At 37.0% G+C, this 115,720-nt stretch overlaps 11 protein-coding genes, 1 long non-coding RNA gene and 1 pseudogene across 22 annotated transcripts; 5 read left to right on the forward strand and 8 right to left on the reverse strand.

The window, feature by feature from the left end:
- The first annotated feature begins 2,151 nt into the window (after nt 1–2,151).
- Nucleotides 2,152–16,075, forward strand: LOC132113708 (uncharacterized). Of its 2 annotated transcripts, none has more exons than XR_009425199.1 (4): nt 2,152–3,027; nt 8,647–8,677; nt 10,289–10,431; nt 15,718–16,075. It is a non-coding gene; the product is annotated as an uncharacterized LOC132113708 (long non-coding RNA). The 2 variants fall into 2 exon arrangements; XR_009425198.1 differs by lacking the exon at nt 15,718–16,075 and adding an exon at nt 12,101–12,953 and having other exon boundaries at nt 10,289–11,600.
- Nucleotides 16,076–17,466: 1,391 nt separating this feature from the next.
- LOC132113709 (casein kinase I) lies at nt 17,467–37,711 on the reverse strand. 4 transcript variants are annotated; one of them, XM_059521638.1, is made up of 11 exons: nt 37,038–37,710; nt 36,699–36,805; nt 32,883–33,009; nt 32,698–32,796; nt 30,399–30,482; nt 26,324–26,463; nt 24,921–24,999; nt 23,035–23,109; nt 22,444–22,550; nt 22,087–22,235; nt 17,467–19,392 (listed from the first exon to the last, which is right to left on the reverse strand). In XM_059521638.1, exons 1-11 carry the CDS (start codon nt 37,158–37,160, stop codon nt 19,385–19,387), a joined length of 1,098 nt encoding a protein of 365 aa, XP_059377621.1. In that variant the 5' UTR covers nt 37,161–37,710; the 3' UTR covers nt 17,467–19,384. The 4 variants fall into 4 exon arrangements, with proteins under 4 accessions (XP_059377621.1, XP_059377624.1, XP_059377625.1 ...); XM_059521641.1 differs by having other exon boundaries at nt 22,123–22,235; nt 37,038–37,709; XM_059521642.1 differs by lacking the exon at nt 30,399–30,482 and having other exon boundaries at nt 37,038–37,702.
- A 1,443-nt stretch (nt 37,712–39,154) lies between these two features.
- LOC132113711 (serine protease inhibitor Kazal-type 1-like) lies at nt 39,155–41,051 on the forward strand. Its single transcript, XM_059521644.1, has 4 exons — nt 39,155–39,284; nt 39,889–39,911; nt 40,421–40,524; nt 40,756–41,051. The coding sequence occupies exons 1-4, from the start codon at nt 39,236–39,238 to the stop codon at nt 40,808–40,810; spliced, it is 231 nt and encodes a 76-aa protein (XP_059377627.1). The 5' UTR covers nt 39,155–39,235; the 3' UTR covers nt 40,811–41,051.
- Nucleotides 41,052–41,597: 546 nt separating this feature from the next.
- Nucleotides 41,598–44,786, reverse strand: LOC132113710 (nucleotide exchange factor SIL1-like). The gene is made up of 9 exons (XM_059521643.1): nt 44,403–44,786; nt 44,192–44,324; nt 43,995–44,103; nt 43,802–43,907; nt 43,527–43,715; nt 43,308–43,429; nt 42,860–42,956; nt 42,576–42,740; nt 41,598–42,026 (listed from the first exon to the last, which is right to left on the reverse strand). Exons 1-9 carry the CDS (start codon nt 44,499–44,501, stop codon nt 41,658–41,660), a joined length of 1,389 nt encoding a protein of 462 aa, XP_059377626.1. The 5' UTR covers nt 44,502–44,786; the 3' UTR covers nt 41,598–41,657.
- A 495-nt stretch (nt 44,787–45,281) lies between these two features.
- Nucleotides 45,282–54,712, reverse strand: LOC132114126 (protein Spindly-like; annotated as a pseudogene).
- An 824-nt stretch (nt 54,713–55,536) lies between these two features.
- Nucleotides 55,537–57,975, forward strand: LOC132113712 (heterogeneous nuclear ribonucleoprotein A0-like). Of its 2 annotated transcripts, XM_059521646.1 has the most exons (3): nt 55,537–56,630; nt 57,429–57,502; nt 57,787–57,975. In XM_059521646.1, the coding sequence occupies exon 1, from the start codon at nt 55,588–55,590 to the stop codon at nt 56,494–56,496; it is 909 nt and encodes a 302-aa protein (XP_059377629.1). In that variant the 5' UTR covers nt 55,537–55,587; the 3' UTR covers nt 56,497–56,630; nt 57,429–57,502; nt 57,787–57,975. The 2 variants fall into 2 exon arrangements, with proteins under 2 accessions (XP_059377629.1, XP_059377628.1); XM_059521645.1 differs by lacking the exon at nt 57,429–57,502.
- A 1,984-nt stretch (nt 57,976–59,959) lies between these two features.
- Nucleotides 59,960–61,354, forward strand: LOC132113713 (heterogeneous nuclear ribonucleoprotein A0-like). Its single transcript, XM_059521647.1, has one exon. The coding sequence runs from the start codon at nt 60,014–60,016 to the stop codon at nt 60,893–60,895; it is 882 nt and encodes a 293-aa protein (XP_059377630.1). The 5' UTR covers nt 59,960–60,013; the 3' UTR covers nt 60,896–61,354.
- Nucleotides 61,355–62,419: 1,065 nt separating this feature from the next.
- LOC132113714 (glutathione reductase-like) lies at nt 62,420–71,026 on the reverse strand. 3 transcript variants are annotated; one of them, XM_059521651.1, is made up of 14 exons: nt 70,849–71,026; nt 70,322–70,467; nt 70,067–70,093; nt 69,861–69,949; nt 68,104–68,173; nt 67,553–67,700; nt 67,310–67,364; nt 67,126–67,225; nt 66,949–67,035; nt 66,633–66,800; nt 64,912–65,023; nt 64,396–64,527; nt 63,173–63,306; nt 62,420–63,039 (listed from the first exon to the last, which is right to left on the reverse strand). In XM_059521651.1, the coding sequence occupies exons 4-14, from the start codon at nt 69,944–69,946 to the stop codon at nt 62,890–62,892; spliced, it is 1,242 nt and encodes a 413-aa protein (XP_059377634.1). In that variant the 5' UTR covers nt 69,947–69,949; nt 70,067–70,093; nt 70,322–70,467; nt 70,849–71,026; the 3' UTR covers nt 62,420–62,889. The 3 variants fall into 3 exon arrangements, with proteins under 3 accessions (XP_059377634.1, XP_059377633.1, XP_059377632.1); XM_059521650.1 differs by having other exon boundaries at nt 70,314–70,467; XM_059521649.1 differs by lacking the exon at nt 70,849–71,026 and having other exon boundaries at nt 70,314–70,568.
- Nucleotides 71,027–78,119: 7,093 nt separating this feature from the next.
- Nucleotides 78,120–79,583, reverse strand: LOC132113718 (cytochrome b-c1 complex subunit 8-like). Of its 3 annotated transcripts, none has more exons than XM_059521654.1 (3): nt 79,449–79,583; nt 78,436–78,607; nt 78,120–78,332 (listed from the first exon to the last, which is right to left on the reverse strand). In XM_059521654.1, exons 2-3 carry the CDS (start codon nt 78,587–78,589, stop codon nt 78,238–78,240), a joined length of 249 nt encoding a protein of 82 aa, XP_059377637.1. In that variant the 5' UTR covers nt 78,590–78,607; nt 79,449–79,583; the 3' UTR covers nt 78,120–78,237. The 3 variants fall into 3 exon arrangements, with proteins under 3 accessions (XP_059377637.1, XP_059377638.1, XP_059377639.1); XM_059521655.1 differs by having other exon boundaries at nt 79,445–79,574; XM_059521656.1 differs by having other exon boundaries at nt 79,395–79,461.
- On the forward strand, nt 79,540–83,051 carry LOC132113717 (mitochondrial import inner membrane translocase subunit Tim8 A-like). The gene is made up of 2 exons (XM_059521653.1): nt 79,540–79,769; nt 82,442–83,051. The coding sequence occupies exons 1-2, from the start codon at nt 79,659–79,661 to the stop codon at nt 82,598–82,600; spliced, it is 270 nt and encodes an 89-aa protein (XP_059377636.1). The 5' UTR covers nt 79,540–79,658; the 3' UTR covers nt 82,601–83,051.
- Nucleotides 83,052–83,320: 269 nt separating this feature from the next.
- Nucleotides 83,321–86,407, reverse strand: LOC132113715 (magnesium transporter NIPA2-like). The gene is made up of 6 exons (XM_059521652.1): nt 86,282–86,407; nt 85,602–85,737; nt 85,351–85,407; nt 85,069–85,159; nt 84,475–84,635; nt 83,321–84,383 (listed from the first exon to the last, which is right to left on the reverse strand). The coding sequence occupies exons 1-6, from the start codon at nt 86,381–86,383 to the stop codon at nt 83,731–83,733; spliced, it is 1,200 nt and encodes a 399-aa protein (XP_059377635.1). The 5' UTR covers nt 86,384–86,407; the 3' UTR covers nt 83,321–83,730.
- A 640-nt stretch (nt 86,408–87,047) lies between these two features.
- On the reverse strand, nt 87,048–98,413 carry LOC132113719 (tyrosine-protein kinase BTK-like). 2 transcript variants are annotated; one of them, XM_059521659.1, is made up of 19 exons: nt 97,780–98,314; nt 95,952–97,738; nt 94,874–95,036; nt 92,789–92,893; nt 91,872–91,953; nt 91,557–91,685; nt 90,718–90,782; nt 90,432–90,622; nt 90,117–90,179; nt 89,947–90,001; nt 89,584–89,666; nt 89,207–89,334; nt 89,045–89,119; nt 88,628–88,799; nt 88,242–88,458; nt 88,083–88,147; nt 87,876–87,994; nt 87,634–87,791; nt 87,048–87,517 (listed from the first exon to the last, which is right to left on the reverse strand). In XM_059521659.1, the coding sequence occupies exons 3-19, from the start codon at nt 95,012–95,014 to the stop codon at nt 87,449–87,451; spliced, it is 1,917 nt and encodes a 638-aa protein (XP_059377642.1). In that variant the 5' UTR covers nt 95,015–95,036; nt 95,952–97,738; nt 97,780–98,314; the 3' UTR covers nt 87,048–87,448. The 2 variants fall into 2 exon arrangements, with proteins under 2 accessions (XP_059377642.1, XP_059377641.1); XM_059521658.1 differs by lacking the exons at nt 95,952–97,738; nt 97,780–98,314 and adding an exon at nt 98,336–98,413.
- Nucleotides 98,414–100,706: 2,293 nt separating this feature from the next.
- On the reverse strand, nt 100,707–105,015 carry LOC132113720 (alpha-galactosidase A-like). Its single transcript, XM_059521660.1, has 7 exons — nt 104,760–105,015; nt 103,845–104,019; nt 102,861–103,038; nt 102,675–102,766; nt 101,962–102,123; nt 101,643–101,840; nt 100,707–101,548 (listed from the first exon to the last, which is right to left on the reverse strand). Exons 1-7 carry the CDS (start codon nt 104,918–104,920, stop codon nt 101,261–101,263), a joined length of 1,254 nt encoding a protein of 417 aa, XP_059377643.1. The 5' UTR covers nt 104,921–105,015; the 3' UTR covers nt 100,707–101,260.
- Between the last annotated feature and the right edge of the window lie 10,705 nt (nt 105,016–115,720).

A 115,720-nucleotide genomic window follows, 5' to 3' on the forward strand; every position in this document is an offset into this window, starting at 1 on the left:
CTAGACCTAAACACATTGTTCTGTTCTTTGGTGTTTGGGGTTAAAGTCTGTGGTGGAAAACAGCTTCAAAACAGAAACTTTTCTCAAAATTTCTTTTCACATATATACACAATGAATATATATATATATGGAGTTAAAATTCTGCATTTAGTTGCAAAAAGATAAAGCACTATAAAAAATAAGCTGTATTTAATTATAATTTTTTCTTAACACACAGCCTTTTTAAATGTATTTATTTAATTTTTATTCAGTCTTCATTGTTTTATGTTTTTCTAAAAAAAAAAAAAAAAATTCAGACAACCAGGTTTGATATAAAATGTTCTTTTGTATTTATTGACATAAAAATAGGTATTGCAAAGTAATTGCTACCAAAAAAAAACAACAGTATGTTTTCAACATACATTATTTTTCAATAAAAAAACGACTGCTTCTGCAGTACTTTGTTTTGTTTTTTCAGCTATATACATCATCATTTTGACTCCGTAAAGAGAATAAATCCCACACATGCATCCAGTGCTATTATTCAAATATCATAAAATAAATAAATCTAGCAAAGACGGAAAATACACTGCTACACTCCTCTTGTATGACGCTCTTTATTTGGAGGAAAAGAACTCATAAGCCAGGCCGTTAACGCTCAGTGCTGCCAAGCCACGAGGCACAGGTTGGCTGCTGTTTTTAAAAGCCCTCATTTCTCCAGATGTAAACAGAGAATCTTCCCCAAACATTGCCTTTTTAAGACTTCTCTGTGAGAGCTAGGGGGCGACGTCTTCTGCCACTCGCTGAAGCTAATGAAGGACTCACCGAACAATGGCTCACACTGACACCATGTTGTCATGCAGTCCCCCCACCTCCTGTCTAAATTTAGTCTTTCCAGAGCATGGGTCTGGAGGAGACAGTCCCTCTAAACATTAGTCATTTGCAGCCTCCATTGTGGACGAGGGTGAAAAGGGGCTCGAACCCTGATGGACATTTCACAGACAGACCTCACCACCCCCTCCCTCTCTCTTTAGCCATATCCAATCTGCCTCTTTGACCTCTTTGACCTCCTTGACTCGATGTGTCCAAGAGGAAAATTCATCTGGCGGCGAGCACGGCCCAAGGTCAAGTCTTTGTCTTGCTTTCCTTTAGAATCGCTCTTATCTCTCCTCTCAGCAGATGTCTCGGTCCATGGACGCCGAGATGCAGTGTGAACGAATGTCTGGTTTGTGAAGGTCTGCTGCTTATATGTACATTTTTACAATTAGAAAGGCGTCAGCATATGTAAGACAACACTGAGTATTACATTACAATTAAATAAATACAAAAACACATTTAAAGTATATCAGATCTGGCCATCTGAAAACCTCCACAGAAAAACTAATAGATTAATCATTAACACACACAGATTCCAGTTTATCCTTGTGGGTGTGTGATTTCGTTAGTAAACGGTTTGTGTTGTCATTGGTCAGTGTTATGATGATCTCCAGAGCCATATTATATTATTAGATAACAGTTTTCCCTAGGCCTGTTACACACAGAGTCCAACATCCTGAAGTTGACCATTTCACTGCCATTAATCTTTGCTTCACGAAAGCAAAAACATACAGCAGCTTCATCTAAATATTTTTTTGTTGTATAGATGAGCCCGGGATAAGGGTTCTGTCTGTCTTAGTAGGTTTTGAGTCAAAAGTCTAAATATGTGTTGCTCTAGCAGTGGTTTTGTATGTTGGTTTTAAACTTTCTAAACTAGGATATTTAGGGAAAAAAATATATACATGAATTCTGTCCTCCAGACTAAAATGACAATACCAAATAATTTTTCAGTTATGAACTTGTATAGTTACAAATCCTTGATTTTGCAGTGATGTCATAGAAGAACCTTTCAGTGAACAGTTCCAAAAAAGACCCATTCTTTACTTATTGTGAAGAACATTTTGATATAAAGAATCAGAATATAAAGTATGGATGAAAAGGTGCCATGGATGTTAAAAGGTTATTGATGGAACCATTGATGCCTGTAAAGAAACTTTATTTTGTATTTGATAAACAAGTGAAAATAATTAAACTGACACTGGTGTATTACATGTCCTGCTATTGGGGAATGAAAAGTTAAATGAACTGAAAAAAAAAAATCTTTTTTGTTTTTCTTGAAGTGTTTTGAGTGTTTTTAGTACACTGTGATATAATGTTTCAATTTTGGCTTGATATTTAGATTTTTCAAAATTTATTGTGACGTTTTATCTGGTTACAGATCGAACAGCCACCAACACAGAACGTCTTTGTGTGGAGACCCAGTTTTTGAGGCCAGCTGTGATTCTCCCTCTTTAAGGAAAGTAAACAAACATCTTTCTTACTTTCTTTTTTTTCTTTTTTTTCTGTGACTTGTATGTGATTCCCAGCATTCTGTAAGCAAATACTTTCCCACTTGGGGAAGCGCAGTGCTTTTGAGAGGAAGGTTTTATCTTAAATAACTGTGTCTGTGCAGAGCCCGTGTGTTCCCAGGCAGGAATGGCAAGGAGCCGTCTGATGTTAATGGTTTCCACATGGACTCTCAGAGAGGCCGGCCAAGACTCCAGCACGGGCAGAAATCTCCAAATTTAGAAGAAATATGAAAATTGTCAAAGTGCCTTCCTTAGGCTGAGACGACGGGCCCGGCCCCCTAGCCTGAGCCCTCCCTCGCCATTTCTTCTCATCCTCACACACCGCGGGTCACAGCTCGGGGTCATGGGGGCTGTTACACCAGCCAATCAGGGAGCTCGGGAGGTTTTCCCTGACGTGCCGCTCTGATAGTAAGCCTGCCCCTTGCTTCATATAAGATAAAAGAAAAGTCTTTGCTCCCCAAGCCGACCATGCTTCAAAAAGGAGCCTCGCACCGGGAACCCCCTTCAGACGGTGGAGCGCACGGCATCCATGGGAACAAAGCGGGGACCCCCTCTCTGCATCTCTACCCATCCCGACTGACACCAAACACCCAGCACACTCCCACCCAACCAAATTGGCCAGGACCCATGTGAACGATACTTCTTCTTCAAGACACAGACTGCGGTAAGTCTATCTCAACTTATCCTAAACATCCGACTCAGTTTGTGAAGTGAAATATACCTTGCACAGCAAATTAATTTGTTGGTTGGTCATTGCTCATGTTGCTCATGAGATACTGAAAGATACAGTGCGAGGCTTTGACAGCAGGGTGACACTGAGATGATCCAGCTGGCTAAAAACACTCTGCTGATACAGTGAGCGCTTCCCCTTCAGGTATTGAGAGGAATAGGGTGCCAGGGAACAATAATCAAATGTGGCTTTCCTGTAGGAGTGTACTTGTGAATCTAAGCTCAATCAAAGTCCTCTGATTAAGACAGGGTGGAATTACTCACGAAAACCCAGTTTTATGCTTTCAAACAGTATTGATGAATTGCAGATGACTTGCATTGTGTGCTGCAGGTTGAGGGTATGCAAGGGAGTGTAACAGGAGAGTTCACCTGGGGATAGTGGGGAGAAATGTGAAATGACCTCACAGAGCACAGTCTCCAAAGCTTCATTGGGGAATGTGATCCGGCTGCTGATTAACTGGCCTTTGAACTTGACTTTGAACTTGAATTGTGTGAAATCAGATGATAAATTGATATAATCCAAAAACTCAAGTCAGTTTTGCTACATTTCATGTGCATTATTTGGCAAATATTGTATATGTTTAAAAAAAAAAATAATCTACTGCTTTCTGAAGGCAATGTCTCACTAAGTTCTTAGACTTCACCAAATGTCCACCATGTGCAGTGTTTCCTGTCGATAAGCACATTATGAAGTTTACCAAATTTTCTCAGAATCAGAGTCTAATGAAATTTTTAGAGCAAGACCTCCATCCCCAACACTCTATCCACCATTCCTCCGGTCCTTTGTTTCTGGAAAGACCCTGTTGCAGATATCAGATGCGGTGGGGGGAGGAGGGGATGGCAAGCAGATGTGGCCAGCTGTTAGTAGGCTCAGGTCAGCGTTTAACTTTCCTAGTCCAGGGATGTCACTCCAGTGACCTACTGAAACACACTTTGTATCTTTCACACACACACACACACACACATACATTCCAACACACTCGAGTTGAATCTTAGCATGCCCATATAAAGTAAAAAACATGTCAATCTACCACAATCTACCACGAACACATCGCAGAAGTACTAAAAGTTTGTTCCAATAACTTAAAAAGAACAGTTATGGCCCATCTTGGTATAACTTTAAGACTTTTTGATGACAGACTCTGAGAAAACTCAATATGGCTGCATTTAACAAACACTTGATTTTTCTATAATGTTTACAATTGCTGTGTGATTTCAAACCAGTAACTCTATTATCCGTCCAGACAACCCATTAGACCAAAAATGTGTCTGTGTGTGATGTTTCATGTTGCCAAAGCTGAAACAAAATATGCAATACAATACAGTATATGTAATCATATATAATACTTATTAAAATCTTAAAATTAATGAAACATATTTTACAAATGATTGCATATATATAATTAGAACATTTATTAAATTTTTTCTGTAAAACACATTAAGTAAACACACACACTCTCTCCATAATGTATTATTTGTACAAAATACATAATATTAATAATAAATCAATAAAACAATATTATATATAATACACATATAACTATTTATTGTAGCCCAAAATTGGAAAAACAATTCCTCATTAGCTATGAAACACTTCCTTTGTATTCACATTTGTTCACCTTATTGTTGCCCGTGCTGCCCATTATCCTGTAACTCTCAAAGTCTTATAGTCCAAAATATCATTACAATTCAGGATGGATGAACATATGTGTGTTGATGGACAGATGGACAGATTAGATAGAGGGATTGAGGGCCTTACTGAGCTGGGAGGAAAAGGAAGTGCATTATTTATTTTCTGAAGAGTCAAAAGTCTGGCAGCAACCAGAGCAGGGTGCGTTCACATGACCCTGTGGTGGCCTTGGTGATTTGGCCTGTCCCTCGCATCACTTGCTCCCCTCCACAAGACCCTGGGGACCCTAGTTCCCAGGGTCACTTTCACATGAACAGTGGGAAAAGGGAAAGAAGGGGGGTTAGGTGCTCACCAGGGACTACCCAAAGCCCATGTCCAACCTCTCATAAGGGTCCACACAGCCTCAGGCCCCCTAAAAACACACAATGAACCCCACGGTTAAGCTCTGAGGTGCTGATAGAGAGCGCTGTCCTGTCTGTCTGGGAGTGTTTTTCCACATATACACAACTCCACATTCCAATTACTTGTGTTTAAGGAATGCTTTAAGGGGTTGTCAGTTCCTTTTTGGGCCATAAAGCACTCCTGCTGGGCCTTTGGCTTGTAAAAGGGGATGTTGGTTTTTATGATGTTTAGATGTACCTGAGAAATGTTAATGATCTCATATCTCTTGTCAAATGCAAATGTTTTCCCTTTCTTTTAACCTTGTCAAATGAATATTTCACATTTGTGGACGAAAGACGTGGCATATGAGAATAACATATCTTAGCAGAGAAAGTTTGTAGGTGAAGGAATCAGGCATAACACTGACCCAAGAAGTAACATGCTTGTTCGTCACAAACACAAAACAATGCAAAAATCGGCTTCTCTTGCTTTCTTCTTTTTGCCAGACTAAGTGCTACATACTGTACACTACATACAGTAGCTAACATAATTTTTCAGAACTGAGTTTGAGAAATATGGTCTTGATATTCATGATATTTTGCATTTGATAAAATAATAATAATAATAATAATAAAAACCTGCAAACCTGTGACAGTAAAACTTAGTTAACTGTAAATTATTTTATCTAATATGAAAGAAATTACTGGACATCTATATAAAAGTCACTTTATTATTTACAGTAAAAACAAATGTCCCTACATGACACATCACATTGAATTTTAATCAAATACTTATGTTTCTCCTTATTTATTTGATCAGTTATGTATATTAGGTTTTTTGTTACATTTTCTGCTATATTGTTCAAATTTGTTACATTTATTTTATTTTATTTTATTTTGTGAGCTATTCTTCAAGTGGTGAAATAGTCTCCAAATTAATAATTATGGTGATTATCAAATGTTGTCTCCATATTTTTTACAGTACATTTCTGGGAACAGCTGCACATTTTTTTACCCTTTTTTACAGTGTACATGAAATATATATACATACATACATACATATATGAATGTTTGCATTTGTAGTTCATGTAGAAGCCTGATCCTTAGAAGGGAGATTAGCTTCAAGAGCTAGACAGAGCAGAGAGAGGTAACAGGCGGGGTGCCCTCCCTCCCCTCCTTCACGTTTCCTGTCGTGATGATTTAAGGAGATGGGGAGAAATGAGAGGGAACCTTAAAAGGCAATGTTTAGGCATGCTCACTCTCTCCATTATCAAGCTGGAGTCTGAGTCTGTGTAAACACAGCATCTGCCTCATCTGTAGAGGTGAGCACTTTGGCACTAGTCTGGCCTGCCACTGTAATAACTCTCTCTTTCACTCTTTTACCGTATCCCTCCTTCTCTCTCTCCTGATCACATACACACGTTTCCACAGATCACATGCCATTTCCATCAGCCCCATGATTCACTCTGCTCTCACTGCATGGTTTCACTGTTGTAGTATCTCAAGTGTGCTACATATAGTATACCTTTGAATTTGATGTATTTAGTCATATTAATTTTTTTTAATTTATGCATATTTAATATAAAAACAATTGTTTTATCTATATTTATTTTATATTCATTTTTATTTATTTAAAATACTTCAGTAGCTGCAAAGCCATTCTATCTTTCATCTTTTGCCAGATTAAATGCCACCAGATGATTAATATTTTTTCTTAGAAAAAGTTTTGAGAAACTTTTTTTTTTTTTGAGAAAAAAAAAAACTATGGGGCTAATGGCTGGTTATTTGATTAACTGTCAATTATCATATACTGTTAAAGAGAGAGAGAGAGAAAGATTTTTTCCCCGTTTCATGTTTAATCAGAGCAGGTTTTAAAGGTTCAGAAATTAACTGAAACCTAAAAGTAAAATATTTTAGTTACTTTCGGAGTCATGCAAAAAAAAAAATAATAATTTTATCTTATTGTGTTCCTGTGGCTCAGTGGTAGAACATTGTGTCAACAACACAGAAGGTTGTGGGTTCAATTCCCAGGGAACACACATACTGGTATATATATATATACATAATTTTTTTTTTTACAAGTATATTAGCTTGTATTTTTATTTCAGTTACCAAAAATATATTCAGCTAACTAAAATGATATTAAAGATGTGTACTATTTAAAGTGAACTAGTCTTGCCACGTTCCCCTTTTTTATGGAATGGTTTGTTTTTTAAAAGATTGCAAAAAAAAAAAAAAACATCTGGCATGCTGCGAAGTGTGTAAAGCTGGTAACACTTAGGCAATCTTCAGATCAGGACTGTAAACTTCTTCCTAAATGGCCAGGCTTTGTGTGTTTATCAGTGTTCATAGAACCTGAAGGCTATCTGGTGTGAGTGGAGATGTGAGGTTCACCTCAGCATACAGCCAAACCCCCCACAACTGCCTCATATAACACAGCATGCCACGAAATCTGCGACATTCTTTGCATGTCATATTTGAAATAACAGTTAACATACTTTGGGGGATTTTAAGAAAGTATCTTTACAAAAAAAATGAGGACATGTGGTACATGGGATAACTATTGATTCACATATCCAGTCTATTCCCATAGTAAGACAAATTTAACTCTTGGCTCCCAAGCAGGACAGAGCCTGAGAACTAGGATTTAACCAACAGGATGTGATGTTTATTATTGCGGTTAATTTAATAGGCAGTAGTTTAGTATGAGTTTCTCCATAAGCATAGAGCCTGGGAGGATGTGTCTGTTGAGTTTTCCTCACATGGAATATTATCTAGCATATCCGGCTCCATAATATCTCACAGAAAGGATATTCACAACTGTCACATACGAGACCCAAGGCCTCGGCTACATATACTCATGCAGATTTCCCTCAAAGTCATGATTGCCACTTAGTTTTCTGGCTTGTTCTACACCTTTGGCTCCCTTTTGCCTTTTACGTCAGCCTCCCACTGACTGTGACTAGAAAAGGGAATGTATGCAGGCAGTGCGGCAGAGAGCGACGGGGGGAGAGGAGGGCACACAGAGCGGTGACAAACTATCTGCTTCCACAATCACTGGCCGTAAGAGGCTGAAAGAGTGAATGTTTATCGAAAGCGCAGCTACATTTTCCATTATCCCAAAATAAAATCCCTTCAGAATTCCTTATATGGGCTGCGGGAGATTCCAAAAGGGGGAAACGAGACAACCTAAAGCTCTCACTTGTTGGAAAAGACTCAGAAAAAGACTTAGGAATTTTCCCCATTTTTTTTGGAAAAGACTTTCTGCTTTGATACTCCACAAATTCAATTAAGCGGGATTTGTTGGCATTCTTAGCCTCCTTATCAAAGCCGCCTGAGGTATTCTGAAACCCTAGGATAATTGTTGATGAAGTCTTTTCACACAAAGTCAAACGAGAAATGTGTAGAAAATCTGAGACATTTTATCTCTTGGCTGAGCTATCCCATAGCATTGTTGCACATGACACTGGGATGTTAGAATTAGCAATCTGACATTATGCTGGAATTGCTGTTTATGAGATCCCATCTTTATTTCTCATTACAGAGTCTGCAGGGGGAAACACAACATGCTGCAGGTGAGAACATATTACCTTCCATACCCGTGAGATTTTATCTGTTACTTTCTATCTGCCAATTGTGCTTTTATAGCTCATAATCTGACTTGTGAATACATCTCACAGGTGTGACTTCATATCTCACAACGTAACTATTTCTTATTTTCTTAAACTTCCCCTCACAATTAACATGTACTCTCAAATGGAAACAAGCTTCTATATAATCTACTGTACTTAAAAGAAAGACTGAGTGGAAGTTTTTCCTTTGTTGAACTCAGAAATAGGTCGCCGTGCTTCATTTCAGTCTATAAACAGCAACAAAGTGGAGCCAGACGTTCTTGTCAACCGAGCCCTTGAGTGCTTTTCCAAAGGATTGTACTGTAAACTGTGAACAGTACCTCGTGGATAAGCTGCATATCTGTCTGTTAATGCTTGCTGCCCTCAACTCTCTCCATAAACCACAGCACTGCTGGAAAAGCCATTAGAGTTGTGTCAAACAGAGTGAATGATCCTGCATAATCACACCCGCTTCCTGGATGGAGAAGTGAAACGATCCACAAAATATATAGAAAGAGCGCAAAGAGTTGCCTGTCTGTGAGAATGAGCTCAGCTCTGGGTGCCATAGAGTAGCATTTTGTGGTTTCCACACACCACAGCGTCAGACGGCAGCACATTAAGAGAGCTCACAGCACTGAAGCGATGACTTTCTGCTGTGCAGATGCCAGTGTGGTTTTATCAGATGATTGGGAAGGGTCCAGACTCTTTTTAACATATTCAAACCATGTCATCTGAAACTTTGAGAAGATAAAACACACACTGGGCTGGATTCTGACAGGTTTATGAACCTTTTCAGACATCCTGCTACTTGAAGTATGTGCAAATCAGCCTGTTTAACCACCTCTATTCAGTTGGGATTTTATATGATGATGAAGGACGTCCCCTTGAACCCTGCGGACCGGTCTGATTGAGACAGAGGAAGTGGTTGTGTATAAAGGGGTGTGGCCTTGCATTCTGCGGTACACTGTCTGGAGTGACTCAGGGGCACTATGGGAGACGGCTGCATTGATGTTGCCTTTGAACTTGAGTACAGATGTCCACTGCAGGAATAAACATCCTGTTCTGTAACCACCGATCTAGCAGAGCTAGTCTGTGCTGTATACCGCTGGGGGCAGAAAAGAGCTGGAAGTCGGAGCAAGTGTGCAGTTGTTTATTCAGTGGATTGGAGTCCCGCAGCTCCAAGGTTTTTCTTGGGTGCCGGCCACTTTCAGAGGCAAGAGCTCATGCTAAATATCCCGCTGTCAGGCTGGCAAGCTTATTTGTGTCTCAATCACTACATAAAGGCTTCCCGTTATCCTGGCTGGCATTTCAAAGCATAATGAATGGATTAAGACTAGAATAGAAGTGTGAGAGAACTAGAAAGGAAAAGCTGAGAGGTTTGTAGGGAGATCTGGGCATGTAGGTCAAAGCCATCGCCTGTACACCCACAACACGTCCCCATCTCAAACATCCCATCAACTTGGGCCTAACAAATCCATCCATCATATGAATTCCATCAATCTAAAAAGGGATAAAATACTAAATAAATACCATCTATGTGTAACTGAATATTCATCTTTTGCCCCTGATCTTTAGGTTTAATAGCTGCAGGTCAGACAGGCTGGCTGGGTGACAAACTGAAGAATTCATTCAAACCTCCGGTTCTTTTTATGGGACTGAGTCACTTCCAATGTAATCAACAGGACGTAGGAGGTCACAGTCCATGTTGATCAAAGATGGTAAGATGGAACACAAAAGGTGTCATGCATGATTCATCCCAGCTACAGTCCTCAGGCCCAAGGTGCAGTGCTGCATCTCTGGTCAACTGGGAGTCTGAGATGAAGCACTGTAGCTCGGGAGGAAGGGCACTGCCTGCTAATAGACTGAACAAGATACCTTGTTTTTAACATTACAAATTTGAGATTTCTATTTCATAAAATGCTCATTTATAATTAGTAGTAGATTAAGCATTATTGTTTAGCATTAGCATTATTTGGTAGACCAGGTGTTGGTAATTCTAGGATTAAATGGACTTCTACTGTTGCCACTCTTCCATCACAATGAATTCCATCATTTCCCCATTCCCGGGGTCCAGTTTTCCCAGGAATCCCTTGGGCAATCATAAGGGGGATTCCTGGAAATACTGTTCTTGGGGGTGGGGCTGGACAACTGAATTTTTCAAATTATATTTTAGCTGTTTATATTATCATCTATTACTATGATCAGTGGTTATACTCCATTTTAACATGTATTGCCATATACACTACCATTTAAAAGTTTTTTATCATTTTTTATGCTCTCCAATGCTACATTTATTGAATTAAAAATACAGTTAAAACAGTAATTTTGTAAAATATTATTACAATTTAAAATAACAGTTTTCTTTTCTAATATATTATTGTGATGGTAAAGCTGCAATTTCAGCAGCCATTACTAAAAGTCTTCAGTGTCACATGATCCTTCGTTCTTTTTAAAAATCATTCTAATATGCTGTTTTGGTGCTGCAGAGACACTTCTTATTATCAGTGCTGAAAACAGCTGTGCCGCTTAATATTTTTGTGAAATTGGTGATAGATTTTTTTTCAGGATCTTTGATTGATAAAAAAGTTCAAAAGAACAGCATTCACTTGAAACGGAAATCTTTTGTCACATTATAAATCTCCTTACTGTCGATCTTTTGATCAATTTAATGTGTATTTGCTGAATAAGAGAAAATATTTCTGCCCCTAACTTTGAATACTTATATTGCAAGTATGAGTTATATTTTACTTTACAGATTTAAATACAAATATTTTAAAGTGATCATTTAGAAATAATAAATACATGAACCTCCACAATGTTTCAATAAAAATCTTGTTTATCATCTAAAACTGTTGTTATTGTTTATTCATCTAAAACTGTTGTTATTGTTTATTCATCTAAAAGTGATGTTCTGAGGATAGATAGATAGATAGATAGATAGATAGATAGATAGATAGATAGATAGATAGATAGATAGATAGATAGATAGATAGATAGATACCCGTATTTTTCGGACTATAAGTCGCACCTGAGTATAAGTCGCTTCAGTCCAAAAATACGTCATGATGAGGAAATAAACATATATAAGTCGCACTGGACTATAAGTCGCATTCATTTAGCACCAAGAACCAAGAGAAAACATTACCGTCTACAGCCGCGAGAGGGCGCTCTATGTCTTCAGTGTAGACTACAGGAGCACTGAGCAGCATCTCTGACAACATAGAGCGCCCTCTCGCGGCTGTAGACGGTAATGTTTTCTCTTGATTAATTTCTCTCAGTTCGTGTCAATTTAATTTTGATAAATAAGTCGCACCTGACTATAAGTCACAGGACCAGCCAAACCATGAAAAAAAGTGTGACTTATAGTCCGGAAAATAAGGTAGATAGGTGTGTGTGTGTGTGTGTGTATACTTTTTTTATTTTTATCATATGATATGAAAAAAGCAGAGCCACCTATTAGTGAAAATGTACAGAACATCAAACACTGTCCACTGGGGGGCGCCGTTTACATTGTAAGGCGGTTCAAAAGGAAACAACTGCCCACACGTGGTGGCTCAGATTACAGGAATTTTACAGAAATCTGACTGGAGCAATTTACATTTATCACGTCAGACCTGCATTAGGAGAATATATGATAAACCTCCATCTGAGTGCATGTAAATGTTAACCAGAAGAACAGATAATCATCTGCAGAGAGAGCATTCATCAAGTAATACATTTTTGATATTGTTTTATTATACTGCTATACTGTACTCAGATTTGAGCGAGCGCCTGTATACACATGCTCCAGCACAAATGTGCAGTGAGTCATTCAGGATTAAGTAGGCGGTGGATGCTCATACATTTACGTGAGATTTCTTTAAGTGTTCACCCATGCTGTCACTGAAATGTGTGACAGTGTGTGGGAGAAAAAGATCCACGCATTTGGACAAAGATCGAATGCAATTATATACTTTTTTTAAGTAATAGTAAACAAGAAACAGTAAAGCGATTGTCATTTAAAACAACTCCCTCGTATGGGTCCTATGAAGGTATCCTGAAAGACATTAGTTGCATTAATGTTGATATGGTTTGCTTACATGCGAGGAGGGGGAAGGGAAAGGCACGAGGATCAGTGCTGAGCTGGACTGTGTCGTGTTCAGCCCAACAGCTGCCTGGTGGAATCCAGCCCTGTTGACTCTGAGCCTCTGAATCCACATTGACGGAGACGATGATACGAAGACAGCTGTGTGGGCTTCAGACAATAAGACTGTAAATAAGTGACAGCCTTTAACCATGTAGTTTTAAGGCTGAATCAAACTTTTCTGCATGTGTCTACGTCTGCATTATTTTGGGTTGCAGCACACATGTATAAACCATAGCTACATAATCAGAAACAACAATAGATAGGACAGAAGTAAAAAAAAAAAAAAAAAAAAAAACTAAGGAGACAAAAGAAATATGAATAATGATTTTCTTCTTCTTCTTATATGCCTTTATGTTGTTTCCTTTTGGCCCAATATAGTGAACTGGCTGGGTATATTTGCTATTAATATAATAACTGAATACAATTATTTGGAGCAGTGTGTAAGTATTGTTTGCTATATATATATATATATATTAGCTGTGTTAAGGAACTTAGGAATAAAAAAAATAACTATAATATAGTTTATATCTGTTATTGTTATTTGTGGTTGGGAATGTAATATGTTTATTGTATACAGTAAAAATGTCCTGTAAACATGCTGCTAAGGTCTTCTGTTTGTGGATTGCAGTTTAGCAATAAAAGTCTGAGTCATGATTCTTTGCTCAAACAACCTGAAAATTCCAGAAGGCTAGTACACGTGACTAGAGAGCATTAGAGGAATAATTAAAAAATCCTGTTCCATAAATGATCATTGTGATCAGCATCAAGTATAGATCAGCGAATCTAAATTTAGCTGAGTGTAGCAACATGTTTAGACATGATTTAGATGGAATGGCTCAATTTAATCAAACATCTAATCGGGTTATGGACAGATTTTGAAGGTGGAGTTTCATTACTTTCATGTGACCTGTTGTTGTATAAAACACACTGTCATGTGATTAAATAAGATTTATGGCTGTAAATGCTATTACAAACTCTGACCTACAGTATGGTAATACAAATCTCTCTGTTCTGGCTCAGACTCGCACATATGACGCAGAGGAAGAGATCAGGGTGGAGAGACTTGTATGCCTGTCAATGTTGTGGAAATGTGACACACACACACACACACACATTAACTGATTCATGTGATCATGGCACACCGGGCATGCCAAGGTGTGTTCTTCCTGTTCCCTCCATTTTTTCTCATTCAAATGCTAACGTTCCCAAGGCCAAATGTCTTTCACCATCTGTTTAAACAAGACCACACACTGCCACTCCATTTGACGTGAGAATTCCCATGATTTGCCACAATGTCTGCCATGCGCTGGGTAGCAGTATTGAGTGTTCTGTGTGTATTTCTAGTGACACATAACAAAAAAAAAATTCTGTTAAGTTAAGAGGCAACCAATTCCCCAGCAAATATATATATATATATATATATATATATATATATATATATATATATATATACATACATATTCTATTTTTTTTTCCAAACAATATATTTTGGTTGTGTGATGGCCAGTTTACATAATGCCTTTGCATCAGTCTTTCTTCTTAATTTGAACAACTGAACATTCTAGGAACATTAAAAAAAGATCGAGTTTCCATAACGTTATTAGAATGTTACTTTAAGGTTAGCATAATGTTCCAGCGACAGTCTTTTAACTTTTCAACACCCTAGGAACATTAAGAAAATTCCAGTTTCCATTATATGAAGTCAATGTTATTTATAGGCTAGTATGCTCATAAGCGTTCTTTTAATTGAATTTTCTATCAATGTAACATTCTAGGAACGTTGATCTGTAACATTCCAAAAAAGTAAAAGTCCCAGGAAGCCATACTGAGAGAATGACCTCATCTCTAATACATGAACGAAAACTGGAAAAAAAAAAATTCAACACGTCACTCAATCAAAAGACATTTGTCTTTTGAGTGCTCTAAAAGCTGTGATGTTTAACTGGTTCACCATGAACCATTTTAGTTACCCGTTCACACCAAGAGTGATAACTATAAAGATAACTAAAGCCTAAATATAACGATATTAACATCTACACCAGCGAACAATATCTTCTGTAAACGCAAGCTCCTCTGTTGTTTTAAATTCTCGTGCTCATAGCAGGATGGATTCCGATTGGCTGTCAATGTTCTGATCTTGATTCCAATCTTAAGTGATTCCAACGACATCATTTCTCTGTGCCTTTATTTGTTATAGTTGTGGTGTGGACTCTGCTATTATTGAATAGATTTTTAGAACTATATCTTCATCGTTATTTTTATTTGTACTTTGTGTGAACGGTGCTTGACACTCACACTAGTCCCTGCGGATATTCTGGAATTTAAATAGTATGTCATTAAGAAAATTACACGGATTAACCACACAGACAGGAAAAGTGAACCAAAAAAAAAAAAAAACTCGACAGTCTGGTCCTTTATTAGGGTCAATTAAACAAGCCTAGGCTAGGGACTATCATGGGCCTTTCGTTTTATGTATGATGAGTGGCTAATCCTTTAGCATGAATTATTCACACTCACTCACTCATTCAGCATTGTCTTCTGATGGAGTCTATGCATTTGAAAGACAGTAACATTAAGCTTGTTAAGTGTGCATTGCGAAATGTCAGTTTCAGATAGGGAGTGTCAGAAATGTGTGAGACTGTGAATGACAGTGCCGTGTCTGTCTGAACGTGTCAAGGCGCCTACATTTCATTACAGTTTCACTAGACACATTAATTAAACATTTTGACACCCTGTTCTTTATTTCATTATAAAGATGACCATTTTGACCACTTTCTTCCTTTTTTGTGTGAATTAACTAAATAACTGTATACCCTAAAGTGAAATAATGGTATTACAATGTTTGCTCTAATATTCTGAATTCTCCCTTTTGCCACAGCTCGAGTCTTTCCAGTAATTACATGTATTGTGAGCACAGGGGGTACCTGCAACACAATCCCCTCAGTCGGTTGGCTCTGTGTTACAACACATTGATATTATTTCAGATGGATTGGCTTTCATTTACCCCTCGTAGTAAGCATACAATTACTGAACCCAGACCACCAGCTGACGCTCAATCAACAGGATGAAATATGATCTTTTCCTGAAGATGTCTTGTGTGTCACAAAGGCTCATCGAAACCGGTGCAGTTTCTCATTAATGCCACAAGGGGGCCACAAGGTTGACTAGGGAGGAACTATGTGTCACCTCGTTGCCTGAGGCGTTTACGGGAAAAGCATAGGGCTATATATATATATATATATATGTATGTATAACATAACTGTTATGCATTATTGTGTCTCTCATGTAAATATTAACAATGTGAAGTTTACGGTAATTGAAGACAAATCAACAAAAATCCAGAATAAACAAAAATTAATCTTGTATTGATTTAATGTGTGTCGTTCTCGGTCACTAAAAAGCAGGAGTGTTTATTTTAAGGGTGTGTTCTCACTGATCAACAGGGTGCAGATGCCCTACAGGAGCCGTGTGTCATGCTGTATATGGACTGACCACTCCCAGCTCATCCAGTAGTTCTCAAGAGAGATTAATCTGATGTTTGGATGAGATTGAGTCTGACGTAAATTCACCTCATGAGACGCAGACATTTTCAAATCTTCAGACGGTTACCTATACATTAAGACATATAATTTTATGACTTTTATCTGAAAAAGTTTGAATGAGGTGATGTAGGAAAAATTTAGTAGTTACCCTAAACACAGAATATAAATTATTCTATATATCACCGGAGAAATGCCATCAGATAAACGACTCGATTTTTCTCATACGAAAAATAAGTAATGTTAAAAAAAATTCTGTAACACATATTCAGTGCAATAAAATTGCCTAATTCAATTAATAATTTTCGTGTACATTTTATATATTGTTTTAAATTCATAAAAACCTGTATTTAATACAGTTTGCCCCACCCCAAATGTACATTTTCTGAAAGATTTTTTTTAGGTACATTCAGTGCTTTTAAAACGTTGATTTCATGATGCGTTCACTGTGGGATATTGACTAACATTAGGAGAGCATAGATTACATCAGTACGGCCTGCGGTCACGTGACGCTTGACTCGTGCTGTGTCAGGACTCCACCTCCATAAAGGGAAGAGAGGCCTTCAGTGGGCAACAAGTCATTCATACTTTATGAACGAAGGCCGTCTTTGAATTAAGGCTATACAAATAGTTTAAATTAGGTATTAAGAATTTGTAAATTCGTACACGATCATATAAGGCAGTTAGGTTTAAACTTTGGGTTTAGACCTAAAAGGACTTTGACTAACACGTACTGGTAATTGTGTTGAACAGGTTTGTTCTATGGGCCTTCCTACTCCCTCCCCGTGAGGCAGCAGCTGTTTTGTGCACGTGTTGATCTGAACTCCATTCCCTGCCCCCCTTTCCACTCATGTTCATTTCCCTCAAGTGTCCCATTTGAGTCTTTGTAAGACCTATTCTCAGCACATTTTAAACCACTTTGTCATTTAATTCAATAAGCAAAATAAAAATATAATTAAAACTCTTTATAATTCGTAATACATGAAAGGACTAATAACCCAGTGCTGAATATTTCAAAAGCATGTGTTTGAGGAAACCGAAGCAGCCATTTCTATGGTTTGTCAAAAAGAACAATCAATTTCCACACCTGCCATTTGAAGCCATTTTAATATTTACAGATATAAACCCTGGAAACTTAAAACACCACAAGCACCTAGAACTACCCACCAGCCCGCACAAGAACTGCTTTCCTGGATGACAGCAATATCTTGAGATCATTTCCATAAAGATGTCCCTTTAAACACTTGAGACAAAAACATTCAAAGCGTTACATTTTTATGAAAACCAATAATCTTGCCTTCTCATTTTTAAAGCATTTCTTTAGATTTTTCAGTTTCAAAAACAAAAGTTTGATGCCTGGCCTGTTGTACTTCAACAATAAATGTGCAGACGAGACAGATACTTGAACAAATGGAAAGGGAGGGGGGAAATCTTATCAGTAATCCAAGTTGTTTGCATTCTTGTAAAATTACAGAGACTGGGACGGCATTTCTGAGAAGACATTTTTAATTTATTCTGACATGCTAAAAGGGAATAAATTACACTTTTATAGAATGTCCAGCTGTAAAGTACTTAAAGCCGGTTCTGAGGGACAGTTTGGAGGCAAGGAAAACAACAAAAAGAAAAAGAAAGCCAAGTTACCGGTGTGCATTTGTCCTGGCTAAAGGCAGAGGAAAACAAGGAAAATCAGATTTCTCTTGCCTCACAAGACCCAAAACTATGTAGAAAAGAAACCCTCCAACATTTTCTTTCCAATAAAAAAAAGAAAAGAAAATGAGCAAAAAGACCGCTACCAAACAGCAGCGAAAAATTGTTGCAGAGAGAAAGTCCCAGAGATATTTTACACAAGGATCTGCTTCACCACAGGAAGCAGCGCGCAAAAAAAAAAAACACTTTCCCCAAACCGATTGATTCAATAAAGGGAAAGACTATAAAAATGAAAAAAAAGATATATACGCATTAAAAAAATGGTAATGAGAATGGTGGAGTGAGCACATTTTTCTCTCAAAAACAGAACATTAAGCCTATCATAGCAATTAATCGTACAAATGGTTACTTGCTCAATCAACATGAACATTTTTCCAAGAGAAAAAAACCCAGATCAGATGCATACAATTTTCATCTAAGCAATTAACATACAGGTTTAGTTCAGAGTTATGCCTAATTTGTAATGAATATGCTTCTGTGGAGTTTCTTTATTTTTTAGACTTCAGAATACCAAGTACAATATAGTTAATGCAGCGTACTAAAGAGAAACCTAGTAGTCACTAGAATGTTTTTGTTTTTTTTAATCTTCACATTAGAAGCTCTCTAGCACATTCCAGCAGGCAGAATCGTAATTACCTTTTTAGAAAAGAAAAACAAAGCCCAATGTTTGCCTTTTTAATTATTTGGATACATTTGAAACAAAACAAAAAACATTTAATCTCAGTTGCTTCATTTTGCATGAGGAAAGGAAAAAACAAAATATTGAAGGACAAAAATCTGTCTCGGATGTCTCCATTCTGACAGAAGAGTGTCTGGGTTCGTGCCACGCTTGGTGATGAGAGGACGATGAGAAGGGAAAGGGGAACCAAAACTGCTCTGAAGGGCAACCGAGAATTCATGAAGGACCCCAAACAGCTTTCCTGAAGGAGAAACTCTGGAAAATATTGGCATGTGCGCAATTATATCCCCATTTTCTACGGTTTTCCATTTCAAAGGAGGAGGGGCGAAAAGTCTTTAGGGACAGGACAACAGAAAAGGCTACAGCTTCCAACTCCAAACCATGCCTGCTCTCTGTGTGGATATAGTATATACATACCAATATATAGATATATGCAGAGCATCTTATCTATATATACCAATTACATATATAGTATATGGAACAAAAGTTCTTTAACAGGAAAAAGGTTGCCCACAGTGCCTGGCAGGTTCTGGTGAATTTGATCCTAGATGCCGGGGTGTGATTGGAAGGCAAATCCTGCTACGACCACTCTGCTCTGCTTCAATACATTGTCTTAATGCTTAGAAACCTGCAAGACAGAGAGACAGATAGATAGAGAGAAGAGGGTTAAGAGTTAGTGACACAGCTGAATGGGGTTGAGCTACTGTAATCAATGCGGCCAACCCCGTCAAAGCATTATTCAGTCCTGGAAGAGAGAAAGTGCAAAGTCATCAAGTCCCTCCCTGCGGTAAAGTCGAGACTTGCTGCAGAGAATCTCAGAAAAACATTCATGTCATCAAACTCATGGGGGCAGAGGGATAAACTCTTCATTACAACAGTCCAGGCTTACCATTTAGCTCATGACTGCATAAGCGCTGAACGGGTTTACGTGGCAGCTAAGACTTGCCATAACCATAACTGATGAATGTACTCATTCACTTCTATAGCTGAATGACACCCTAACCAAGTCAACTGTTGCGTTAACAACCCCACGGTTAAATAAACCAAGGTCAGAGCAAAGCAGCTGTCCTTTGACAAGAAGCCTTCATGTCAAACTAAATGTAAAGAACAAATAAAAGCATGACACTTAAACTGTTTTAAGGCTGATAGTGTCATTAACTATTTAAAGGAATAGCTCATCCAAAAATTCAATTAATATGCTTTCAAACCTCTGACCAGTTTTGAAGAATATTGGGAAACAACATTGGAAGCCAGTTAAATTTATTATTATTATCTTATAATATACATATAGAAAGTACTAAGTAGATAAATAGATATTTTAAGAAATATATCGGTGAAAAAGGAGATCACCGATCTCACAGGAGTCATCTCTTATAGCTCTCACAGTACTTGGATGACAGACATCAATCGGTCTAATCAGCGCTGCTTCAAGCCGAGCACATCTAAGAAGTCTTCAGAGGAAGCATCAAGGCAGCACGTTACAGTGTTGCCAAGTCCGCAGTTTGAGGAACCCCTCCATAAAACATGTATTTCGCCCCCTGGAATACTGGTGGACCCCCCTCGAAACGCGATTGGGCTAGTTTTGAGTAGCAATTGGGTGGGTTTTGTTTTGAAAACCTGGCAACCCAAGCACGGAAATGTTTGAAACCAACAATCCCAAGCAAATAAAGTTCTTTTAAGCTCAAACACTCCTGAGCGTCACCGCTTAAATTCTTGGCTGTGGCTATTCAGTCCAAGGATTCTTAAAGGGATAGTACTGTATTTCTGAGCCTGTAAGATACGTAAATCTTTGAACGGATGGAGTTCTCGAAATCCAAATGATACAATCATATCTGGTGCATCCTGGCTTTTGAAGGGGGGTGGGGTGCAATCAAAATAAAACAGTGTGCTCAAAGGATTAGGCCAATACCACCTCATCAGCAAATGCTATTCCTAGTCCAGCCACTTTTAACATCAGTTGTTCTCTGCCTTAATTCAGGATAAACCTTGAGTGTAAAACAGCCTTCCTGCTTTTCACAAAGCATTTGTGAACAAAGAACACGACTTGAACTATGGGATTTAAAAAAAGAAAAAAAAAAGACTCTACAAGCCATGTCTAACAGAGAGGAAACAGATCACAAAGCTCAGCTGGGAAAAGCTGCCTGTGTGGGTTGACGGCACAGTCCCTATATTAAACCCACTGTCCTCTGTGGCCATTTAGGCCTAAAGGGAGAGAGAAAAAAATAAATCCTGTTCAGTTGATTAAATAGACGTTTACAGCATGACACTGCTTTAAATATCACAACTGTCAGAAATTTCAGGACTACTGTAAGCGCCAAAGGCAACTACTAGCTAGAATGATATAGATGTTTAAAGCCACTGAGATGTATACCATTAATAATAAGAAACAAACAAAAAATGCTGTAGTCCAACTTTAACTGGGCACTGAAGCAAACGGCAGTGGAAGATTTACAGCAGCTTTTCCACTTAACTGTGCCCTTCCAAGTGTCAAGACTGCACTGCATTAGATGCACAACAGATTTAGACTACATTAAAGCCTACACCATCTGACCAGGACTACTTATCGTTAATGTAGTGCAAAACAGACCCGATATGTTCGTTAAAATCAAATTTTAAATCGCCAACAGTCCTGCCTCCAGAAACATAATATGCAGGATAAAAAAAAAAATAAAAAAAAACCTCTACTCCAAGTCCATATACCTAGAATGGGCTATGCCTTTTGCTGGAAAGCAGATCCACAACTAGAATCACAAAAAAAAACATCACTGTTGAGTCAATGAACATAGAACAATATTACAGATCCCTCAACACCAAACACATAGAAAAGTACAGTAAGAGTCGATGAAGAGATGTGGAAATGGCATGATCTTGGTTAGTCTTTTGTTAGAAATCACTCCCACGTAAACATGTTTGTACTGAAGAGACCATTATAATCAAGACTAACAAGTGTTAGATCCAGGAACAATGATTGGGAGAAAACTGTCAAACAGAGCATCCCATTTAGAAAGGGGTTAATTTAAGGGATGGGTATCTGACATTCACAGAAATGATTATGAAGCCATCCCTTCGTCCCAGAGAAGAATAGACATCTTTTGGTAAAGTTAGTAGTCAAATTTCCCAAGGACGTCTTTGCTTTTGCAAGACATACCAATTGAATTTTATTTTATTTTTTTGGGGTGCATCCTTGAACTAACACCGTTTCTTTGCATTTCATGAATGTTTTTGCGAGCAAATATTCCAAATCCACTATTGTTTTTACAAATGTAAGCAATTGGTGTCTCTGTTTTGCACTGAAAACGTCGCTTGGCTGTTTGCTACTAACCTTTCATGTTACTCTTGGGTTTGTCAGTTTGCTTGCCTGTGGGGGTTTGTGCCGGTTGCCCCTGTCCCCCTGAGGAGGCCGCTTGCTGTGCTGCTTTCTGCTTCAGCATGGTCCAGTCAAATGTGTAGTCATACTGGTGGTTCAGAGTCCTGCAAGTGATCAAGTGAGAGTGAGTATACCCATACAAATCAAATTAATTTATATATCACAAGTAATGAAATAAACAAGGTGTTCACAACTGGCAAGATATGCCTTTTTTCCCCTCAGCCTCTACTAGTAAAACAAGTTGTGACTAGGGTGTGCCTTTCGATTCTGGGCCAGTTGGGAGTGTTGAGGTAACAAGAAACTGTCAGGCACCTGAAAAGAATGCGGAAAAGCTGACGCAGATACATGTAGTCAGGTGCCTCTTCAAAACGCAACCCACGGCAGTAGTTCAGGTACATGGCAAACTCTGCTGGGAAACCCTGGAGAAAGAGACAAACGCATGTAACGAAAGAACCAAATTACCAAGCTCCATAAATATGTCAACCTGACCAATTTTTTTTTTATATATATCATATAATGAATAGCTGGCACTGAGGAAAAAGGCTGTCTGAAATTTCAGTCTAGTAGGCTAGAAGCCTGGTGGATGATATACATATGATAAGAGTTTATTATAAGCAACTAGATGTTTGTACATAGTTTGTAGGCTGACATACAAAATATAAACCTCTATAATCCTTAGCCACTTGGATAATTTTGTGTGTCTGTGTTTAAGCATCATATTGATACCAAGTTTGTCTTTTTAGCAGCACTGAATGCCCTGGAGATAACTAATTTGAATACTCATGGAGCCTAAGAATTGTACCATCACAACCTTTAAACTGAGCAGAGGTTTAGTAGCATGTATACGATGTATGAATGCAGACTTTTGAAAAGCCTTGCTGTGACGTGTAGAATTTAACATACCTTACACAACACCTCGACAGGGGTTGACATCTTTTTCTCACTAATCTTCTCATACTTCTGTTTCTTTGTGGCAGCCTGTGGGCAAAAATGAAAAAGTTACACACTATGATCTGGTACTGGTTGTCCATCAGTGTGCAATCTCACAGTGCTAGCGGCCATAAATAACCCAGCTGAAAGAAGATTTAAAGCACTTTTTTTAGGCACCACCTGTTATCCTGTTTTATACTGCCTACAGGGCTCCAGACAAAAATCAATTAAGAAGGAGCCACAGGCTCCTATAAAAAACTAAATTAGACGGCAAATGATTTTTCCTAAGTACCACAGAATAAATGTGTTTATCCATTTAATTTTATTATTCAGTCAAAATGTCATGTGTTTATATCTCATCTTTTTTCATGTTAATTAGCATTTTAATCCATCTTGTAGATGGTCCTGAGAAACTATGGTTCACTTAAAGTGGAAACTAAATGTCTTTTCTAACTTCAGAACAATATACAGTCAAAAATAATTGTTTATTACAAAGAATCTGTACCAATATCACGGGACATAATTATGTCAGCATCACTTAGTCATTAAGTATAGTTTGGGCTCCTCCTCAATGCATCCTATAAATATTGTCACATGTCTTGCACACATCCAGTCTGTTTATCTTCATTAATAACAGGCATTTATATAGGTGGTGTTGAATCTTATCTTTAGCTCCTTGTATTCTTTCTTTATATTTTGGCAAAAGTTTTTTTTTTTTGTGTGTGTGTCTAGCTGACTAAAGAGCTTATGGACACCGTTAAATGTATTGTCACATGGCATTGTTTCCAAGCTTTACTAGTTTTCCAGAGCTTGAAACACTGAATGAGTGATTACATGAGATATTTCAGTAAGTTGTACTGTAGGCATCTTATAATATGCCTTTTGTTGTCCTTTCATGTTTATTTCGTACTATAGTAGTAAACAAAGATATGATGGGTTCACGTGCTGCTTGAACTGAGGCGCTAAAGCGATCGCTCATGCCAAATGAAAGAGCACCAAAACTGAATTTGGCAGAATTTAAAAGCTGATACTTCGCCTATTAAAAGGTAAGAAAGTGTATTATGATTATTGGATGGCAAGTGCGCTACAAATAATATGAAGTTCACGCATTAACAGAACACAGCATATAGACTAAAGATCTTGATAAGAAGCCATATCAGTATGGATTATAAACGAGAATTGTTAACGATATTGCTAACGTCCACACAGCTGACAGATTTACCTGTTGTAGTTTGTTCAAGTTGTACATGAAATAGACACTGCTTTTCTGCGCTTTTACTTCACATGTCGCAGTCATTTTCGATCTCTCTCACAACTGGAGCTTTAGCAGGTGTGCTGGTGTTCGGCAGAGATGAGGACTGTTTTTCCACTAAAACTTTGATGCGCATCGTCTCAGTTTATTACGTCAACATAACAAATGATGTGATCGCAAAACAATCAAGAAAAAAGGCATTACATGCAAATTTTTAAATCATTACATGTAAATTTGTAGTTGCTGGCAAAAATATCACTCGCAAATTAATATTTTCGATCGCAAATTTTAGGCACAGTCTGGAGCCCTGCTGCCAAGCTCTTTTGGGTTCAAGGTTTTTCCCTCCACAGTTATAAAAAGTTTGGTAATATTCAGTGACGTTAAGGAGTATTCTCCTGCTTTAATTATATAAAGGAGCATTTCTAAATACAATATAACCTACATTCAAACCACACAAAGTTGAAGTTACTGGCATGCTTTAAAAAAAATCTATATATCAATGTCTCAAGAACAAGTATGTTCAACAAACCTGCCTCAGACATGCAGTGCGATCCCATCTAAAACCCAGCTATTATAAATAAACACCTGCATTATCTGTACTGCTTACCTTCAGTCCCTGCCATGGCAGACTGGTTCTGTTGAAGTACATCAGCACATATCCTAGCGACTCCATGTCATCTCGGCGACTGTTAAGATGAAATAAAATGATTAAGAATCAACACAGAAGGCTTTTAAAAGTTTGAGGGCAACTTGTAAACCTTTAAAACGCAAAAGTAGTGCATAGAAAATGAGCAGGGTTGGTTAAGTAAACAATTCCTAAATTTACTCACTGACCACTGACATGCCACTCCTTTGTAAAGGGCAAGCAAGCACAGCCCATCAATCACTTAATATTGCTGCTTGTTATTCCAAAAGACTTCAGAGAGCTAAGGGGTCAGTAAAATTTTTCTTTTATTTTCTTTAAGAAATTAAAACTTGCAAGTGTGCATTAAAATTAAGTGAAAATAAATTTTACAAAAAAATTCCACTAATTTCAACAGCAAAAATGGTGTTCTTTTGAACACTAATTAATTATTGTTCTGTGCGAACAGAACTTTACATTTTAACCAAAATAGCAGTTTCAATGCTTTGTTTATACCTGTAATCTCTGTATGTCAGTACTGCCATCTTAAAAATAGGTGTGTGAATCTTCACTGGTTTCACGATTCAATTACGATATTACTATGATATATCATTAACTCAATATCACACTGGGACACATTTCTCAGTTTTCAATATAATTGCACATGGCTACACTTTCATTTTATAATGAAATTGAATTAGTGCAAACTTTATTATATCAGCAGACTACTTTTTATTAACTATACTTATCTATTTCAAATAAGCGTTCCAAATGTTTACAGACAATAGTCTAGTTATGGGGTTTTCTTTTTTCCTCAGCATTATTGGTGACCTCTAAGACAGCGGCAGCTTTAACAGTCTGCATTTACATTAATGCACAAATCCATTTCAATATCAGATGTTCTGTCCTGCTCTGAAAACATAACTGGCTGTATTTACATAATTTTAATGTAAAAGTATTTGGAGATGCAAGTGCATTTAACCGCAGCTGTGACTGAGCTTCAGGACAACAAACAGTGCACGTGAAAGTCTGTCAGTGTGCGGGTTTCATGCATCTGATAGTACTGCATTCCAAATGGCATAAATTAATGCATATCTAGAGACTGGAAGCACACACTGTCAAGCAAATGTGCACGTCTAACAATACCAATTCTACGCAATGAAGCCCACCTCTCTACCATGCACACATGCCATTTGCGAAAAACAAAACAAAAAAAACAGCTTCAAATCAATTCTAACTTGAAGAAAGAATTGCGATGTAAAGGAGAACCGATTTTTTTCCTCCCACCTCTATTACAAATACTGCAAATAGAATAATTTGTCTGTAATTTGTAACATGGATTTGAGCACAATGGGCAAATTTTGACCAAGTAGAGCAGGAGTGCTCACCTCTGCTCGATACCCAAGTGTGCGTTGATGCTGGCATAGCGAGCTGTGCCCGTGAGATTTTTGTCTTCTCTGTAGGGTATGTGCTGTCGTGTCCTGTTGTCTCTGTATTTCTTGGCCAGACCAAAGTCGATGAGGAACAACTATACAAATAAATTGAAAAGAGAAGCATAAACAGACATTTAAATTTTAGAACGGACTTTAAGAATCACACACACACACACACACACACACACACTTGAGTCCACAAATTCATTTTTCATTTTCTTCCAACTTCCTCTTGTGAGTTGTCTGACCCATTACCTGGACCTAAGAACAAAAACTATACATCCAGTGGCTGTAATCAATGAAGCGATGGGGTCAGAGTCTACAACGCAAATGAAGCTTACTGGGAAAGGAAACACCATATATATATATTCAAACAGAGATGTAAGAGTCAGCTTTAAGAGCCCGCCACTGACTGAAATATCATTCTCATTAGTAGAACGCCACTCAGAACCTGTTTCCCACACACACACCTACAGGACTCAGCCCAGCGAAAGTGCGTCACCCAACCAGTTTTTCACGGAGGCAGCAGCCATATTGTAAAGTATCCACTCAGCCGTGCCACTGTTTTCTTGGCTCAACCAGGGATTTGAAACATATTTCCTCTTGTCAAGACAATTAGTTACGTCAACCATGCAATTCCACTTCCATTAGAGGTCAAATGAGGAGAAAATACTACAACCAAATCTTACTAGAAATTTACAAACATTTTATGATTTACCTCTTTCTCAATCATTTTAATGTGTAAAAACAAAACCCTGAAAAATGATACACTGCGGCTAAGACACCTTAAAGTGCTCCTTCTAGCACTGGAAAACAGCTGAGACAAATGTATCAAGAACCCACAATCTGAGGTGTCTTAAAATGATGAAGAGTAAGCGTTCAATAAGTGGCTTTCTGGCCAAACTGATTTAAACATTTTCAACTTATGTAAGAGCCCTTTCTCCTCTGAAATAGCCGGAGGTACAAGTACTTGGCCACCACTTTAAAAACCCACAGAAACATTTAATATTTTGCCATTTTAACTTCCTGTCAGTGCTCTGAAGATGACTACAAATAGCCGTTTAAAAAAAGGTGTTTAAAAGATCAACCCGGTCAATACCAAGCCACAATTTCCATGTTGTGCAATTAGTTGCAGGCTAGCAACAATCTGCCAACAAGTTCCAACGTTAGGTGGCTGGTTCGGGAAAACAAGCCTTGGTGATACAAAGTGGTGCTGACAACCTGAAAGATGTGTGCTGCAACAAGAACAAGCACCCAATACAGTGTAACTAGGCCTGTACAGAAATCTCTTAAGCCACGTTTCCACCGCAGGAACTTTACAGAGGAACTAGGGACTTCGGGCTGGTACTTGGTGTGTTTCCACCACAGGAGCCAGGAATTAAATAAAGTTCCGGGTAAAAAAAAAAAACGCCCCTCAGAAAGTCCCTGCTGGCGAAGTAGTACTTTTTCAAAGTTCCGGAACTTTCGTGGGTGGGACTTAGGTGCCAAACATGATGATTGCGGGTAAATCTAACAGGTAATCTTTGGTTTCTATTCACTTTATCTATATGTTAAAATGAAAATAAAGAGGCAATTTATACATTTTGTTTCATTTGTAATGGCTGTATATATACACATTTCCCTGAACTAAGTACATCTCTGCAGCGATTATGTTTAAATTAAAACTAAAGGTGGCAGCGGTTTTTGATATCCGTTTTCATTTTATTGTAAATATACAGAGAGGAAAATTGCAGTAGTCAAGGAGGCGGGCTGACTGATGTCATCAAGTACGCTGTTGTTTGCAGAATTACCGGATTTGCGTCATCGCGGACATCACACTCCTGAGTTGAATGCGCAAAGTCTGAACTACCGAGAATGCAAGTCTAAAACGTGCGTACTTTGTATTGTGAAATGCGCGCAGACCTACTTCACCAGAATATCTGCCTAATCTTCCCGGTACTTTAGACCGTGGTGGAAACGCAGAAAGCAACAGGTCTGGGGGGAAAATAGTTCCTGGGGGAAAAAAGTTCCTGGTACAATTGTTCTGGGTAATTCCGGTGGAAATGTGGCATTAAATCTGGATTAGAAGTTAAAAGGGTCATATGATGCAATTTCGAGTTTTCCTTTTTCTTTTGAGTGTTACAACCTGTTAGGGCATAGATAAGATCCATAAAGTTGCAAAGACTAAAGTCTCAAACCCAAAGAGATATTCTTTATAAAAGTTAAAACTCATCCATGGCCTGCTAAAACGCCTCATTTAAACACACCCCCATGGGAAGATTTGCATAACATTGCCCAAATGTTCACGCAAAGAAAGGAACTTTGCAACTTTGATTCTTCCTGCAGTATTGTTGCTGCCGCCTTCATGTCGTGAAGATGCCGTTTCGTTGTGAAAGCGAAGCTACTTTGTTTGGCCTTCCAAAAGAGGACGCAACTAGAAATCAGCAGTTAAATTGTATTTAGAACACTGTTCTATAACAGTACAACCCAAATATTAATGTGCGTGTACAACGCATTTAACGGAGGACTGTTTCTTGAACCTACCACGCTGGCTGTTTTGACTCACAACCTGTAAATATTGCACCGATATGAAAATTTTGGCTGATACCGATAATTCTTTAAATATGATAACCAATATATTGGCAGATAATTCTAAATCCACATTTTTACATCATTTTTGAGAGCCTGATTACCAAAAAAGACTCACCATTAAAAAAAAATTAAACACTTCAACATAAATCAAACAAAGCAGCCTTACAAATAAATGAAATAATGCTTAATGGAAACAAGCTACTGGAGAACATTACTTGTGTAAAAAAAAAAAAAAGGCGATAAGACGATGGAGTGTGTAGAAAGAGGACATTCATGTAATCATTTTTTTTTTCTTCAAAATATTCACAAACATGCTCACTGTATTATGAACGATATTCCGATTCTAAAATATAAGTAAATCTATTTGGTAGTTTTAACACTTATATCAACCGTGTTAGTTGATCTATACAGGCTGATGGCTGCCGCCATGTTAGTTCACGCTAAATAGTAGCTATTCTAGTATTTGGTACCTGGGCAAATTACAAATGGAAGTGATCATCCTTATCCCCTTGGAGTGGGGACTTCGGAGTGAGCAGGGCATGTGCGTGCCATTAGTTAGTCGTTAGGAATGCACCTGGCAAAAAGGAGCGACACATTTCCTCATCTTCAACTGGGATGTTCAAGTGACAAAAGCAATATACATTTTATATTTTAAAAAGTTTTATTTATTTATTTATTTATTTATTTATATATATATATATATATATATATATATATATATATATATATATATATATATATATATATATATATATATATATATATATATATATATATATATATTAGTTTTTATATAGGATTTTTTTTTACTTTTTAAAATATAAAATGTTTATTTGCAACAGTTATGCTAACAACAATAAAATAAAAAAAACATGACAGTAAAACAGCGACATCTGCTGAAGGACACATGGTGCGCTGTCACAAGAACATGCCAGCTGAAGATAATGAGGAAATTATGTCGCTCCTTTTGCCAAGTGCATTCCTAACGACTACCTGATGGCACGCACGTGCCCTACTCACTCCAAGGGGATAGGGATGATCACATCCCACGCTGTATTGTTGATATCTCTCCTCAATTGAAACACAGATTGATCAATTACATGAGGCATGAGATTTTCAGTCATGTTTATTCATGTTAAATCTAGTAGTACAGAGGAAGGAATGATCACGTTCCACTCTGCACAAATCTGTGGGGCGCCACAGCTCAGACACGGGAACTGGAGCTGATCGCGGCAGCCATTTTTTTTTTACACAAAATAATGTTCTTTTAAGCAACGTCATATGACCCCTTTAAATCTCTAGTTTAGCATGTGTGTCTGGTTTAATGCCAACAAACGCTAATGGTTATTGTTGAAAATCAAAATTAAAACGAAAAAAAAAATTCCAAAAGGCAAAAAATAAAATCATCAAATCAAAAGAACTTTGGGGCGATTATTAGGAGGTGGTTGTGGTTTCAGACCTGGTTTAATCCTGAGAAAGATGGGTCCTGAGAAGAACTAACAGCCAAGCTTCTTTTCCTCTTCCCCACTGGAGATTCTAAACACTGAACAGACAATAGAGGGTGCAGTGCATCAAACAGTATTGCTGACAACCACACACGGCCAGCGCAGACAGGCAACACCAAGGCTCAGAAAAAGAACGAGAGGAGCAGAGGGAGGGAAGAGAAAGCCTAAGGCAACCCTTCATCCACCAGCAAGCGTCCTAGCTCAAACTCAGAGGAGGCTCTGCTAATGGCAGACATCTTCCCATAAGCCCAGGATCAGATACTAGCCGATAGCTGTTGTTTTTTCAAACCATATAATGCAGGGCCCACTTGCCTCATCTGTTCTCGAGCCATAGAGGCAAACTGTACATGGCACCTCTGGCCGCCCAACCCAGTGATCTTCCTCTCATCTGTACTAATTGTTCCCAAGCCTGATTCTCTTTTTTGACTTTGCCAAGACTTTATCCATAAACATTCAGCTGCATTTAACACTAGCTGTGCCATACAGCATTTAAAAGCTAAGCCCACCTTAGCATGAGGTGAACTAGACTAATGGCACAACTAGGGTTAATTAAGGGCAAACTCTAAAGGTCATTCATTACAATGGGCACTCATTTTAAAAATTAGCCATGAGAAGCTTTGAGAACAAATGCAACCAACCAAAACTGAGCCCCACCCCTTTAAAAGCCCTGTGAAGGATAAATATTGCATTTTGTCTTTGACAGATCACTGGACCACCTACAGTAAGGAAGAGGCTAGAATACTTTGGCATGTAGAGAGGCCAAATCAGGTAGGGATGAAGCTCTGAAGAACAAAACAAAAAAGCATGCAGTTCAGAAGGTGCATGACTTAACCTGCATGTTATTGCAAAAGCAGATTTAGTTTAGTTACAAAAGACAAGATGGGACATCTTCGGTGGAAGTGACATTGGAAACTTAAATATAGCAGCCCAGGGTAAAGCAACAAAACAAGCTATTAGTTAACAATGGTGCCAAGCTGAGTACGGTTATCCAGTGACAGAAGAGTGGGGGATTGTGCAAGAAGAATGTCAGACTTGAAGTACGCTGCAAAAAAAAGGAATATCTGGGCCTGAACTTTAAATTAATCTAAGAAAATAATACTACAAGAAGCATTAACAATGGTTTCTCAAATTTCCATTTTTAGACAGACTCATGTGGAACTGATGTCACCTGTTGCCCTCCACCATTCATGGTAAAGACATCCACATTCTTTATTTTTTGTCAAAGTTAAGATTGTTAATCTTGAAAAATGTTTTACTGGGGGCAGGATTAAGAGTGGTAATGATCATATAAGAGATGTAAGCAGAGAGCAGTAAATAATGCGAGAGAATAGGCCTTTTAATTACTCACTGAAAGAGAATAGGTTTGCAATGCAATAGATAAATCAGATCATCTCGTCGGCTGAGTTCACTGCACTTCTTTACTACGATTTTTTTCCAGGGTGGATGTTGATAGCTACACATCCAAAAGCAGAGCGTGTGCATCCATAGTTTTAGTGAAAAAGGTGACAATTTCATGTGTTTGTATAAAAATAAAAGCTTGAGGCTGGCATTCACACAGACACACAATAATAAACATTTATTCCAAACAGCACTGCCAAAAATGGTAATACAGGCTTCACTGAAGTACCAAAAAGTACCAGAATTTGTAGTGGAAACTGATCTGAACTGTCCGACGACCATCAGAGCTTGCACTTGTAGGTCATTGTTTTATTAAATTTGCCAAATGTTGCCTGTCTGCAAGGGCTCAAAATTACGAGTTATCTGAAACAAAATACAAATCAGGCAACTTCTGTACATTTGAATAGAGAGAAATAAGGGTGCAAAGCACTTCAATGGCTCTTAGGCGAAGGGATAAATAAAATAAATACACTCAACCACAAGTCACATATCATGCACAAGTTCCATTTTAGTAATGAAAGAAATACAATCCATGTCCACAGCCCAACCGTCAAGTGATTCTCAAACCATTGAGAAGTTAAGCTGTAAACACTGTCTAAGGACTCAATGCAGTTTTAATTATCTGCTCCTATGATTTCCCACCAAACATTCTTTGTAGAACCCAACCATCCCGAATCAGCAGAGCAACATCAAACAGAACTATCACAGGCTCTCAAGCAAGTGTTTGTCCATGAGAAAGTCTCAATGTAACAGAAAACTTTCGGATCTGCAGTCTTATTCGCAGACAATCCTCCTTGTCACTTTTAAAATCTTTAAATTGACTCTCACATAAATAGGGAAATTGTGAAAGTTTACCTTATTACAGTGACGGCCAATACCCATTAAAAAGTTGTCTGGCTTGATATCTCTGTGGATGAAATTTTTTGTGTGCACATACTCGATTCTGCTGATCATCTGTAAAAGTAAAACAACCAGGTTAAGATGGTGCCACAGCACCATTCAATGTCTGCTATTAAAAGCCTGAGTTAACCCTTCATTACCTGATCTGCAAGCATTAGGACAGTTTTCATTGTGAATCTGCGGGAACAGAAGTTAAAGAGATCCTCCAGACTTGGCCCCAGCAGGTCCATCACTAGGACATTATAGTCCTTTTCTTGGCCATACCACCTAAAAAAAAAAAAAACAGTATCACATATCGATGAAAATCAACAGATGACAAGAAGACTGCATGACAATTATTACAAAAGCATGAAAATGAAAGTTATGCCTTTCAAAAAACAGATCCTTTAGATCAGTTCAGTTATTCACAATACTGCTCAAGTGTACTAGATGAGATTTAGCACAAGCAAATAACAATTAAATTAAAAACAGAGGTCGACCAATACCAATAGCGCTCAACCTTGACAGCAGTCCTACTAATGCAGCATCTTGTCGTGATATGAAAACATACATTATGATATACTGTATACACACTATTCTGTTGTCGAGGTTTCAAATCCGCATCTGAAACATCCTGCTCCCTGGTTCTGTGCAGCTCGCAGCGTTACATGTAAAAACAAGCAGCATTTGGCGACAGTGATTCTGCCTCTAGAGGCTGCTCTCAGACCGTATAATGACAGCAGAAGCTTCGGCGGCTCAAGCACCGGACACAACCCAGAAAAAATAATGACTTTCCGGACGATTAATCAGCTAAATTTATCAATCGGTCAACGTCTAATTAAAGCACCATTAAAAATTAAGAGAGCTGACTAAGTTATATTGAGCCAATAAAGCATGAATCTTATCAGTTAAGGAAGTGTTGGAGCTACATGGCACACCCCATGGACAATGGCATCCAATATATCCTGGTTAGTGACATGACTGCATGTAGAGTCTGCAGTAACAACTATAACATGTTCTTTTTTTGCCCCTTCAGGCTATTGAGGCAGTGCTAAATTGTTAATGGTATTCAAAAAAATTAACTAGGTGGCTCTTACAAATACTTCAACTTTGACAACAAGGACTCAGATACACAACTTAGCAGGTGGAGGTTCAAAAGAGTTGGTTTTAGAATGAGCACCATGCTACAGCAGTCGCCAACCTACCATCATGCTGGAGAGTCTCCTAAACAAAGAGCTATTGAGAACACAAGGTGCAGCAGTACAGTAGTGTTTGTTCGGTCATCTGTGCCAGCAAACCAACATCTACAATTTCACAATGACAATAGAAAACGTACTTTGAAGCACAGACTGGCTCCTAATCTTTGTGATGGTTATATCACAGAAGCAATGACATCCATGCTAACTGCCGATATAAAAACTGTGAAAGCTGTTTTGGTCTTGGGCTGCAGGGTGGTATGAACGGTGATCTCTTGCATATGGAAACTACAAGCCTGTCTGTGGGACACTCATCCTCTTTTCAAAGAAAAACTAAGGTGAACGCTGAACAGTTTGCCTGAACATTTTAAGCTTAATAAACTGCCTTGTATTTAACCACATAGAGGAAGGCCTATTGGTGTAAATGTATATATATTTAGAGGGAGTAGATATTTTCCTGTGATTGAGCTTACATAAAAGACTTTGAAGAACCCACAAAGCTCTTTTCTTTGATTAGCAAAGGCAGGGAGTGGTTTTTGGGGAGAGAGGGGAGGGGATCTTGTATGGCAGGTTTTCCAAGATCTGGTAAACCAGCCACTGAAACCAGTACTTTTATGCATATTTTCTACAGGAAACTTCAATTGATTCATTAAACCAGTTCAAGCCAAAGTGGCACAGAAAAAAAAAAGATCTATCCATCTCTCTCTCTCTCTCTATATATATATATATATATATATATATATATATATATATATATATATATATTATAATAATATATATATATATATATATATATATATTATAATATATATCTATATATCTATATCTATATATCTATATCTATATCTATATATATATATATAAACACTTTTTCCTGCGTTCAATCCACATATCTTAGAAGGAGTAGATTTAATCTAGAAGGGAGTATAATATGGTATACTTTTTAGTTATAACTAATGGCTGCACCTGGACTTGTCCTTAAAGTGTTTGGTAAATCCATCCGTCCATGACAGGGGTTACCCAACTCTTAACCGCAGAGGGTTAAATACCTAGCTAAGGTCTAACGATTCAGACTTCTGATCAGCCAAGCTGCTGTCAGCATGAGATGCCATAGAAATACACTCCCAAGTGCTATCTGTAATAGCAGTTCATTGATGGCAGAGGCAGGGCATTCACATGTAAACAAATTACCTTCTGACAGCTGGATTAGTTTACTAAATGATATATTACGATCTACAATGAAATTAGAAACTAATGCGCAACAAAATCATGGTTGATGAAGCACTTATTTTGCCTTTAGGTAAAGAAGCAGTTAAGAGCAAATGATTTGGTTGGAAATGTTGCAAGAAATGAGGTGCAGTTACATTTACCGCTGTCCGGTGATATTTCACAGACAAATTCAAGTAATTTCAAAAGAAATACAAGCGATCAGGAATCTCACACGAGGACGAAACATTTCCCTGCTCAGGTTGGTCATGGGACTCATTATTGTGAAATAAATATGTAATACATATTAATAGAAACAAACTTTAATAGAAGTATTCACTAAATCAAAATAGTGTTATTGATCATGTTATTTGTCACATTTAGTAGCCAGACCCTTTTAAGCCAGCAAGTAATGTAATGCTTTTCCACCGTATGCAACCACATGTATATTTGGCCTGTGGGAAACATTATACTTGTCATATAATGTAAAAAGAAAAAAAAATGCATAATTGCCACAGCAATACAGGTTGAGCCGATATGTGAGGTTCATAAGAGTTAAAAAAAAAACTGAAAGCAGATAAAGACATCTGTCAGGTCTTTCAGCTAATTAAAAATGAACTTATCTGACATTGCTTTTGGTTTCAATTCTACAGTTTAGAACTGCAATGAAAATAACATGTGAAAGTTCAGGGTTGGTAGCCTCTTTACAGCAAACTATCATGAAACGTTTATCTAAATAATATCCCATAAAAAGAGGGTTAAAAATGGTTGTTACATACTGCACACTATCAATAGCATTTAATTATATTTAATACATGCACACACAAACACACAACACTACACGAGGAAATAGCAAAGATAAACATACACACCAATACTGTAACACGTAGAGCACTTCTGCAGAATGTAAATAACGTCATAAGTTTTGCATTCAATGAGAACATGTAAAACATACGTGACAAACTCTACCTTTTCCGTTTCAAACGAGGACAGGGACTACGTTTGATTCAAATGTGCATCTAGAAACGGCTATTGGAAGCTACCGTATCAATGGTTAACTCGTTTATAGTTATGTACTATAAAAACGACTCTTTGATTTGACATTTTTCTTTGAAAAAGATTTTTTGACAATAATAACAGCCCTCGAATGGCTCAGTCACCTTGAGACGAGAGCAGCAGCCCCGCTAACGTTAGGCCCTGAAACTTGTTTTCCCTCATCCGCCATTTTCTGATCGAGAGGAGGACATGTTGAACAAACACAACAAAAGAGCAGCGGCCATTTCCCACTCGTTCCTTCCTGAGTAATGTTACTCAGCAGCGCAGAAACACACACTTCGTGATAAAATCTCATTCATTACACTCTTATACCGCATAAGAGAGATCGCGTAACGTTTTTAAAGACATTTATAAACGCCGATCTTTCAGTCGACTCATAGAAAAGCTAACGCTAATTAACGGGCTAGTTAGCCTGTCGACACGAGTGTAAAACTATATATATACCAGATCATACTAGCCCTGTTACCCCCAAATCAAATTCCATTATAATGTCACTTATAATCAGACGTCTGTACTCACCTTATGTGTGGGATTCCGACTCCTCCCTGGAGAATTTTATACAACTTGCTTTCATACAGAAGTTGAGGATGTCTGGCTTTCTGTGATTCCAATTTCACAGCTACCTCCTGAAATATAAAAAAATAAGATCATTACTTATCTGCTACATATAGATGGTTTCCAAAGCACTGGATGTTGGTTTAATATGTGATGGTACACTATCCTTTATAACTTGATATGGGAAAACTATTCAAATCTGCAATAACATCGTTGATGTATGAGCTGGACAGATGTATAAAGCCCTCAATCTTCTTATCCCAGTTATTCAGCACATTCATTAAACACCCATTTCATCTTTACCTCTCCATTTGTGATGTTGATTGCCAAATAAATGTCACCAAAGGATCCAGATCCGATTTTCCGAACGAGCTTGTATTTCCCACCGACTATGAACTCGGCTTTAGAGCCACTGCTGCTGGCCATGTCCTAAAATACGAGAAGTACTCTGAAACTGTGTGAACGGGTGAGGTTTTCAGGCTGCCCTTTCTCTTCTTCAGTCCAACAGAAACAATGCTAGCTAGCCTAAAATCGGGTTATCCTCACTAGCGGTGTCCTTAACAACTCACAACGACGAAATTGAGGTGATAACGGACACTGGTTTCAATCATAGATTAGCAGTCTCGACATTTAAGGTAAAAAAAAAAAACAAGACTATTTCCCCTGAGGTTGTGGCTGTTTTTTTCTCTCTTCAGCAATTCCCCAAATAGCTGACTAGCAGCTTAGCCCGACAGGACACGGAGGAGTCGGTGCCCTCGACGCTCTCTTCGCTTTGAGAGGCGACTTTTCTTCTTAAAAACGCGCTTCCCAGCTTATTCGAACGTTCATCAAGGCAACCGGCGTTTTAACGTTGAAGAAATTGCGTGAGTCGCTGCTTTCTTTTCAAAGCGCAACCCACTCAATTCGCCATCTTGTCCGTCTCGAGATGAACAGATTCTGCTGATCTGAAGAGAGGAGCGAGACCGCGCTAAAGCGCGCCGCCGGGGGCAGGGGAGGGGTTCACGCGTGATGTCAGTGGGGATGCGGGAACGCGCGACGAGAAACGCGAGGGTGCGCAGGGGAATTTGAGGATGTTTATTGTGAAGTCAGTGTCCTAGTTATGTTATTTTAACTCAAAGTTTAATTTTTATACTCAAGGGCTATGACACAGAAATTATTGAAACTGTAATCTGCGTACCACATTTATTAGGTATTTTCTCACAGCATTTCCTTTATATTTGTATCGCTCCACAGACTTGATATGTTCTCGCGATGATTGTGCACGGTAACGCGCGTCGGGGACCTGAGCTCCATGGTTCACTGATGCCACCTAGTGAGACATAAAAGTTCAGCAGAAAAGTAAATTTAATCATCATGTGCTCCCCAGGATGATGTATTTCTTCCAGAACACACACTATTTTAAAACAGAATTACATTTTATCTGTATGGAACAAAATATTGCATTAAAATAATAATGGTTACTAGATTTACCGCCTTAAAATTCTGCCATGTCTTCAAAAGAAAGACAACATCAGGGTGAGTAAATGATTTTGGAGGAACTATCCCTTTAAATGTTTCTCTCATTCAATATATTGCACGCGTCCCTCTTAATTATAGTTTTAGTTCCTTTTGACTACTCATCAAAATTATTCGCTAATCTCTTGATGGAATGTTTAGTGACAAGATGAACAACATAAGATTTAATGATCATGACTTCCTATAAAAACAACAAAAACATCCCAAACTGATAGGAGGCCATCAATATATGGAGGGATTAATTAATATATGGAGGGATTAATCAATAAAGCAGTGTTTTTCAAAGTGGTCCTGCCAGCACCCCCTAGCACTGCACAGTTTCTGTGTCTCCCAGTTTCTATCACATTAGTAGAGACTGCAAACCTGAAATGGATGTGTTGTATATAGGGAGACATACAAAATGTGAGGTGTTAGGGGTGCTTGCAGGACTGGTTTAACCACTAAAAATAAAGCAAATTAGCAATGATCACTGCTTTTATACAGTCTATAAGCCCAACAAGGCATTTACTGACTAAAAACAATCACAGGTAATGAGACATCATTTTCTGCAACAAACATTTTGCATTTAATAAAGACCTGTTAAAATGAGACCTTTACTTAGGCCTCTGATGATCCAGGTGTGCTCCTCTTATGGACAAGAGGTACTTTATGCTTTATGCAACAGCTTTCTATTGCTATTTCCGTTTAATAAAAAGCCAGTATAAATAGTAAGAAACAGAAGCAGTTTCTTTTTGAGTCACTTTATTGACAAAGTCATCTCTAATCTAAAAACCACAAAATAATGACCTTAGTCCCAACTGCCCTTAGTCATTGTTTGTGGACCACTGCATGAATGTCATCAGTCAGGTACTTTCTGGGTAGGCAAAAACAATGAGAGGGAGGGAGGAGTGTTGGTTGATTTCAAAAGCTATATAACTATAGATCCCTGGATACAAAGATACACCTGCTGAGTTTCCCCACTCTCAGCTTACACAACGACTGTGACCATGAAGCTGGCTATTCTGATCTGCGTTTCTGTTCTCATTTACCTCTCTGGTAAGTATCAAAATGGGCATTTTATGGTACATAAATATAATGAAATGTGAATATTGTGTAATAATAATCTTAATAAAAACCAAATACAGATAGACACTAGTCAGACTACTATTGTTGATTAAAATACAGTACATCATGTGACACTGATGTGTCATAATAAACATGTTTGAGATACACAATGTTTGTTTAACATATGGATGTTTGCTTTCCGGAAAGTTCATGCAATAAGGTTTTTCTTTAGAGATATTATTCACTAACCCAGACAGACCCATTTTGTGATACATGTTGTAGAGATCAGTGATAAATTACATTTGACACTGATGAGAACTGAGATACTGTTAATCCATGCAAATACACTGAAGAACATAAAAGGATGTTGAAATTACTTAAATGTGAATTTTTTCATTTTTTTCTAAAGATCATAAAAAAAGGAAAACAAGAGAAGCGTAAATGCGTAAAGGATATACAATAGGTTGAAAAGAAAGTACAAAACTTGCTTAACCAGGTTTTTTTTTAAAGACTTGTCTGGAATTTTAGCAGGCAACATTAGCGCCTTTCTTGCTTTATTTTTTCAAATATAATTGTTTCAATACTGTTTCCACAGTGGCAGAGGCACAACAGAGTGAGGTAAGTTAAAGGAAAATTTTTTTATATTTTAAAGTTACCAGATTGCAGTAACTATTTAAAATTTTGTATGTCTTTGAAAGTCTCTTATGCTTACCAAGGTTGCATTTATTTGATCAAAAATACAGTAAAAACATTAATATTACCATTACTCCAGTATTCAGTGTAAGACGATCAGTCAGAAATAATTCTAATATGCTGATTTTGTGCTCAAGAAATGTTTATTATTTCTATTAGTGTTAAAACAGTCATGCTGTGTAATATTTTTGTGGAAACCTTAATACAATGTTTTCAAGATTCTTTAATGAATATATATATAATTTATTTGAAATATAACTGTTTTACTGTCACTTTTGATCAATTTAAAATGTCCTTGCTTAAAATCATTAATATCTTTAAAAATAAATCTTAGTCACCCCAAACCTTTGAACAGTAGTTTATAATAAAGTAAAATGGTGGTAAAGTGTCATTATATATTTGGTTTGATTTTGGGAATCTCTCTGACATAATAGGACAACAATGTTCCTGATTTTGGATGTACTCGTGAGTACAATCCAGTGTGTGGAGATGATGGTGTCACATACTCCAATGAGTGCATGCTACAGTGGGAGAACAAGTACGTGAACTGAACATTTGTGCTATGTAAATTCAACATTTTGAGAAGGTCTGGGGCAACAGATGTGAGAAATCTCAGGCTAAGCCCAGATGTCAGCTTTGAATCAATAACAAACCTCCCAAGGTTTAGTAAACAGCCCAGTTTTCATTATGAGGACAAATGATCTATTACAAAAAAGCACAAGACATAGTAAACATTCATGCCTCTTTTTAACACGTCTTCTCTGTTTAGGATTCGTGGCAAGAATGTCAGCCTGAAGCACGTAGGAAAGTGTGAGACGTCCTGAACTCACTGCTGTTACATCTATAGTATCCACAATGGCTTTCCATATAGATACTACAGCACCAACCAGCGTGATTTCCTATCATACATTAATCAGTATAATATGAAGACATAATGCTATTGGAACCTTATCAGACATTGCTTTGTCAACATGTAATCACATGCAAGTGAAGCATTTAAGAGCTCTATTTTATTAATAAATGAATAAAAAAAGAATTTCAAATAAACCACATTCAAAATCTAAATGTTCTTTCTTCTTTATGCTACATAAATATGATGGCTCTGTCCTGAAAAGGACAACAGCAGAATTTTGTAGCACGTGAGCATACTTTTCCTGAAACTTAAGAAACCTAAAGATACTTAAAATATTTTATTATGTGGGTGAATGCGTCATTTTATTTTTTTGCTTGCATCATTAAAAAATCCATTAAAAATGCAATTTATACATACACAGACTTGCACATATATTTTCTATGAAGTACCAGTTTTTGTTTTCTGAAATGAAATTAATTTGGACATTTTTCACAGACATAAAGTAAATATTGGGATGATACAACTGTCGTTATACTATAATAAAACCTGATAAATATGAAATAAAAAAAGAGAACACTTCTAAAGAAAACTTTCTAACAATACAGCTGTAAAATTCTGATATTAATTTGGATTTAATGTTCCTGATTCAATTTTAAAATTATAGACATCTATAGCTTGGCTTCTTAATTGTTAATAGCAGGATGAAGAAACTAAATTGCATGCCACATTCTTAATGGAGCAACCAGACAAATCAATCATTCAGAACTCAATTATTTTATTAGTTCATTGTGTTCCAAAAAAGCAGCAACGGTTCCAATTTATACCCGTTGCATTTTTATCACCATCGAGTCCACAAGTGCCAGGATCTCCCCAAAGTAACCGTCCTGTTCCCCTATGTCCTGCTCTGTGAGCACCAGTTCTTGGTACTGTTTTTGCAATTCACTAAGAGAGCCTGTCAATGCGGGATTCTGTTTATATTGAGTCTGACATTGGGCCATCATGGCAAGCAGCGTGCGCAGAGCCTTCTCTCTGCAGTCATGCTCAGGTGATGCTAAAAGCTCAGGCACCAGGCTGCACCACCCCTGCTCCACCAACACGGGCAGCAGGGAGACTTCAGCATACTGCCGCATACGTTCCTGGTGAGAGGAATCTGAAGTAAGGTCCATTCCCACCTGTGATATCAACTCCTACAACACAGAGTACAAGTGAATTTTAACGAGTTATTTACATATGGTATGAATTGTGAAATTAAAAATGGACTTACATTTCAAACATGTTTTACCTTTTAAAAGTTTGGGGTTGGTAATATTTGTTAATGTTTCTTTTCTCGTATGCTTACTAAGGCTGCATTTGTGTGATCAAAAATACTGTTAAATATCACAATAATTAAAAATTACTGTTACATAAAATTACTGTTTTCTGTCTTAATATAGAATTTCTTTATTGATGACAAAGCTGAATTTTCAGCAGCCATTACTCCAGTCTTCAGTATAACGCGATTCTTCAGAAATCATTCTCATAAGCTGATTTGGTGCTCGAGAAACATTTCTTCTTATTATTGCCAATGTTCAAAGTTCAAAATCTTTTGTAACATTATAAATGTCTTTACTATCACTCTTGATCACTTTTATGCATCATTGCTTCTTTTAAAAACACACACACAAAAAAAAATCCTACTGACTACAAACTTTTGAATGGTAGTGTAGCGAAGTATAAATTTGTAAACTAATATTAACCTTTTCAATGATCATATCATAGAGAACTGTGATGATTCTCACACGCAGGGATTCTACCCCTGGTGTTTGAAACAGTTCGCTAAGCACCTGCACACCACCAAGCTTCAAAAAGTGACTTTGTGCAAATGGGAAGTGACGCAGCAATGAGGCCACAGCAAATAACACCTGTAATAAATCAGAATGTCATAGTTAATGATGCATTCATCTACATTAATATATGATAACGGCAATTTAATTTACTATACATTACCAGCATAATGCCCATTGTTTCTGGTCGGTCATACCTTTTTCTTTACCACTGTTGGTCGCGGAGTTGCAAGCAATGTCAACAGTTTCTGTAACGCGCCACCTTCTATTGCCTCAACTTGCACTGATGGATTACTAGAAAAATGTAGATGACAATGGATTGCGTCAATGTAAAGGTGCATTCACATTTCGCTAAATTTCACAGGCAAAAAAGTCCTTTGACTTGTACTTAATAGCATACAATGTATGAAGCACAGCTCATACAGAAGTCACTTTCAAACTTTTCAGCTTTCTGTTGGTCAACAAAATCTACTTGCCCAGCTTGAATCTGCTGCTAAATCTGTGTGGGGAAAATCCAACCTGATCGCAGGGATTTCTAATGAAATCACTGTATTTTGCCCACAAAAATTCACTGAACATCAGTAAATGTGACCACACTTTAAATCAAGTGTAAGTAGCAGTTTTGATGAAGAAAATACCACTTACCTTGAAACAGCAGATCCAAGAACAAACGCTGCACTCATCTGGAGATGAATGTCTGTACTGTTTAAAGCATGTATAACCAGTTGCATTCCTCCCATGGACACCAAATTCTGGCCATTATCTACCTATCAGAAAAAAATTAAATAAAATGAGATTCAGTGACTTTGACATGCAGTGAAACGTATAAGACATTATGCTTCATAATCATAGCTGAGGCTTGACCTGATGCACAAGGTACTCCAATTCAAGAAGAGCAGTGACTTTTTCCTCAGTTGTGCTGTTAGTATTATTAAATTGGTTTAAAAGCCTTCTCATAACTTGGACATCGGTCTCCATAAGCATGTCGAGTGCCTCCATGTCTTTTTTCAATTCTTCGATGGGGCGAAATTGGGCCCTCACTGCATCTTTGTCCTAAAATCATACATCTTGATTAAAAAAAATAATAACAACAATAATAAATGGGGAAAATAGTTAGATATAAACTGAAATAAACATACTTGTTTTGTGTCCACAGGATCATCCATTCCTTCTTTAAACTTTTTCAAAGCCTCTTTCAACTCCTCAGCTGTAAATGAGGGGTTGTGTGTGTTTATCATCCCTTGCCTGCTCCACAGAGGGAAAAATTAAGCATAACTAGCTATATGATGCATGCATTTATTTTAGGATACTACATTCTCCTAATCAATATACCTATTTCCATCTCTCCAGTATTTGAGACCTTCCGCCTCTCCCATCTTAACCTCTCTTTGGCCAGTCTGAAGATTCAATCTGACATGAGAGCCGGCTGGAATTGCTTGACCTAAATTGACAGATAAACAAGGAATTGATCTGTTAATCATCTATTCATGCAAGGACACTTATGTCAGTCAGCATGGGAATAAACACACCTGGTTTGAAAGTTTGCCACTTGTCTGTAGGTCTAAACACCTCCAGATCTTCAGAATCCTCATCCTCTAACAGTGTCTCTTCACCCTTGCTGTGATCATCAGAGCCCTCTTTGATAGATAGGGCTGTTGGTGACTGCGTAGCCAAATATAATAGTTATTAAAGTATTACAATAAAATAAATACTAAGATGCACGGCAGCAGCAGATCTCACCTTGACATTGTGTGCACATATGAGATGAAGACCGACAAGCCAGAGGGCGATTGACAGTCCAAGTCGCCACTTCTTTTGTATAATATGTATGGGCATCATCTTGGATTTAGAAATCACAATATGCGCGCAGATAAATTATGAAAAACAATATGAAAAACAATCACACGTCATGCAGCCGAAACTAAAATCCATTCCCAAACTTTTACGATACACGGTTGTTAAATTAACTCATCATGGACTAGCCCGTTTACTTGTTATTTAAGTTGTTTACATGCCGAGTTTAACGACTGCACTATACGAAAAGAAACAACTAGAAACCAGCACGTGCATTTCCGCGGTCCATCTGGACGGAATACGTGAACCAATCAGACAAATGCAAGTGTATGTTTTCGGAATACGTCATTCTTTATGGTCGCGGTGATTGGCTAAAGGAAGACGTACCTTTTCATAACGCAATCAAAGGCAAATTAAGCCTACCCCTTTTTTAAACAGAAATAAAACGTAATTTAAATATTTTTATTTTACGTTTTTAAAATAGGACAGCTATAAATGTAAGTTAAACTTCTTGTTAATTATGTATATGTGGATTACACAAACAACAATAAAAATACTTTTTTTCTGTTCATAGACAAATTAAGAAAAAATAAATCAACAATAAGAAAATCATACACAATATATTAATGGTTATATAAACTAACCATTTTGCACAAATGGCTTATGTACTATAAATCAATCAGTCTCTCACAGTGAAGGACAAAAACTGAAGACTATAGCAATCTGGTTCTTTTTGTTTGTTTGTAGACCACTATAAAACATAGAATAGGCAGCGGTTAATGAATTACGTATCAGGCTGCATTAATTTACTTTTTTTTTTATTCAAACAGTCGAAAATAATTAATTATATTACAGACGTTATGAATACATGTATAAAGTTAAACTGTTTTACAAACCAGGTGCATAGACAGGACAAGCCACAAATCAAACAATGATGTAAATTATACACCAGTAAAATTCATACACAATATCTTTTTTTCCAAATATGACAAATATTGATAAAGGACTCACATTTTACAATAGCCAAACTACTGTTGAGCACACTCGTTCGCCATAGTTTTTTCTAAGTTAACATGAGTAGGTTGTTGGTACTTTTTCCTCTTCCTTTCAGTTCTCCAGTTCTCCTCCTCGTCAATGCTTTGATGATTTTGATCCTCATTCTTGCTATTGGAGTCACTTACAGGAGACCTACAGGCAAATTATTCAGTTTGTGGTGGATCAAAATACAGAACTTAAGTGCTAAAATGTAAATGTCATAAACAACATTTAGTTAATTTTAACTACCATTATTGCTACTGTCACAGGAGTGTTTCTTTAAAAAGTAACATTTTAATTATTGCAAGTTAATGTAACTAAATACAAAAAAAGTAAATTTATGCATTCAGCAGACGCTTTTATCCAAAGCGACTTACAGTGCATTCAGGCTATCAATTTTTACCTATCATGTGTTCCCGGGGAATCGAACCCCCAACCTTGCGCTTGTAACTAACATTACTACTGCCACATGGATTGATTCTTTAAAAATTAACATTTTAATGTCACTGTCAAAAAGGTCTGACAGTTGAAGTGCAATAGGTTAACTACTATGTATTTATATTACTTAAATATCAGGCTACATTTCACAATGAATTAACGGTCCTTAAACAGTTCTTAAAGTGTAGTCAATGAACCAATATCTCATGGGATTAAATTGTCTTCGGGCTACAGGGTTCCTGAGAGGCAACGGTAGAGAGGGAAGTGACGGTCGAGGAGTGAATGTCCTCATAAAACCCAGGAAAGGAAGATGACAAAGACTGTAAAGTTGACACAGCGCAGCAGAAAGGAGCAGGGCTTGCATGCAGAGGTTGGCACTGACCTGGGCACATCAGGAATGCATACTGGGGGATCCTCAGAGATTCGGACAGACTTGTTTTCACGGGACATGACGGGGTTGAGTTCTGTGGGTTGTGCAGACTGCAGGGGGATCACAACCAGCTTATCAATGGGATGACTAAGGGCAAGTCCTTGCTTGGCTCAGTGTCCATGGTTGCAGTTTTCTCTTTGCTAGGTGCTGATTTTTCCTCTGGAACAGCTACGGGAAACTTCTCCCGGCGGCGTTTCTGTACTTGTGCTTTGTTCACCTCTGAATACATAACAAAGTATATTTATTACTAGTACATAATAACAGCGCAAAGATGAATTACAGCAGGTATCCAATAGAGTGCAATAGTACCTGCCCACATTTTCAGTGGCCTTGGTTCCAAAGTATTTTTCCCATATTTTTAAAAAGTACATACACGAAGTACAAATATTTGTATTTTTCCCATGCAAAGTTTTAAAGAGTTATAGGACACAAACCTGCTAACCATATTAGCTGAGATAATCACATTACAACCTTTGATTTGAAGCGAAAAAAATTATAGAAAATTACAGACAAAAGAACAAGACAGTGTAATTAACATTTTAATGAGGAATAAAAGTGTGTGTGTGTGTGTATATATATATATATATATATATATATATAGTTTTGACAGCACAGGCTGACTGACTACCACTTTTGCAATATTTCATTGAAATGAGTGCTACTAGTTTTATTTTATTAATTTGCTTGTCGTGATTGTAAATTGGTGGAGAGTTCTTTGCAGAATCATACCAATGATTAACATCCTAATAGATCACAGAAAGTCAGTCTTAGATTTAAATGGTTATTGTTAAAAATCAATTTTCCTCTGGAGAAAATGAAAGGGATTTTTTCTTCCGGAACTGACTGTTGCACGCTACACAATAAACAGGTTTATGTAGAAAACTAAGGTTCAGAGATGGAGGAAAAAAAATACCATTAGGTGTATATTTCATCTTTAGTTCTTCAAGCTTGACTTGTAGCCTCATATTGTCATATTGTGTCTTTGTTTTAGTGCTTGTTCTGTGCCATAAAGTTTCCTCTCCATCTCCAAAACTCTCTGACTTTCAGAGAGAGCCTTCATTCTTGCCATGGACAACTCATCCTTCAGTTTCTCTGCATCTTTCCTATATACATATGTCATGATTATTTAAAAAATTTCTGAAGCAACACCAGTACAAATAACTGATGAGAGTATACTTACTTTGAATTTGAAAGTTGTATTTTTAATAGGTCTGTGTAATAAGTCTCATCCATAACCTCGACTTCTTTAAAGGGGGCAGGTGGATGCTGGTCTTTTACAGTCAACTTTACTTTTAGTTGGTGACGTCACATTAGCATTAGTTACTAGTATTAATTTCTCAAACTGTAAAATGTTTCATTTCTGTGATATGCTAAGCTCACCTTCGCTTTCTCCAGCTCTCTTACTTTCATCATCAAGCTTTCTATCTCCTTGTTTTTGTCAGATAGCATGAATTGCAGTCGCTCAAGCTGTGCTGGGTCAGCCCTGTTGCCCTGGAGCTGCATAAGGGTTGCTATCTGCATCTAAAACAGCACACACAAGGAAAACGATAATGTGGAAAAAAAAAAAAATTAAATTATAAAAATATTTCTCACAAACCACTATTTACCTTCATGCTGTGCATATGTTGCTTGGTGAGAGCATGCTGCTTTTGTAGAGACTCATGCTGTCGTTTCATGCTTTTCAGCCGCCGCTCCATCTCTGCTCTCTTGTCCTCTACCTGTAAAAATCCAAATATTTTGTGTCATGGCACAAAAACAATTTAAGGGTAACCTCTCAAAACATTTAGTAAATACAGTTTTATTATGAAGCACTACCGTGGAAATATTTGAGTAGCTTTCCAATATTAAAAAAAGTTTATAGTTATTAAAAAAAAAGGTATTGCATTGGTATTATAAAATGTTATTCAGTTGCTCTTGAAATAAAGCTTTAGTTACAATGAAAACTCTTGGCAGACATAAATAGCCAAGTAGTAGAAATAACGCTTAATGCTGTACCTCAGAAAATAAAGAATTGCCTTTGCTGTTTGGATCTTGTGCCTGCTGCAACACCTGTTCCAGCTGGATTTGAAGGTCTTGGTTGGCTTCACGAGCTTTCTACATACAGTAGAATAAGAAATGTTACAGGTGATGACGTCACGAAAATCTCACTTCCAGGTTTTAAGTGCTATAATAAGGTCCCCGGTGCATCTACCAACCAATGAAATGTGAAAAAGCTTAACCCAGTAACTTTGTTTTGGTAAGCCTTTTTCTGCAAGCGTCTGAAAAAATGAGCACGTCTGATTTCGCTCTCCTAGTGACGTGGCAAAGCGATCTCATAATAATATTACCGCCACTTAATCTGTAAGTTTGCACCCACGGAGGAGGAGGAGACAAGAGAGCAGAGGATTCATTGATTTATTTACTGTATATTGCTGCCTGCCACAAAGATCTAATATAAACATAGGATTTCTTTCCCAGCTGTTTACCTTCACTGACATAACCGACTGTTTTTGTAACTCGTGTGTAAATGAGAACTTAGTTTAGCACTCACATGCTTGTGATGAATTGCATCGATTACAAAATTACAAAAACACACCAATTCACTACAGGAGGCCTTTGTTCACCCCCTGGAGCCGTGTGAGATACTTTTTATTTGACTTCTTTTGGACTGATTAACTGCAACACCCGCTGAGTGGCATTAAACAGCTTGAAAGATCAAAGACAATTTTTTATATAACTCTGCCTGGATTCGTCTGAAAGAAGAAAGTCATATACACCTAGGATGACTTAAGGGTGAGTAATTTATGGCCTAATTTTCATTTTTGAAACAAAATTGAAGGTTGTGATGACGATTTGTTTCCTTACCATAATGTATTCTCATCAAAATTCTTTATTTTCAAATGAGTGTTGAATGTAAACTCCCATTAGGAATTTAACCATTTAAAGCGAATTTATCTGAGAATATTCTTAAATAAGGAAATCTATTCGTGATTGGTCCATGTGTATTTCGTCATCCAAAATCTAATTTGTGGCACAGCGAAGTGTTGTGAATCAGCTCTAAGACTGACAGTTAAGATTTTGTCCAACACTTCGCTTAAATTACGACTGAGAAGCTTGATAACTAACTTTTAAGAGCAGCTTTGAGCCAATAATTTTTTTTACACTTAATTCGATTCTTAGCTAGTCTCAGCCTCAGACTTCACGCCCACAGATCCTTGGCTGAACGTCTTATGCATATTGCTCGCAAATAGGGATGGGACGGTATGAAAATTTAATATCACGATTATAGTGACTAAAATTATCACGATTATCAATATTATCACGGTTTTGTTGAAACGAGATGAAAGTGTTCAAAAATAGTTGATGCTCACACTGAAAACATTTCAGCAAGTTTTATATTTAATAATCAACAAAAAAACTAATAAAACAAGCAACTCTATGCACTTAATTTAAAGAAAGATTAAATTCTGTGGCATTTCCTTCCTTACAATGAAAAGTGTAGAAGCATAGAAAAGTCACTGACTTTCGCCATTCCTTCTCGAAAAAAAACAAAAAAAACAAAAAAAACAAAAAAAAACATTGTGCGCTGCGCTTGCGTCAGACTGTTGCTGGCTGGACATGATTTAATAGTGAGTTATTAAAACAGCGATAATCAAACACGGTTTTAATGATAATTCATTTTTAAACGATATTACTAACCTTCAGCACATTTTATCACGGTTATCAATAAAACCGGTTATCGTCCCATCCCTACTCGCAAAAGTGGAAATACTTCAGATGTTTTGAAGTCGTCATCGAATTGGTTGAATTATACAGGACTTGCGTGAGAAGCGTGTCGCGTTCTTTAACGTTCCGCCTAGAAACAAAGATACCGTGACATCAAACCCCCTCACAAAATAAGAAAGCCGCCGTGTTTACAACTGTGACGACGAGCGCTTATCAGGGTCAACTAAACACTGGATTCTCAAAAGTAAGTGAAATATTTAAATTCACTGCACACCATCTTTAAAATACATCCAAGAGTTTTACACACCGGTCTGTTATTGTGACAACATTTTCACGCCCCGAAACGTGACGCTGAAAAGAAACAAACTGTGATTGATTGTTTAACATGTCCATCAAATGCCATACATTCCAGACCTTCAGCCGTCAGTCTGAAGCTCTGGCTATGCAAGGCTAATTCTTAACAGCGATCATGAGAGTGATTCTCAGATGCTTGACAAATACGTGCCCAGAATGCCATGTGTTTCTACTTATCACTGCAAGACATATTTTTCAATATACAATACCATTCAAAAAATGTTTAGGAAAATTAATAATTGTATTCTGCACAAATGCATTAAATTGACCAAAATGTATCTAAAAATTGTTACAAAAAAATAAATAATTTTATATATATAGGCGTGTCCACACTTTTGGTCTGTACTGTATAGACCAAACAGTACAGACCAAAAGTTTGAACATACCTCATTCAAAGAGTTTTCTTTATTTTCATGACTATGAAAATTGTAGATTCACACTGAAGGCATCAAAACTATGAATTAACACATGTGGAATTATGTATGGAATTATATACGTAACAAAAAAGTGTGAAACAACTGAAAATATGTCATATTCTAGGTTCTTCAAAGTAGCCACCTTTTGCTTTGATTACTGCTTTGCACACTCTTGGCATTCTCTTGATGAGCTTTAAGAGGTAGTCACCTGAAATGGTCTTCCAACAGTCTTGAAGGAGTTCTCAGAGAGATGCTTAGCACTTGTTGGTCCTTTTGTCTTCTGTCTGTGGTCCAGCTCACCCCTAAACCAGCTCGATTGGGTTCAGGTCCGGTGACTGTGGAGGCCAAGTCATCTGGCGCAGCACCCCATCATTCTCCTTCTTGGTCAAATAGCCCTTGATGCCTTCAGTGTGACTCTACAATTTTCATAGTCATGAAAATAAAGAAAACTCTTTGAATGAGAAGGTGTGTCCAAACTTTTGGTCTGTACTGTATATATATATATATATATATATATATATATATATATATATATATATATATATATATATATATATATATATACATATATATATTATTATTATTATTATTATTATTATTATATTTTTTCTTTTTTTCCTATTTATTTAAGACGCCTGAAAAAAAGTGGTTATCACAAGAATACCAAGACAACTGTTTTCAACTGTGATAATATAAAAACGAAAAACGTTTCATGTTTCACATAAGAATATAAAAATGATTTCTGAAGGAACATGTGACACTGAAGACTGAAATAATAGCAGCTGAAAACTTTGCTGTCACAGAAATAAAATACATGTTAAAATATATTAAAATACAAAACAGTTCTTTCCGTTGTTACAATATTACAATATTACAAATTTACTGTATTTTTTTATCAAATTAATGTAGCCTTGGTGAGCATAAGCGACTTTTGTTTAAAATATCTTACAGACCCCAAACTTTTGAGAGGTAGTGTAAATACATGTTTCATAAACATGTTTACTTAAAAATGCTTATAGACATGCCTCCAAAGCATTGTAGCAGGACACTGCCTCTCTCTCTCTCTCTTCCTTCTCCTCCGTGAGTGTCTCTAGTTGTCTCTGGAGGGTGGTGTTGGCCAAATGTAGTTGCTCTTCTTTGTATCGTGCCTCCTGAAGCTCCTGCTCCAAAGTCGCCTGCAAGACAAGGTCACTCTTCAGCACCAAGGGCACACTGACAGCGCTGGGCGATAAAATGTTATCATATTCAGTCACAATAAAATTTTCAATAACAATGACAAGCTCTAGAGATTTTTACTCAACATGGATTAACTGATGCGAAGAGTCAATTCACAAGCTTTTCACAATTTAATTTGAGAAAAATATTAATAATGACAATATTTTTAAATAATATTATACAACCAAGGTCATTTTTTTAAATTAAATTTAAAGTTATTCATTCAATTACTTTTGTAAACATAAAAATAAATATTTTATTGTAAATTGTTTATTACATTTTAAAAGATTGATTAAACTGTTAAAGATGCATTAATTCATAATTAAACAATTTTTTGAAGATACATTTTGTATTGAAAAAATAGAATGGAAAACAAAATTTAGATGAAAATAAAAAAATTGTCATGGGGCCCTAAAATAAAGGAAGCTATGTGGAGTTCAATTGTGGATAAAATATCATAGCAATAGCATTTCCTTCCCCCTTTCCCCGTTAATGGTAAATCAATTTTGTGATAAATATTGGTATGATTGTGAACATATTTTTGGCTATATTGCCCAGCCCTTCGCACTGACATTCATTATTTCTTTGAAACCACTTTCTTCCATTAAAAATAAAAACTGGAAAGTACTCTACCATTGCTGATTCCATATCCATCTTCTGCATTTGCAGCTCAAGGATCTCGGAGGACATTGTTTCATGTGCACGTTCTGTAAGGACACGAAGTTCTTCAGTTCTGAAAAAAAAAGTTGATTTTTCATCACCATTGATTTTTCATCACCATTACTCCATCAGAAATCATTCAAATATGCTAATTTACTATCAATGCTTAAAATAGTTGTGCTGCTTAATATTCTTTGGAACCTGTGACATTTTTCAGGATTATCTGATAAATAAAGATAAAAAGACCAGTGTTTATTAAAAAAAAAAAAAAAAAAAAAAAAAAAAAAACTCTTTCTAACAAGATTAGTCTTTATTATCACTTTTTTTTAAATCAATTTAACAAATCCCTATATGCTTTTCTTTTTAACTTTTTATTCATCAAAGAACCTTGAAAAAAGTATCACAGGCTCAAAAATAAAATAATAATAATAAAATAATAATCATATGACACTGAAGACTTGAGGGATGGCTGATGAAATTTCAGCATTGTCATCACAGGAATAAATTACATTACAATATAAATTACATTATATTAAAATAGAAGACCATTATTTGAAATTGCCATAATAATTCACAAGATAACTGTATTTTTTTTCTGTATTTCTGATCAAAATAAATAGTCATGAAGAGAAGATGAGTTTAAAAACAAAACAAAAAAAAAAACATTACAAATCTTACTATCCCAAACTTTTGAGCAGCAGTGCGTGTGTGTATATATACAATTTATTTGTTTAAATAAAATAGCCCCAGTCCAGCCCTATCTGTCAACATTCACTTTCATTGCGTCTTAGTTAGTCCAAAGAGTAGCACTGATTCTCCTTTAGTTTTTTATTGAAGAAAGTCATAACTTACAGGTCTGGAATAACATGAGTGTGAGTAAAATATGATAGAATCTAATGTTTTGGTCAATAATAGCGTTAAACACATTAGTTGAGCTAACTGTGCAAACTTCGATCAAAAACATCGCGTGGCATTGGTAATAATAAGCATGTTTTCTTAATGGCATGTCTAAATGACAGCTACTCAACAAAATACATGTCTAAATGTGCTTCCAAATGCTTTCTTGTTCGGGAACTCTCAAACGACTAGTTTGAATTCTGCAGCAGTCGTCAATCACGTATCGCGAGAAAACACGAGGCTTCCAATCATTCAAAACACCCCGCTCTCTGGTGCCACCCTGTGCTCGTACTGGTTATAACCAAACACTATAAAATATAAAAAGGAGACTTCGTTATAACTAAACGCATTGATTTAGATCACAAAGGGTAAAAAAATCTAACTTTATTTATCAACACGAATTTTCGTTGGATTAAATGTTGCATTATATTAAATACATATATTTTGAATGACACTGTAATAAACAATGGTTATGAAACAGCATTAGGGAATGACATATTTAGAATTTCATCAACGATAGAACATTGAGAGAAATAAGAAGAAGATTGTTTTAAACTTCAGAAAGTATGATGGTTGAAGGAGTTACACATCAATCAACATTCAAGGGGATGGGGATGGGGAGGTTGTCAACAGCTCCGAATTTATTGGCTTTCAGTTTGCACTGAAAATGGCCCTGTGTAAATTAACATCCCTCTTGGGCAACCTGATCACAAACACTTAGCAGATTTGTAAAATATTAAATAGGTGTAAACAAAACCCATGAGTCACATCCTCATACTTCTTATGTCATTTGGATATGGGCATAAGTATTTTCTACCTTGGTGTCCTTACAGACAATTAACCTAGTCATATTGCATATACAAAGTCTTTAGGTCAATTAAAAATATGCAAGTTATAACAGCTTGAAACTTCATCCCACACTTAGACGATGGTTGTGTTTTGCATATTAAAAGGTGAGAACACTCTCATACAAAGAAATATTCTCCACCCATCAGTATTAAGACATAACCAAATATCTGTAAACTGTTGTCTACAGACACTTCATCTGTTATGCAGATCTCGACTATCAGTTCCTTTTGCTCATGCTGAGTGGTAAGGTCAGGCATCTGTCCCCTCAAAGAAACTCAAAGAAAATTCTGTTTTATTTTGCAAGCAAGTTTTGCAATCTGTTTTCACATTGACTGGAATATTTTTTTTATGTGTTTGTGTGCATTTAGGCCTGTAGCCTACATGAAAAATATAAATAGTGACAAGAAATAAATTCAGATTTGGTTTGTTTAACTATTTTATGTTACTACTATAATCAATAAAACATAATTTTCTTAGACAAAAGAAAAGTTGCCTTCACTGACTACTATATATTTAAATGACATCTAGTCAGTGCTAGAAATCAACCAGGTCTGTTGGGGCAAAATGTAAATAAGAGTTAGACAAATGCTCCAGGAAATGTCAAATGTAAATTCATAGTAAATCTCTGTCACAATTTTTTGATGCATCCAAACCTTTAGTGCCAGATATCTGTATTTGTTTTCTCAGAGGTCAGTGTTGTTGAATGTGGCATTTTCTAAACATGGGGCCCTTCAAAAAATCATTTGGCTTTTACAAATGTCTGTGGTTAGCATTATGTGAAGAGACTATAACACATGGTCAAAATAATTTTACATAGCTACTGCATACTAAAAGCTGTATGTTTTATAGAAGACTTAGACAAATATAAATATTTTAAAAGTTTATTTTAAAATAATTTTAATCTTAAACATTTAATTTTACAGGTTTTTAAGGATTTTAAAGAAGAAAATCTAAAATTCAATGATATATGTGATACGTATGAATTTTTGACACACAAAGTCCCAAGAGCCCGCCTTTTTTTCCATCGATGGGGCGTGTCTTACTGCAGTAGAGATCATTGCGTCATGACGACAGTCGTTTTAAAAAAAGGCCTTTTCTCAACAGTTGAGTCTTTACGGCGGTCCAGCACGATATGTCAGGAATGGAGCAGCTTTGCAAACTTTTCGTTGGCGGCCTGAACGTCCAAACAACTAACGATGGCCTCCGTGCTCATTTTGAACAATACGGGTCACTGACGGACTGCGTGGTTGTCCAAAACGATCAACTTCAGCGGTCTCGTTGTTTCGGCTTCGTAACCTACTCCTCCGCAGAAGAGGCTGATGCAGCAATGGCCGCCAGGCCACATGTGGTAGACGGTAAAACCGTAGAGCTGAAGAGAGCCGTGGCTCGGGAAGACGCCGGGAAGCCCGAAGCTCTCGCCAAAGTCAAGAAGATATTCGTGGGGGGGCTAAAAGAAGACATCGAGGAGCAAACCCTCACCGATTATTTCTCTCAGTTCGGTATGATCGAGAAATCCGAGGTTATCACAGACAAAGACACCGGCAAGAAGCGTGGCTTCGGATTCGTCCACTTCGAAGATAACGACTCGGCCGACAAAGCCGTCGTGCTCAAGTTTCACATGATCAACGGACACAAAGTGGAGGTGAAGAAAGCACTCACGAAACAAGAGATCCAGGCCGCCGGTGGAGCTCGGGGCGGCAGGGGGAGAGGAGGAGGAAGAGGTATGGGGCGGAATCAAAATGGCTTCGGTGGCGGGAGAGGAGGCTACGGGGGTGGCTATGGCGGAGGCTACGGCGGCAGTGATGGAGGCTACGGCGGTGGCGGCTATGGAAGCGGAGGCTATGGTGGAGGATACGGGGGCGGATATGGAGGAGGCTACGGCGGTGGTAACGGTTACAGTGACTTTGGCAGCGGATACGGCCAGCAGTCCTCCGGCTACGGGCCCATGAAGAGTGGAAACACGTACGCCGGCAGAAGCGGAGCCCCTTACTCCCGTGGCGGCGGTGCTGGTTACGGCAGGGGTGGCTACGGAGGCTACTAAACCGGGTTGGGAAAGACTCGGACAGCTGTACCCCTAGATTCTCTCTCGGTTTCCACGTTGGGCTCATTCACCCGGCCATGCAAGAGATGACGGACACTGTGAATGCATACCTTAAAGACCTCAATTCTTCACAGGTAGGAAGAAGATCTCTTCCCAGAAACCTGACCTGCTCGACCAGCTTTAGTTTTAGGACGTGTTCTGTTATATAAATATATTAGATATCACTTTATTTTACACGTTTTAGTTCATGCAGCAAAGTTGGCCCTGGTTGTTTTCGTTTTTTTTTTAGATGCTAATTTTCGTAACCTATTTGTTTTAAAATTCAGTTTTGTTCAACAATGGCGATTTGTTGTCAACATGCATTCTCAGTAGACCTGTTTTCTATATAAACTGTTGCCTAGCATTGTCATGGGGGATTGACGCATGCAGTTCTGAGTTTGTGTTCGTCTGTATAAACCCCAGCACGAGTTTTTCAAAACTACTTTATCATGATGGGATGGATAAGCCTACGTCATTTCTTTTTTGTAAACCAACCCAGCCCACTCATCGAGTTCAATTCAACGCTGTATGAGCATCATTTACTTCCAACATTCTCTTTTGTATTGTATATTATGTCTTCAGATCAATCCAGTATTGTTTAACATTGATATGCAATTGTATGTTACTTTTTAAATAAAAGTTTCACAGCTTAATTATCCTTTCAGACGGCGTTTTGGCTGATAGACATTAACTACGTGGTTTCCATTACATCTGAGATAATAATAAAAGCCTTATACATGTAGTTGCATTATTACTTAACTATTCCCCACATTCAGTGGTATATAAGCATATCTATATAGTGTTTATGGTTTATTTACTCTTGATTCCCACATATAGGTGTTCTTTCAGTTATTCCAGTACTTCAAAATAGCTGTAGCAGTTTGTTTGTACAGGGAACCTGTTCAGTACCTGGGTTCGATTGTGATAGGACTGAAATATCTCATTAGGATATCATCCTGCGATCTAGGTATGTAATCAACCTGTCTTCACTACGTGTTGGTCAAGTATTGCAATTTTGCATAAATAGATTATATTTATTCCTTAAGTTGTCTTTTAAGTGGTCTTAATCCATAAGTCAAGAGGACTTTACATACTGGTGCGATTTGAAATTAGGTTTGTAACACCGCGGCTAATTAGGACCTTGTCTTGATTTGCCATTAAAGTAATTTTTATTTCTTCCTTTTTTTTTCCTTTTTTTTCTTCTTTTTTTTGTTGCATGACTTAACTGTTCTTTTCTTCCTTTGTCCCCAGGTGACCTTGGATGCTGGATTCTGCCCACATCAACTGTGGCCATGGAGTTTGGTTCACCACGATCTACAGAGTAGTTATGATTAATAATGAAGGATTGGTGAAATGGTCATGACATGGGATTTTTAATGTCTTTTTTGGTGTTTTATAAGCCTATGTGTACTTTTTAATAAAAATGTAGTTTAAATTACACTGTGTGTGTGTGTGTGCGCGCGCATGCATGTGGAAGAAAAAAAAAGGGAAAGTTGTGACATTTTCCAAGTATGGTAGCCCATAGTCTATACAATCTGGAGCTAAAAGCTATATATATATATATATATCTCACTTTTTTTTCCTGTATTTGCACATTTGTTATGAAGCAATAAGGCAAGTAATTAACTGTTTTGAAAAGGTTCCTGATTGTCAAAATTCACAAGTGTAATTTACAAGCAATAGCATTACCAATCATGTGGTATCTTATGTCCGATCTCTTCCATTTATGTATACCATATATGATTAAGATTGGATAGTAGTTTTAACTAATTTGAGACGGTCTAATATACTGTATATTCTGTATGTGATTATTTTACCACTCTTGCCAAGGAGAAAGTCATTTTTAGTGCACAAATCATTCAAGTGTTTTTTATTCCAGAGTTTTGAAACTTTATGGTATTTTAGTACACGTGAAATCAAAATTGACTATTTATTTTGTTAGTGCACATTGCTATTTTCGTGGTGAGAAAATGTGTAATGCCATGGTTTAACCACTAGATGCATATGGCCGTTTAATAAATATAGCCTACATATGTTTAGCTCTTCTCTAGTTGCTGTGTTTTACAGGCCATAATAGCTTATTTTATTTTTTGCAGTATATTTTAAGACATTATCAAACGCTTAATTTTTATAGGTTTTGCTTTTTTATGTTGAATTTAAAAAAGATTACTTGCATCCCATTATTATTTTACATATTTTTATTTTACATTTATTTAAGAAGTCAATATTAGTGAGTGTTAAAAAAGGCCAGCAAATACAGAATTTAACCCAATTAAAAATTAAAGTCTGCGTGAACCGGAAGTTGCTGCAGACTTTATTTCAGTGTAGTGACATATTTCCAACTTAAACTGAATATTGAATAGAGGGCATGGATTTATTTTTGCGCTCCTCCCTTCTGTCTCTTACTCATAGCAACATAATGATTGAAGGGGTGTTTTTAAGGATAGCCTGCCTAAGCCGTCAAACTGACGTCATCAGAGAAGGAATGCCATTCCAGAGCGGAAGCGAATGTTCAGATTTTGATTATAAAGATTAACCAAAACATTTTTTTAGCAGATTAATTTGCACGGATGAACTGTTCACATCAAGACTTGCAATGTACGCTGGCAAAGTCAATAAAGTCAATTTTGATTTCATGCGGACTTTAAAATAAGTTTTTTATTTTTACTAAAAAGAACAAGGCAACCAACTTCAGAGAAACTCTTGTATTCGTTTAATGGGAAGCCTTCACTGAAACTCATTCAACTTCCTACAGGGAGAGAAAGATTGCAGAAAGGCTAAAAACATAAAAATACTGACAACTAGCATCTGGTTATGATAGCTATTAAGGTGTTTCTCATGTTATCTAAACTGCAACTAAAGCATAACTGCCTATTATTTAAAACCTAAAAAGCGCTATTCTTTTTCTATTCTATCCCTATCTTCTTATTTATTATATTATTTAAAAGCCCTTGCTATCTGTACTGCGTTTAAGCTAACCGAGACTTGTTATAGCACTTGTATATCATTGCTCTCCTGTTTTTGATTGCTTCCATTGTCCTCATTTGTAAGTCGCTTTGGATAGAAGCGTCTGCTAAATGGTTAAATGTAAACATTAACTATAAATGATATGTATTATAATATAAAATTATTTTATATAATATAACTACTGGCCAGAATTTCTAGAGGTAAACTAATGCGTTAAATTGCTATAACTGCTGTAATTTCCTTAACTTTTTTTCAAGTGTGCTTAAGAAATGAATGGCTGCTATGTTTCCGCATTCCTCAGTCCCTATGGAAGTGTAGCAACCTTTTTGTACAGTCTATGGTCGCAACTGTTTCTTAACGGCTCTGAGTTTGATTTAAGTGCTTTACTTTGCAGCCAATCAGAGTTCACTACGTATGTGTTGACGCACACAAAAGGAACCGCCCCCGCGTTTCAAACAGATTGAGTTCTTCCTTCCGTTGCATGTGATCTCAGTACGTCCATTTTAAGAAAATGACGAACCAGCTTTGTAAACTGTTTGTTGGAGGCCTTAACGTCCAAACGACCGACGAAGGCTTGCGGGCACATTTTGAACAGTATGGACAGCTGACCGACTGCGTCGTGGTGATGAACCAACCACTCCAGCGCTCCCGGTGTTTCGGCTTTGTTACGTACTCGAGCGTCGAGGAAGCGGATGCCGCCATGGCTGCTAGGCCTCATGTCGTAGACGGCAACAACGTGGATCTGAAGCGAGCGGTGGCACGGGAAGACGCAGGAAAACCAGAGGCACTAGCCAAGGTCAAGAAAATATTTGTTGGGGGACTGAGAGACGACATTGAGGACGAACACCTCCAAGAATATTTCTCCCAGTTCGGTACGCTCGAGAAGGCTCAGGTCATCACCGACAAAGACACCGGGAAAAAGCGAGGTTTCGGTTTCGTTTATTTTGAAGATAACGATTCCGCCGATAAAGCCGTCGTGATGAAGTTCCACGTGATCAGCGGACACAAAGTGGAGGTAAAGAAGGCGCTCACAAAGCAAGAGATGCAAGGTGCCGGCGGTCGCGGCGGCAGAGGAGGCCGAGGAATGGGCCGGGGAAGCGGCTACGGCGGCGGAAGAGGAGGAGGTTACTATGGTGACTACGGCTATCAGAACGGCGCATACGGTAATGATGCCAATTACGAAAACCAAAGTAGCTACGGAGGAGGCTATAGTGACCAGATGAGCGGTGGCTACGGCAACGGGAATGGCTACAGTGATTTCGGCGATGGTTATGGACAGCAGCCCTCAGGTTATGGTGCTGTGAAAGCCGCCTATTCCAGCAGGAGCAGTGGGCCCTACCCACGCGGTGGTGGTGGTGGCGGCTTTGGAAGAGGTGGCTATGGTGGATATTAGAAGCACTAATGTGACTCTTTAAGCTGTGCGTCAACTTTTTTTTTTATTTTATATTCTTTCGCAAACTATTTGGACACTGGACTTTCAAAACGAAATGTTTGGTATTGGGTTTAAATGAGTTGTTCTGTGCCATCACCTGTACCAGGCAGACATGCATCGCATTGTTTTCCTTTGTTTAGGTTGAAGTGGTCATGTTTACGCAAGTCAAGCCTGGTAAAACATCATGTAGGCTTGTTTGATTTTGTTCTAGGTTTATTGCCTGGCAATTGTTTGAGATGATACTCAGGGGTAAAGAAATTTAAGCAGCTCATTGTTTCACTTCATGTTTTTAAAATGTAACTTAGTTTTTGTTTTATTGGTATTCCACTGTACCTATTGTAAAACTGTTTTTAAGTATTTAATTTTGACCCAGCAGTGGCCATTCAAGCCTTTTAACCATTAAAAGAGATCTTTCATAAACTAATTTTGTCTGGTCCTTTTTGTTTCCAATTCTTGATGTTAATCATTTCAGATGTGTCTTCTTGAGGTTTTGAGCCGTTTTATAGCTCTTGGGCAAACAGGTGTGGGTTGTGTGTGTTTTTTTTTTTTTTTTTTTTTTTTATAAATCTGTAATGTGTGGGGGAAAACTTAATCGACATGCCTTTTTTTTCTGTCATAAACCTTGATTTTACTCCGAATTAACCAAATTAGTTTATTAGAACAGTGGGTCCCCAGTACCATGACTAAATGACACTGCATTAAAAATTTGCAGTTATGGCTGTTGTCTTTGCTGCCAGTAGAATAAAACCTTTTTAAATTCTGTATTTGAAAAGTTAAAGCTGAATTCTTTCAAAAGATTTTTTTTTTTTATTTGCAGCCATGTTGAGTATGAGACCTCTTTCAAAAGTCTTGCCAATCCTAGACTTTTGGTAGTGTAGACTGCACACAATTAGGTAGGTTAACATATGAGCTTTTCAGTGTGTTATGTTGGCTATGTGAATGAGAACTTTTTCAAATGAAATGAAAAACAATTCTCAAAATGGTCACCATTTTCTCCTAATGCCTTGTAGAATACCAATTGATTTAATACAGCATTTGTATCGCATCTCATAAAAAGATGGTATTTCGAAACCAAGTTTAGCTGACAGCCAAACATTGATATTAATCCTCAATCTCATTTTATGAAACCCCTATAGCTGAAGATGCAGATTAAAAGTGATTTTGAAATTCCTTGATAATTTGAGTGAAACTATGTAAAATAATAGCAGTTTAGTAAATGTTAAGCAGGAAAATATTTGCAAACACTAGAGTTTTGTAATCCGTGTCAAATGCTCCATATCTTTGCAAATTAATGAATCTAAAGAGATGCTTTAACTTCACTTTAGCCTATTCACTAGCCTATTTTAAATGCAACTCATTTTAAGCCTTTGAAGAATTGACAAATGATGTCAATATAAGTTTTTATGAAAAGAGACAAGTTTATTAAAAGAATATTGATGTCTGTACAGAAATTAAGAAAAGATCAACCACACAAAGACAAATGTATTTTTATAAATGTAGACATGGTCTATGCGCAAGTGCTGACCTGTGCATATCCACAATTTTATTTTACATACATTTTGTAAGCACTATTGAAAGCAACTCTGAATCCAACTTTCCAAAAATGTAAAGGTAAAGCAACAGTGTTTGACTATAAACATTTTTCATTTTACTTTTGGCTATCATAAATCTTTTTAAAAGTTTTTATCTGACCCTGTTCCAATCAAATAATACCCGGGAAAAATTGCAGCGGTGGGGTACAACAATACAATGTACGAGAGATAAACGGCCTAATTAACGGTTGTAATGTGTCGTTCCTTATCACTGGCAATAATACATGAACCCAGAGATATAACAAACCAAATATATACTTCTTGTCATCACAAAATATTAATGTTGGGAGAATAGTCAAATAAATTTTGTTTTGTTTAGATTAGATTGGAACGAAGCTGTCATGTTGGGATATGAACACCTGATTAGCGCAGTGTTACTAGCTCCTCTGCGGATGTCGGGTGGATGGCAATGGTTCTGTCAAAGTCTTCTTTAGTAGCTCCCATGTTCACGGCCACAGCAAAACCCTGAAGCATCTCATCACAGCCAAAACCCTGCATATGGAGACCAACCACCTAAAAAGAAAAGTGACTTATTGAAAATGACTTAAATGTAACATGGGAGGAGTTAAATAAAATAAAATATGACTCCAGATACTTCTTGACATTTTATGCTAATTTATGATCGATGGACTGATTAGGACCTCACCTTCTCATTTTTGCCAGCACAAACCAACTTCATGATGCACTGACTCTTTCGAGTGGTGATGGCATAATACATGGGGGTGAAAGAAGTGGTATAAACCTTCACATTGTCCTTTCCCCAGGTCTTGATTGCTTCATCTGCAAAACATGACATTTTTTAATATATATTTTGTAAGGGTAGCTCAAACTATTTGTTAAGTTGTCAGTCATTCTGTTTACTGAACATACTTTAGGACATGTTCCATACAGTCTTGGGGCCAAATTTACTAAAGATAAGCAGATAAGTGTCCACAATCCCATAAAAGCGCTGCCTGGAGTCTAAAGTTTTGACGTTGATAGAATGACACTTCACAAATTAAAGAATACAGATACAGCCGGATCAATTCCATAATAAACAGTGCAATCTCTATGTAATCTACTTACAAAACAGGTTCACAATGGGTTAAAATGGCTTTTTTAGGTGTTAAATACAGTCATGGCACAAACATAACTAAACTGACCACTGCAAACCTTACTCAATCACCATGATTTATTTAAATACTCTCCTCCCATAAATTCTGCATCTGAAAGGGAAACACCTCCAAAAGCATATGCAATAATCAGCATATGCAGAAATACTTAGTTCCACACTTTTTCATCTCTAATGCTTTGTCAGCATGTCTAAAGTAAATCCTGACAGTAGTTTTTTAAAAGCCAAACAAAGGTTTGTAAATCTGGCCCTTATTACTCTTACATAAGAACTTTTACTGAATTATTATTTTATCATCAAAATGGTATCTAGGATATTTTAATCTACAATGTTTTTGTCTGCAACTCCATGTGCTAATACATATATTATATGGCAAATAAAGTAAATATGGGGAAGAGTGTGAGAGAGCTAGATAGACAGACAGATAGATGTGGACCCCGTTGTAGCCAATTTTCTGTACGGAGAAAACATATCTGAAAACGGTAAATGTAAATTAGAAATTTTTCCTTGATAACTGAAATAAGCGTTTATGTTAAAGCTGAAAAAAAAATCAATATAGAAAGTAAAAAACAATATCAGATGGATATAGAAAAAAATAATAAAACTAACAAAAAACAAAAGTACAATCAAAATGGCAATCAAACTAAAAGATTAATACATAATATGAAGGTATATAAATTATACTAAAATAATAATGCTACACATGGAGTCTGATCTTTAAGATATTGTAAGGAAGCATAATTCATACATTAGCTCACCTTCAGTTAGTCCCACTGTGCCAATAGGTGGGTGGCTGAACACAACAGTAGGGATATTATTATAATCGATTTTGGAGTCTGCTTTGCCCTCAAACAGCCGGTGAGCAAGCTTTCTGCCAGCAGCAATAGCAACTATCCATACAAACAAAAACAGGAAACAACAACAGCTTATCAGAAAAAACTGAAAAAACAAAACAGAATATACATTCACATTAAACGGATGATAAAACTATTATGTAATTAAAAAAGTGTGACAAATGGTAAGCATGTCCAATTTACACTGACCAGTTGATGTCGCTAGATTGCATTGCACAACGCATCATGATCTTTTAAGTTTAATTAATTGTTTTAACACCAAATCTCTTACTAAATGTGTGCTTATTGGATATTATGCCAAAACGGAGTACAGTGTGTAAAAATGAGCTGTTTTATTTGATGTATTAAAACAAAACACCCAGAAGATTTTAATGCATGTAAGAGCAAATTCTCCGTAAGGATGTGATCTTGAAGTCATACCAGGTGTAAGAAGAGCTCTCCCACAAACATCCCCAACTGCATAGACACCTGCACGAGTGGTGTTCTGGAACTCATCCACCACGATATGTCCCCTTTCATCAAGCTTCACACCCTGGATAACAATACATCCAACTGTTATTCTTATTTTATCACCAACTGATACACTGTGAACAGAACACATGCATTAGTATCTGTGTAGCTTCTGCAGTTTAAAACAATATTCTGTTTTCAGTTGAACTTTATCAACAGCATCTGTGGCATGTTTCCATGATCCCTCAGTTTGTAAAAGGCAAAAATGGTGTGTACACAATGTCATAATGCATTCCAGAGGGTTTTAAAAGCAGAAATGCACAGCTTTTAAGTTTTTTTTAAAGCATACTTAAATTTTTCTGTGCAAAAGGGGTAAAAAGTTGTCTAAATCTCCCTACCGTTCTAGGCACATAAACATCTAGTTATGCTTGAGCAACAAATATTCAGATGTGTGCAGCACATTTTATGGAGGATTGTTTTCTGATCCTGGGAGAGAAGACTACAATGCCGGCTGTTCTGACTCAGTCTGTATGTACGGTTACATATTTAAAGGATTTGCCACTGATGATTCAAACTCCAGTTTTGAAGAGGCGGTTCTCAATTCCAGTCCACACGGCCCCCTGCTATGCACATTTTTTATGTTTCTCGTATGCTTTGGACGTTTGTTCTATTCAAACGTAAGTGCCCTGCAAAGTGGACATCAAAGGATATTCCGCCATGATTCCAGTTTGAAGCAAACGTATATGTTCCATTCAAAGTGCATTGAAGTGTGTGAGATGGGAATTTTCAATTGTATTTATTTACAGAGGTATATGATGGGACACCGTGTGTGAAGACGTTGCACAGCGCAAATCTGTGAATGAATGTTCCAAACTGAGATAATGTTAAACTTCAACAGATTTCCCAGGGAGTAGAGAGCAATGAACACTGTGTAAGGACCATGTCAATGGGAACACAGTTCATGCACGGAGCTCACTTCTAACGAGCTGATTATCTGAATTGCATGTATTAAAAAAGAGAGACATGCAAAATAGGGGGTGCGAGGACTAAAATTGAGAACCGCTTGTGAAGAGTAGAGCTTGTTGCTTGTCGTTTCTCCGATCACAAATGCAGAAATGGTTTTATGTTTATACGGTGCGATGCAATGCAACGCAACGCGTGAAAACACAGTATAAATCATTATAATCCATAATTATGTCCCCACTGGATGTCTCTTTTTTTAATGGGTTTTATTGTATTTGTCTTGTAGTGCCGGTGTTATGACCAGGACACGCATCACAGTATGGTGAGGGGCGTAACATTTCCATCACATGCTTGAGGCAATCGACAATTACAAAGCACTGGATAGCTGGCCAATTAGAGCACACCTCGCTTTTCAGACCGATGAGCTTTGTAAAAAACTGCGAATTTCAGAAAGGCAGGGCAAAGTGGACAAACAATAATGTACAGAATTTGGAAAATGTTATTTTTTACCTTAAAACACAGAAACACATTTCAATACACAAAATAAAGTTATTTTTTGAAACATCATATGACCCCTTTTAATTCATAATCCTGTAATATTCCTTAAAGCTTCTTATGTTTATTATTATTATTTTTTTTTTTACTAACAATATTTTACCAATCATACTACTAATGCTGATATTAATCATAAAAATAATAATATTAATCAAATTGAAATTCATTTTTACTATTGAACGGAGATTGAGGCCAGCGGTGTTGGGTTCCCTGCCAATAGCCCAGAGCAGACAGTCCACTTCAAGGATGGTGTCGCACTTCTCCTGTGCATCTTTGTCATCAGGATCTTTTGTCACCAGCTTAACAGAAAGGCCTTTATCAGTCTTCTGCACTGACTTAACCTGTAAAAACAGAATATTTGGATATGCTTATAAAAGATACATTTCGGGGTGTGTGTAACTAAAACTGTGCCAAACAAACTGATACATCACACTGGAAAAGTAAGCCAGCTACGTAATACCTTACTTAATATTACTCGCTACTAGTTACCTGACTATTTTTCCGTAAGTCAATACCATGATTTTGCAATTCTTTGGTGCAATTTGAGCTTATCAAGGCATCAAAGTTTCTCAGTACCTTGAAAAGAAAGAACACAGACATTGCTTACTTTACTGGGATATATATGACAGTGGCATATAGCCAGGTGACAATAAACAGGGTTCTTACCCCTCCTTGTCGTATGATGATGGACGTTTTGGACCCAAGAGTGGAAAGGATACCAGCCATTTCCACAGCAATATATCCTGCCCCAACTATGACACTACGTCTAGATGGATACAGTGGTCGGTTATTCTAGGATAAGCTAAGAAAACACAATAATATAAGTAGAAATCAGCAATGAATCACTTACTTAGGGCAAGACTCAAGTTCAAAGAATCCATCACTGGTAATGCCTAAACTGGCTCCTGCAATAACATTGAAATTACAAAATGTTTTAAGCAGATGCTGTCAAAGAAGTGATGAAAAAAAGTACAAAAATCACATTAATGCAAGTGCACATGATAAGGGTGCACTGAGAAGTAAAGCAGAATGAGGTAAAAAAAAAAACAAAAAAAAAAACAATTGTTGTTGTAATGAACAAACATAAGATCACCTGGAACATCATCCTCACTGACAGTGGATGGGTGGCCGCCAGTGGCAATTAAGATATGAGGAGCTGTGAATTTCTTTCCATTAACTTCAACAGTAGGTTCAGGATCATCTGTGAACCTTGCATATCCATGAATGGACTCAATTTTGCCCTGTGTAGAGCCACAAACAACTTCTCAGTCATCACATCAATACCATTTCTCAGGGTTTAAAGGTCCTATTATGCATTTTCATTATGCTATTTAATTGTTCCCTCGAGGTCCACTGAGTATAGTCAGTTAGCAAGATGCTTTTGGCGCTAATTTCTCCACACTGCCTCTGACAATTAAATATGACGTTTTTTTTTTTTTTGTCTTCATGCTTTTAAAATTTCTATGTAAAGCTTTCATAGTAAAATGAAGAACTGGTACTATAAAGATCAAGAAAATTTAATTCTTCTCAAAGTGACCCCTTAAAAAATTTTGATATTAAATTTTGGTATAAAATATTTTTTTACAAATTACTTCTCACTTCATATTTAATTTGCTGATTTAAAACTAACTTATTGCAACCTACCTTGTCAAGGTTGTTCCGGTAAATCTGATTCAGGCGACTAACGTAAGCATCCCTTTTGCGTTTAATGAGTCTGAAAATACACATACCCAAAGAGTGACCTCTGTTAATTTGAATTTAGCTTTATCATATCACTGAAATCCTGGTAGCTGAACTCTCTACAACATAACACAGCTCTAGTCAAGCAAACTATTCCACCTCATGACTTTGTGCCTGACAAAGCTTAAAGCAGTACTGATATTATATGCCAAAAAAGGGAAGAAAAACTAATTCTGAAAGCTGTAATGAATCAGAGCCTGGGGGAACATGACTATCCTCAACTGTCACAAGGGTTAAAAAGTCCTTTCTGTGAAAATAATTACCACATCTCCTTACAGAAACAAACTCTATGGCAAGCTGTTATTACATGTATCCCTGTATCTTTACTGATGTTACTATTACTCACTTTTAATTACTATAAACTAACTACTAGTAGAAAAATGACTGGTACTTCTTTTTAATTACCATTAATCACTGGTAGAATTTCTAGTAGAATAGGTACTTGAAATATGTAACATAGTATAGGTAATAAAAATACATGCTAGTTAGAAGTGAAAAGTTGATATGTGACCTGCAAATTCCAATAGAATTCAACAGCAAATTTTGTTCCAGTTGTAATGGAATACTTACTGGTATGTTATGACAGGATTTGAAATTAAAACCAGCTAACCAAAAAATGTGGGTGAAAATCAACCGTGACAGGTAACACATATCAATTCACTAGCCAATTAGGCAGGTTATGATTCTTAAATTATGTCCTCCAACAAAAGCAAAAACAAAGCGTAAAGAAGGTTGCACACTGGACGAGAATTGCTACGTAAAATTTTGAATACTTTGTTTTCAATGTGTATCTGTAGTAGGGCAGGCACGAATACCATTTGTTGAGTTTCGAAGCTTCGGTAGTAATCAGCTTCGGAGGGAGTGGCAGGACATATTCTTCTCTCTAATAAAGTCATAAAGACTTCATGCATGGCCGATGTGTTGCTGCGGACCCAAGGGAGTGAAGTGTCGCATCTTGATGCAATATAGACATGCGACACGTTCAGATTTAATCACCTTTTAATAAACTACAGAACAGCATGATCCAGAAGCGGCGTGCCTCACGCGATCAGGGCTTATATGCTCTGAGAACGGACACTGATTGGTTCATGAATTGGCAGCCAGTCCGCTAATCTTCAATGTGTTTATAACTAAACTATTACCATTTTGACGTGAACTAAATTTGGAAATAAATAATAAAATAATGAATGTAGAATTGTATTTTTTTCCCATTTTGTTTAGATTTTGTGGTATTCACAAACAATGATTGTTTTAACATGGAAAAACATTCAATGATTTAGAATCAGATTTAATAATAAATAATAACTGAAGTTATAAATGGCTGCTAACTTAAAAATTGAGCAGTCAAATTGGCTTGGTTATATGAAAAGAACTAGTTACTATCAGAATCAAGAATATTATCTAATGAACCAACATCTGCAATAGCAGAGATATATACTAGTCACTATTAAATTATAGTAGTTATACTAACAAATATACTAGTAATAAAAAATAAAAAAGATACTAAATAAATGCTATCAGTGCTATTTTTATTTATTAATTTGTTTATTTTTTAGAATACTTAATGTTGCAATGGCTTGCCATAATCCTACACACTCAACATTATACACAAAACCAAACAACTCAGAAGAAAACCCCCAAGAAAGTGTGATCTTACTTACTGCCAGTTGAAATGTGCTTTTGCTCCCTCAAATCCATAATCTTCTTGATCGTGGAGATACTCTGCATGGGTGGATGTGTTCCACATAACCTGGAAGCATGCAAAATGCAAAACTTTATGAGCATTTATGACAACACAACTCACATTATGCACATAACCAATTTAGTGTATGTGTGTGTGTGGGGGGGGGGGGGGGTGGTGAATTACCTTTTTAGGAACACAACCAACATTCACCTGCAGCAGAAGAGAAGTTGTTTAACACACCAAGTCAATAATATCACCAGACAAAAATGCACAGGTGCTGGTCTTGCATTAAACACAACACTTGTCAAAGCACCTCTGTTCATGTGACTAATTCAGCGGCCAATTACTTTATATAACTCGTCTAAAGAACACAATCTACATGGCTCTAAGGGGAATGTGGGTTTGCAGAAGCAGGATGATCTTTACTCACGCAGGTACCTCCGAGTTTGTGACTTTCGATCACGGCTGCAGTGGCACCGAGTTCAGCCGCCCTCCGCGCGCCGGCCAGCCCCCCGGATCCTCCGCCAATCACCAGAAAATCAAAGCGCGTTACGGATTCAGATGCCATGCTGCGACCGAAGAGTCTACGAGAAGATGACAGCGAACGTACAAGAATAAGAAAAGACGCTCTCAGTCGAGCCAGCGGGTTTAATATTTCCATAAGCCAACACCCCGTCCGACGCACTAGTTGAACTAATGGGAGGGACGTGAAAGCTTGTGCTTAGTCATTGTGAATTCACACAATAGTATGTAAATCCCAGAAGCAAGTTTGGACAATAGTCATCAGTTACCGATATTAATGTCCTTCGCTATCAATCCCATCCCTAAACATCCCAGGTGCTGACCTTACTTTGAACTCACTTTGCGCCTAACCATGTTTAAACAGACAACAGTCTGCTTTATTTGGTAATGGGAAATATTTCGCAAAAAGACATGACAGTTCAATTCACCAAACACAAACTTACCGATGAAGTGCAGCCGTTACATATATACCTGTAGAGGAAATCCTTGTGCAGTACATTGTAAACATTACATATAGCAAATGAAGTGTGGCTACTTGGAGGTGCTGAGTTATAAAATCGTTAGGCGTATCTCCTGCATCTTCGTATTCATACGGTGGTGTTCATAACGGATTGTGTCGGTGTAAACCATAGACTGTATAAAAACAGGTGTAAACCATAGACAGTAAAAGAAATGGACACAGCGACCCCATTGGAACTCAATTGAGACAAGTGAAGCCCATTTTTCAAGTACTTCCGTTTCTGACGCGCAGACTCAAACTAAGCTTGATGACGTCAGCAACCTGTCTGACAGATGTAAATCTTCTAGTAGCTGTGCGTGCAAACTGCCATCGTTAATCTTGCAGAGACGGCGAGCTTGAGCGGGGAGTTCTTTGGCGTGAGTGAGCAGGACTACGTATTCTGATTAATTATTTTGTATAGTTTTTTAAAATGCCAGTACGCCATATTAAGTTAATGCATACTATTAAGAAGTTATGTAAAATTATGTTCAAGAACTGATATGAATTCATACCCAATAGTTATTTAACCTGCCCAGGGATCGAATATTTTAAATATAATTGAATTTTTGATGCACATGATGTTGTATAACGTTAATGGGCGCCGAATATAACCACAAAATGGCGTTAACTGTTATCTACACATCTACATCGCAAGAGAAATGGACGAATCAGTCATATAAAAAAGTTATTCAGTAAATCGCTTGGACAAAAGCGTCTGCTTTGGCCTGTTAAATACAACCCGAATTCCGGAAAAGTTGGGACGTTTTTTAAATTTTAATAAAATGAAAACTAAAAGACTTTCAAATCACATGAGCCAATATTTTATTCACAATAGAACATAGATAACATAGCAAATGTTTAAACTGAGAAAGTTTACAATTTTATGGACAAAATGAGCTCATTTCAATTTTGATTTCTGCTACAGGTCTCAAAATAGTTGGGACGGGGCATGTTTACCATGGTGTAGCATCTCCTTTTCTTTTCAAAACAGTTTGAAGACGTCTGGGCATTGAGGCTATGAGTTGCTGGAGTTTTGCTGTTGGAATTTGGTCCCATTCTTGCCTTATATAGATTTCCAGCTGCTGAAGAGTTCGTGGTCATCTTTGACGTATTTTTCGTTTAATGATGCGCCAAATGTTCTTTATAGGTGAAAGATCTGGACTGCAGGCAGGCCAGGTTAGCACCCGGACTCTTCTACGACGAAGCCATGCTGTTGTTATAGCTGCAGTATGTGGTTTTGCATTGTCCTGCTAAAATAAACAAGGCCTTCCCTGAAATAGACGTTGTTTGGAGGGAAGCATATGTTGCTCTAAAACCTTTATATACCTTTCAGCATTCACAGAGCCTTCCAAAACATGCAAGCTGCCCATACCGTATGCACTTATGCACCCCCATACCATCAGAGATGATGGCTTTTGAACTGAATGCTGATAACATGCTGGAAGGTCTCCCTCCTCTTTAGCCCGGAGGACACGGCGTCCGTGATTTCCAACAAGAATGTCAAATTTGGACTCGTCTGACCATAAAACACTATTCCACTTTGAAATAGTCCATTTTAAATGAGCCTTGGCCCACAGGACACGACGGCGCTTCTGGACCATGTTCACATATGGCTTCCTTTTTGCATGATAGAGTTTTAGTTGGCATCTGCTGATGGCACGGCGGATTGTGTTTACCGACAGTGGTTTCTGAAAGTATTCCTGGGCCCATTTAGTAATGTCATTGACACAATCATGCCGATGAGTGATGCAGTGTCGTCTGAGAGCCCGAAGACCACGGGCATCCAATAAAGGTCTCCGGCCTTGTCCCTTACGCACAGAGATTTCTCCAGTTTCTCTGAATCTTTTGATGATGTTATGCACTGTAGATGATGAGATTTGCAAAGCCTTTGCAATTTGACGTTGAGGAACATTGTTTTTAAAGTTTTCCACAATTTTTTTACGCAGTCTTTCACAGATTGGAGAGCCTCTGCCTATCTTTACTTCTGAGAGACTCTGCTTCTCTAAGACAAAGCTTTTATAGCTATTCATGTTACAGACCTGATATCAATTAACTTAATTAATCACTAGATGTTCACCCAGCTGAATCTTTTCAAAACTGCTTGCTTTCTTAGCCATTTGTTGCCCCCGTGCCAACTTTTTTGAGACCTGTTGCAGGCATTAAATTTTAAATGAGCTAATTAAGTGGATAAAAGTGTAAAATTTCTCAGTTTAAACATTTGCTACGTTATCTATGTTCTATTGTGAATAAAATATTGGCTCATGTGATTTGAAATTCCTTTAGTTTTCATTTTATTAAAATTTAAAAAACGTCCCAACTTTTCCGGAATTCGGGTTGTAAGATATAGATAATAAATGGACAATAACAAATGTCACCAATAACATCAATAACTAAAACCATGGGTAACTACGCTACCAACAAAGGTAAGCCATATTAATATAGTATCATTTAGAATATATACAGTCGTGGCCAAAAGTTTTGAGAATTACATAAATATTGGAAATTGGAAAAGTGAGAATGTTGACGAGTGAGAATGTTGACGAGCACAAGGCTGGAGATCATTATGTCAGGCTGATTGGGTTAGAATGGCAGACTTGACATGTTAAAAGGAGGGTGATGCTTGAAATCATTGTTCTTCCATTGTTAACCATGGTGACCTGCAAAGAAACGCGTGCAGCCATCATTGCGTTGCATAAAACTGGCTTCACAGGCAAGGATATTGTGGCTACTAAGATTGCACCTAAATCAACAATTTATAGGATCATCAAGAACTTCAAGGAAAGAGGTTCAATTCTTGTAAAGAAGGCTTCAGGGCGTCCAAGAAAGTCCAGCAAGTGCCAGGATCGTCTCCTAAAGAGGATTCAGCTGCGGGATCGGAGTGCCACCAGTGCAGAGCTTGCTCAGGAATGGCAGCAGGCAGGTGTGAGCGCATCTGCACGCACAGTGAGGACAAGACTTCTGGAAGATGGCCTGGTGTCAAGAAGGGCAGCAAAGAAGCCACTTCTCTCCAAAAAAAACATCAGGGACAGATTGATCTTCTGCAGAAAGTATAGTGAATGGACTGCTGAGGACTGGGGCAAAGTCATATTCTCCGATGAAGCCCCTTTCCTATTGTTTGGGCCATCTGGAAAAAGGCTTGTCCGGAGAAGAAAAGGTGAACGCTACCATCAGTCCTGTGTCATGCCAACAGTAAAGCATCCTGACACCATTCATGTGTGGGGTTGCTTCTCATCCAAGGGAGTGGGCTCACTCACAATTCTGCCCAAAAACACAGCCATGAATAAAGAATGGTACCAAAACACCCTCCAACAGCAACTTCTTACAACAATCCAACAACAGTTTGGTGAAGAACAATGCATTTTCCAGAGCGATGGAGCACCGTGCCATAAGGCAAAAGTGATAACTAAGTGGCTCGGGGACCAGAATGTTGAAATTTTGGGTCCATGGCCTGGAAACTCTCCAGATCTTAATCCCATTGAGAACTTGTGGTCAATCCTCAAGAGGTGGGTGGACAAACAAAAACCCACTAATTCTGACAAACTCCAAGAAGTGATTATGAAAGAATGGGTTGCTATCAGTCAGGATTTGGCCCAGAAGTTGATTGAGAGCATGCCCAGTCGAATTGCAGAGGTCCTGAAAAAGAAGGGCCAACACTGCAAATACTGACTCTTTGCATAAATGTCATGTAATTGTCGATAAAAGCCTTTGAAACGTATGAAGTGCTTGTAATTATATTTCAGTACATCACAGAAACAACTGAAACAAAGATCTAAAAGCAGTTTAGCAGCAAACTTTTAAAAAACTAATATTTATGTAATTCTCAAAACTTTTGGCCACGACTGTACAATCATCCAAAATTATTAAAAGTGATTCAGATAGCACATGTACACATACATGCATAAACGCACACATTAAAAAAAATGTTTGTTTCCTTCTATCTACATCAAACCGAATAGTAACCCATCCAAAACAGACATATAATCCCAGGAACCATACTGTCAGTATAAAATATCCCCTCGAGTCATTTTCGTATCGATTCAATATAGGCTGTTCATTTATAGTCTCTTAAAATTGCTTATTGTTCTACATGATTTCATCTCTTCACGTAAAACAAATATTTGCCCATAGGCTAATATTCAAATAATTGTGAGCTAGATGTTAAATCATGCAGTTTTGGCTAATAAATCATGGTCAAAAACACTTGAACAAAAAACTTTTTTCTTTATTTCACGTTATGTAGGCTATGACATTTTGTAGATGGCTTCCGACCAGGATGAAAGGGATCACATTCATCTTCAAGCGTAGATCTGTAAATAAATAAAGGAACGTTAACCACGATTGAGATTTTTCTTACACTGCCTGTATAATTTCCTGATAATTTCTCCATTCCCCGTCAATATACCGGCCGTTACCCATACTTCATTATTTAATGAAGTAGATAAATTATTAAAGTTCGTGGATAAAAGCTACTTCATACGTATTCACTTGCCACATACCGAATTATTTCAATTCCCCAAAAACGTCGTTGAAATATTTTGTCCCGTTGCTTTTATGGACTCTATATCTATGGGCTTCTGTCTTGATGTCTCCCCGATTGCCTGCGAGCTTCTCCTCCTGTCTGTACGGTAATTTCTCTACTATGCGACAGAGAGTAGATTATGCTTATGATGCAATCGTTAGCCTATTTTTACAAAAATTGTTTCTACGGGGCCATAATGTAACATAGAAGGGAATGGAGCCCTTTATACATTGTCGTGTATGTTTAGAAATAAGTAATGGACAAATGGAGTCTTTAAACGCCTCAGATGTAAAGTTATTCGCTGTCAAAGTGACGCCAAAATGAATGGGAGTCAATGGGATGCTAACGCAAGTGAAGTTCTGCTACAAGATGGCGGCACGCGGCCGACTTCAACTTCCGGTCGACTTCCTTCCCGCCTATATATACAACCCAATTCCGGAAAAGTTGGGACGTTTTTTAAATTTTAATAAAATGAAAACTAAAGGAATTTCAAATCACATGAGCCAATATTTTATTCACAATAGAACATAGATAACGTAGCAAATGTTTAAACTGAGACATTTTACACGTTTATCCACTTAATTAGCTCATTTAAAATTTAATGCCTGCTACAGGTCTCAAAAAAGTTGGCACGGGGGCAACAAATGGTTAAAAAAGCAAGCAGTTTTGAAAAGATTCAGCTGGGAGAACATCTAGTGATTAATTAAGTTAATTGATATCAGGTCTGTAACATGATTAGCTATAAAAGCTTTGTCTTAGAGAAGCAGAGTCTCTCAGAAGTAAAGATGGGCAGAGGCTCTCCAATCTGTGAAAGACTGCGTAAAAAAATTGTGGAAAACTTTAAAAACAATGTTCCTCAACGTCAAATTGCAAAGGCTTTGCAAATCTCATCATCTACAGTGCATAACATCATCAAAAGATTCAGAGAAACTGGAGAAATCTCTGTGCGTAAGAGACAAGGCCGGAGACCTTTATTGGATGCCCGTGGTCTTCAGGCTCTCAGACGACACTGCATCACTCATCGGCATGATTGTGTCAATGACATTACTAAATGGGCCCAGGAATACTTTCAGAAAACACTGTCGGTAAACACAATCCGCCGTGCCATCAGCAGATGCCAACTAAAGCTCTATCATGCAAAAAGGAAGCCATATGTGAACATGGTCCAGAAGCGCCGTCGTGTCCTGTGGGCCAAGGCTCATTTAAAATGGACTATTTCAAAGTGGAATAGTGTTTTATGGTCAGACGAGTCCAAATTTGACATTCTTGTTGGAAATCACGGACGCCGTGTCCTCCGGGCTAAAGAGGAGGGAGACATTCCAGCATGTTATCAGCGTTCAGTTCAAAAGCCAGCATCTCTGATGGTATGGGGGTGCATAAGTGCATACGGTATGGGCAGCTTGCATGTTTTGGAAGGCTCTGTGAATGCTGAAAGGTATATAAAGGTTTTAGAGCAACATATGCTTCTCTCCAAACAACGTCTATTTCAGGGAAGGCCTTGTTTATTTCAGCAGGACAATGCAAAACCACATACTGCAGCTATAACAACAGCATGGCTTCGTCGTAGAAGAGTGTGGGTGCTAACATTTGAGAACATTTGGCGCATCATTAAACGAAAAATACGTCAAAGATGACCACGAACTCTTCAGCAGCTGGAAATCTATATAAGGCAAGAATGGGACCAAATTCCAACAGCAAAACTCCAGCAACTCATAGCCTCAATGCCCAGACGTCTTCAAACTGTTTTGAAAAGAAAAGGAGATGCTACACCATGGTAAACCTGCCCCGTCCCAACTATTTTGAGACCTGTAGCAGAAATCAAAATAGAAATGAGCTCATTTTTGCATAAAATTGTAAACTTTCTCAGTTTAAACATTTGCTATGTTATCTATGTTCTATTGTGAATAAAATATTGGCTCATGTGATTTGAAAGTCTTTTAGTTTTCATTTTATTAAAATTTAAAAAACGTCCCAACTTTTCCGGAATTCGGGTTTTTTTTGAGCAGCAAACCAGCATATTAGAATGACTTGTGGAGGATCACGTGACACTGAAGACACTAATCACTGCTGAAAATCAGCTTAAATTATATTTCACAATATTACTATTGTTACTTTTACTTTCATAAAACAAATGCAGTATTGCCGAGTATAAGACTTCTTTCAGAAATGTAAAAAATCCAACTGACCATAAAAATTTGAACAGTCGTGTGTACTGTTTACTCTTTTAATGCGCACATATCCAGAAAAACATAACCATGTATTTGAATGCATGTATTTACAGTTTGTGGTTTCTTATGCCAATAATGAGAATGTTTAAACTTTATAAAAACCTTTACAAGAAGACATCTGATGAATGAAAGAGAGTAAAGGAGGGAGGGAGAGCTTTCTGTACTGGCACTGATCATTCACATTGAAAAAGGTCTTGAACACCCAATTTGTTAAACGTGAGAAGTCTTTACATGGCAGACAGCAGTCTTGCTCATAGTAGTGTTTAGCTATATTTCATTATCATGTATAAAAACTCATCAGTTCACCAAAACAAAAACAAAAAAACTGAAAAATAAATCTCTATAGTACACAAAACTTGCCTTTACAATTACCATGGTATCCACTAGTAGAAGCAAAACAAGAAGCCAGAAGACACTTGTATTTCTAATATTTATGATGACCGCTACAAATGAGAGAATAAATCTGAGTGATGTGTCATATTAAGGTACTTTATTAAACTGAATCGAAGTGGCAACAAGTCAGAATTTTTTTTTTTTATACATAAATATTATCTGTTGTTACACAAGGATCTTCAGCTGAGTGATTTCACTGGTCATTCTCATAGTCTGCAAGATTCTTTCTTTTGCTCTGTTCATGAACACGATTGCCCCATGTGTAGGTCAGGTACATCAGAACCATGGCTGTAAATAGAGATACAGGTTTGTAGAAAAGTTTAGTCATACACAATATCTGCTTTCATAATTCATAGCTAGAATATATATATTTCAGACAGAGATGACTTACGTGGTGCAACCTTGAATACAGATGTTGTGAATCGTCTCCACACATTTGGGATTCCCTTAGAAAAGTAGTTTGGGAAAGCCCTCTGCTCAAAGGGAGAAATACTGTAGGTGATCACATGCCTTATCTTGGCCAAATCTCCGAAGTGACGACCCATTGTGCCAAGAAAGCTGACCTGAAAGAAATTTTATTCAAGTTTCACTTTAGTAATGTTTAAAATAAAACATTAGACAACAGTAACATTTCACTGTCAGTAACTCAATAAATGTAAAGAAAGTCTATATTTGAACATTAAAACAGCTGTATATGTTTTTAAAAAAGTACAATAATAAAATAAATTGTTTATTGTTATTTTAAATTAAAACATTTAACAATATTACTGGTTTTACTATATTTTGGATTAAATTATAAAATATATTACATTAACATTTTATAGCAATACACAGACATACAAAGTATAATATCATGAAAATGAACAAAATATTATATTTAATACTTTCAAAATATAAGTAAATTAATTATAGTTTATTTACACCCAAAGTTTATTTTTTTCCTCTACAATATTGATCCAAAAACAGTATAAAGTATCTATTGTAATAATTAATATGGTTGATTCTTTGTTGGATTCATTCAATAATTGAATTAGTTAATTTAAATAAATGAATTGCAACAACATGTAGCTGCTGTACATGAACAAATCCTGGCTTATGGTTATACTATAACAGTGTAAAATATCAAAAGTTACATAGAAACGTCCATTCAATTCACTAAGTGGGAACAGTATTAATAAAGCAGAACAGATAAATTCAGTTTTATTTTTCACGTCCCGTGGCTAGGCTAGCAGCTCTCTGTAAGACCTTGCTTGACATTGATCTCTTTCGCACTGTTTCTGTTTACACATACATTTATACTGCACAAACATACATGCAATGGCTAAATTAAGATAACGTCACCATTTTGACCTCAACAAAGATAAAATACAAGACAAAGAACGAAAAGATTTTCAGCTCACCAACCTCACTGCTCTTTTAACACCCTTGTAGCGCTGAGGATTCTAACAACTTCCGGGTGCAACCTGATGTCACATCCGTTTCCTCTTGGAGTCACGCTTTCTCATTGGCGCGCCGCTGTACTGTTTCCTGGATATCGAGACACGTGAAGGTCAGCATAGCTCCAGAAAAGCGTATATACAATAGTCAAATATCACCATTCAGTGATTCTCCTTAATGGATAATCAAGGAGTCGCGGCAGACCCTCAGCTGCAGCAGTTTATCGCGGTCGAGTCTCAAAAGCAGAGGTTTCAGCAGCTTGTTCATCAGATGACAGAAGTGTGCTGGGTGAGTATATATATATGTGTGTGTGTGTGTGTGTGTGTGTGTGTGTGTGTGTGTGTGTGTGTGTGTGTGTGTGTATGTATGTATGTATGTATGTATGTATATATATGTGTGTATGTGTGTGTGTGTGTGTGTGTGTATATGTATGTTTGTGTGTGTGTGTATATATATATATATATATATATATATATATATATATATATATGTGTGTGTGTGTGTGTGTGTGTGTGTGTGTGTGTGTGTATATATATGTATATATATATTAGAGCCCGACCGATATGGATTTTTGGGGGCCGATGCCGATATTAACTCGAAAAGAGCCGATTTATAAGCCGATATTTTGATTTTAAAAATAATCTGGATATTAGACCCATTTCCTATAAACTGCACTTACACAACATTCAATAGCAAAATATCTGCCTGTTCTATGTATGTGGGCTGTATAAACCATTTTCCAGAATGGATTATGTTAAAAAAAAAAAGCCTTAGATTACAGTCTCAATGACTAAACAATTGCACATCAAAAGTATATATTTTTTAATGATCAAAAAACAGTCTGGTTTTAAACATTTAACACTTTTACTTTCTTCCAGTTGAAGCTGGTTTTAACAGTCTGTGTGTGTACTGTAAATAAATTATAATACTAAAGTTAAAGTATTTGCAGAAGTAGTCCCACACTTTGCTGCTACAGCATTCACCTTTTTCAGCCATCTGTAGGCAGAAAGAGAGACGGAGAAAGAATAAGCATGTGTATTAATAATATCACCAAGTATCATTACTCATGTCATCATTAGAATTATAATAATAATAAACGGATCTCCAACATAGGCAAAAATGAGAAATATATATATATTTTTTATTTGTCAAGCAATAGGTATTACCTACTTATATTTAACAATATTATTTCAACATTTTCCTGTTATGTCTGTAAAGCTGCTTTGAAACAATATGTAAAAAAAAAAAAAAGCGCTAGTTCAGCTCACATTTATTTACATGTCCCCTCTGGTTTAATCATTTCTGACGCACCTACTGTAGTTACTGTAACTACACTATATTTGCTCTCACAGAACATCGTCTTGCCTACTATTACCGGAAGATTACGGAATCAATTCGAAGTTGAATGGTTAACGTTAGTGTCATGAACACACCGCTGTAAATTTTGAGAAGAACCACCTTCAAACAAGTTAATAGCAAGCATTTAAGGGGCCTGCTAAAAAGGAAGCTATTAGCGTTAGAGTAACATAACCAGCCTGAATTCACCAAATTGTTCTCTGGACCTGAGGGTAGCCTCTTCTTCCTTGCTTCTCTCTTAATTCTCATCAGCAGGACTAGCGCTATCGCTCGCTTCTTACAACGGGACCGATAAATGTTTGCTGCTGACCGAAAGGTGGAACAACAGACTATGAAAGAGCTCCCGCTAAATGTTTTTAAAACCCTGCCTATGCCATAGCCCAGCGCAAATCGCGTTGTATCTGAAGGGCAACGCTGAACCCAGCGGCAAGCGCCGTGCATACCGCATCCTGTGTGAAAGGCCCAATTACGCGGTCATTATGTGGAAACACACCGCAATAGAATAAGAATAAGTTAAATGCTAACGTTATAGTTTGACCTCCTATTAACGTTCGCGCTCTTCCACTGATAAACATGGTATTAGCTTTGTGGCTAATCTAATATAGCAATGCATTAGCGGCTGTAAGTGATGTTACAGAATATTTAGAAGTGATAATGATAGGACCGTTAGCTAGAACTACCACACAGTTTTTATATACAGGGTATGAACTAAATCTACAATCATTTCACATGACGAACGACAGACTCACCGTCAAAACAGTTGATCGCTTTCTTCTGTAGTGGACTTCTGGCGCTGTTGTTAACTCTGGAGCTGCAGAGCTCCCTCTGGTGGGCACACTATGCAACACTCATAACATGAGTGAAGCATGAGACTCTGTTTCTCATGTTTCATCGGCCGTTATAAATGCCGATTTAAATGCAATTAGCTTATATCGGCCGATAATATCGGCCGGCCGATATATCGGTTTGGGCTCTAATATATATATATATGTGTGTGTGTGTGTGTGTGTATATGTGTGTATATATATTTTTGAAATAGTTATTTATCATGGTCACTCACACAAACACACACAAAAAACCTTTGTCTGGGGTTGGTAAGATGCACAGCTGACCAAGTCCGAATTTATTTGATCAAAAATGTATTTGTAAAAAAAAAAAAAATTCTGCGATGGCAAAGTAAAATTTTCAACAGCCATTACTCCTGTCTTCAGTGTCACATGATCCTTCTGATAATCTTTCTAATATGCTGACTTGATGCTCAATAAACATTTCTTAATACTTTCAGTGTTGGAAAAAAAAACAGATGTGCTGCTTAATATTTTTTATGGAAACTGAATTTATTAAGATTCTTGGATAAATATAATAAGAACAGGAATTACTTACATTAGCTGAATAATAATATATATATATATATATGTGTGTGTGTGTATAATGTATATGTATGTGTCATAGGATTTAACTTTGTAATAATTGGTATGAGATTGTATCCAGTTGCGTACCTCAGTCCAATCCAAAATGGATGAACCAGGTTACATGCCAGATTACAATGCATCAAGGTCATCAGTTGTGGGTTTCTTTGGAGCTCAAAGTGTTTATCTTTGCAGGAGAAGTGCATGGATAAGCCTGGCCCGAAGCTTGACTCCAGGACAGAGGTGTGTTTTGTAAACTGTGTGGAACGATTCATCGATACAAGTCAATTCATCCTCAACAGACTAGAGCAAACTCAGAGTAGAGGAACCTTCTCTGAGACCATGACAGACTAGTAGAACCACAAGACCGCATCATTCAACCACTTACTGAGGCTTTGGCATGCCAACTTGAGAACTGTGAGGCAACAGATATCAACAGGATTCAGTTAATCTCTCAAAGATAAAGTGCCTCATTTTGCTTTTTTTATTATTGTAATGGCCATATATTCAAAATCAAAAGGATGCATGTTCCAGTCCAATTGCAAGCCCTGTTTACCGTCACCGCCGATATTGACATTTCCCAGTGCTAAACTTTGGTATGAATTCAAGAAAACATCATGGAACATAATGTGAAAGGTCCCTTTGTACAGATCTGATCTGGAATTGAGGAGGCGGCTCTGCTTTCACTTTCTCTTCAACCTACAGAGCAAGTCAGCACTGCATTGTTTTACTTGGAAATCTTCAAGATCTGTGGCTTATTCAGTGTGTGTTGAAATGTGGACTTGAAATAAAATGATCAAATACCTCCTGCAGTTCAATCATACGATATGGAAATTATCATAGGAGAAAGCGGAGTTAAAGTTAGATAACACTCAAGCTCCTTAAATACTAATGAAAGCTCTTTAGTGTGCTATTTATAAAAATTACCAGGCACTTCAGATATATATATATATATATATGCACCACCTCAGAGGTTTAGCTGTTGCTTAAGAAAAGATAAAGAAAGAAAATCACTTTGATCAAAACTTTTAAGTTGTAGAGTATAAGTAGTCAAGCAAAGTGTATTTGAAAAAACTGCTTTTATTGAACAGATGAAGCTTTAAATATTAACTTAATACATTTAAGGTGCTTCATATGAATGTAATCCTATGTATATTCTAAACAAGGCTGGTTTGGTCATAGAATAAATAATGAAACATTTATTAAGATGATGTAAAGTAGGTTTTTAAACCGTATGCTGCTACTTCAAGGTTTTTTGTATTTATAAGAAGTGAATGGGCACAGCATTATTAGTTTGAAAATATCACCAGTATAAAACTAACAGATGGAAAAATAGAAATAGATATAACACCGATACCTTCTATACTAAAAAAAAAAGCAAGTTCAAGTACTGTCACAGTATTGTTTTGCAAAGTGTGCATGTACAGTAGCAAATAGTAAAGCTGTATTACCCACAAGCATTATGTGTTTTTACTGATATTATGCTAGGTATTAAATGTGCCATTGCTCCTTTTGTCTGAACTCTCAGAAAAAAAGCTCTTTGCATTTCTTTCTTTAGTCAGTTTGCTCTCATCCATAGTAGTTCTCCCATTGGTTGGCAAAGCAATATATGGTTGGTTCCATGTTCTTTCTTGAGGTCCATGGTGCAGATATAAAGGTAGAGAGTCCAAGCTAAAGTTGATGTCCTTGAACCCATGAAGAAGAAAAATGCCAATGATGATGGTAAGAAAGCCACTAACAGTCCCAGCAGCCCCATCAGCCGACATTTGAAGCCACTCTTTAAACAAGATGGCTGAACAAGCCATGACGGATGTGGTGAAGAAGACATAATAAATAGGTGTAACTAAAGAAGTGTTGAAGATGTCAAGGGCCTTATTAAGGTAGCTTATCTGGATACTGATGCAGATCACAAGGCATATGAGAAGGGCCCAGAACAGCGGTTCTTTCAGGACAGCCGTTCCAGCAAACAGCTCTTTGATCCCAATGCCGAGGCCTTTCACACAGGACACAGACAACGAACCAATCACAGAGCAGATGAGGATGTACACTAGCACATTCTTCTGACCATAGCGAGGGGCGACAAAGAAGATCAGGGCCAGGCTGCTGACAACAATGCAGACAGCAAAAGCGATGAATCCTGTGATACATGCAAAAGAGACAACTCTAATGAAAAACAGCACAGAACTCTCAGAATGCCTACTGTGTTTGTAAGAAAGACGGAAGAATACCTGGATCTTTGAGTTTCTCTGCCATTGCAGTCAAAGAAGCAACCTCTTCCTCTTGCGGAGCGTGGAGAACCATAACTGTGGAACCAAAGATGCACAGCAAACAGCCAATTTTCCCATGGATATTCAGCCGCTCACTCAGGAAGTATGATGAAAGCACAGCACTAACGACAAAAAATAAGGTTGTATATCCAGTCAGGTTTTATACAAAAAATGTAATCTTCCTGTACAACCCTAAACATTTAAAGGTTTTTTTTTTTTTTTGAAAGACATGTACACTTATTTATCAAGGATTTATTTATATGATCAAAAGTGATGGTAAAGACATTTATAATGTTACTAAATATTTCTATTTTAAATCCAGAAAATCTATTTCAAATCCTGACATTTTCCAATATTTATAATAATATGAAATATGAAAGAATAAGCAACATTGAGACTGGCATAACGGCTGCTGAAAATTTAGCTTTTCCATCACATTTAAAAATATATTAATATAGAAAACAGTTGTTTTGAATTGTAATATTATTTCACAGTTTTACTGTATTTTTGATCAAATAAGAGACCCCAAATGTTGTACACTGTGGCGAAATTTACCTGACCAAAACGCTCAGTGCTCCCAGAGGTGTTACTAATGTGGCAGGAGCAAATGCATATGCTGCGAAATTTGCTATCTCACCTATTCCCACTGAAAAATAAAATACATGACAAAGACAAAAGATTGTGCATATTATTGACATATTCAGTTGTGAATGGCAATATGTTATTACTAAGATCTATTAATCATCATACACATCTGATTACTATCAGTATTCTGGATATGCCTTATAATTCAGTGCCACTAATTGCAAATAAATATATAAAATGATAATGTCATACTTGATATAAGCCCTGCCCACCACAACCATTCTTTCAGGTATGCATATCCACCTTGACCTGAATAATAAATAGAAATGACCTGATTAGACTGCACAAGAAAAAAAGTCACAATGTCAAAGGCATATATATATATATATATATATATATATATATATTTTTTTTTTTTTTTTTTTTTAAATCAATGCAATTCAAATACTGCCTATTAAAGTATTGTGCAATGGTAGGTTACTCTGCAAATTTTACTGACCCACCTGCTCTAGTAGAGCCCTTTTTGGACAGTCGTAAGAGGCCTTTCTTTTTCAGTATGAAACTGCCACCGATGAAGATTGTCGAGCTTACAGCAAGTGCCAAACCAATGTAGAAGTTAGAGCGATTTGGAGCATCCATCTGAATAAAGTTGTCCATTAGACACTAAAGTTACAGAAGTGGTTATGTCTAAAAATCTAGTGAGCTGCCTACCTAGACGGCATTTTTGGGCATCATAAGCGCAGCTGAGTAAGCTTACAATGCCCCAATATGATATCTATGTAGACAGCACAATCTGATTTAAAGCAGCCACAGAATAGAAAAGGAAACGATTCAGATCAAGTGATTCACGCCTGCTTTTCACATCGCCAGTTCTTCAAAACAATATTTTACTGTAGACCATTTGTCTATCTACGCTACGCATTTATTACGACAGGAAATACAGAATCATAGCATTTTCAAAAAGGGAAAGCAAAAAAAAAAATTTTTTTTTTCTAGAACGACTTACATAGATTTTGATTGGCTCTCTTAAGCTTTCATGTATTTTACGCTAGCAAGTAGTGATGTTTCATGTTTCGGCACTTATTTACTTTAACATTTAAGACTACATTAGCAATATACATTATATTATATACATCATATACATTGAACACTAACAATATAAATAATTGTTAAACTGACTTACCTTGCATTCATATCGTCCTTCGGTGGCGTTTAGTCTCGCGTAAATAAACTTCCTGGTGACTGTACCGCGGGTTGCCAGATGCTCTTGAATAACTTCAAACATTGTCAGTCCCCTGTCTGTCTGGACATTTTGGGGATTAAACTTTTGTTTATATGGTGCCCTTCTTAAACAGATGCTACTTTATAGGTTTTTGTACATGATAGCTTAAATGGAATTTGGTGGAACTGTGTAAAATTTCAGGTATATAAACATCAATTGTCTCATTTGAACAAAATCTGCAGTTTGTAATTTAACCAACAACAGTTATGTAATAATATAAATGTTGTAACGTGGAAATATGTGTTGAGATTAGTTTGGACCAGGCTAGGAGACCAGATGAGACTATTTTAGACTTTATTTAAAGTAGAGAACTTTGAATCAAAATAATGCTGGTTAATCAAACAAGTGTTTACTGACATCAATGTTGACAAATGCATGTCATTTTAAAGTAGTATTAAAAGAGAGTGACAAAAAGCAGTGGAGCCAGAGGGATATTGGAAACTGCTCTCATTTTATTAAAAACACAGCTAGATTAAAAAGTGTAGTATTTAATTAAATAGCCATCAAATTTAAACCACAGAAGAGAAGGTGAAAAAAAAAATATATATATATATATTTACACATCAAGACTGGAAGATTTCTTCTAGATACTACTTTGTTTTACCAATGTTTACATATATATATATATATATATATATATATATATATATATACACTCAATAAAAAACAATACCCAGTCATTATTTATATGTACATGTTAATTACAGTCATCCATTTTTATTTGTATTTTTGTTGCTGCTGGTTATTATGAATAATTTTAATAATATTAAAGAGCAGCTATTTAGATATGAAATTTAGGAATTTCATAATATTTCAAAGGTTTAAGGAAAATGTAAGTAGAGACATGAGACATGTTACATGAGAAATCACATTCCAATCTCCTTTTTTTTTCTTGTAACATTTTAAACTCATACTAATATATTTTATTGGGTTCCTTAGATGAAAGAAAGTAAGGAGGTCCTTCAAGACTGATAATGATAATGATTCTTGCTATTCCATACACAAGACTATTGCATCTGATGGGCTGTGTCCTTAATGTCCTTAAAGGATGCACAGTAGTTGTGTCTATTACATATTGAAAAGCAAGTCCTTGATGGTCATGACAAGATCAATGAATGTGGGCCGCTCCTCTGGTCTCTACAACAAAAAACAAAGAGAGAGAGAGAGAGAGAGAGTAGGCAAACTCTTTAATTATTTGACTTTTGTCATGTTTACACTGACAAAATGTTTCAACATAGTATAAAGCTGTGTACCTCGTGCCAACAGATGTTCATAATGGAATAAACTTTCTCATTGGCCAGTTGTGGGCGGTAAAGCCGATGACCTGCAGTAATTTTCTCTACTATCTCTGTGTTGTTCCACCGATCGTATGGCATTCTGCCCAAAGTGTATACCTCCCACATCAAAACACCTGTCAGACAAACAATATAAGAGGAAATGAAACCATGATTTTAACAGAAGGTAAAGTTCTGCTGGAAATGCAATGGTGACGCACCAAATGCCCAGATATCTGACTTGCTGCTGAACTTGCAGAAAAGGAGGACTTCAGGAGGTGACCAGCGCACTGGAAACTTTGAACCTACGGAGCTGGTGTATTCATCATCCAGAACATACCTGTAAGAACAGCAGTCATTTTTATATAGTATGTCAGTGTATAGTAGTAAGTTGTTTAAACACTGTTCTGGGCCATGCATAAAATTACCTGGACAAACCAAAATCAGTCACTTTAATGGTTCCATTTGAGTCTACTAAACAATTCCTGGCAGCCTATTAGCAAAAAATAAAAATAAATTAAAATGACACATTTTACTGGTAAAATATCTCTTCCAGTTGGCAAGGAAGATTTTTGTGTCACACAAACCAGGTCCCTGTGGATGTACTGATTGGCCTCCAAGTAGGCCATGCCCTCGCTGACATCTTTACACATCTCAAGGAGCAGAATACTCGATGGGTGCTGCAGAACATCCCGTAAGTAATTCAGCAGACATCCATTGGCGAGATATTCTGTGACTATGTAGATGGGCCTTTGTTTTGTGCAGACGCCATAGAGCTGCACCAGGTTTCCGTGACACAGTTTCCTAGTGTTGTACAGCAGAAAATAATAAATTTGTGGAAACGATGGCTCAATTTTTCAGGATTATTTGATGAATAGAAAGTTCAAAAGATCAGCATTTATGTGAACACTTCCTGATTTTTTTTTTTTTTAACTGACACTTTTTTTTTTTTTCAACAATAGTGTATACTTACATCATGACCTTGGCCTCTTCAATGAAGTCATCTTCTGACATTGAGCCCTCTTTAACCATTTTGATGGCCACGTCATGACGGCCTTGCCATTTACCATATTTTACCACTCCAAACTGACCATTACCAAGCTCTCTGATAAATGTAAGCTGACGAGGATCTATCTCCCAACTTCCTGTAATGAAAAGTAGGAGACGAGGGCAATTTTACCACACACTTTTAATCAAACCCATTTAGAGGGAACTGCCAGAAGCATACAGGCAAATATTTACATTTACATTTTTACATATGTGCATTTGGCAGATGCATTTTTCACAAAACAACTTACACTGCATTCAAGCTATGCGTTTTATCAGTTAATGCATTCCCTGGGTATCGAACCCATGATCATGACCAAACCCATGACAAATATAAACTCACCATAACCCAGACCAGCCGTGCAGGGAGCATTCCGAGCCCGATCTGACACAATGTATTTTAGTCTGCTCACCAGACCTGAAACATATTTGATTTAATGAAATACTTTTACACCCATCCTTTGACATTGTGTATTCACATGCAAGTGGTTAAGGTGAGATTTACCTGCTGCATTATGCTGGTGGTAATTAATAAGTTCTGGGATACTGCTGAAGTTGTGCTTCTCCGCTAAATAGAACTGGCCGTCTGCGGTGACGCATATGTTGTAGTGTCTGCAGCTGCCAGCAGTCTCCCTGGAGAGAGACAAGAAATTAAGTTCTCACAATAACTTAGGTTTCAAGTGATATCTTCAATTGGTCTCACAAAAAACTTGAGAGATGAACAACACAGTCCCGTGACAATTTACACAGTGGGAAACCTGACCTGATAGGACTTATTCTAGTTTTGCATAGAGATTTACATCTCTCTTCCGTAGGGTCAGTTTTCCATTTTCATTTTGATAAGTTAACTGTGAAACAAATGTATAGCTTGATCAGACTCACCCACCAGCCTTGGTGAACACAGAGACAGTGTATTTTCCAGTGAATCTGCCAGAGTCTCTCACCAAAAAACCACCATCTTTATTCTATTGTATATTAAACAGATATATAGAGTTAATTCAGTTCGGAAGTGTCAAAAATCATTTCAGTGTAAAAAATAGAATTCAACTTACTATATATATACATACATATATATATATATATATATATATATATATATATATACACACACACACACACACAAAGAAACATAGATGCTTTTTTATAATCAAGTGATTATAATCAAAGTGTTATATACAGAATTGTTTTATTTATTTGTTTTGTGGATAAATTACGTTGGGATTACCACCATGGCTCTATACTTACTTCTGTTCTGAGCAAATTCTCTGCCTGGCTGCGGTTTATGTTCTTACAGTACCAACTACAAGATAGAAAAACTCTTAAAATGTGGTTGAACTGTTTCTAAGGTTTAAAAGTGTTCACCTTCTCAAACTAGCATAGACAGTAGTTGTCCATATTCTTGAATGAATACTTACTCATATTTCTCCAATCCATTTAAGGCCTGAGCAATGTAGTTACTTGGGATGTATCCTTCATTTCTGTAAACAGTATAGGATATCAGTAATGCTTTTCATATCTGAAAGAACACAGCCCTGATTGCACAGCGTGTTCCACCTGACTACCTTTCGCCCACAGCCTCTAAAAGTTTCCCCAGATATGCAAATAATTTAACAAGAGTCTTTGTATTTATCAAATAATTTCTCCACTAGCACATTTAGACTATCTTAATGTCTACAATATATAGATCAAGTATTACTAATCATATGCTTAATCATTTTGCAATCTCCTACCCGTATTTATCTCTAGCTTTAAACCAATTGGGATCGCTGATTTCTAAGAGTGTGTATTCCTCATCCTTTCTCAGCTCCAAGTCTTGGGGAGTCATTGGTGCATACTCATATTCAGCTACAACAGTCATGCCCACACTGAAGTCCGGTGTAAGCATGGGAGGCTGGGGGGGCAGAGGCCTGGGCAGCTTTTCCTAAAGCAGGAGATTAACATAGATCAGTTTGACAGAGTAAATCGGATGGTATGTGATGCATATATTGTCAGTGATTGGATAGATTGGTAACTGACCTCCTCGGGTGTTGGTGGGAGAGGCTTCCTGGAATCACGATACTTCGACCCCCTTTTGAAAAACCCTTTGAAGAAGGGTAAGAGACATGTATTGAAGAAATGCAAATGCTGTTTAAGTAGCATTAACTCTCAAATACTGCGCCATACTTAAGTGTTGAAACGATGAATTAATGGTACCTTTGTTGAATAGCTATGGAAATTGTAATGAATCGTGCCATTAACGATACTTTTTGCACTTTTAGAGAATATATATTTGAAAGAAAGACAATTCCATTGCAAAATGATGATGATAATAAATACACCTAAGATAATTTAAATGGTGTGTTTAAAAAACACACACAAAACATACAGGTTTGGAGGGTGAGTAAATCGAGACTACCCCTTTAACTATAGATTAAACAACAAAAATAAACCACAAAAATGTAGTAACATACTTTTACATAATACAACTCACAAAACACAGTAAAGTGCATTGTCAAAAAAGAACCGATTCATCTAAGTCATTCGTCCAGGAATCAAACTATGCAGATTGCAGTTAAAAGAACAGACTCAAACGCGTCATTTCAGCTCACCAGACTCATCCATTCAGAAGTTAGTCCGAATTCATTATATGTTTTTGATTCACTAAGAATAATTAGCTTGCAAGAGTCATTTATTGGGAATCGGAATGGACTGGTCACGCTGAGAAGTTTTTCTTTGTAGCTATATTCAGTAGTGTGTTTCATCAAACATATATTGGAGGTAACGATGTGAGAGAACGTACGACATTTCAGAAAACTCAAATAATGAGAACGGAAATGAAAGGAACCAAATTTATTTTCACACTTAATATAACAGACCTCCATTTTTGGTCTCCAGCACCCTGCAGCCCATTGCCTGCTTCATCTCCTGCTGGCAACACTTCCATATGCCATCCTCCCAGAAGCACGGGTGATACTTCTGCATAAGGTCCTTGTTGGATTGCACCACTTAAAGACAGGTACATTGGAAGTCATTTACATTGAATCAACACTGTGTTTTGCATAGGACTTGTATGGTGTGTTATGGGAAGCATTTATACTTGTCTTCTTATCTTTCCTATAATGTTAGCCCACATAAAGTTGGCTTGTTAATTTGAATGGAATTTGTGATAATGACTTAAAACACATACTGACCATTTTTTAACTCGTTTAACCATTGCTTGCGAATTTGATCCGACTTAGCAAATACATAAAGAGGACCTTCATCATAGATTATCTGTGAGAGGGAAGAAAAATACATCACAATACAATGCTATATATGACTTTGGCCTATAGATGGATCAACTTTTGCATTTCAAAGTAATCTACTATTGCCAAATGTTTCCTCTTTCTTTTGAAGTTTCATTTATTGGACAGTTTACAGTTTCTTTTTAGTGCTATTTTTGAAAGTTGCGAAGTTTGTACATATTTTCATTGCAAGTAATGTTATGTAAAGATATATAAATACGTATAGCTCACAAGTTAAAAGTGTTAATTGTTTGAGAAACTGAAAACCACAAATTTTTACTGTTTGATGTATTCATTTGCTGGCACCCTTTTTTTTTTGACAGTTGTCTTAGGATGGAAAACTCAATGTAAAAAACAATATACGTTGCTTTTATCTGTCTGACAGTTTTACAGTGCCAGCACCTGTTTGTTAACATTTTTGTAAGTTTTGTTGTTCCTTTGATTTTAGACTTTGAAGAGGAAAGGTTTCACTTCTGCTTCATTACTCTCAGCCTCTTTTCATGGTTGAAAGCCTGAGCAGTTTCTTCTTGCACTCTATCAGCCCAATCAGACATATTTCTACTAGCCTAAGTGATCTTGTTAGCCTATACTTACTAGTCAGCTAATGTTGAAACTTAGATACAGAGACTTCACTTCAGCTCAACTTGAAAACTAAGATATGATGATGTACTGTACAATATATTAATGAGAGAAGTGGAAGTAACATGATTACTGTAAATACTGTACACCAACAATGCATAATAAATTGTTTAGAAATTTTCAAAAAGATCAAAGTTGAGTTCCCATTGAAGTTGGTGGAGAAGGATGATTTTGCTGAGACCCACCTGAAATGGATAAAGTCGGTCAGGAGGTGCGCTGTCTTCTGGTAAAACAATCTCCACACATTTGATCTTTTCAGTGTCCACATAACCTTTCAGGCCTTTCCTCTTCTAAACAGTCAGTAGGAGGATTATGTTATTAAAAGATCAAAATCACAAAACATTGGAAAAAATGGTTATGTATTGGAAATAACTTGTTATAGTTGTTTATATATATTAAAGGGTTAGTTCACCCAAAAATCTAAATTATGTAATTAATAACTCACCCTGATGTCGTTCCAAACCCGTGAGACCTCCGTTTATCTCGGAACACAGTTTAAGATATTTTAGAAGAAAAACATCATCAAAGTAGTCCATGTGACATCAGAGGGTCAGTTAGAATTTTTTGAAGCATCGAAAATACATTTTGGTCCAAAAATAGCAAAAACTACGACTTTATTCAGCATTGTCTTCTCTTCCGGGTCTGTTGTGAGATTTAAAACAAAGCAGTTTGTGATATCCGGTTCACGAACGAATCATTCGATGTAACCGGATCTTCTTGAACCAGTTCACCAAATCAAACTGAATCGTTCAAAACGGTTTGCGTATCGAATAAGCATTAATCCACAAATGAATTAAGCTGTTAACTTTTTTAATGTGGCTGACACTCCCTCCGAGTTAAAATTAACCAATATCCCAGAGTAATTAATGTACTCAAACAGTACACTGACTGAACTGCTGTGAAGAGAGAACTGAAGATGAACACCGAGCAGAGCCAGATAACGAACAAAAGAATGACTCATTCTCAAGTCAAGAACCGTTTCTGTCAGATGTGTCCGATTCGAGAACCGAGGAGCTGATGATACTGAGCATGTGTGATTCAGCGTGAAGCAGACTGACACACAGAGCGTCTGAACCGAACTGAACTGATCCTTTTGATGATTGATTCTGAATCGATTCTGTGAGCCCAGGTAAACCGAAGGCTTGAATCAAGGGCAATCATCGCAAATGACGTCATTACGTCAAGCGCAAAAGAACCGGAGAACCATTTTCTTCAACCGGTTTATTGAATCGAACTGTCAGAAAGAACTTCTGGTGATCCGAAAACCGATGCAACTGGTTCGTTCACGAGTCAATGTTTTGTTTGTTATCTGGCTCGGCTCGGTGTTCATCTTCAGTTCTCTCTTCACAGCAGTTCAGTCAGTGTACTGTTTGAGTACATCAATTACTCTGGGATATTGGTTTATTCTGACTCAGAGGGAGTGTCAGCCACATTAAAAAAGTTAACAGCTTAAGTAGTTTGTGGATTAATGCTTATTGGAGACACGAACCATTTTTAAATGATTCAGTTCGATTTGGTGAACTGGTTCAAGAAGATCCGGTTACATCGAATGATTCGTTCGCGAACCGGATATCACTAAATGGCATGTGTTTTGAAATCTCACAACAGACACGGAAGAGAAGACAATGCTGAATAAAGTCGTAGTTTTGCTATTTTTGGACCAAAATGTATTTTCGATGCTTCAAAAAATTCTAACTGACCCTCTGATGTCACATGGACTACTTTGATGATGTTTTTCTTACCTTTCTGGACATGGACAGTAGACCATACACACAGTTTCAATGGAGGGACTTAGAGCTCTCTGACTAAATCTACAATATCTTAAACTGTGTTCCGAAGATGAACGGAGGTCTTACGGGTTTCGAATGACATGAGGGTGAGTTATTAATGACATAATTTTGATTATTGGGTGAACTAACCCTTTAAAGTAACGATGTAACACAGAGCAACAGAACTTGTCTTTGTATTGTGATGTACATTTGTGTCAAGTGGATTATCAGAGAAAAAAAAAGTAGGATGGGGACTTTATTCTATCCATCAAGTTTTGACTGGACAGATGCAGATCTAAATGAGAGCTTGCAGTCGATTGTATGAAATGGGCAGGGTTTACGTAGACAAAATGTTTGGAGAAGTTAGAAACACATGCATGGACAAATTATTCACTTTAAGTTAAATAAAATGCATTTAGAAAATAGGGTGAATTTCTGACTTTAATTAATGCCTGTTATTTTCCCAACATCTACTGTTAAGCTAAGAAAATTCATACATACCCCTTTTTCAGCATCATAGTCGTAGTAGGATATCTTGTCCTGCGTGAGTACAAACAGCCTTTCTTTGAAGTTTAAAGGTGAGGTCTTCTTTTTCTGCTGGGACCGTTTTACAAAAATCTCCTCCAGAATGCTGTCTGGCATGTTCTTTTATATCTGAGGTGTACTAGAAGACAACCTTACATGTTAAACATGTTACATGTTTGATTTTGTTAGTTAACTTTCAGTGACGGGTTCGGGATTGAACTCTATATTGATCTTGTGGAATATGGGATTCCTCTTTATGTTTAAAAAGAAAGCTGAATGGAAATGATTTTTATATCCCCTGTAGTAAAACCAACTTCTATATCGAAATGTTAGTATCTAATGGTAGGGTGTTATGCTACATCCAGTTTTCCAACAGGTCTGATCTGGTCTAATGCTGAATATGGATCCATGCAGCTTTGCCTGATTAGGAATGGTTTGCATGAGTCCTGCTGTCAGTGTCAATGACATCCTTTGTTGCCAATGTTTCCTCCTGTAGATCATCAGTTTCCTTTGAACACTTCTTCCTGCTCTTGTCTATGATGTGAACCCACAACCTCACTCATCCTTTCTCTGCATATTAGCATCTCCCCATGTATCTTCACTATTTACATACCGAAACTGAATGTTCAAATCTTTCTCCCGAAAAGGCCTTAAAGGCCAAGAGGTCTTACGAACAATATCTTATTCAATAATGATACTGTAGGTTGAAATATATATGTAAACAATATTAAAAAAAAGAAAATAAAATGTGGCCAAACATCACAAGGGCCCCACTGAATCCAGATAATTTATGAGAAAGAATGTGTTGAAGGGAAAAAAAACATTTGTTAATCATTTAATGACCTTGTCAATGAATACAGCTTTTAGGTTTGTCTCTACAATACAAACCTAATGTAACTTCACACATTTACATGAATCAGTAAAGATTAGCTTACTAGGTTCCCTGGTTTTTGCTCAATATCTTCTTAATATACAAATACCTTTCTTGTATTCTGATTAAAATGTAAATATTAAAATACACGTTTTACTCCAGAGAATCATTTGCTTAAGTTACCTGTATCTCAGTGTCCTTTAAAACAACATCTTAGTTAGTTCTGTTCCGCTTTACTTTCAGTGCCTCCGCAATAAGCTTCTCTCACATAGTCGTTAAATGCTGAGTCGTCTGTGTTCTGTGGTAGAGAAACTGAACTGCCTATTTTAAACACCATGCAAGCATTTCCTGGTTTCTTCTTCTGCTACCAATGCCACTTCTGACACCTTTAATAGCTTGTCACTAAAAGTTCAACATGAAAACTGTGACAAGTATTAACATTATCGGCACATTATGTTGCGACTGTCACTGCCGTTTTAAACGTACTTTTAAACACCAGGATGATAATGGTGTGGCTTTGGTATATCAGGAATTTTTTAGCAGCCTTGTTTACAATGAAAGCTCGACAGCTTATTCAAAGGGTAATGACTTATAAGACTTGACACAGGGAAGTTGCATCAATGTTGCACTGTGATACAAAGGAAGGGGAAACACAGTTCGTATCGGCATCAGTAAGCAGTACGAGTCAGATAATTACTGTTAAGGTTGTCTCTGTTTCACATCAGGGTTTCTTTCCAGGCAGATGTTGCACAAATGTAACAATTTGTTGATATCAAATACTACCATAATGAAGACCATAACTTCCTATGATACTTAGTGGCAGGGCAGGTAGGTCTAAACCTTAGGCTAAATAGTAAAACGTTGTAGTTGTTTATGACATATAATGTGTGTGTGTGACTGTTTTAAGCATGAAATAACTCATGCACACCCATTAATATACTCCCTGTGGTTAACAGATTATATAGTTGCTTATATATTTGACTATTTGTGTTCATTGAAAGTAATGTTGAGCAACAGGAACCTTCTAAAGTGTCCTGTGTCTTTGTAAGGTTCCTGGATGATAAGTATGTGAGTATCACTTATGTTTGGTGGTAGTGAACTCGGCAAAAGTTAGTCTGCCGCGTTAGACCACAATTTATCTATACCTCTGTGGTTTCTTACAAATGCATTTTTTTTCTCACTTGGCTAATATAAAGTCAAATGCAACAGTGCAAATATATATTTCAGTATTTTAAGCAATATGATGCTTATTTTTAATTGTGCATTACTGAAGAGGTTTAACAAATGAAAATCTAGAATAATATTTTCAACTTTAGTATAAAACAGGAGTTAGCCTACTAAATGCCACAGATGATGATGAATATTACAGTAAATGTTATTCGATGGAATTTGAATTTGCATTACTTCACTGGGATCCACCAAAATGGACTCTTTTCATTGTGAGATATACAAATGCAAAGCACTTTTTTCTGATTGTATCTTGTTGTGCATCCAGTCTTACAAACGTGATGTATACAAAGGTGTGTAGGAGTATGGACATTTGTTTAAATGTTAATACATGATCCAGTGCTAAAACAGGACTATAATCTCCATAAACATTGAAGAGGACAGTTCCCTCAAATTATCAGAATAACTACCGATAAATATGAGTTTTTAATGTCAGATTTCAAAACTTTTACATTAATTCCCCTTATATCTTCCATGTTAGGTTACAATGCTAAAACACTGAACATTCTGGCTGAAAGAGGTGACATTGCTGCAGAATGTGTCTCGAAACTGAAAACAGTCTTATTCTTGTTCTTTTTGATCACTTTTAAAAGCATCTGCTAGATGAACTATAAATGCACTCTATATGTGACACTATTGAGTAAGTTAAATGAAAGTGTGAAGTAGACTAACCAGTGGAGAGGACTGTTTTCATGTGCAAATAGTTTCACTGTATGTTTATTATAAATTAATGCATATACACTCTTCTATTCTATGAGGTAAATACATTCCCCCCCCTCAAAACTAGACCCTTATTTCTCCCTTCTATGAGCCAGATTTGTATTCAGCATCAATCTAATCCAGTACAGCACTTTATGCAATTTATTAACAAATAATTAGTAATTTTATTGTAATAATTATATATTATTTTACTTATGCATTCTTATTTTTGTACATACATGTCTTTATGTTTGCTATTGTTAATATAACGTTGTCTATTTTGTGGTGTTCGTAGATAGTTTTACAAAATTTTATAAAAAAACAATTAAAAAATGTTTGCATATTGATTTACCTGCATAACTGTAAATCAGGATGGCAAAACAGCATTTGTACAGACCAGAAACAGGAGCTTAAATTGATTAGTTTAGCCATTTATCATGGAGTCTCTCTCTCTCACTGTCACATTGGTAAAATCTCTATATAGCATGTTCCCATCTAGTAAATAACTTAAATAGTTTGCTTTATTTTGTCCCTTTGTATCTTTTAAGCAACAGCATTATTCTATGTCACAGCTAATGGCAAATTACACTCTTAGTCCTTGACAGAGGATCCCCAGTCTTAAGTTATTAAAGAAATCTTACCTGAAGTCTGTTTCTTTCCGCTGTGATCTGGCACCACGATGAAACCAGTCTGACTGAGTGCATGCTATTAAATTGTACTGTGAATGTGCTCAGCAGTGGACAAAACTCCACCCAGCCACAGGACTCTTGTTACTCAGTTCCCCTTTTGCTTCCTGCTCATTTTCATACTGTCGCTCATGCAGAGCTACTGTTAACAGTTTCACGCAACCTGCTAATACTCACATATGCTGCCTGCAACTGACCTATGCTTACAGGTCAGTTTGGTATATTGTTTGAGAAGGCTGAATGTGTTTAATCCAAAGCCTACTCTACTCTTTTGATAAATATGACCATTACAGATGGTTTCTCAGTTGTTATAGCACCAATTAAACCAACAAAATATAAAAACTTAATACACAAAATTTGGATGTGATCAGTGTTGTCACCAATAAAATCAGTTAATTTACCTAATCAAAGGTTTGATTTTAGTGGACACCCTATTCATGCTTTTACATGCCAACCACTCATATACAACCCAAATACAAATACATTACTTACAAAATATGTAAAACGATGCAAAATTCAACGATGCCCAGATGGTTACTGGTCATCTGCTGCAATTCAATGCATGTGTGGTTGACGAATGAACCCACTCCAACAACGTAAACGAGTCATGTACCTCCCAAACAGATGACGGCGCTATTGCAATCTATTCAACAATGACTTTTTTTTTTGTATAATACATGTCATGGTCGATTCATATTTGTTATATTTATGACTCACTGTTATTAAAACGAACTCATAATTGAAAAGGCATTGTGCTACATTAACTTTATATATATATATATATATACACACACACAGGTGCTGGTCATATAATTAAAATATCATCAAAAAGTTGATTTATTCTATTAATTCCACTTAAAAAGCGAAACTTGCATATTATATTCATTCATTACACACAGACTGATATATTTCAAATGTTTATTTCTTTTAATTTTGAGGATTATAACTGACAACTAAGGAAAATCACAAATTCAGTATTTCAGAAAATTAATATATAACTTAAGACCAAAACAAAGAAAGGATTTTTAGAAATCTTGGCCAACCAAAAAGTACACAAATGAAAAATATGAGCATGTACAGCACTCAATACTTAGTTTGGGCTCTTTTTCCCTGAATTACTGCAGCAATGCAGCGTGGCATGGAGTCGATCAGTCTGTGGCACTGCTCAGGTGTTATGAGAGCCCAGGTTGCTCTGATAGTGCCCTTCAGCTCTTCTGCATTGTTGGATCTGGCATATCGCATTTTACTCTTCCCAATACCCCATAGATTTTCTATGGGATTAAGGTCAGGCGAGTTTGCTGGCCAATTAAGAACAGGGATACCATGGTCCTTAAACCAGGTACTGGTAGCTTTGGCACTGTGTGCAGGTGTCAAGTCCTGTTGGAAAATGTATCTGTATCTCCATAAAGTTGTTCAGCAGCAGGAAGCATGAAGTGCTCTAAAACTTCCGGGTATACAGCTGTGTTGACCTTGGACCTCAGAAAACACAGTGGACCAACACCAGCAGATGACATGACACCGCAAAACATCAATGACTGTGGATACTTTACACTGGACCTCAAGCAACGTGGATTGTGTGCCTCTCCTCTCTTCCTCCAGACTCTGGGACCCTGATATCCAAAGGAAATGCAAAATTTACTTTCATCAGAGCACATAACTTTGGACTACTCAGCAGCAGTCCAGTCCTTTTTGAAGAGAGACGCTTCTGACGCTGTCTGTTGTTCAAGAGTGGCTTGACACAAGGAATAAGACAGCTGAAACCCATTTCTTGCATGCGTCTTTGTGTAGTGGTTCTTGAAGCACTGACTCCAGCTGCAGGTTATCCCTAATACTTGTACACTTTTTTTTCTACCACATCTTTTCTTTCCCTTCGCCTCTTTTTTAATGTGCTTGGACACAGCGCTCTGTGAACAGCCAGCCTTTTTTGCTATGACCTTTTGTGTCTTGCCCTCCTTGTGCAAACCGTCAATTCAGTAATGAATAAATACACAAGTTTCACTTTTTGAATGGAATTAGTGAAATAAACCAGCTTTTTGATGATATTCTAATTACATGACCAGCACCTGTATATATCATTACATGTTTTGTACTGTTTTGTGTCTATTTATCAAGATTAATGTCATTTCCACCACAGAATGTTTTCAAACACTATATAATTTGACATTTGTTGCTACAGAAAATCTTGTTATTGGTCAACTTGTGTTTAATGCCAATCTGACCAGTGTTTGTAAGAACAGGAGAAAGAGACTGAAGGGATGTATACATGAAATACAGCTTCAAAAGCTTATTGATAAATAATGAGTGTAATGTGTCACATTGGGTCACATTATAGTAATGCAAACGTGGCACTGATGCTTTATTTGATTTCGGATCAATTATTTTCATTTCAGAACAAGACATGAGCTGCCAAATCTGTCAAATCCCTGAGGGTCTTTATGCATGCTAAAATAAGTTATTTGGCAGTGCAACCTTTAAACACATTGTAAGTCTTCACTGTGAAGTGGAGCAGTTGATGGATGAATGTCATTTGTTTCTGTAATACAGCACACATTTAGTGAAATGAAATCATAGGTAAAAACACAGGTGTGTAAAGTATGAACTCATTTCTTAGAGTTATAGTGCTTTGTGAAAGTTTTATGTACAGTAAAATGATATGTTACTACACTTTTTTAATTTTGATTCCTTAGCACTTAAAAATAAAATTAAAAACTATTATATATATATATATATATATATATATATATATATATATATACTACAACATTATTTAAAAGGGAAAAAAAAGTCTTAACAAAAATATCAGTAAGTTTAACTCTAACTCTTAATTAGTGCAATAATACATTTCCCATTTCTTTGAAAAGTTTTGCTTTCCAAGTCATGTCACAGGGTGTCATGAGGACTGCTCTTGATAGGGCTGACAGTGAGAAGTGTTGTGCCTGTAGGATTGACTTGGACCATCACCTCTGAAAACAGATTCTGGACACCCATTTCCTTGTACACAGGGAGGATCTGTGTTACATTGCACTTTGGGTTGCAGAGCTGCCAACTAGGCAGCATCGCTACAGAAATGATGAATCTGCGTGGACCACCAATCTCCTGTCTATTCATCACTGCCACGGCCAGCCTGTTGCCTGACAAGGGTCGTTCCCACACCTCAAAACTGTCACCCTGTGAACAAGATAAATGTATTCCAGCTTGCTGACAGGTACTGTAATGAAACAAAGGATAGGTTAAGATGCTAAGTTGGGCTAAGATACTTTACCTTTAAGGTGCGATAGCCCTGCTTGCCCAGAGGATCCTGGTTAATGGCAATGATCTGTTTGTTCTGCAGCAGTTCTTTGGCTTTAGGACAAATGTTTCGCAGGTCGTTGGACATCAGAAGTGGGGCAGCCATGATAGCCCACAAGGCCATCTGAGTCTGCTGCTGATCGTGGCTCAGGCCGAAGTTCCCTATGATTAGCTTGAGGCATCATAACCAGAAATATGATAAGATTCAAATCCATTCAAATTAAGCTTATTTTAAATTACCCAGTGTGAACTTGCGATTTGAGAGTAAAATGATCAGATGAGATGCTTTATACCATGTCGGGATCATTCCATCCACCTGGTCCTGCCACTGGGACCAGGATCTTCTGATGATCAGCTGTCCAGTCCAGGATGCTCTTCACACTGCTCCACTGGTCATAAATGTCTTTATAGTTACGCCAGTGGTTACAGGTCTTGCCAATTGCCTCATAGTCAGGCTGAAATATAAAATACACAAAACATATTTTAACTAAGCAACATTCAAGAAAACTATTTGTACTTTATAAACATTTTATTTTCAAATTTTAAGTGAAGGGATAGTACACCCAAAAATGAACATCCGGTCATTATTTACTTGCCCTCATTCTTCTGCTGAACTCAACAGAAATATTTGTTTGTGTGCTAATAATACTCAGCAGCAAAACATTCACTCTCACCTCCATTGTATTGACCAAAAATACAAAGTGGGTCAAAGGGATTTGAAAATGTTTGGTTACCAACATTGTTCTAAATATCTTTTTGTCTTTAAGAGTGAATGTTTTGGTGCGGAGTATTATTAGCACACACACACACACACACACACACACACACACACACACACACACACACACACACACACACACACACACACACACACACACACACACACATTTTTCTGTGTTCAGCAGGTTTGGAACAACATAATGGTGAAAGAATATTACATTTTAGATGAACTATTCCTTTAACATAGCCATGTTGCAAAACTGAAAAAAATCTCCATACGTCTCACCTGTTGATGTTGCCACTCATATAATGGCCATCCACAGGAGTAAACAATACTTCTGCCTGTCTGGTTTAGAGCTCTCGACATGTTTGTATAACCTGGGAAACATCAAAATAATGTAAAGCATTTCTTAGCAAAACTCAGCAAATCAAAACGCATCAGCATACTTCTGAGACTTGCATATTCACCTACCTTCTCCCAGTTGATGCCAGTCAGGCATGAAGCATCCATCGAATTTTAACAGATCCACACCCCAGTCTGCAAACGTTTTAGCATCGATGTCATAGTAGCCTAAACTCCCAGGATAGCCTTCACATGTTCTTGTGCCAGTATCTGCATATATTCCCAGCTTCAGCCCTTTGGCATGGACCTTAGAATAACAATAAAACTTCAATATTCATTACAAGTGATATTACATTAGGACAGAATGTCGTTTTATTGTGATATCAGCAAGACAACAGTAGGGGGCGATATATAACTGACAAAAAGATTTGGAGAGGCCAAAATTATGACACATTTCTAAATGACAACAAAATATCATTTCTCAGTACTGTTATTGTTTGATGAAAAGTTAAGTGTGTACTGATTTACCTCTAAAATGAAAACACTGTCATTAAAGGAACAAAATGTACTGTACATAATCTTTCTTCTTCTTCTGCCATCGGACACAAAAATGAATTGTTCAGTTACTCATTGAAACTATTTAATTTAGTAATTATTTAAAATGTAATTTGGTAATTAACTATTTAATTTAGTAATTATTTAAAATACTGATTTAAACTTATTTAGAAACGGATTTAAAATTATTCAATAAATTTTTTATTTATTAACATTATTAATGATTAAAATATTGATATGATTATTTTAATAATTAAAATATTATTTATTACAAGTAATTTAATAACTATTAAAATATTTATCAAATTATTAGCAGAATATCAATCTTGCTTCTTTACATACAGATAGTAACCAGAGCTATCAAGCCATTTTCTAAGATTACATGGTAGCTTTGTGTGAGGAATCCTTTAATTATTTTATTTTTCACTAAATAACATAAGGTATTCACATGGCATGAGGGCTAGTACATGATGACAGAATTGTTTGGGAGAACTCTCCTTTAAATTCTAGGCAATGCCACACGTGAGCAAGCCTTTCATGATGCCAACATATACTCACATAATCTGCCAGTTTTTTGATTCCACTAGGAAACCTCTTGGGGTCAGCCTGTAGACGCCCCTGGGCGTCCCTCCTGTGTGAGGTCCAGCAATCATCAATGCACACAAACTCATATCCAGCATCCTTCCATCCTTCTTTTACCATCACATCTGCCATCTCCATGAACAGCTCCTCTCTGCCAGGACACACAAGGGCATGAGGAACAGGGCATCATGGTCGAACATCTGTCCACTGCACAGGGCAGATTGTCTGTGTGTGCAAGTGTGAAAAACAGCACTATACGAGACCCAAAAACGCCCTTTGCCCTCTTGCACACAGTATGAGAAGATCTCTATGTATGAAGAGATCTTTCATCGCACACTTTAGCACTGATTCAGGTGTAACAGTTATAGTTTTCTTCTTCCTCATTCTCTTACTTACCATGCCATTTTCTAATCTGACCATTTTATGCATGAAAGGTTTTATGTAACTCTAAATTGATTTTTGTAAATTTGACTCTATATACAACCATTTAGATTCTTATCCATACAACGTTTATTAGCATCACAGAAACATTTTTAAAAAGCTAGTGGAAGCAAAAATGATTTTTGGAATATGGATTTTGTTTAAAAATCATTAAAAGTACTACCTATTGACCTAGCAATTCTATTTTTACAATTCTATTTAATACATTGATCGTAATACCACGTTAGCCTACCATATGTAATTATGAATACTGATCATAAGATACCGAATGATTATAATAACTTAGATCATAGATTAGAAAAAAATAAAATAAATGGTGTTACTATGGCACAACGATGAGCATTGAATGCAGACATTCAGTTTAGCGCAAAACTGAAATATTTAATATCGCACATTTTTCATTATAATTTGTTTAGTTAAACTTCTTCAGTCTTCAGGTCACGCGCTCACCTAATGCAGTTCCGAGGATCCGCGTCACAGTCGATGTTGCACATGAATCTCTCCCATTGTAACCAGCCCATGGTGGGAGTTAAAGCCAGACCATTGTCCAGCGCCGAAGCTGGGACTAATAAAGACACAAACCAGATTAAGACTATATTTGAGACACTCATGTTTGTGCGGATGAATCAATGACTGAATCTGGGGCAACAAGTTGTTTCACTTCCGTGTTTACAGCCTATCAGTCAGGCGCAAACATGCGCGCTCTTTGATCAGTGACGTCACGCGCACGCTCCAGTCAAAACAAATCCTAATCGTATCGTATGTATGAGTTTACTGGCTGTATTTGATGATGATAGTGTTTTTTTGGTACATACAATGAGAAACTTATACATATGCGCGATTATTTGAGTAGACTAAGTAGTGTAACGCATTTCATCTGGACAGGTGTAACGGTGCAACGTCTGTTTTTACGTGTTTCTAACTCAGGTGTCAAGTGCAGTGTGCGCTTTTGGGTTGTGTTATTGTAAAGTGTTATTGGGTTGCTTTTGGGTTGTGTTATTGTAAAGCTAAAAACATTTTATTTATTTTTTATTGTGGAAATCATATTTTTTTTCTAATTGGTTGAGCTGGTGATGTTTCACTCTGTCTTACAAAACCAAGGTTTTTTTTTTGTTATATTTATTGCATTTCTTTTCAAGCTTGGGCGTTAGGTAGAAATATAGACTGAAATGCTATTCACTCTCTGATTCACTCAGTCTTACCATCGTTTTATGCTGTGCACCTCCTCTGAGAACTCCTCTGATTTTGTTGAGTGCATTGAAAAGGTTGGCAGTTATAAAAGACAAAACTGACTGATCCTTATTACAGCGATAGCATTTAAGAGTGTTTACTGAACACTTTACATCTTTGCTAATTTATTATTCCAACTATGATTTACCTTAATTTTTTTCACTGTAATCAGATTTTCAAAAATTCATAGTTGTAGGAAAATAAAGATCTCTTGCAGAATGCACTTGTTAGAGCATCTATGCAAAATTTATCACACAGTCCATAATCTGGCATGACTTTAATATGAAATTCTGCATTTTCTTGCCGTCTGTGCCTGAAAATTTACTGTTTTGGGGAAACAAAGTCTGACCCTTTTTCAAAATGTCAAAGAGTATAGGGTAGAAGTAATATCAACCTAAATGTTGTACCAAGCGGGGCAAGCATGGTAAAAACTATTTATCACTCACAGTAGTTTCTATCAAAGCCAAAGCAATGGTTCAAAGGCCTCCAAATGTCAGAGCTCAATTTTTCTTGGGCTTCTTGATGGATGGACCAGTCAGTGGGTCTGGTAACAAAACTGGTTTCAGTAGTGTGGCAGGATCCGGGTTTGCAACAGTGATAGATTCTCCCATTTTTTTGATGTTTGTTGTATTGCTTGAAAGGAACTGCCTATCTCCACCTCAGCTGTGTTTTTCAAAGGATGGATTGTGGTGGTCCACAGCCCACTCATTTCTTCCTGGTGCACAAATGCCTATCCATCACATTCCATTTTGCCACTGTGCCATTTAATTGAATGGGTTGTCACCTCTGGCTTATGTATAGAGATTTAATGAAATCACAGATAAAAATGGAACGGAGTCAGGGAGAACAGGAGGGATTGGTGGGAGGCTTCCCAGTCTGGTTTGTCATTTATTATCGTTTGTAAGATCACTTACCAGGATCTTTTGATAAAACGATCCGCCATAACTTTAGCAGATGAAATATATTTGATTTATTATGTTTGGGTGTTGAGAGCACTGGGAATTCCTAATTACCTTTTCATTGGCTTTTCCTGTGAATTTGTAATATTTCACTGCTTGTTAAGCCATTAGTCTGGATTGAGCTGGTTATACCAAACTAATATTGGAAGGTTGCAATACCACCCCCCTCCGTAGTGCTCCTCTCCTTTATTAAGATGTCTGTCAAATGTGCAGCTTGAGAAATTAATGTGCAACTTGAGAAATTATGGTCTTAATTATAATCTTAGTGATGGGTTGCTTTGAAAAAGGGGTTGTTTCCAATAATGGTTTGTTTTTTATTACTCTCAAACATTATTAACAATGATCTCATAGCAACTCCTTCATCGAGGAGTTACAAGGCTGCGGTAAGAGAGCTTTAGTGTATTTTGAGAAAATCGATTTTAATATTGTGATCAATACATGATCCTGCTTGCAGTCCTCCAAAGCACTGTGGAGTGAGCAGAAATTAACTTCTTGAACGATATGATTAATGCACTATAATAGTGTGGCCTTTTACAAACTTCTTTCTGTAAGTTTGTTGCTGCTTATTTGCTAAAAGTTGAGCTCTTTGTTGCATCACTTTTACATGTAGCTTTGTCTTAAAGGGATAGTTCACCCAAAATTGACAACCAGTCATTTACTCACTTCCATGTCATTGGGCCAAAACAATTGGGCGATTTTTGGGGTAGACTAATTCCCTTATAGGTTTACTTACAGATTTGTTTAAATTTTCTTTTTAAATAAGGTAATTCTGTATTTAATAATGTCTATCCAATTTCCAAATTTCCATTTTTATTTTATTTATTTTACTATGTTTACGATGGGTATTTTTTCTTTTAGGATAGACCTCTTTAATGAAAATTGAAATTATAAACTCCATACTAAATTACCACAAAATAATCCTTCAGTCTATTGGTTTCTTAGACAATGGCCAATGCAAAATTTTTGAGAAAGTGTGAATTCCTCTCACCCCTGTCATGTAAAGATTCACACGGCACAGTTGACTTGTTAGATCAAATTGCCTAATCCAGGCTTCAGCATTCTGATGCTCTCTCTGCACTCCATTGCAGATTGTCCATTACACGAAATGAAGCCAACACAATCTATTTCCTTTATGTTACACATGAGTGGCACGCCTAGCAGCATGGGATCCACTTGCTGTTGGCTAAATTGGATCAAAATGAGTTTGCGTCCTGTTTGAACAAATCAATTTAGGGCATGTGTATGAAATGGCTCCTGCATTATTTATGCCGAAATAATTTTAAGTTCAAATTCGTAAAACCATAAAGCACTGCCTCTGAATGATGTTACTTTGGCACCAACATCTAATTATTGTTTTATAGGAACCATGGTTGTCATGTGCCTTGTAGGTTTAGAAGAAAACCGTGGTGTGACCCGAAATGCTGACTGTGTGGGACTGCTAAATTCTTATTCTTTATATTTTTCAGTTCTGCCGATAATTATGAGCAGCAATATTGTGCAAAGTTGTCAGGGGAATTACCTACTTTTGGAAGTGTACGTCAACACAGCTTTTAACTTAAGACATTTGGCTTCATTATGTGTTTTGCCTGATACAGTTTTCCTCACCTCAGACATTTACTGATAAGATGTGGGATACCTAATTAATCTAAAATCTAATTAAGTTTTGCCTAACACAATTATGGGATTTGTTCTGGGTTGTTGTTGACCAAAACCTAGCTGCACACAAAAAGTAGGCTAGTTACGTAGTGGAAATCTAATAATGAGAGCTGGGCGAATGCTTGACAGATAACTATTGTGTATTTATTTATTTACATTACGGAGCTGTGTCTGGAAAGACAAACCTAAGCTCTTCCGGCGTTTTTTTTTATGGCCAGCGGTTTAAATGAAACATTGTAGAGGGTTGTCGGGAATGCCTGTTTGGACAGCGTGCTGCTCTGTGGGCGGCGAGCAGTAAATAATGGGGTGTAGGAACTCCTTCAGCTCGATGCTTCCCTCTGGATACGGCACACTGCTGGCCCCTGGACTGAAACGCCATCCGCCATGGGTGATGAGGCAAGCCTGAGCTGCTCTACCCCAGTTATAATAAAGAGAGATGATGTGATTTTTATGATGGAGGCCCCAGCAAAGACAAATGTTGTTGATAGGGATAATGACAGCACTGGGAGTTGAGGGTGGAGGTGGAGAAATGGTGCATGAGCTCAATTCATTTGAGCCCCAGTTGCTCCTCCTTTCCATTTCTTTCCTCTATCTGCATCACATTCCTTCTCTCATCTATTTGCTTCCCTTTGGGTTTGGTATCTCCCTCCTCCACCCCTCTGCCACTCCCATAGACTTACTACTTCCCCGTCCTTGATAGGCAACGGTTACCGTAGCAACAAGGGCTGTTCTGTCCCCATTAGAATATCAACATTTACTGTTAAATAAAGTGACAAATGCAAATGATGGTATGCTGATGGTATGGATACACAAACTGACTCTATGCAATACAGACATATATACCATATCTTCTGCCTGCTTAGTACTAATCATTATGTTTGGGTAAGTGATGAGATGGTGACTGCCTTGCACTTTTTATTTATTTAAAGCTCAACAAATATTAGGGAAGCGTGGTGAATATATATATATATATATATATATATATATATATATATATATATATATATATATATATAGATTACTGAAATCATCTAATGCTTATAAAGTTTGTCTTTAAAGAACATTCATAATTTATAACCTTAATAATAATTTAATAAATGTAATCTTTAGCAAAGCTAAAATGAAAATGCATTTATGAACATTGCTTTAATGCCTAAATTCACTTGCATGTTGAAACTATTGATTTTAGTTTTTAGTGTTTTGTTAGTTTCAAATAATAACATGAAAATAGTTAAAACAGAATTTTAACAGCAGTGCATGCCTAATCAATTCATATTTTCCAAACGTTGCAGAAATGTCATTATAACGTTGTTTCTCCTTACAATATATTTGCACCCTCATCATGTCCAGCCATGTAAATCTGAATAATAAGCATATTTCCAGTGCTCTTTTATTAAAGCTATGTTATATGATTATCCACTGAGAAACTGTTTTCTGTTGATATTGCAATAATCATGGTTTACATGAAATATTTTGGCAGTTTTAGTAAATTACCCCTGTTCAACAATGTGTTTTCATTATGTGTCTGAAATGCCTTATTGAATGTAGAAAGTGCATTATAAAGCTTTCCATAAATGATTCAGTCTGGTTTTGTTTTGTTTTTGTTGTAAAAATGATATATTGACATTTTGAGGGTACTTAAGACACTTTATGTGGCTTCTAGAACATTATTAAACATCGTATTTTGATGTTATCTACCCACAACCGAAATGCAATGTGCAATGTAGTAAAAACGTTTTATGATTGCTAGGCATCTTCCAGTCAAAATAGGATTCTGAAATGTATTTCTGTTGAGGAGATAAAAAAATGGTATATCACAAACTGTGGTCTAAATCTCTGAACTGCCTCTGTTGTTGGTTTCTGCTTATTACCTAGATCTTGTGTATTGATTTTGTGCTGAAAAGCAAGGGAAGTGCTCTGTAAGATTCCCTCAACACTATGAGTAAACAATGTCTGTCTGTTACTGAAGTAGCAAGCAAAGACAAAGTAACAAACAAGCCTAACTAAGATGCATCACAAATGGTCATTAATATGCTGCAGGTGACATTCTGAAAAATCCAATGTGATATTTAGCAGAAGGACTTACCCCTTTTAATTGCTATGGAGAAAGTGACCTTTTTATTTATCACTAGCCAGTTCTCTGTGGAGCCAATGGGGCAGCAAAGAGGTTATTTCTTCTACAGACGTGTCCCTAGTAGACAGTGAAGACAACTTGACACTTGGCTTTGAGCATGTGACATTATTTCAGACCTTGCAACAGGATATGATGTCACAAATATAAAAAATAGAAAAGTGTCAACAGGAATGCATTTCTGGAATTTGAACCTAAAAATCTATTTTATCATTTTTCCATGTTTTTCTCTTTCTCTATTTCCTGCACTAAATACAGCTATTTGCTGTTTACAAAAAAACATGAAAAATAGCACATTAAATTTAACTTGAAACTTTAAAATTGAAAGCTTGAAATAGTATTTTTTTCTAACACTTACTCATATGATCTTTGTTTTATTCACAATGTCGAAAAAATTTCATCGAAGTAATTTTGTGTTTCCTTTATAAATTCTACTAATTTTTATTGACCTGTTATTTTTAACTGATACAATTACCTGCAGATCATGCAGCTGTAAAGTTTTATAGAGCTACAAGGTCAATCTGTGACATTCAGATGTTCCATTGGGTAAATTTTTTTTTGCTCTACAAATTTGCAGGCCACCAGATGTCTTTGATCCATGTGCGTGAATTCATATGCATGCAAAGCGAATAGAGTGCAAAGTGAAGTCAGAGGTTGTTTGCTTGTGGGAGATGAGAAAGTCTGTATTACTAACTACTGGAGAAGGTGTAACAGTAAACTTGGATCACAAGTGCCTTAATAACCAGTCACATATATAGCCTTGCCATCACTGAATTTAATTCAGAGCTCTGTGACACTCAGTTGCCATTTACGGATACCATAGGAATAAATGAGAAGTGCCTTAAGTTGAATCCCAGCTGTCGCAAAACGTCAGTTAATTCTCCTATAAAACAGTGTAAAAATCATTAGCCAATGGGCTGTCGATTCATTAAATGCTAAGCTGTTTCCCTTTTAAAAAAGCTGTTTATTCAGCACAGTAGAGCCTCTCCTACATTGACATCCATTTAAATAAAGTGGCCTCTGGTCTCCTTCTCTGTGTACTGCTAAATCAGAAGTGTTAGCATTATCCATTACGCTTTTTTGGCTAAAGGTTGCAGGCTTGCCTTTGTGGCTTTGGTGTAGTGTGTGGCTGATAGATTAGCATTAGACTCCTGCTAATCCATTGTCTTTTGTTTGTTTACACTGTGTGTGTGTATATATATATATATATATATATATATATATATATATATATATATATATATATATATATATATATATATATATATATATATATATTGTAAGGGAAACAGGTCAATTTAGCTCAAAGGGAATAATTTAAGGTTTTAAAGGCAATTTGAACAGAATCACTGTTTCACAGCTGATCACTGAGACGCCCTGCGATTCACTGAACGAGCCGTTTAACATCAAACCTGCGCTGGATATTAATATCCAAAGTATAGTGAAAACACTATCAATTAGCACAGTAACAAGATCGGCAGTTTAAGACATTAACTTGTAAGCACAAAACACAAGATACTTCTCTTTTCAATGTGAATAAGGCTTTATTAGATAAATCTAAGACATATAAACTAATCTAACACATGAACGCACGCACTCACACATTCACACAAGTTGCAGGAAGATCGAAAGTTAGGGAAAGAATGAGTTTAAGAGAATGGAAATGTGGAATCCCAAGTTTACAACAATACGTTAAATTGCATAGACATGAACAACCATCAATCACTTAATTAACTCTCGCATTGTGTTCCTCAATGAGGTTAAAATTATATTAGATACACCAGTAAAGGTTACAGTCTGGAGGTAAAGTTACTTTCGTCTCCTGTGAAAAGGGAGTCCCCTTTGTTGTCGTTGAAAGGGGTTTCCCGATGTCGCTGATTGGCTGGAAGTTCAGTAGTTGCTGAAGTAACGTCTTGGGAAGCCTGTGGTGGGGCGTTGGCTGAAGATGCAGAGTTGTGTGGGTTGGTTGAAGTTGAACGGGCACTCGAGGTCAGACACGGCGTTACAAAACTTAACTCAGAACACGAAACTCTCAAACGGAAATGAAAAGAAGTAAAGTTTGACGAGACTAGGTGGTGTAACTTCTCATCGTGGCTAAGTAGCAGCAGGCGTGCAGGCCGAAGCACGCTGGAACCGCGCTCAAAGAACAGCTAACAGTGATGACTAAAAGCATGGCTAAAAGCTAAAGCTAGGAAGCAAAGCTACAAGCTAAAAGCAAACTAAAAGCATACTAAAAGCTGGCATGACTGATAGCAAAAGCAAAGCTAAATCTAAAAGCTAAAAACAGACATGACTAATAGCAGAAGCATAGCTAAAAACTTTATGGTGTCCTAAGTATTTAAACTGGCCTGTTGGCAACACCTTAAATGTTGTCTTGACCAATCAGATATTGTCTTGGCTCGGGGTATCATAAATCATATGTTATCTTATCAAGCACATGGTCTGAATTTTCCCGCTCTTGCAGGGTCTAATTTTGGACATGATTCCTATAACAAGAATATGATACATTTGACAAATAACTGATGGTCATGACTGTTTCAAACAGATTCGAATACATACATACTAGACATGAATATGTATCCTTAAGCTATCCAAAAGTTATTAAAAGACATAGTCAAATGTGTGGGTTACATATAAATGAAAATGGAGTGAAGCGCTGGACTGATATTCATTTATAAGTCTTTTTGAGTTCATTTTGGTCCATATATATGTAAAAAAGACACTTTTCTGTGCCATTATCTGACAAAGATTTCTGTGGAGACCAGAGGTTCAAAGGCCCCCCTTAGGAATTTCAGTCTGGTTCTGCTGGGGGAAGTCAATCCAAAGGATCTTGTGTAGTACTCTCATGGGTTTACATGTGATGTCCGGCGTTGCATCTCAATTACTTTGACAATCTCTTCTCCGAATTGAAATTGTCAATAATTGTTCTAATGGTGTTAATGTCGAAAGCTGTTCTGTGAAAGCGTTGGTTGGTTGGTTATCTTGCTTGGGACTTGTGGCACAGAATGTTTTATGACTTCCTGTTGCCTTACTGAGGAATTCAGCTCGTGTTTCAACCACAGTCCTAATCGACTCTTTAATTTGTCTGGTTCGAGTCAGATCTGCTACATATATACAGTATATATATATTAGTGGTGGGCATAGATACATTTTTTTTAATCTAGATTAATCTCACTGTGATCTTGGAATTAATCTAGATTAATCTAGATTAATCTAGATTAGAATGGCTCATTCGAATTCTGCCGAAGGCATTCAGAATATGTGTGTTACCCAAATAAAATCGGCAAACAGTAAGTCTTTGAGAAGGGGTTTATCAAGCTAGGTGGTGCATTAGAAAAGGGGCTCATCTCCTGTTTTCAAAATGCATCACAAAGTGCTTGAAAAAGCTGTAAACTAATTCCACATTGCACAAGGTGAAAACAACCTTACGCCTGTTTCACACATACTCCGTCTGCAGTGCGTATGCGTTGCATATTTTTTAACCCATGTTAACCGAGTAGCGAACTGCAAACACGTCCTATGTGAAAGCACATCGAGTCCGTGCTGCACCACATCCGTAACGCACACGGACTGCATACCGCACTGGTCAGCGGGGACCCGGTGAAGGTTGTACCAGTGGGCCCTGTTTGAAATTGTTTAATTTGTATGTTCGTTTATTTTTATTTATTTGTGCTATTTACACAATATTTAAGTTTTTTTTCAAGTTTGTAGGTGTCAAGGTACAGAAACCAAATAATTAAATGTAAAATAGCACTGGATAGTCTTCAATGTAAAAATGAAATATACAATCAAACCTACATTTATTCAGACACCTTCAACATTTCTCACATTATTACAGTTTTGCTATATATATATCAAAAATTGTACTTGGTGTCTGAATAATTTTTGGTTTGACTGTTAAAACTACAAAGTAATTCAGTCAAGAGCAGTGAGTGACTTTCATTTTCATTTTCTTGGATTAACATTACAGCAGCCAGTAGCTAAATTAGGCGCGGTCACTTTAAGAGACGATGAACGCATCCAATATAATACATATCCCATTTTTTTCCTCAACTGTTTACTTTCACTTAAGAAATAACTGACAGTTTTTTCAAGCATAATTTCCAAGGTGGATATTTTGACATATTTTGTATGTATTTGTCGGCACAAGAGCAAAAATAAGCTAATTCGATGTTCAAGTTTTTTGAGACGCCTTTCTCTGCGTAAGCCCTGAACACCAGAACACCGCGAGTAGCCTACTGAATTGGGCTCTTTCACATCTTTTTGTTTATTCAAACTGCGATTTGTATTTGATCGTTCAGGTGCAGGAGGGACTTCGAGGAGAACTTTGCAGAAGAGAGCTCGGTTCAGTGTCGCTGTCCGTGATACACGGCTCTCTCTCTCGTGCGCACCGAACACAGCGCCCGAGTAACCAGCTACTCTGTTCAGCTTTTCCGCGTCTTGTGTTTGAATGCTTTAATGTTTAAATCGACAAGCGGTAAGGCTTAAAAACACGTGAAAAAGATAAGCTTTCGTGACGATGCGCAGCAGTGGTCCGTCAACTGTCCTGAGCATCTTTTTAGGCTGGCCTCAGCCAGTCGGTTATATAAAATATCAAGGTGAAAGTCATCATAGCTTGCTTAGTATAGACCCAGCTCCCAACCCAACTTTGAGAATAGATTAACGGCGATATTTTTTTTTATCGCCCAATAAGAGTCTCACGTTAACGCAGCACGATAACGCCGATAACGGCCCACCACTAATATATATATATATATATATATATATATATATATATATATATATATATATATATACGCATACAGGTTAGATCAAAGAGATAGATCTAAGAAAATGTAGAGTAAATTGGGATTTGCAGTAAGTATGTGTGCATGCCAGTTGTCATGGTGACAGACGGCCAGTGATGTCAGCTTGCAGTGCTGCTGTGTGTGTTACAAGCAGATCCTGGCTTTACTTCGCCAACGGTAAAAAGTGAAAAGCTATTGCACTATAACCTGACTGCCTGTGAATCAGGAACATCAACCTCCTTCTCTCCACAGACAGTCATTATTTCTCATCTCACACTGCTGACCTGCGGCACTGATTCAGTGTCAACACGGTGAAGGAATAGCACACAGGTTGTCCTTTTCCAGCTGTCTCCAAGGTATTAAAGTGTGAAGGATGTCTGTGGGTGAGGAGAAAGAGCAAGGTGAAAAAAATCCTCTGTTTACCCTGAATGCATATGAAGAGAGGTTTTCTAAGGAGGAGTGAAGGAAAGGGAAGAATTAAATGAATTATTCACCTAAATAAAACAAACAAAAAAACACCACAGAATGTTTTTCTTCTTCAGAAAACAGCAGTTCATAGTGATTAAAAGATGTTAATATCCTTTAAGGACAAAAACAAAAGCATTATAGAAGTAGTCCAAATGGTATGTTTTCTGAAGCTTGATGAGA

This window comes from Carassius carassius, chromosome 33 (genome assembly GCF_963082965.1).
Source record: "Carassius carassius chromosome 33, fCarCar2.1, whole genome shotgun sequence".
NCBI lineage: Eukaryota > Metazoa > Chordata > Actinopteri > Cypriniformes > Cyprinidae > Carassius > Carassius carassius.

Coding starts and splice junctions, on each gene's coding strand:
- LOC132113712 (XM_059521646.1), top strand. CDS start 55,588: ATGTCAGGAATGGAGCAGCTTTGCAAACTTTTCGTTGGCGGCCTGAAC.
- LOC132113720 (XM_059521660.1), bottom strand. CDS start 104,920: ATGAGTGTCTCAAATATAGTCTTAATCTGGTTTGTGTCTTTATTAGTC. Junction 103,039..103,844: donor TCAAAAAACTGGCAGATTAT/GTGAGTATATGT, acceptor TGTTATTCTAAG/GTCCATGCCAAAGGGCTGAA. Junction 102,124..102,674: donor ATGAGTGGCAACATCAACAG/GTGAGACGTATG, acceptor TTTATATTTCAG/CCTGACTATGAGGCAATTGG.
- LOC132113715 (XM_059521652.1), bottom strand. CDS start 86,383: ATGTTTGAAGTTATTCAAGAGCATCTGGCAACCCGCGGTACAGTCACC. Junction 85,408..85,601: donor AAAGGGCTCTACTAGAGCAG/GTGGGTCAGTAA, acceptor TTTATTATTCAG/GTCAAGGTGGATATGCATAC. Junction 84,636..85,068: donor GCACTGAGCGTTTTGGTCAG/GTAAATTTCGCC, acceptor TTTTGTCGTTAG/TGCTGTGCTTTCATCATACT.
- LOC132113714 (XM_059521649.1), bottom strand. CDS start 70,544: ATGGAAATATTAAACCCGCTGGCTCGACTGAGAGCGTCTTTTCTTATT. Junction 68,174..69,860: donor AAAGCACATTTCAACTGGCA/GTAAGTAAGATC, acceptor GTGTATTTTCAG/ACTCATTAAACGCAAAAGGG. Junction 67,365..67,552: donor CAGTGAGGATGATGTTCCAG/GTGATCTTATGT, acceptor ATGTTATTGCAG/GAGCCAGTTTAGGCATTACC.
- LOC132113710 (XM_059521643.1), bottom strand. CDS start 44,501: ATGATGCCCATACATATTATACAAAAGAAGTGGCGACTTGGACTGTCA. Junction 44,104..44,191: donor GTGGCAAACTTTCAAACCAG/GTGTGTTTATTC, acceptor CTGTCAATTTAG/GTCAAGCAATTCCAGCCGGC. Junction 42,741..42,859: donor CAACAGTGGTAAAGAAAAAG/GTATGACCGACC, acceptor GATTTATTACAG/GTGTTATTTGCTGTGGCCTC.
- LOC132113717 (XM_059521653.1), top strand. CDS start 79,659: ATGGATAATCAAGGAGTCGCGGCAGACCCTCAGCTGCAGCAGTTTATC. Junction 79,770..82,441: donor AGATGACAGAAGTGTGCTGG/GTGAGTATATAT, acceptor TTATCTTTGCAG/GAGAAGTGCATGGATAAGCC.
- LOC132113713 (XM_059521647.1), top strand. CDS start 60,014: ATGACGAACCAGCTTTGTAAACTGTTTGTTGGAGGCCTTAACGTCCAA.
- LOC132113711 (XM_059521644.1), top strand. CDS start 39,236: ATGAAGCTGGCTATTCTGATCTGCGTTTCTGTTCTCATTTACCTCTCT. Junction 39,912..40,420: donor CAGAGGCACAACAGAGTGAG/GTAAGTTAAAGG, acceptor CTGACATAATAG/GACAACAATGTTCCTGATTT. Junction 40,525..40,755: donor ATGCTACAGTGGGAGAACAA/GTACGTGAACTG, acceptor TTCTCTGTTTAG/GATTCGTGGCAAGAATGTCA.
- LOC132113709 (XM_059521638.1), bottom strand. CDS start 37,160: ATGGCCAGCAGCAGTGGCTCTAAAGCCGAGTTCATAGTCGGTGGGAAA. Junction 36,806..37,037: donor TCAACATCACAAATGGAGAG/GTAAAGATGAAA, acceptor TTTATATTTCAG/GAGGTAGCTGTGAAATTGGA. Junction 22,236..22,443: donor CTTTTCCGCATTCTTTTCAG/GTGCCTGACAGT, acceptor GATCACTTGCAG/GACTCTGAACCACCAGTATG.
- LOC132113718 (XM_059521654.1), bottom strand. CDS start 78,589: ATGGGTCGTCACTTCGGAGATTTGGCCAAGATAAGGCATGTGATCACC. Junction 78,333..78,435: donor TGTATTCAAGGTTGCACCAC/GTAAGTCATCTC, acceptor CTCTATTTACAG/CCATGGTTCTGATGTACCTG.
- LOC132113719 (XM_059521658.1), bottom strand. CDS start 95,014: ATGCCAGACAGCATTCTGGAGGAGATTTTTGTAAAACGGTCCCAGCAG. Junction 90,180..90,431: donor AAAGCTAGAGATAAATACGG/GTAGGAGATTGC, acceptor TACTGTTTACAG/AAATGAAGGATACATCCCAA. Junction 88,459..88,627: donor GAAGAGGCCAAGGTCATGAT/GTAAGTATACAC, acceptor GTACAACACTAG/GAAACTGTGTCACGGAAACC.